This window comes from Notothenia rossii (assembly GCF_949606895.1).
Source record: "Notothenia rossii genome assembly, chromosome: 9".
Lineage (NCBI taxonomy): Eukaryota > Metazoa > Chordata > Actinopteri > Perciformes > Nototheniidae > Notothenia > Notothenia rossii.
The window spans coordinates 61825504-61969682 of NC_136907.1; the positions used below are offsets into that span (position 1 = coordinate 61825504).

Consider the following 144179-nt stretch of genomic DNA (forward strand, 5'->3'; position numbering starts at 1 on the left):
TCATTCGGCGGTTGGCCGTAAAATAAAGTGAAGTGCGTAATTATTTCTTTTTGCAGATGGAGCTGGGTGGATGACATTTTGAGAGAAATGGCTGTTTTATTGAGAATTAAAATGGATATTTCTTAAACTTTCAGGATTTGGAAATGTCAGCTTTCTACACCTATTTACGGACAAATTCACATTTAAGTTTTTTCGGTTGAAAACACAAGCTAAAATGATAGAAGTCATTTTCTTTAAGGTTAGGATATATTTCATTTCATAATTTAAAGAAGCAAAACAAAAGGCTAAAAACACAACCATCCAAATTATATAATAATAATTGATAGGCTGTATGATATTGTAAACAATCAGCTCTAAGAGAGAACAGACATTTGCTGATGTGATTGAATGCATTTGGAAACATCAGCAAAATAAGCCTATTGCTTGATACTCTTTCATACAACCTGATTTTGGCTGCATTCTAGCTAATTATTAGAACACAATGACTTACAATAGCCATGTTTAGTTAAAACAAATGTTGCTGTGTTTTATTTTAATTTTTATATAAACTAACATAAAAAGCTCTTGAGGCTTGCATGCCTCATGCACTGCAGAGGAATATGTGCAGAAAAGGCCCACGCCTATATGGCTAAACCCCTGATAGCATATTCAGGCAATGTACAGCCTTATCCATTGTGATAATATAATATGATTGATATCTGGGCTGAGAAGATGAGATAATACATGAGATAACAATCACACACTACGATAAAAGTAGCCATGTAACAGAGACAAGACCAGAATAGCAACTTCCAATATCTATTAAAGTTTGAAAAGGATATTTAAAAAGGTGCTGTGTGTGTGTGTGTGTGTGTGCGTGCGTGCGTGCGTGCGTGTGTGTGTGTGTGTGTGTGTGTGTGTGTGTGTGTGTGTGTGTGTGTGTGTGTGTGTGTGTGTGTGTGTGTGTGTGTGTGTGTGTGTGTGTGTGTCTGCAGGTAAACCAATAAGAGAGCAGCAGCAAGCTGCAGTCTGGGTTTCCAAACGAAGCTTGCATCAGATAGCAGGTACATATCTGATTATTGCGCATGGGGAATCTGTTAGTATGGAGGTGCTCTGCTGTCAGGCTGCTGCAGGTCCAGCTCTATACTGTATGAATCCTCTGCTACTCTGCATCATTTATAAGAAGATGCAATCAGCTGTGGCCTCTGCTGCTGACTGTCTTGATGTAATTGAACTTACATCAGTGTGCGGTCACTGCGGTTAAGAAGAGCAGTAAGGCGCATACAATTATTTAAGAAACAAAATATAATCCTTCTTCTACATTGGCATGAGAGCAGTGTTCGTTTTGATTAGATGCACAACCCTCAATGCTCCTGAGCATGCGCGACCAGGGCGTTGGGTACACGTGCATCTCTTTCTTGTAGCTTGCAAAGTATCATGCCAAGCCACTGTTCACTGTAATGAATAATAAAGGGAAACAGTACCCGTGTACAAACCCACCATCACTATTGTTTCAATTCTAAATTGTATTCAAAACTCTCAAATCTTAATATCGCCCACATTTTGTCCCCAACATTTGTTGCCTTAATTGTTTTACCTATTAAATCAAATCTAACCACTCCAGAGCAGCCCTGTATTCAAATGCATTATAACGTTTAGTTGCAAATCAAATTATTGCAGAAATACATTTTGGACCTACAATTAATTCACGGAGATAAAGTGCATTCAGTCAACTGTGATAATTACTTGCAAATTACAAGGTGTCCGTGTGTGTGCGCGTGTGTGTGTCCTCAGATGGATTTTCCCACAAACAAGTGACAGGGAAAATTTAACTCCCCCCTTTCTCACCCTCCAAAAAAAGAAAGAAGTCAACATCAAGTTCAACAACGTGCCGGGGAGAAATTAACATGACAATCAGGTCTGGGATCCTCGGGGTGCCCCCCCCCCACCCCACCCCCACCCACCTCACAACAGAGTCTGGCGTCAGCCCCGCTACACTTTCCCAGGCTCACAACAATATCTCCCTGCTGAACTCTGCACTGCAGCCCGGGGCCTCCCCCTCCTCCTCCTCCACCTCCTCCCCCTCCTCTACCACTATGAATACTTCTCACATGAGCACATGGCAGCGAAGAGCCTCATTAAATATTCTGCAGTTTGCATAAACTTTAATGCGGGCTAATTGGCATGCATGATGAGAAAAAACCTGTAGGATTTTTCCCATGGATTGAGCGCTGTTCACGAGGCCTATATGGCACATTTGAGATGCTTTAATGTTGTTGTAATATTGCATTCAAAATGTGTTGTCATTATATTAGCATCAATGTATCAGTTACATAAATTACTACAAGAATAAACATATTTTAGAAGTATTTTCAGGCTTTGGTCTTCAGGCTAAATATTGTATTCTCTTATTTCTCTGCTTGCCTAATGCACAAGCAAGAACCGAAATAAGCTTTTCTCCGATTGAAGAATATTCTTTACGCTATCCAATTTGTAAAATCAAAAGGATATTTTAAAAACATGTGGCACCTACGTGGCAAATATACTCACAATTTACTTGAGTTTCTTCCAAAAATACGTCCACATTCTCTGGATTTTGTAAGTCTATAATTAATTGAATTGTCATTTGTCCCAAAATACGTCCTTTCTGCACTCCATCCATAAACTGGGCTTGATATTAAGAGAGAGAGAGAGAGAGAGAGAGAGAGAGAGAGAGAGAGAGAGAGATAGAGAGAGACAGAGAGAGAGAGAGAGAGAGAGGATGCCTACATGCATGGCAAAAGTGCATCACAACGCCTGTTAGAAGCGATTTTCCTTTTAATTTTATATCACATTTAACCCGCTGCATTAAGGAAGAGCTCCCAACAATATTATGTAGAAAATCCTCTCTTACCGGATAAAGCAGATCATACAGGAGTGTGAGAGCAGCGTTTGCAGCAGCGAGAGAGGCGAGGGGATGGAGGATGATGATGATGATGATGATGATGATGAGGAGGAGGAGGAGGTGGAGGAGGAGGAGGGAATACATACCCAGGGCCTATCAAATGTGTCAAACAGGCCCTATGATATTTAGGGCAAATAAACGGGAATATAAAACAGCAGGTTGTAGGTTCCTGCTGTTTTTTGTTTTGAAATAGAAATAAGAATCGCATCGAAAAAATCCGCTTGTTAGCCATAGATGCACCACCATGTTAATGCAGTGGTTAATAATAATGCAGCCTATAACATAAATGTCATAATTATAATTCTTTAAAAAATCCTCAGGTTTTTATCGTTTTTCTTTGGAAAAACGAATTTGTGTTATTTTCCTCAAAATAAGTATTTTTGTTAACTCAGAAGTTTGAGTGTTGTTGTTTTACAGAAACTAAACATGGATGGGATTGTGTTGTTATTAATTTACTGTGGAGTAGGATTTATAGATTTACAGCATAGTATTTTTCACGTCAGGAGAAGCCTGTAATATTCTCTATTATCCAGGATCAAATGTTCTCGAATCGATACGAAGGTAAGAAAAGTCTGGGCTTGTTGCTGCTGGCTTGTTCTCTCTTGTGGTATATGGGATAAAGATGCTAACCTTTGAATAAAGAAGGAAATAATCCAAGAAGGCACTTTATGATGTAGCCATTTACAGTAGGTCTAATGCATGCTGCATGCAGGTGTTTACAGCCTGTTTATGATCGACCTGTGACATTGGAATGATAAATTCAGTCGGTTATATTGTCTCCATGTCTCTCCTACACACCAACATAATGTGTGTTTCAGGAGCAGGGGAAATGAATGTTAACGGGTTAGAACTTAAACACAGAAAGGCGTAAAGAGATGCAGTGTACAGTAACATGCATCTGCAGGAGGAAACAGCGACACACTTTGGTGAGAAGGAACATGACTGTTTACAGTGACAATGTAACCTTGTTTTATAAGGAAATGTATTAATTAATTAATTAATTACACACATTGTATGCGTTTGCAAAGAGACGAAAACAAATAAAAAAGAGGAAAATAAAAAAGTACACCTATATATACAACCTATTCTGCTGCAAACAAAGTTTATGAATGTAAATGAATACACTTTACATCTGTAATGTAAAAGCCAATCATCTTATTCATGCAACACAAATATTCGTACTTACATAATAAAATGATACCCATTGAAAAGTTTTAGGACTATACAAACAATACACTGCTGTTTAAAAATGAAAACAGCTTTACTGTTTTAATACAATAAATCATTATGGGCTTCAACGTGTGGTACTAGTTGTAGATAAGTTAAAATGTTAAACTACTGTATTTTGTAAATACTAAAATAGTAAATGTGTTAATATTATGTATATGATTAATATTATTATTATTATTGAAAATGAACATTAAAAACGGGATACAGACGGAGGAAAACTTAAACGAAAAGTGTGTTGATGTTTATTTCACACTGCTACAAAATGATAAAGTTATATTATGTCTTGACATCCTAAGACAGTAACACCATGCTCTTGATAATAAACTATTAGTATTCTTTATATGTGATTTTGAAAAGTGACATTTCTTATTATTACAACATGTTGGTCTACATCCTACCTTATATGAAATGTTAACACATTTGATATGTTCTGAATAAAAGGCACTCTTATCAACTCAACACTATATAACATGTATTGAAAAGCCAAAAGAGTCGTTTAACACTGTAGTTGTTGAGCTGTAAAAAAAACCTAATGTATGTTTGAATGATTATTTTACAGGTATTAAACTTATTTTGATGTCTCCTGTCTACCTATTTTCACACTAATTCATAACATTTTGTTTATAGCAGCATCTCTTTAAACTGCATGTTCTGATTTTATTAGCTTTTAGATCTTATTTAGTCTTCATCCTTAAATTAGGACCAGATAAGCTCTTCTCACTGCAACAGTGAGCAGAAGAAAAATAATTAAATGTTTTTGACGGTTTGTTGTTGCATTTGTTGTTCAGTGAGTTATATCAGAATATAAATGTGACTCGCTGTGCTCATTTAACGTTTCTAAATATGTTTGAAGTTGAAGGATTGTGCAGAGCTGACCTTTGAAGAGAACATTATCTTTTATCTGAGTTTTTTCTTAATTTTTGTTAGTCATTGTTAAAGAATCATAGAAGAAATTAAGTGTATATATAATTGTATATACTTTTAAAATATGTGAAATGAATGGGATGGTTTATTTTAAACAATACTGTCATCACTGTGATCTTAAATAAGAAGATATTGATGGCCATTTATCTTTATATTGTTTTTTTCAGTTTGTCTGCTGTTTGTAAATAATGCAATTAAAAATATAACTGAGAATGATTTGTAACTGAGATATATAGATATTGTACCTCTTTATGTTCTCTTTTTTGTCTCTTTTATGAACACTGGTGTTAATGTCTCATTTTACAGTTTCAAGGCCTAATGTTAGATTGAAAAGATGTAACTGAAGACAGCATCAGGCTCAAGTCTGGCCTGTGTGACTGAGTCATCCAAAAATTACAAATGTGTAATTTAAAAATAATTACAACCATTGTTCTGCTCTGATATTAGGCTATTAGAATGTTCCAATTAAAAAGGTATATATATCAAAGACTAGTAATATAAGTAAAACAAGTTTAAAATGTTATTTAAAAATCAATACAGTCTGATTTTTAAAAGAAAGAGACTTTGTAAATACAACATTAAGAATAGAATAATAATATATTTCAGAATATGGCACATGCTGTTCTAATTTACAATAATAAAAAACATTTTCCAAAGGAGATTCGTTTTTAGAATATACACTTTCTCAATTTTGCGTGCAATGGCAGCACTGAGAAATAAAATAAAAGTTATGGCCTGTGATTTTCGGATAAATATTGTTACACATTTACACTGGAAATGCAACCTTTCAACCAAGTGACATTAAACAAAAATACACGCTGTGTGCAATCATACAAAAGTTATCTTCATTAAATGGTTAATAAAAACGAAATTAGAGATGGTCATGAAAAAATAAATCGTATAAAGAAATTAGTCATTTTTTACTCATCACTAAATGTAGCATTTTTAAAGCACATTAAAAAAATAGCCTATTCTGCATTTGAAAAGAATACATTTCGTTTATAAAACGATGCAAACAAGTTATAATCGTGAAATTGCAACTAGTCCCAAAAAGTCAAAATTGTACAGAAATGTCACAATTAACAAAATCACTCATGACTTTAAGATGCCGACACATGTCAGACATTTTGTATAAACATTAAAGTAGCCCGAGAGAGGACAGACATTGCATGGTAAACAGTTATCTAAACTTTATGTATAAATTCAGTAAAGTTCTTACCACAGCAGGCTCGTGCAGGGACCTGTTAGTTCCTCCTCGGGCTCATGCGAAAGAGAGAGAGCGAGCCTGAGCCCTCGTGCCTTAATATGAAGCAGGCTGGGTTTTATGCTAATTTGAGCTGACACCGACCTGTGTGCCATGAATAGAGGAGGGCACCCTCAGCCTGCTTTCCCACGAGCCGCATTCCTACGGTCAAGTTCAAGCTCAATGCGCGAGCCACCATTACTATGCGAGGCGTGCCGCGTGGCTAATTCCAAAAAGGCGCGCACTCCCAGTGGGAGAGTTCTCTAACATGTATGTTAAGTGGTCTTACTTTTACAATTCATTTATTTGGTTTTTGTTGTTGCACCTTGTACAACACGCTTTGGCAATACTGTGTTTTTCTGAAATGGTCAATAAAGCTCCTTTGAATTTGAATTTGAGTTCTTCACCTTGTATTCAAATGCAGTAGCAGCAGATAGATATAGATAGATATATAGATATAAATATATAGATAAATATCTATAGATAGATAGATAGATAGATAGATAGATAGATAGATAGATAGATAGATAGATAGATAGATAGATAGATAGATAGATAGATAGATAGATACTAGATAGATATTTGTTCAACATATATTACATTTTATCACTATTTTCTAACCTTTTTTGGGTGGACTTGGGCAACAGATGATAAAAGGGCCAAATCAAAAAGAGATACATAGCAGCCCTGATATGCTCACATACTGCCTAATAATTGTTTTTGCTCTGTTTTGGTGGTGACTCATTGCAGTCAACCACAATGAGCTCGTTAATTATTTATAGCAATAACATTCACCTGAACTTTCTTCACATCATAATATTTATAATCAAACGTTTTAAGTATTCTTTTCAATTTTGAAAATAAACACACTATTTATTAGCAACACTTTTGTTTTGTTTGAAACTAATTATTCTTAGGGACTGGAAGAGAAGGGTGAGCTCTTAGCTAATAACTGCAGTAATGCATAAGAACAGATAATGATATCTTTCTAAAAAATACTTCATGCATTGCAATGTGTTTGTTATAAGTTATGGGTGTTCACCCTCAATCAAAGAAATTCAAAATGATCATAAAAACAAAACCACAGAACTAGTCACAGAACTTGGATATTTCAAATGAGCTTATTTGACAGGTTTATATTCTGTTTACATGTTTTATTGGATTTCTACATCTCATTTAAGTGTATCTCTTTTAGTTTCATGGATGATTTTCAATTTGAAAACAGTGAAGTTCAAAACTTTTTGTAAACGACTGTATCGACACCCGATCAATTGTAAAGATTGACATTTGTAAAAGTAGGACAGCATATCAGTAACTAGACAGTCAAGGGTAATTGAAAACTTATCTTGAACTCGTTTGGTTCTAAAACCACTTATTTCTGATAGTTTCTAATTCATGTGATATATAAAAACTATATTTTGCCTATATCAGATAAGATTTGACACATAAATATTCTTTGAACATTTTAAGGCTCACACAATTAAGTAAAAAAAAAAACTTGTATCCATAGTGGCCCATGCTTTCAAAATCCAAAGACAGCCCTACAGGTCAGTGATGGTATACTTGACAGTCAAGCTTATAAAACACAGAAATACAGATCATAGCTTACACACATTTCCGAAGTTACCACAAATTAATTGCACATTACATCAATAAATATATGTTTTATAATGACTTCAAATAAAATCAAACACACACGTTATAAGAATTAAAAACAACTTAATATATTTCCAGAAAGACTTGACTTGTCCCTTTAAAAACCATAAAAAAGTCAATCCTATTCCAGTGCAGGACGTTTGAATGCCTTATTGTTCTGCATTCACAAAACACTATTTTATTTTAGCTTGGTCTGCTTGCCAAGATGTGTATTTCTGTCAATTTTCACATTTGTTATTTAGTCATATTTTGCACCGTAATATGCAAATTATGTGATGAGTTTAAAAAAAAAAAAAGGTGTTACCACAGAGCCAGGAGTCTGTATAAGCTCTGTGTGATATTCATGTGAGAGGCAGAAGATTCCCACATGTATGACATGTTAAAGTGCGATCTGTCTAGCCAGAGTATAATTGGCCGGCTCAGTCCCAGACAGCCCTGTCCCACCTCCCCATGTTCCTGCATTTGAGGTCCCATAAAACGGTGTCTGGCTCGCTGATCCCACGACCCCTGAGGGAATAAACCCCTCACTCAATATTAGGACGTTTCAGTTCTATCTGTGATCATGAAGTGAAGAGTTTCACATATCAGGAAGTCACACCACTTTTAACCTAAGCTCTCATAATTACATTTTAATTATAGTACTTTAAAATGTACCATACTTTGTGATGCATAAGTTGTAATCTTCCTTCATAACAATACTGTTTTTATCATTCACATCTGCAATTGGAGCCAGTACAACAGTGGTCATCACAAGCTAATAACAGAAACCATGAAACAAATGACTGAACCTCTAAAGCAGCATGTAGCTTTTATTTTTCTTTGTAACACATTAACAAGCCCATATACCTTTTCACTGCCTCCATTTTTACAGACCTCTTCAGTTGGGCTTTAAAAGCTAAACATCCTCGTAAAGCATTTATTTTACTCAGCGATCCTGTAGAGAGAAGCAGATTGATCAGTGTGGAGGGAAACATCTTATTGTGTAATGACCACAAAGAGGGCTGGCCAGGTCAGAGGTGAGCTGAACCCCTGAACCCCCCCCCCCCCGCGGAGTGTGCCGGTGACCACTGGGCCGATGATGAAGTCCAGGACCTGCGGACAGTGCATTTGGTGACCTTTGGTGACCTTGGGTGTCAGCAAACGGACAGCATACGGATGTGTCTTTAACCCGATCAGCTCTGATCAGTTGACCTGTCGAGGCACGATGATGTCTCATTGGATCATTGAATCTGATCAAAGCTCATACGGCAGCTATACTCACTTCAAGAACATTTGGTAAGGCTATATTTAACCCCCCTATTTAGCATGTGTAAGCAGTATATGCTAACTTCATAAATAATTTACTACAAATTTAAGTTTATTTTGCCACAATCTTAATATTGTGCAGTGAAATCCAAAGTACAGCACTGTCCTTGATATATGCAATGTATTAGCCAACAAAGAACATAAAAAAAGATAACACATTTTTCTCAATATTATTTAGTAAAGTGCAGATAAAGGGATGCAGGGGAATGGTGAATATAATGCACATTAAAATGAGGACATTTTCAACCTTTAAGTTATGTCTTCGTTAATAACTAGCTGCAATCCAACCAACACATTTCACTGTGTCATACAAAAATGAATGCAGCTGATTTCAGGATTTAAAATGTTTTTCATAAAAGTTGATCAAAATAATCTTGACTCTATGCTCTTTCAGATGTCTTTCAGAGCTTTCTGCACCATCCCAAAATGTGCAGGCAAAAGTATTAAAATACATGACATGAAGATATATTTGACATGATTGTAACCAAGTGATATTGTGAATGACTCATTAATAGTAAATGTACTGCTTTTTAAAAGACCATACTTTTTAGTATGTCTTGTTTTTGGTGCAATATTAAATCTGGACCAATTGCAAGTTTAAAGATTGACGTCCAAATGTTTGATGTGTTATCAAAGGATCTGGCTGTTGCAGTACTTATGGAGATTTCTGATATCATCCCTGCACATCTCGGGGTTAGATGTGTGAGACGGCGGCGACATAATCTCATCCTCAGCCAACCGTGTAACCCAGACACCCGGTCAGTCCGTGTCAGCAGCATGTCGCCAACAACCCTGACTTAAGGCACCAAGCAGACCGGGTGACTGCAAATTATAAAAACATTTATGAATGATTTCGTATGATCTTCATTAATTAAAGTATTTTGTTTTACTTCCAGTTTGACTTTTACATTAATTACACTTTTTTCAGATGGGTCTACCGGAGTATAAAATCCTTTTTTATATGTTACCATTGCATGATTGTCAGTCTTAACCAGGGCTGGGCAGACACTGGTGGGCAGTAATTTTACACCCCCACCCCACACGCACACACACTCAGAGACACACACCGCAGGGCAGTCATTTTTCACCCAGCCCTATGGGCCCCTGACAGGTCTGGGAGAGGGTCTGCCTCCATGTAAGGCAGACTGGCAGGACTGACACCTCCGTATAGTAACGTTAATTATGGGCATCTGCTTGGACGCCACAGTCTGGGGGTCTTCCAGGGTCCTTGGCTGTTGCCATAGGGACAGTGGAGAACCGTTGGTGGTTTGGGGGGCAGACAGAGACCCCGTTATTCTCCTGAGGGGTGGCCAGACATGACCCCCCACGACTCTCCCCTTTTGATTTGGGTGGGAAACAGCGAGCAGGCAGCCAGGAGAGAGACAGATCACTTTAGTTCCATTTTGTGGACTGTGGGTACAAACTCTGTGAGACTGACAAGAGTGGCAGGAGAAAAAACGTTTTTTATTTGGATGCAAAAATACTGAAACAATGAATGTGGGTGGACCCCTGTTTTATGAGTCCTAAATGTATGTATTTTTAAGAAAAAAAAAAGGTTCTGATTTTTAAATTGCAGTTAACTGTGTGAAATGTATTTATAATGATATGTATGATTTAAAATTTGCATTATATTTACACAGAGGCAAATATGCAAGTGAATGATAAATGGTTGCTTAAATAATTTTCTCTCTCACACACACACACACACACACACACACACACACACACACACACACACACACACACACACACACACACACACACACACACACACACACACACACACACACACACACACACACACACACACACACACACACACACACACACACACACACACACACACACACACACACACACACACACACACACACACACACAGAGCGCCTGGACTAGCTTTATTCCCACTTTGCATATATTAGCTAAGTGTCTGTGTTCTGAAATGCATTGTTGTGTTTTCCCACACCTCCTTATTTGATGTCTCTTTTGTCAATGTGAATAAAAGAAGATTGATGAATGGGAGGTGGACTGCAGCTCCATCTGAGGGGGAGAGACCCTCGGGGCAGCCACAGAGGCAGTGGGTGACCCCTGTTGGACGACACAGAAACAGCAGAGAGAACGACTGTTGGCTTTAACTGGAATTCATGACTTTCATGACTTTTGGATATTCTTACTTCAAACTAATGAAATGTAAAGCTATTGTAATATTTGGTTGTGGACTTGTGGTACAAGCAAAATAGCAATTTGATATTAAGCCTATATATTATATTTACTAATTTTACTAATATCTCACATACATCCAACATTTCTAATGCTTTAGCTGGCCAAGAAAGTATTAAATGAAACCACTTTAAATACTTTTTAGTAGTTACTATCTTTACCATTGACCACCAAACAGTGGAGTATGACGTATCAACATGCTCTTAAAGTAAAAGTACTCATAATATAATCAAATGCCCCCTGAGTATAAGATATTATATATTCATGTTGCTTATACATATTATTGTTGTATTGGGGTGAAGACAATGTAGAACTTGTGTTTATTCGTTCAGTTAAATCTATAACAGTTTACACTGCAGGTGTGTGTCACCCTAACTATTAATTTAAGCAGATGAAGAGAAACATAATAATAAATATATAAATATGGTTAAAACATATTGTGATGGTCAAGTCCATATAAGGTTAAACTGTATAAAAGGTTACATGATAAAAATATGAAGTAAATCTTCACAGTTCAAAAAGTCAAAGACTGGAGATCATTGTCAATCTTTGTTTTTTTGTACTCTAATACACAAGTTATTGAGCCGTTTCCGCTCTACATCCTGAACTCCTCCCTTCGATGCAATGCACTTCCGTTTTGGCGGACTGGGTTTGTTTTGCTAGCTAGCTCCGTTGTGCCGACAAAGCACTGATATCGCAGAGACAAAGAGGATATAACAATTACAACATGAAGAAAAGTGGTTCGGGAACTACGTGTGCGGTAGTTGGTTGCAATCACTCGAGAAAGCACCTGAACGAGTGGTTAGATAGAGAGTGCTACGACCACAAACCAGCACCCAGCCATGTTGTTCATTAAATACAGATAAACACAACAAATACTGCATGCATTGTATTTTTTAATATTATATATGAATATTTTCATAGTGATGTAATTGTGTGGGCTGCTTTTATATTTTAATTTGTAATACCTGTTAGGATTAAACATGTGATCTTTCTTGTTGAAGCCATTTCTTTAGTTTCCTCTCAACAATTAATTAATTCAGTGTTATTTATGTACAGTATGAGCTTAATATGAATGATGAACTGTGTTAAAAGAAATTGTAGCACTCTAAGGAACATATGAAATGCAATAATGCAATAACAGTGCAATAATGAAATTAAATTACATCAAACTTTATTTTCACTCAAACAGTACAGGCACATATGATATATTGCACAGCATAAAGAGATCATGTAAATTGTGCATTATGTAAACAACAGACAACTGTTGGCTCCTGTGGGCATGACCTAAATAAGGCAGTTTATTTTGGTTTTATGCTGGGCCACGTCGTCATGTTATCCTCCCAGTTTTGCACTGAATTCGGGTGGGGGAGAGTAACGCCATCTCCAGTCAAAGAAGTAGAATCGTGTTCCCAAGCTAGCATCACTGTTAGCATCGAAATCGCTGTGTTTACACCAGCGCCCGTCTGACTGTTTACATCGGTTTACACCGACAGACGCTGTGCAAAAGACTTCCGGCGGAAATGAAGTGCATTTGTGTAGTGTCATGGCGCTACCCGTGTTTTGGCGCGTAAACTTGTCTATAGGAACATCCTAAAATCAACAGCCAGCCCAATTAAAGGGTCAAGTAAAGAGGCGGGGCTTAGTCACAAGCTGCTGGTGACGCGCTGTGGAGAGAGACGCCGGCTGAACCAGCGACCACCTGAGTAGTAGTAGTACAGCAGCAAACATTTCCACAACTAAGTGATTAACGATTAAATATGTTTAGACCTATACAAAATTGGATGCTTGTGCATTGTGACCAAATGTTTACAGTGTAAAATACATGTTGTGTTGCATTAACCCTTATCCCTTAGCATTAACCGGATGTATGATGTTTCGACCCAAGCTGTTAAAACTTCAAGAGGAAGCATTCACTTTTGCTCGGCCGAATATTCGGATTCAGCAGGATGTGTGCAAGAGGGGAAGATCGGGAAAGCTCTACTGACCACCATGGAGACGAGGGTCCTACTCCTGCCTGCTGTTGCTGCTGTTTTTTCTCAGCTGGATATCCAATGCCCCGCTTCCGCTCTTCTACCCCCCCTGACTACTCCAGGGAGTGGTAAGTACTAATACACTTGCAAGTGCTTTATTTTTCTGCTTCAACAAGTGAAACGGCCTTAAAGTTTTATGCCTGCTGCCAAGCAACACCACAGGCCTGCAACGAGCGTTTTGTTTACATTTTGGTTTTAGTTGCACAACGAGTGTGTTTCTGGGTGTTTGGGCCCCCAGTGTAATGTTGATGTTCACATGTTTAAATGTGTTTTACTTATTGATACTGCATCTTCATTAAAAGTGGCAGATGAAGATTTAAGAGAAACAGCTATTTTTCAGAACAGGTTCTGAATAATAGCTTATAATCATTGTTCTTGTTTTCTGTGTTTTTAATCCTGGAATTATTCTTATTTGCATTAATGTTGTAAGTAACCTGAATGAATATTTATTGTGTCTCACGTCATCACTGGTAATTAAGATTTTATTATAACTGTAAGTAAGATGCAAAATAACACAAACTAAATAAGGTGTATATAACTTCAATACGCATTACTAATCTAGTCGAGGCAAAAGTAGTTATTTAAATAGCAGGAAAGGGCACAGTTATTTAAAAGTACAGGTAGCAGCGTATATGTTTATGATGGACATGAATGTGATCCACTGGCACTCGACCATTCATCTGAAGAGGAAAGGTATTTGTTTTCTGTGAATTTATCCTTTTGATCTTCACTTATATCATCTATTTTTATATATGTTTCCCCCCCAATTCTATTGTTCATGTAAAGCACTATTGTACCATTGTTTTGACAAGTGCATGCATAAAGAAAGGTTTGCTTGGACCATCACTTATCATGTGACACCGCTTTACTCCACTAGATGGCCCTAAAACATCACCATCTGAGCTGCTACAGCAGCATCTGAGTTTTCTCCCCTGTTCTGGTTCCTTTATGAGAAAGATGACATACATTAAAACCCTTCTGCTTTTTGTCAATAGAGGGAAGACCGAAGATATTTTATTTAAAACACAGAGCAACAACAAAGACTTTCAAAAGCTCAACAGCATTTCTCAGTTTAAATTCTCACATTTAGTCTGACAGTTAGGCGTCTTCTGTGTCAGAGGTTTTACAAAAGTTAGGGGAGCGATGTCATCACTTTCTGCCTGCTTGGTCAAACTGACCCTAAAGGTGTAATTTACTGGAGCACCGAGGAGAAGCAGCAGCAATTTCGTGTCCTTCTAGAAAGTTGCTCCTAACATTTATTAGCACAGAAGTGACAGCATAGAGCAAGAAAAGGGAGCTGTGGCTGTGAGAAACAGTGGTTGCATTGCAGTGATGAGACCATTAGCGGCACAGTGCTGCACAGGGAGTAGACAGAGGGCAAAAGAAGGCGACCTAAAATCAGGACTTGGTGAATGTCAAAGTTCAAATCTCCAAAGGCTGCTGAGGTTTCAATTAGACTGACCTTTTATACCCGGTAGGTTAGAGAACAGTGATCAATGGGATTGTGAGGAGGCTGAGCAGGTGTGTGTGGATGTGTGTGCAAAGGTATACAAGCCTTAAACTTACAAAAAAATCAATATAATTCTGGGGAAAACATAAATGTGCCTCTGCTGTTCTTTTGCTTTAAGGTATCTGAGTGTTGTTGAGTCAAGGACGATGTGATGGTGATTTGCAGCAGTGTGGAGCATGAATATTTCTGCTGCTGAACAATTTACTGGCCTTTCTGCGTAATTCTCACTCAACACGTCCCCCTCACCCAGCCAGGCAGACAGCAACAACACAACAGAGACAGAAGAGTAAGATGTTAAGAGTCTAGTGGACAAATGAAGGACGACCAGGTTCCTCCGAATAACAATGAGGCATGAAGGGCAAGTTTGAGAGCTAATGGTGTGTGAGCAGGGCCATCCCTGGCCAACCCTGGCCTGCCCAAGCGACATTGTAAGATGAGCCCCCCCCCCCCCCCCAACCAACAGGAGTGAACCATTTGTTTTGGGAAATAAAGTACTCTGCAAATATAATTCCTGTTTATTATTATTATCAACAAAGTTACTTTTTTATACAGTGAGGTAAATGGTAAACTTCGCCGACATCTCTTTACCTGCACTAGTGGCCGTATCAAAGCCGTGATTGATCAGTTGTCGATTCATTGCAATGGTGTCGGGTTACAGACGTGCTCCCCTTGTCACCTCTCACTCTCGCGTGTCAGCGGGGGGGAACTGCGCTGAGAACTGCACACAAGCCGAGCTCATAAGCCGAGGCCCCCTGCACAATGTGAGGCCCTGTGCAGCCTGCATGATCGGCCTGTAGGGAGGGACGGCCCTGTGTGTGAGTGAGTAAGAGGGAAAGAGGATTTAGGTAACATCATTTATTTTTGTTCTAAATGCTCATCCTCAGCTGTTGACGTTTGTGGGGAATTGTATTGCTCCAAAACTTGTTGCTGTGATGTTACTTGTTCCTTTTCCTAAGCTAGACGGCAGCAGGTTAGCTTAGCGCAACGACTGGAATAAATGGGAAATTGCTAGCGGGTCACTGTCCAAACCAAACCAACCAACCAGCACCTCTGAAGCTCAAACATGATACATAAATCTAGTAAGCAACACTCCATTTAACATGGGGAATTTCCCCTTTACCCTTCTGAAGTATCTACAGATAAACAAATGAGATGGTAATAAGTTAGCTATAGATTGGCTGGTTGGCATATTTCTAAAGACTTTGAACACAGCCAGGCTAGCTGTTTCCACTCTTCGTGCTAAGCTATAGGCTAATTTGATCCCCACAGGAACTTCTGGACAAACATGAAACTGTTATCAGGCTTCTCATTTGACCAACAAGTCCTCCGAATTAAACAACAAAATACATTCTTAGTGAGCCCCTTTTGTTGTATGACATCTTTTGTCTGAGCATTGTCAATCATTATTTATGGAAAGAGACATTGCTGTTCAGTTTTTTTAATATCTTTTTGTTTTGCCTCTTACCTGAAGCTAAGTGCCATATTTTGATCCTTAAAATCGAGAATTTACTTTACGACCCACATCTCTAAAACAAGGTCAGAGTTGTGTATATTGTCTTATTAAGGAGTAAAAATAAAAAAAACAATAACCGGAAACAAACTGTGTATAGTCCCTCATGTTAAAGTACAACGCTTTGTTGACCAATCCACGCTCTATAACACCTAAGTTCCCCCTTTGCCCCCATTATAATTCCTATGAGCACAACCAGATGTTGCCATTCTGCTTGGAAGGACAGTTAGCAAATTAGCGTTACTTCCCAAAATGTTTGACTATTCCTTTCAGGAGACTCCCAGATTTCCTGTTACATCAACCTGACTGCGTAGTTAGAGTCGGCACAGGATCTTATAGCTCTAATTGGCACTTTAGCAGTTGTGCCTTCAAGATGAGAAATATTTCCGGTGGAGTTGCGTGCTTTAAAAAATATGTTGGATTCACGCTGTGTTAATGTTCTGACAAGCCAAATGCGTTGTAATTGGGATAAACAAACAGATGGGGATTTTCATTAGGCGTTAAAGATGGGTGTGTGTGTGAAAGAGAGATAGAACGGGAGAGAGGAAGTTCATTTACGTTTTTCAGACTTAATACGCTTTTGTGAACTCGGAATCACCAGTTTGAAAGATTCTCTGTTTATTGCAAAGCATCTTTATAGAAATTGCAGTGCTACAACTGTGAAAAAGTGCTTTTTGTATCCAATTGATCTCACATTTAATCCCCATGCTGATAGGTCTGCTGGAAGCAATCTGTTTTAGCCTTTATCATTATAATTTGATCTGATTTGCTTTTCACTCCTGGGCTACACTCCTCTTGTATTTGCAGTCATTTTAAATAGCTACGGTCCGTGTTTTCCATTCGAAAAAGGATGCAGAGGAGGAGGCTGATAGCAGACAGGGAAATAGCATAATGGTAGGCTACACGCAAGGTGTTCACTCCATTCATATTGTCTTGAACATCAGCCTGCTGAGACTTCATTTGTCGGCACAGAGAGGAAGTGGAGCATCATGTTTGTAAGCAACTTGTTTTCCAAACAGAGTGAGGCTGGGAAAAAGACCTGGTTGATGAAACGGGGTTAACAAAAGAGTTAAGTAGGTTAAGGAATGAGAGTGCATATCTATGTGATCATTTAGTCAAATTCCCCTAAGTGTCAGAGAGGCAGAGTGAGGCAATACGACTGAAACACAGGCTATCAGGACAACTGGGGCAAGTCTCACCTGCAGCGATGAGGATATAAACAGCTAGATTACTTCTGGAGTTAGGATGAGTCCTAGCTGGGTTGCAGGAGAGAGGCGTGAAGATGAGCAGAATTCATGGCAAATGTTTTAGGTCTAAGTTGAACCAGGAAGTTCTGTAAGCTGTCACGTATGTTTATAAAAGTATGCTCGGTTTGAAAGGTTAATTTAAACCTTTTTTCCCTCCTAGAGTGAGGAGAGAATTTGTACCTATACCATACATTACATATTGGACCTATCTAATGTTGCGGCACGTCTCCTGAAGTTCAAATCCCCCACCCCCCACTCCAGAGATGCTTGATTGGAGTCCTTTGTTTTCTTCAGTAATATAGTGTCATCACTTTGTAACAATTGTGCTTGTATTAGCTAGCACTCTAACACATTGTACATGATTTGCGTAGGGGCAGGACATCTCCAAGCGGTTGACCAATCAGAGCAGACCTTGCTCTTCTTTCAGACAGAGGTTGAAAAGAGGTGTTGCAGCACAGGCAGTATGAGAAAAATATAGCATTTTTTTAACATTAAAACTTGCAAACATGTCACGGTAGAGACACAAACTACAATCATGAACCAGAAAAATTAGCATAATCAAACAAGTTAGTGTGACAAGTGTAGACAATATGTATGGTATGATGTATTGTTGTCATTTATTTAACTGTGGCAATGCTAATTGTGTGTGTGTGTGTGTGTGTGTGTGTGTGTGTGTGTGTGTGTGTGTGTGTGTGTGTGTGTGTGTGTGTGTGTGTGTGTGTGTGTGTGTGTGTGTGTGTGTGTGTGTGTGTGTGTGTGTGTGTGTGTGTGTGTGTGTGTGTGTGTGTGTGTGTGTGTGTGTGTGTGTGTGTGTGTGTGTGTGTGTGTGTGTGTGTGTGTGTGTGTGTGTGTGTGTGTGTGTGTGTGTGTGTGTGTGTGATATTGTAATAGGTGAATGCACTGACAGCAGAGCTTTTTCTTTTTACAACTCTGTGGTTTTTATTTGCTGCTGTGAAGCGAGAGACTGCCGCAGATTCCTGATGAAAGCAGTAGGAGGACGAAGCTGAGTGCCACACAGACCACATATGCTGCACAGGAGAGCTCATTAGACACACACACACACACACACACACACACACACACAGAGACAAACACATCAATTTAGTCATAGCCAGATGCCCAAATTGTCCCTGTGAATGTACACACACACACACACACACACACACACACACACACACACACACACACACACACACACACACACACACACACACACAGCTGCTCCTCCATACATGACCTGAATTTTAAACGCCAAGGTAGATCAGCACCTAATTGAGCATGTAAAGTGTGTGTGTGTGTGTGTGTGTGTGTGTGTGTGTGTGTGTGTGTGTGTGTGTGTGTGTGTGTGTGTGTGTGTGTGTGTGTGTGTGTGTGTGTGTGTGTGTGTGTGTGTGTGTGTGTGTGTGTGTGTGTGTGTGTGTGTGTGTGTGTGTGTGTGTGTGTGTGTGTGTGTGTGTGTGTGTGTGTGTGTGTGTGTGTGTGTGTGTGTGTGTTTAATTAAAAGCTTTGCACATCAGCCAAACTGTAAGACGAGCTCAGATGTAGGCGCAAACAAAACAACTCTGAAACCGAACACAAATCTTCAAAGAAAATAGTAATACAAAAAATAACTTCTCCTAAGAACTAGCCTCATTCTGTCCCAGTAGTGGCTCAAACATTTGTACTATCGTTGTAAAAAGCATTTTATATTTGGGAGCTTCTATCTTCTTCTCTCCTCACCTCCCACACATTCTCTTTTCTCCTGTCTGCTAAAGGTCCCTCCACTCCTATTTATTATCCTTTTTATTCAGTCCACAAAATACAATTATGAATCTGAAAATGAGTATTATATGGCCCCTTTAAGTCATGGTCTTAACAGATAGCATCCGCAAATGTTTTCTCAGTTGTCAAGGAGATGGTGAGCGTAATTAAAAATGTTCTGTCGTTAAACTTAATCTTCTATCTTTGACTAAACACGCCTGTGTGAGGTCAAAGATAGAAGTTATTCTTCTCGAGGTAACTTGAGGTCGGGGAAACAATGTTTAACTATAAAACAGCCAAATGAATTTAATTGACTGTGTGAACACATCGTTTTGAATGACTTAATTTTTAACAGATTTGATCTTGTTTAATGATAGTATCTGGTATAGGGTATATGTAACCCTAATATTAGGTTATTTCATTAGAACTAAATCAAATAACCTAATATTGTAACTTATATCAACACGTTGTTGTGCTTTTCTCTGGCCTCCGTAATGTTTACTCATCTCACCCAGGACCACGGGAGTGAAGATCATGTTGGAGCAAAGGAGACATCTCTGATTAATAAGGCAAGTAGCATTCATCCTCCAGTAACATTAACGTCTGCACAAAATGTTTTGCTAGGCAATGTGGTAGAGGTTATGATATTTCAAAAACATGTAACTGTTCTTTATAGTCATTCCAATTCATCCTCTCTGCAACAAACATTTCTGTACAACATTTGTATCAGAGTCCATCCAATAGTTGAGATATTTACTCTGGATCAAAGTCATATTGTTATTCAGATCCTTAATGCAGTGGTTCTCAAACTTTTTCTGTCAGGCCCCCCCTTTGGAGAAAAAAAAAAGGTGGGACCCCCCAACACAAGTCAGGCTCAGTAGCGGCGCAGGAGATTTATTTTGGGGGTGCTGTGGGGTAGCTTGACGTTTCATAGAGGGTTCTCAAACATTTAGGGTTTCCCATTAATGTACCGGTCGCTACAGTGGAATTTTCTACTGCAACAATCCCCACGCATATACACAATGTACCCGCAACTGTTACAATGAAGGCTCGATAATCAGCTCACGGCATATAGGTGTAAGCAGGGGTAAAGTGCTATTTGTATAGGTGGTGTATGGACCTCACATAGGGGGGTCCGGGGGCAAGCTCCCCCGGGAAGATTTTTGAATATTGAAGTTAAAAGCATCAATCTGGTTCACTTTGAGAGCAAAATGAAGAGATCTATGGATACATCTCTCAACACCCATATGAAACAGAACTGTAAACAGATTTACTTTTTCTTTATGGATATTTTACAAATCACTCCCTTTTAAACTTTATTCTTTTTTTAATGTCATATTATTTCAAAACTGTTTTTAATTTATTCTCTTATTTTTTTTATAATGATCATATAAACGTGTGCCTCGGAAATAATTTACATTACAATACATTAATGGTGACCAAAACGTTTGAGACCCACTGAGATAATACTGAGAGAGCCCTTTAGCTCACTGAGCCTCTCAGTCTGACAGGAGAGGACTCTCCTCCACCTTGTTGTTGAAAAAACTCTTTATATCCGTTAGCGTAGCTCGCTAGCACCAGAAGCTAACAACAACGATCTCCGGTACCGGTGCTCTCTCTCTCTCTCTCTCTCTCGCGCACGCACACAAAATGGCTCGTTCCACACACACACAGAGCCGAGCTTTAATGAAACACAGAGATCCAGACGTAATAGTACTGTACTGCATCATATTATTTTCGAATCAATCATTTTTCAAAATATGATTCTTTTTTTTCTTTTTTTTTAATAACCATTTTTCCTCCTGGTCTCTCGCGCCCCCCCCTGTCATGCCCCTGCGCACCCCCCACTTTGAGAACCACTGCCTTAATGTATGGTTTGGTCATTATACAATATTTCAATTCAAACACAAACAGTATGAGGCACTAAATCAGTGACTTACTGACTGCATTATCAGCACCATGGACAGCACTACACCTTAAACAAGCAAGACGTCTGCCTGCATCTGTGTGGATGTTATTCTACTCTTGCATCTCTATTACTTTCCAGTAACACAGAGTGGGCTTTACACCCTGTAAGTCAACTATTTAGACTTGGCATCCACCACACATGAAGCCTTTAATCATACCTGTAATATAAATCGATGTCACCCCATCGATCTTATAAAATGAGGGCATCAAGTTGGGAAGTAACAGATTATGTAAATTGATTACCAAAATCTGTAATGACTATCCTCCCAGATCAGATAAAAAAAATGGATTAGATTTAATGATGGCATTTTCTTTTTCTTTTTTTTGTATCCTCCATTTGGAGATGGTATTGCCATTTTTTAAAATTACTCCCTGTTTTAGTAACAATGAAGGGCTCCTGAAGTGCTCATTCTAAAACAAAGAAAAGCAACCCTTCTTAGTTTCAGGTGATAACATACTCATGAACTCATTTGCTCTCTACTGCTGTGAGAGTTGCCGAGGAAATGTTGTTGTACTTTGTATAATGACAAATAAAGATATATTCTATATTATATGAAAACTAACAAATAAATATGATATCACATTTCTGCAAGTACATCCCCCTAAATCCTACACACTGCTCCTTTCAAAGTGTTCCTGTGGTAAGGCAGAGTGGAGGTATCCCATGTGGTTATCATCGTCGCCCGCCCCGTCTCCCGGACTTCCTCCATGACTGCTCTGCTGCCGCCCAGATGGGGCCTCTTGGTTCGCAAACACTTAAACGCAGCATGGTGGCTAAACCCAGTCGGAACAACTGCTGAGTTTATAAAATCCAGTTTAAACTTCTCTCTACTGCGAGATATCCTGTTTCCTCTCTTTTTATGTGGCTTGGTTACTGGCCTGTTTGATCTCTTCACATTAACAGCAACCCCATAAAAACCCATGAAGAAGGAGCCTGCCCTGCAAATGATAAACAAACACAGGAACCCAAACACACCACATCTATCAGGGTGAGAAAATCACGACGCTACCGGAAGCCTCATTACGCTCCCTGTTCTCTACAGAGGGCAGCCGGTGTTGCTTGGCTGTCTTATGTAGCTCCCGTTAAGATGCTATAATAGCTTTCCAGAAGTCATTTTTGTGTCACCATCTTCATCCTGCCTCCCTTGTGTATTGTGTGTTCCTCATTGTGTGTGGATGGCTGCTCCCTTGCTGGAGAGTGATTGACATTGTTTGTCTCTTTGGCGAGGCGCCTGGCATTTCTAAAAGTCACAGCTCGCATTAAGCCTGAGCCAAGCCTGCTTGCATGTGAGTGAATGTGTGTTGGTCTGCATAAATTAGTGACTATATGAGCAGTGGATGGGCAATACATGCTGTACAACTGTCATTTGAAGTTTCATCTCATAAATGTTGAACATAAATCCTGGTATAAACTTGCACTTCCTGCTGTGAAATATATTATATTTAGAAGTCAGAATATTTCTGTTTAGCCGTAGCTTTGCATTGTTCTCTCAAATATCGTACAGCTACAAACACACATAAAACAACACGATACACTGCTGTGAAATAAGATCATTGTCTGAGGGCACTATGGGCAACACATCTATAATAACCTTTAAGCATATTGCATTGTAGGCAGGAAACAGTATATAAAGAATGATAGCCTCTTTTATGCAGCTCTTCTGTCTATGTGCTTTGTTCTCGCTCTGAATTGACCCGTGATTGGCCAGATCTCCCATCACAGGGGAGTGTTTCTGAATCTTGAAAGCAGAGCCATGATGAGTACCACTTGAATAACAATATGGTGAGAGGTTATTATGGAGTTTGCCAAAAATATGTTGTCTACCCTCTCTTTAAAGTTGCAGTAATTGTTTTGTCGCTACATGGGAGAAGTGAGAGTCTGTTATCACTGACACCTAATTACATTGCAAAGTAGTAATGTTGATAAAATGATATATATTCCTAAAACTTCCTGAAATGTACACAAAACAATCAGCATACACATATTAAAAATGGTTATGCAGCAGTATTTATAAACTCAGAAAGTGGAGACACACCTGCAAAAATATCAAATTAGACATTTTTCTGGGAACTCTTCTGGGGGAGGGGGGGGGGGGGGTGTAAACAAGGTTGACTGTACAGGGAAAGACTTGTTATAATTCAGCCGGAAATTGATTCCCTGGAATTGTAGCTGAGGGCAGATTGTATTTCCACTGTGGCACTGATCTGTTTCCAGTCCACAGAGGTATGGGAGTTTTCCAATAACAAGTATTGATCCAGTCCATTACTGTTATTGAACAGTGTAGCCTTACAGTTTGTGGTCTTATGACACATATTACTAAGATTGATGGAAGTTGTCTCCTTCTCTGTTCTCGTCGCAGAACTGACAATGAAATACAAATATGAATAAGTGCACCTCTAGTTAACACCAAAGCTTTTCTTTCTGTCAGCACATAAATCTGCAGGATGGATGTGCCGTGCGGAGTGAATACACGAGACACTCTATTTGTGACAACAAAGCAGGAGCCTGCAAAAATATATTCTAGGCAAATGTTTGTTCATTCAACCATCTAAATACATCATCGTAATCTCTCTGTGTTTCATTCTTTTCTTTGTAACACAGAATACATCAAAAGACCTTCCAATAATCTCCTTTTCTGATGCAGAAATTCATATTTAAAAAAGGCTGTTTGATGTCTCAGTGAACATATTTGAGTGATATTTAATCATAGTGTGTTATCAAATTTGAAGTTGGGTTTGCCTAATAACCGTTTGTTCTTGGTTTAGGTTTTTGTTGGCTTTAATAATAATAATAATAATAATAATACATGACACTTATATAGCGCTTTTCTAGGAACTCAAAGACGCTTTAACAGAGAGGGATATAATAAACAATGACGAGTTTTATGAGACAGTTGGACAAAACACTGCATTCACAGGAACTTAGGATCTGAAAGAATAGAAGCTAATAAGCTTTAACACTGATGCTTTGGTATTTGCTTTACAAGAAAACCCATTTACAATAAAAACATTATTTTTTTACAGACATGTTTGTTGACGTGGGCCTTCTTTGGTGCTGTGAAGGACGAACCAGGCAGTGGGGGATTTATCCAACTCTTACTGCGTCTCTGAACAGGAGGAGGGCCAGAACGAGATGAACAAGATCTAAACTGAACGTTTTACTGCAAAGGCCTCAGGAAACTGCTCCAGGGAGCTCTACTGCACAAAACACCCCTGTGTGCACTATCAAATGGAAGTATTCCTTATGTCTTTTCGTATATATATATTTCAAAATTCAGCCTGATAAGTACCTTTGGAAACTGGATACACTACAAATTGAAATAAAGTTGAACAACATTTGGGTTAAAATGGGGTTAAATGAATGTTGCAAGTCAAAACCAAAAGCTTTTTCAGTTGCCTGGCTTTGATTTGTATCATTTAAAGCGTCAACACTGATACATTTACAATTATAAAAATGTTACCTTTATTATTTTAAACCAACTCTTTACAAGGCCTCAAATAAACAGACAAAAGTGCTATTTTCATCAAATATTTCCGTTTTGAATGAATGTGATTACCATGATTAGTGGCTCTACTAGGATTCCAAAAAACAACTCCTGCCTCTATCACAGAAGGGAAAAGATGCATAATTCAAAACCATCTCGAGCGACAGACTGCAGAAGTACAGTTTGATGAGTGTGCTACTCTTCTGCACTCTTTAGTTATCATTGAGAGGAATCGGTGTCTGGACCTGCAGCGAGTCAGACGGCCAGAGCTGCCACCAGCAACAAACAAGCTCTTCTTCATAATGTGCTAATGAAGAAGACTGTTGGGTGTGTATTGACCCGGCTGCAGTGTAGAGATGTTGGCTGTTGCCAGGTTGCGAGCTGCGGCTGAGGCAGCTGTGTTATCACATTGAATCCTGCTCAGCATCAGTCAAAATGTTATTCCTGCACACATTAATTGGGTAGATACAGTATGCTCTTTCTTTCTTTTTATCTCATTAGAGCAGAAGGCCTGAGGGCTATATGTGATTACACAAGTTCAGTTGATTCACAGGAGCAGTGTATAACAGAGGATGTGACATGAGGATATCAGGGGGTTTAGCTGATGGCCAGACTGTCATGGTAAGCTCATGGGTAAATTTGAATTTAATTTACAGGCACGGGATCAACCTTTGAGGTTTATGTAGGAATCGGATTATGGTCATAAAAGTACATCCCCCCCCCCCCCCTCTCTCTTCTATACACCCCCTCCCTCCCTGTGTCTCCCCCTCTTTGAATGGGGGCGCTGGAGCCGTCTGCCTGTCACCGCTTGCCTCTTTGTTCAAACTGATCTTGCTTCTCTCCCTCAGCGTTGATGCTGGCGAGGAGGGGGTCGGAGGCAGCACCTTGCTGTGTGTGTGTATGTGTGTGTGTGCGCATATATTCCGATCTGGCAGATATCGGTGTGTGTGTGTGAGAGGAATGAACGGCGCATAGGCTGCAGCTCAGCGAGGCGAGGATAACGTTGGAGAAGGAGTGAAAAGTCCAAGTCGTGGAGCGCTGGTGCTCACGCTCACCCGGTCTGGTCTGCTCCGCAAAGTGCTGTTTCACCCCTGTTTCTCCGTGTCTGCACCCTGTGGGAGCTTTGGGGAGCACCTGCACTGAGGAGAGCACCTTCCTCAGGATTGCACCATTGGGACGCGTCTCGGTTTATCAGAAAAGGTAAGAATGAAGTGACGGAAATAATTCGCTTCGCATGCGTGGCTGGCTTTATGAAATCAATCATTTGGTCGGTGTGGTATTTCAAGTCACTGGGTGTTAGGAGATAGGATTTTAAGTCCGTTCATTTGTTGGTTGCGATATACTAAAAAATAATAATAATCGGAATTTTCAATTAATGCAAAACGTAGTTTTTTCACATTACCCATCCATCCATATCAAATTCTTTGCATATGTTAGTGGTATTTAGTATTTCCCGAGCACCAATCAACGCATTACCCCTCTCATGATTTGAGACGCACACAAATCGCACCCGTTTGGGATATCTTTAATTATTTACAGCTCATAGCTTTTAATATTGCTCTATATTTACGACCCATGTAGAGGCATGCATTAATCATAAATTCAGCAAGTAACCTTGTTGGTGTGTCCTTTACATGGTTTCCTCTCTGGAGAGCTCTTGTCTTCATAAGAACTTTGCTTTAGATGCGTATACATATTTTTAAATCATCCTGTACAGATGATACAATCAAAAGACAAGGGGGAGGGCGCCTTCTGTTGACTGATGCAATTGTGGAAGCAGATCTGAACACTTGAACAGGTGTTTGTGAAATCTATTATGTAAATCAGAGTAATTTGGTGAACAAACAACATGTGTTGAATAACTGCCAAATTCAGATCTTATGTTGGTCCACCTCCAGAGCTGTCACCTGGGCAGGAGATCAAAGACCCTGTGAGGTATAGAAACTGGATTATCAGTGATCACACAGTATTTTATCCTTACATCAAAGTCTCTGCGCCTTGTAAACTAACTTTGGAAATACTCAAGTATGGTAAAATGAGTGATTGCCATAGGAAAACATATTTGAAATGCTTGTATTAATGACTTTGTGCTCTGTAAACAAACTGTGGCATTCACACATCACAGTGAAGGAGGAGAACAGTTTGGGTCACCTTGACAAATGAGCTGTATTGTGTGAGAATATAAGGGCCCCTGCTGCCTAATAAAGCCTATTCTGTTTAGGTTCAAAAGACTCCAAAGTCTTTTCTTCTTTGACTTGTTAGTGCGGCAACCACCAACTGTGTGTCAGGATGTGGTTAACCAGGCAACGCCACACTTTAAACCTACCCGAGCTGAGGAAATGTAGCCCATGTGTGAGAGATAACAGAGCAGTAGTGCCTGTGGGATGAGCATTAGGAGACTAGTGAGGAATGAGGCTATGAGGCCCAGCTGAAAGTTTACACCATGCATTTTTCATTCTGTCCGGATGTGTGCATGTGTGTCTTTGAAAGTGCATCCATGAGCCCGGCACGCATACAGTACAGTAGAGATGTGTGTGTGACGACATTCACACGAGCCGAGGGATCAGGGAGCGGTGTTGTGGGGAAGGAAAAGGTCCGTTCAGCTTCCTCGCTGTCTGTTGCTGCACACTTTGCACTTAACCAGTCTCAGTGTTGTTTATCATGTCTGACTCTGAGACGGCTGCAATTCCAGGAGTCACTTTGCATCACTAGGAGATGGGAACAGGAAGTAATGTCTGATGCTTTTAGATACAGGAAAGAAGCGGCAGATCGACAGAAAAAGAATGAGGAGGGTTTTAAGTCATTGTTCAAGCAAAGATGTCAAATGTTACCTTGTTTCTCTCGGTAATTGTGAGAGTTTATAGCTTTTCTTTGTCTTTTTTGACAGTAAACTGAATTATTTTGCATTTAACTGGACAAATAGAAAAAAATATATCTCTATCTTCTAGCATTTTATCAACAAAACCAGTTAAATTAGGAGCAACTGTTATGAACACATATCACAAGTTGCTGCTTTTCTATGCATTACATCATTGTAAGCTCAATGCTTTTCTGTTTTGGGTTGTATGTCGAACAAAACAAAATACTTTGAGACGTCACATTGGGCTTTCGAAATTTGTGGCGGGCCTTTTTCACCATTTTATGACATTCTATAGACTGGGACAGAGAAAACAAACTGCTGTTCAATAGATAATTTAAAAAGTTGTTAGTGATAGGGAATAAAAGGAGGAATGCAATAAGTGAGCAGTTTTGTCTCAAGTCTCGCAGATGGTGTATTTTGAAGAGAAACAAGATCATTCTCTGCCAGGGTTTTATATTATTCTCCATGGTATAAAAGTGCCCTATCCAATATGTCACTCAGGTGATTATGGGGTCCATCCCCCTCTAATGCAGCATTAATAGCTAACAAAATAGCGCCATAAAAATGCAAATCAGAACCGGCGCTCGCTTATACTGACGATCAAAATAAGCTTCACCTCTGAGTCAGCCAAAGGCTTGTTGCTTTATGGCTATACTGACCTGAAAATAAGTAGATTTGGTTTGGATCAGATGCTTGTGATGTACAAAGCAGAAAATGCATCATGCTCCTTTGTTCAGTTTTTACAAGTAGTCATTTGTAAACAGCAGATCCAACTGTGAACTAGACTGTGAACTAAAGTGCGGATTTTATGCTGTGTTTGAACTTTGTGGTGCGTTAACAGCCAGAAGTGGAATTGGCTTTAGACTAACAATGACTTCACAGTGACTGGAGCTGAAACTGTTCACGTTTTCAGCACTGGACAGCTCTCAAATCTCAGAGCCCAACGGTCCCTCCTCAAACATTTGTCAAATAGAAAAAGAGCCCTGAATAGATGTGTTTTGAGTGGCTGGATAGAAACGCAATGGCTTCATCTCTCCCTGGAATATTGAAACCCGAGTGAATCCCCAGTCGACCAGACCCAAAAGGGATTGGGCAGAACCATCCATCAATCAACTCCAGTCTGTAGCCTGGGAGGGACTAAAGCAGCCCACCAGGCCAATCATTACAAGAGTAGAGGAGACCACAGCTGAACAGCTCAGCCACACAAAGAGAAGGGTCCCTCTCTTTGTCTTTGGCCAGAGGCTCTCCTCTAAGGCAGTGACTGGTGCAAGACAAATGTTTGGCTTCGCAGTCGGCTAAGAAGAAGCTCTTTGAGGCTGAACCAAAGTTTGTATCCGCCTATGCAACTCAGAGAGGATTAGAATGATTAGTCACTTTCAAAGAGGTAGCTTATAGCGATTGCTGCTGTGTTTTATATGTATTTGTTTCTCAACGTTCCACCGTTTAAAACATGAACACTCTTTCCTTGAATGAGGACATGGTTTCTGCCACTGTGGGCCTCGGTGGTAAACACTTGAAGGACAGAGTGTTTTTTTGTCTTTCTTCACCTTGTTAATATTCCACAGATTCAGCATGGTATAAAAGCCGAGGATGTTTTTGGATGTGGTCCCAGCACGATGCATAACTATGTTTTTGTCTATTATTTCATGTCATTTCACAGCTAAGCTTTTCCCTGACCACCTTTCCCTGTGGAGGAAAATGTGGTTGTGCTGTGGTGGCCTGATCTATCAATCCTGTGTGTGTGTGTGTGTGTGTGTGTGTGTGTGTGTGTGTGTGTGTGTGTGTGTGTGTGTGTGTGTGTGTGTGTGTGTGTGTGTGTGTGTGTGTGTGTGTGTGTGTGTGTGTGTGTGTGTGTGTGTGTGTGTGTGTGTGTGTGTGTGTGTGTGTGTGTGTGTGTGTGTGTGTGTGTGTGTGTGTGTGTGTGTGTGTGTGTGTGTGTGTGTGTGTGTGTGTGTGTGTGTGTGTGTGTGTGTGTGTGTGTGTGTGGAGCCATAGACTAATATAATTAATATGATAGCTGCGTCTCCTGCACCTTTATTGACTTTGTTACCAAGTGCTGACCTCAGGACCTTCACCTTTGACCTCTGGTGCTTTTACAACCCAGCTGGTGAGAGGCTACTTACGTATATAGATTAGACCTCTGGCTGTAAAATCAATATCCTCTTCAATATTGCTATTTACTTCAACAATTTACCTCAAATGTGCATGATCCTCATTGTCTTTAAATCTGCTTGAACAATAACTATGGATTCAGCATTTTTTTTGCACTTTTTGTTGTTTTGTTTTTCTCATCTTGACTGTTTTGGTTCATCAGCCTCCTGGCAGTTAAACAAACATGGCGACCAGCTGGTAAACATACAGTAGAGCAGTGTTAGGCTGCTTAAGAGTCATACGTCCCCCTCGAGTGGGTGGAGACCAAAAACTGAGCAAACAGCACAGTGGATATTTGACTGAAATATATTCTTATGTGTCGGCTGGATTTCCTCATCAACCTCTATTTTCCTCATCAACCTCTGTATGTAAACACATCTGCCTGACTAACGTATGATAGGCTATAACCATAGCCCCAGGAGGCCAAACATTTAATTGGATTTTTGTCAGTATTTAGTAGATTTAAATGTACATTACTATGCAAAGTACTACTCATACATGTTTGATTTGTTTTATTTAAAAAAATCATTATCACATAAAATGTTTAAGTTATATGACAAACAACAACTAAAAATGTTGTATTAAAGTATTTTAATGTTTTAAATAAATTAATATTTGCTTTACATTAGTATTTTTATTTGTCCTAGACAGACCATTCTGAATAAAATCACTCCAAGGCAAATACTTTACAATTCAACATTATTCTTCTACCAGTGAGGAGGTTCATTGTTAACAAATCACTTGATGTCAGTGTGTGTTCAATCCTTTTTGATGCATTACAGAACAAAGCGATGATTGATTCCACCGAGGTCACTTCCTGGCTCTCCCTCGTTTCTATTTCCTCTAAAAGCTGTTACAATACATCTCACATATTTATGTGCACACCATAGACTGTATATATAATGGTGCACACTTGTAAATAGTGCAGCTTGCTCATATGTCAATCTAATGTATTCAAATAGATTGTTTTGTCCGACTCCCAGTTGGCTTACATACATTGTATCTCATGTAGTGAAACCTACTCCTTTTGCACATGCACACCCAACGATAACACGCGCACGATGGTGCCATAAAGTGGCTGAGAATAAAAAGGTGGAGAGAGAAAATTAGCATCATCCGCTGCAGGTCTGCTGAGTGTCGCTCCACAGCAGCCAGACAGGAAGTCAGAACAGGTGGATGTTATAAGAGCTGTCAATCTCTCACAGGTTTCCACTAATTGGTGATACATGCATTAAACATCACATTGGTGTATTTCCTCTTAGGTTACTGTGCACCAATGAATCATTAAAGAAAACAACAGGAACGCTGTAACTACCTACTTACAGGAACTACTTCACTTGTCGGTTGAGGAGCCTTCAGAGTGATGTGAATTGCCTCCTCTCTGGACCCTACTGCACAAACTTAGAGCCAAATCTAAAGTGGGCCTCTCCTTAGCAAGCTGGTTTAAATAACCTCTGTGTCCATGCCCAGTGAGATCAATGGTGTCTGTGTGAGAGGAAGGAGTGTGTAATCTCCAATCGCAGGGACCAGCTTTCCAGAGTCCTCTCTCCATCTGAAGCCAGCAGAGCTGCATGAGTCATTAGTTGCTTTGAGTGTGATTAGTCAACACACACACACACACACACACACACACACACACACACACACACACACACACACACACACACACACACACACACACACACACAGCCTAACATTACTATACATCATAATATATATCAAGATGCAGCAACTCCTGCAAACAGCAAAATGAAGGAGGGTTATGAAGCTTTAGCTGATTCTCTGAAGAGCTTTCATCATAGCAGAGAAGTAATGTCACAACGGGGATAAAATGACCTTCCTTTCATTCCTCTTCCTCTCCCAGCTCACCACTTTGTCTGTCACTCATCCGGAGCTGTTATTCTGCCGCTCTCTGGAGGTAATAGGTTTGAGAGACATGATTAAAGAAAAAGGGAGGTAGAGAAATCACCTTTTCTGTCAGGTCCCAGGAGCGGAACACAAGAGCCACACTTTGACTCCTTATGGCTAAAACTGGCTCCGTTTCCATCCCGAAGTCTAAGAGAACAGATTTATAAAAAGTCCTCAGCCTCTTTTATTTAGCACCTTTTATTTTTAGATATTAATTCAACTGCTTACTCTTTTCATGGTGCCGTCACCCAAAAAAGACGTTGGAACTTCCTGTAAGAATACAAAAGAAAACTTCATTTCCCAAAGGTGCAAAACGAGCTTGAGCTCTTTCTTTATGGTGGAGAACAATTTTATTTCCAATTTAGAGGCAGAAAGAAAAACATTATGGTTTCATTTCTTTTTTTTTATTTGACTCTTTTATTGCTCCTGTAGGCTATATGGTTTGGGAAGACTCCAGCAACATTTCCCAAAAGCCCTGGTATGTCCCGAAGTGAAACATATTGTTTGAAAATACGAAAATGTAAAACCTTTACCCAGGTATGTTTTTCTATCGTAAGCATGAAAGCAGGGTTTTTTTTTTATAACAATTGACATTTGAATTCCAATGATATCTAAAACAGCATACTGTTAGCTTGTTTGGAGTCTCTCTTGTTCTAAAAAGTCAGTTGGAGAACTAAAAACATGGAGTTGGTGTTAATTTGCCAGCCAGCCATAAAGTGAGGCTATAGAATGTGTCAGTAACAGTAGAAAAGTCACCTGTTGAAAGTGAACATCATTTAAATCCACTTCTTTCTGAAGTCCAAGACCCATTGTTAAAGAATACTCTGACTTTTCAGGAAATCTCCCGCTGTTATCTTTTTAAAATGCATTATGGGGGTCAATTCACAAACTGTAATACAGGAAGCTTACTTCCCAGCTGCCAGTTTGTGTGTGTGTTTGTATTGGCATGTGTGTTTTATAATGCATTTAGCCAATGTGTTTGTGCTCATGCTTTGTGAACATGATGCAGAGGGTGAAACTCACTGACCTACCTTGTGCATCGATCGGGTTAGTGCTGGGCTTTATAGGAGCTGCAACATTACAGTGGTGTGTATGTCATGAATCAACATGGGACCCAACTTGGCCTGATTAAGGCCTTTGCAGTCTGTGAAGAAGCACACACACACACACACACGCACGCACGCACGCACACACGCATGCACACACACACACACACACACACACACACACACACGCACACGCACACGCACACACTTACAACCACACACTTACAACCACACACACACACTCACAGACTCACACACTTCAATGTAGCATGATGGAGGCATTGCCAGCATAAAGATGTCGTGCTGTGCTCACAAATGCGATTTACCTCATAGCCTCAACAGCAGCTGACATGAGTTCTTCCACACTCTTCATGTTTTTTCTTCAAGCAATTTTCCCACCAACGGCTGAACCGAAGGAGATTTGGGTCGAGGGGCCCTGTCTCTCCTGCGTTATGATGAACATGAGGCCAGTGGGTCTCCTGCTTCAACAGATTGACAGCTTAGTGCTGAGCCGTGATGTAGGTCTGCCAACCTCGTCTGTTAGCCCTCTTTGGATCTCTGTCACTCCGCTCGTCCGCACTCACAATGAGCTAAGAATGCATCCTATTCAGACAACATCGTGAAAATGTGTCGGACGGACATCCACATTGATGTCCACTGAAGCATTTTAGAGACTTCTGGCTCTTTTCTCCTCAAGACACAGCTGTGCCTGTGAAAGTGAAGAGTGGGGGGCGATTTAGAGGGAGGCGTTCAAGACATCTGATGTCTCGTCCTCAACAAAAGGAGGTGCTGGTTAGTATGCGGCTGGTGTCATTGCATAGCCCATGCACTGTATGTTGTAAATCCCCTCTGGTAGCACTTTGAAAGGCGCTTGTCTATAGAACACACAGCAATGTAGGTTGTAAAGCAGCCATAGAGATGTCCACAGGCTGAACTCTGTATTCTGTTGCTGTGGATAGTGGCTTCTGGGCCCCTGCCAGTCCCAGGTTTTCCAATACAACACTCTCTAATGCTCTCTGCTTACAATGCTGGGCAAACTCCTCGGTGTCATGACCCTCTCCAAGCCTTTAGAAATCTCTTGTCACCCACCCAGCTAGCTCCACCAATGGTCCGGGCCTTCTACATGCAAAGAGTCCAACGGCTCGACCCCAATCTGTCACGGCCCATCACAGGGTCCTGACCCACCTTCAGGATGGGCTGCCTCAAAGTGTGTGGCACAGCAGCGTCTCGCCCACACCAGAAATCCCCCTTTTTCCAATAATCCAGAGTTTGTTGCCAACAATAAAAAATCCTTCAACAAATTGTTGTTAATGGCAGTTTAGTTCGGCAGGTGTCACAGAGTGCTTTACTTATCTGGGAGGAATGTTTCTATTTGTCTCACACACTCCAGTTGTATACGGTCGAAGGTTTTACTGCGCTTTCACATGGTCAGAGAAGAGAGAGACCATTATTCCTGTAATTTATAAAGGGTTGAACTGGTGTTGCATAATCTTCTTTTTCAGCATCAGGCATGCTGAAGGGTTGAGCTGCTGTTACCTTGGTGAATGCTAAAAGGTCTTCTGATTTCCTGGATAAATAATTCACTTAGATCACTGAGATTGAGACAGTCCAAACTCGATGGACACGAAACTCTTCATTTGGTCCATTGCAACTCACTGTTGATTTTGCCAATATAGTCAGGGAAATATAAGGAACCAATCATTTTTAAGTGAATAGTTATTTGGATGCCTATCTCCCCTTAAGATTAGACTTTAAAGTAAAGCTTGTTTACCTTCAGCATACTCTCGTCGTCTTCTTCATTTCATACCAGTGCAGGGCTATAAAACTCTCGGGCGTCTTTCCATTCAGCTGAGAAGCTTCAGGCCCCAAGCCAAATCCTCTGGCAAAGTCAGCAGCTCATTTCTGATGCGGTAGGATTTCCTCAATATGTTGTGCTATAGTATTGTACCAGAAGTGCCTTCTCACTGCAGCGTGCCAAAACTGAATCCAGTCTTTTACTTTTGGAGTGGTTGTCATACAAGTCAATCATGTTTTGTTCTAAGACTCTGTGTGTGGTCTAACATCAAATCAGACTTCACAATGTCTGATGGCCAGTTAATAAGACCGGACCTTGCTGGATGGCAGCTGGAGCTCAAATGGCTGGAAAATGGAAATGGCTTTGTGAACAAAAGCATCTGCTAAATGAAAAGCATTGACTACAAACCACTGCCTCTAAGTGCCCTCACAGATGCAGTATTGTTTAATTCTTATTACATTATAACACTAGTAAATAAAATGGATACAAGACATTATCCGCCCCTTTGTGGATGCTACTAAATCACCTAATTTGCCTGAGATAGAGATCCTGTGATCAAGGCCATTTCCTTGTACTTTATTTTATGAAGATGGCCACAAAGCAGTTACGCACAAAAGGAGATTAATCTAATAAATCATGATTACATTGGTTTATCCAAAAACATTGATTAGGTCAGCAGTTGTTTTTGTGTCGGTAAGATTTCATGCTGCTTTGATACCTGTAGATGACAGCTACTCCTCATCATGTGTTCCTCTAAAAGGGCTGTGTGTGTGTGTGTGTGTGTGTGTGTGTGTGTGTGTGTGTGTGTGTGTGTGTGTGTGTGTGTGTGTGTGTGTGTGTGTGTGTGTGTGTGTGTGTGTGTGTGTGTGTGTGTGTGTGTGTGTGTGTGTGTGTGTGTGTGTGTGTGTGTGTGTGTGTGTGTGTGTGTGTGTGTGTGTGTGTGTGTGTGTGTGTGTGTGTGTGTGTGTGTGTGTGTGTGTGTGTGTGTGTGTGTGTGTGTGTGTGTGTGTGTGGATTTAATTGGTGTAATTAATTTTGAAGAGGTTTTTGTAAACCAAAACAGCTGTGCAAGCTTCTCTTTGTCTGTCACCTGTCATTGAAACATTCTCCATTTATATCGCACTTTTATATTTTGCTTCTCATTTAAGGATTCGCACAAACCCAAATGACAAAACCCAGATACTGGAGCTGACTGTAGGTTTGATGAATTATAGACCAACATATTTAGTTCTTTTTTATTTCATGTTCTTTAGCATGAAATGACAACCTATGCATGTTACAAAGTTCAATTTGTAAAGCAATTCATTTGTACTTCCTGTTTGTATGCAACAAACCTATTTAAGGTTTACCTCAAAGACACAGCATGTAATGATGAGGTTGGCAAGTGGCAACACTGGACACCAATGAATGAACATATGTAGCAATGCTTTATTATGATGACATGCATACATTTTGGAAGATGGAGACAATTTTATCTCAAATATTTTATTTGTGGCTAAACAGAAAGATGAACACCATGAACTTTATTGTTTGAAAGCGTCTTGGAAGTTTTTGTTTTACACTCAGATATCTATATTTCAACCTCTGTTCACTGGCATATCTGTGTTCCTTCATCATCCAGCTTCACTTCTCTCCTCTCCTCTGTCCCTCTGCAGGTCCAGGATGGCTCTGAATCTGTGTGCAGCTGGGCGGCCGCTCCTCTTTGCTCTAATGCTGTCGGTCTTTTTAGGAGAAGGTAAGTTATCTGTCTCCGACCGCCACTCATTGTTTCCATAAACTGCTGCATCTCCAGGAACTGCAGGAAATTAAGGAAAATAGTAACAGGTGATGTCGGCACATAAGTGGCTTTTGTAAAAAAGAGATAGGGAAGAGAAGCAGCTGGAGCAGATTACAGAAAACATCAGCTCCCACATCCCATAGACATGAATACAGAAGACAGGTCTGCACTCATTTGATTGTTGAAAGAGAGAGCAGACATGCTCGGTGGGACTGAACTGGAACAAATCCAAACCAATTTCTGCAAGTTTAGTAGACCATCTGTTCCTTACAACTATGTATAAAATTCACAATTATGGAACAAAAAGATAAAACATCTCAGAGCCGCAAGTCTCTGGTGGGAACTATCGCAGGTTTGAGGTCCCACATGCAGCCTGCTGACTGCCTGTGATAAAGATAAGTTTCTCCTTATTACTTTTCCTGCAATTGTTATGCATGATGGGAGCTGGTCAGCCTGGGTTTTCATTAAGTGGATAAACTGCATACTCATTTCCAAAATTAAAACATTAATTTGCTTGACATTATGTTTTGACAGCGGAAAGTTACTGCTCCACATTCAGTCGTGTGGGTGTTGACTGCGAAACAGTAGACAGCATCATTGTGTTTCATGTTGTTTTAACATGAGTAAAAGTATATATATTATGAATCGTGACCGTTTTGAGTCAGTAATGTTCAAGTTCATCTCAAAGTTGCCCTCAAGCAGTCAATAATGTCCTACGATATACTGAACTAGGACATCTGGATAACATCATTCACTCTAAGAGTTTTACTGATGGACAGCTGGCAAACAGGGTACCAGGTTAATGGTAAATACTGAACATCAATCTCTGCACTGTTCTGTTAATCACAACATGTTCAGCCTGCTAACAAGAACACGTGGAGTTTAAAGCTGTTTGTTCCTGATTCAAATGTGTTTCGACCTTGGCTACCTTAGTTATGAAACAGCTCAGTATAAAGGTGGAAACGTGGAAGGTACTCCTAACGTTAAGGTATGTTTACTAACCTTTTTGTAGAGCTATAAACAGAATTACAGGTGTGTACAACTATTGCACTTAAGAAATACATATTATTTACAACAACAATTTAAACAACTAAGCAAACTGCCATTCAAAATTGTGAGATGCAATTAAAATCTTCCCGAAAAACCAAGTAGTTAAACCTTATTCATCTTATCAATGGTCAATTTCCTCTGTCAAAACCAATCATTCACACTCAGCATTTTAAAAACATCCCACTGTATGATTTGTCGCCTTTATTTCCTTATTATATGTTTTATGCAACATTATCTTTTGGCATTAAAGGATCAAACTCAGCACAGTCCCTTCAGTTTAATAAACATTGATATCGGCCTTGAAAGCCTCCTTGCAGTTTACAGCGTATGGACTCTGAAAGAGGCCTGACAGGAACAAGAGACGGCATCTGTTAATGATAGAGAGTGTCCTTTCATGTCACTAACAGATCTCTCTTTGTCCCATCTGTCACCACCTCCATGCTAAAGGACACACTTGTCATCCAAAGTCTCTCTTTTTCCTCCATCTTCATCTCCGGGTTTCTCTCTCTCCTCTCTCTGTGTTGTTCTGGCTCTCATGCTCGTCCCTGGTATTTGTGATTCTGTGATTACATCTGATTTTGGGGGAAGGCAGCAGAGGTTCAGCACAGCGAGATGCTCTCAGGGGGTTCAGTTTGTGAAAGCCGTCCAATCTAAATGCAGATGGAAATATCTTAAGGGGATTCATTTCCTCCATGTGCAAAGTGCCATACAAGGCTTTGTTTTTTCCTCACTCCTCGTTACGCTCATATTAGTTGCCACACATTAGTGCATTTGGCTAATGGTGACAATTTGAATGAAGAGGACAAGAAAAGAAAAGCCACAATCCTTAAGCAGATGTGCTTTAAGCTCATTAAAGCTTTGTCATTTTGTCATCTGCCTTGTTGTTCCCAGGAGGACTAATGTGCCTCACAGTCCATGTTATTCCTCGGATTTGTTAGCAAAAACGGCTCATTATTATTATTTGTATATAGTCAGATTAATTATATTTAAACCTAAATGAAAAAAAAGAAGAACAATAAACAAATTGAACTCAAAGTCCTCCTAATGTCTTTACAGATTTCATCCACATCTCACAATCTTCATTAGCAAGGAGAGGGCTCAGTTGTCATGGTGATAGCTCAGTCAGCATTATGTCAATGTACAATGAAAAAAGGAAATGAACTTTTATGATCAAAATAAGTATTTACTTTTTATGAAAACACAATTTTATTATGATTATTATTATTGTCATCATCTAGATTGATACAAGCAGTAGATATGAAAGTGAACAAAGCCACAAAGAGGAAGAAATATTTCGGTAGCCGATGATGTCTGTACAGGTGATCATGTTGTCATGGTAACATGGAACCAACATGCCATGGCAACCAGCAGAGAGCAGAGGCCTGCACTACGAAGCCGGTTCAACCTAACCTGGATATGTTTGAGTTACCCGGCTTACCTAATCCAAAACAAACGCGCTCTCGCTAAACTGTCCTACGACGCTGGTTATCAACTCGTTAACTCAAGCCAGCCGTGTTCTATCTAGTTAGGTGCACGTTCACATGAAAGGGGTGGTATCTGGAGCATTCGACCAATCACAAACATGGACAACTATAATTAGACAAATATGAAGACGTTCAACTTTAAACATCCATGACTTAAACACTTTATCCATCCATGACTTAAACACTTTATCCAGGATAAAAGCCACATAGTTGCGGCTGCAAGGTGAATACAGCTGGTAAAAGAAAAAGTGTTTGAATAGAATTGGGAGGGATGAAACCCTCTTTAATGGTCACACATGCAGAGCACACAGCACACACAGTGACATTTGGCCTCTGAATTTAACCCATCCTAGTACCAGGAGTCTACTAGGAGCAGTGGATAGAAGGGGGGTGTCCGGTGCCTTGCTCAAGGGCACCAAGGCAGGGCAGGTGGTGAACTGGGACCTCTCCAAGTAGCAGTCCAAACTCCTTTTTTTTTAGGTCTGGTCGGGGACTTGAACCGGCGACCCTACAGCTCCCAGTCCAAGCCCCTACTGACTGAGCCACTGCCAGTACTGAATGCGTACATTAACAGGTTTATGATATCACTGCCCCGTCTAAGACACGAGTGGATCTGACTTTAATTACATTTAACTCGAGTGTTTCGTCAAATTAATGTGTTGCTTAAAATAATACTTCTGCATACAGTAGTCTATGTGACACTGTGAGTGTTGCACGGCCAGATACGGCTCAGCTGACTCAGATAAGGAAATATATGATACATTATGATGTGATATGATGTGATATGAATGATAATGGGACACATCGACTTCTGCACTCACAGTGCCGCGGCCTGTACGTAATGTTACTTTGATCCGGTTACTTATGTTGTGGCAGATATTTAAGTAAGCTTTCTTAACGCTAATGTTATAATAGTCAGATTGCTCTAAAGATGGGAGGTGATATTCTATTAATTTTCACGTTCACAGTCACAGTTTTGCCGGCCGTCTTTCCTGCAACAGCAGTTTTTCTGTATTTCCTCTATCCTGTAATATGACTTGATCGCTTTAAACTTCGCACACTGAGCTCTGATTGGTCAGCTGGCGGTGCTTTCACTGAGTTGATCTCTTATCCTGGAAACTAACCTGCTCAGGACCAGGCTAGCCGTTCAGCATAAGTTACCATGGAGATCTAGCCCGCTAAGAAGAGAACCAGCGTCGTAGGACCCCCTGAAGTTAGCTTGCTACCTGTATGGCTTCGTCGTACAGGCCTCTGATATCAATCTGCAGACCGGTGAACCTGTCTCTCACAGTGACAGTGGCTCAAGTTAGGCCTATCTTCACATTAAATAAGTGTAAATCAAACTGTTTGACAGACAGTTTGAATCATTTACAGTATGAAAACATAGGTTAGACATACAAATAAATCATTAAAGAGGACGATGTTTTGCTTATTACCAGGTTCATAATTGTATTTAGTGACTCTACTGTGACCTGTTTCCATGCTTTAATGTTCAAAAAGTGCTCTATATTTCTCATACTGCCTGTGCTGCAGCACCTCTTTTTACCCTCTGTCTGAGATCAGAGCCTAGTCTGCTCTGATTGGTTAGCTGGCTGGCTCGGTCGTGATTGGTCAACCCCTTAGAGATGTCCGGCCCCTTAGCCTATACATACATCCAATAGAAGCACGAGTGTCACTATGTTATAGAAGTAAACCAAAGAGTCCAATGGAGGCGTTTCAGGCAGGGGGGCAGAGTGTGTGGGAAACTCCTTCTCGAGGTAACTTTGGGGATTTTAGCCTTTGCAGACCATTTACATATACAATAACCTATATGACACATCAGGGAAGGGGAACCCCAAAAAAGCATAATCAGGCCTCTTTAAGTTGGAGCCGCTGTGATTACTTATGTGTGATTTTTTTTCTACTCTTGTCTGTGTATACATGTATATAATTATGTGTGGGATTCTTATAATGGGTCAGTGTTATGTTTCTTTGCTGGTACAATAGAAGCAGTTCCTCGTGTGGAAACGTGAGTGTGAACTTGCTAATGAATCCCTGAGGTCTTGTTACTGTAGCAGACTTGGAGGTTACAGTACAGCTCATATGCATATACTGTACATCTCCTCCACTGCTGAGTGAAGAATACTGTGAGACAAGCTCTTTAATCAAACACCAGCCTTGTTCATGTCTGTCAGACAGTAGACACATGCAATTAAACGTCCATTATTTTCTTCCCTTGTAAGCAAAGTGACCAACACATTTAATTAGATTCTAATTGTTTCTGGTGTCTTGTTCGTCCTCTAGGTGCAGTCTCTTCCATAGTTAACATGCGTAGGATCACACATCCTACAGTCCAACAAACGCTGGCAGGCAAAGCCGTCCTCCCCTGTGTCTTCACTCTCCAGACCAGCTCCTCCCCCAAGCCCCCCCACGTCCTGTGGACCCGCATCAGAGGACCAGCCGAGGGACAGGGGGCTCCTCATGAGCAGACTGTGCTTTCTGCTAAAGGTAAAAGTAGGACACGATGATCTGGGTCAGCTGTTGATTGAGACCTACATTACTTTACTCAGTCAGATAACATCTCAAGTGCTTAGAGAGTAAACGTGAAAGGTGCGCTAATCAATGTTTTTATATTAAAAGTGGATCAAACTATTTGTGTGTGTTAACACAATCATCCCCGCTGATCTGCAGCTCTCCTCAGCTGGAAGAATGTAATGAATAAATCCAAACCTCATGGGTTAAAGAGCTGCGAATAACAAGCTTAACGTAGCTCCTGGTATTAAAAGGACATAAATCCTAATAGTAACTTTTAAATACTTCAAAAAAAATCTTGAGTGAAATTATTTAAGCAAAGTCAAAGCATGGCACTGATGGAATTTACCCCCCTTTAAAGTGTTGGTGCCTTTTACTAATTTGTTTCAGGTCCTCAAACTATACTGGTTGCCCATTCACCAGGTTTTTAAATGCAGCATGCAGTGAAAATAATCAAAAGTAACAGGTGGACGTAGGAGTTAGGCTGCAGATCATTACTTTTAACTAAACCACTCAAATTAAATAAAAATACTGATTATATTTTAACATCTCTGAAAAGATTACATTTCAATTTCCTTTTCTATTTTTATAATGTTAAATGTAAAAGACCAAATAAGCAACCATTAAATCTAAAGTTAGAAATTAAACCATTATTTAACTCGAGAACATTTGCTTTGTCAGTATTGTGTTGATTTAATTGAATCACATTGAATTAGTAAATGAATCCTGAATGGTCTGAGAGTCACGTTGTAAGCTGATCCCCGTCCACTACCCAGTGGGAAAAGTAAAGACAAAAAACACAAATACAAAAGTATTTCGTGGGAAATAACCTAAACTGTGTTTGGCAGAAAAGTGTGTGTTGACATAGGACCGAGCCATTGAGAAGACATGTTAATATGTATCTTAGACCCTTTATAAGTTTATGTTTTATCTCTAAAAATCTGCAAGATGCCAATGGAGACTCATACTGAAGAACCCTGTCTCTCTGTGCCAAAGGTGATGTAATAAAGGTGAATAAGGCTTTCAGTGGCCGCGTCATGCTGCCAGGATACGCTGCCAATCCTCTGAATGCTACCATGGAGATCTCCAGTGTCCGCACCAACGACTCAGGCACTTACCACTGTCAGGTTGTCATGGGCAACGACTATGAGAGAGACACTGTGCCCCTGGTGGTATCCGGTAAGTGCAGCAACCACTGACGGGACTGTGAGAAAAGTTTAGTGCCTAACGGACATACTGTATTAAAGAATAAAACACTTCTAACGGACCAAGCAGCATCCAAACACAAATACTTTAACATTCTTAATTGATTTTTCTCATTTATTGCAATCCAGGCTTGTTGTGATAGTGTAAAATAGATAATGGCAGCTGGAAAACAAGAGCACTGCCAACACTTTTTAGCGTTTGTATTTAATTAAACATTAATAACATTGATTCACTATATCAGTATCGTAATGACTGACTTCATTAATGCAGCATACTGCTCCGTGTGTTTGTGTTGTTCCTGCTATCTAGTTTTCCACTTGAGCAATTGTGTAATTATTTTAATTAAAGAGTTTGGAGTGAATACCCATGATAATTGTTCGGAGTGCCCATCTGTGAAATTTAAGCTTAAAGTCACCCACTGTTAGATTGATCTGCTTGGGGCCAGAATGACTTGTTTGTTGATTACATCCCAATGATTTAGTCACATTAAACCCGGCTGTATGTCTCAGATAAACACCTCCCCACCTGTCCCTGTGTCTGCTCGTGTAGGCGTGGTGTTTCACTATCAGGCTCCCAGCTCCAGATACGCCCTCTCGTTCACCGATGCCCAGCGGGCCTGCCAGGAGAACTCAGCTCAGATGGCCACACCTGCCCAGCTGTGGGCGGCGTACTATGACGGCTTCGCCAGCTGTTCGGCGGGATGGTTGGATGATCAGACTGTCCGGTGAGGAGGCGTTCAATAACTTCCTGTTGATCCTCACATACTTGGTGTTGCTCACTAGTTGCATTGTGTGAAGCAATTTTATTAATTATTATTATTATTATTATTAAATCTGCAGATCATTTTCTCAATATCTTCATCAGTCCAGGTTTTTTAAATGGATCGTTTTACTTGACCCCCAGTCCTAACCCCAATTATAAAAGATTTGCAGTCATAGAAAAACAAGAAAGCATATTCATATTCACCGTTTTGAAGACTGAAATTGGACTGGATTATTAGGCATTTTTACTTAAAGGAATAATTCAACTTGTGGGGAAATGTATAAAACCATTCGTGTCTGGGACTACATTTAGGCACTAGATCTGATTGGTCAAGTAATACCTTAAGATTGTTTTGTGTACAGTTCGTTTCCACTTGTATCTTACTATCTGCAGTCTTAAGTAGTATTAAGTTTTGTAATTTTATCTGCTTCAGACTCATGTTTTTCCTTTTACCAACATTGTTACGTTGCTGCTAATTATATTTTAATTGATTTCACTCTCTTGCCCTTTAAAAGAGATTGCAAATAAGAATGTTTTTCTAACTGACATTTAGAGTCTTAATGAAGATATACACTTTGATATGTGAGCTTAGACGTTGTTGGTACTATGTCCCCGAGTTAAAAAGACTGTATGCTTAGTAAAAACGAGGTTCATTCACAGTTTTGACTCCCACATGTTCATCTCCACAGCTATTCTGTCGAGCTGCCAGAGCTTGGTTGCTATGGACACAAGGAGTACTCTGCTGGAGTGAGGAATTATGGGAAGAGGGACCCGAAAGAGCTTTTTGATGTTTACTGTTATGCAAAAGAACTGGATGGTACACACACACACACACACACACACACACACACACACACACACACACACACACACACACACACACACACACACACACACACACACACACACACACACACACACACACACACACACACACCTCAACACATGATGAGGAGTAGCTGTCATCTACAGGTATCAAAGCAGCATGAAATCTTACCGACACAAAAACAACTGCTGAGCTACACAATGTTTTTGGATAAACCAATGTAATCATGATTTATTAGATTCATCTCCTTTTGTGAGTAACTGCACTGTGGCCATCTTCATAAAATAAAGTACAAGGAAATGGCCTTGATCATAGGATCTCTATCTCAGGCAAGTTAAGTGATTTAGTAGCATCCACAAAGGGGCGGATAATGTCCTGTATCCATTTTATTTACTAGTGTAATGTAATAAGAAATAAACAATACTGCATCTGTGAGGGCACTTAGAGGCAGTGGTTTGTAGTCAATGCTTTTCATTTAGCAGATGCTTTTGTTCACACAGCCATTTCCATTTTCCAGCCATTTGAGCTCCAGCTGCCATCCAGCAAGGTCCGGTCTTATTAACTGGCTATCAGGGGTTAGTGCAGGGCTTTATAGGAGCGGCAACATTACAGTGGTGTATGTGTGTGTCATGAATCAACATGGGACCCAACTTGGCCTGATTAAGGTCTTTGCAGTCTGTGAACAAGCAAACACACACACACACACACACACACACACACACACACACACACACACACACACACACACACACACACACACACACACACACACACACACACACACACACACACACACACACACACACACACACACACACACACACACACACATAAAAATGGTCATGGTTGCATTTTGCAATATTAAGTTTTGTCTATATATTTTTTAAATAATAATTAAATAAATCTAGTGAAACAACCCAAAAAATAATTATTAAACTTAATAAACATAAATAGGAGCTCCAACAAGCCGTTTAGGAAAGAGAGTGAATACACATACTACACAGAGATGCTGTATGAGAAACCAATGCGATTTTGGAAAATTGCAAAATATAAATCTATTTTAGTAGACCTCAACAATGGAATTATGATCAGTAGAAATGGCCATGACATGGGACCTTTAAATATTTACATCTTCAATAGCAACCAATGGGCTGTGGGACGTGTGCGTCATACAGGCAAGGGAAAAATATTATTGGTTTTGGCCTTTACATGGGATTTGTTGAGAAAAAGTAGAATACAATAGCCTAAGCTTTTAAGTAATTCAGTAGATTTCGAAGCCTGTGCAGAACCCAGGTGTTTCACTGCAAGTTCCCTTGTCTCCGTCCTCCAGGTGAAGTGTTCCACTCCTCGGTCCCAGGCAGGCTGTCCCTGTCCTCCGCCTCAGACCGCTGTGTGTCCCTGGGGGGGCAGCTGGCAACCGTGGGGCAGCTCTATCTGGCGTGGAGGGCCGGCTTGGACAGCTGCGCCCCAGGCTGGCTGTCTGACGGCAGCGTGCGCTACCCTGTGACCTGGCGTCGCCTGGACTGTGGGGGGGGCCAGCTGGGGGTCCGCACCATCACACCCAACAGCACAACTGACAACACCACAGCGCTGTATGATGCTTACTGCTACAGAGGTAATGAATCAGACACTGAATCTGCACCTGCATAATATTCTTAATCATGGAAAAGGAGTGTAATAGATTCGTTACTGATGGATTTGAAAAGTTAGCTACTGGCCAAAAGCAAATCTGTGGAAGAGTGCTGTTAATGTAGCTATTGTTCAATTACAATATATGTCAATGCCACTGGTGTAGCCATGGCAACAATGATTTTGGATCCACATTATCCATCCCACTGTCAAGTCTGTGAAGCTGCTGGATTGACAGCAGCAGTGGGAGAGCGAGAAACAAGAACAGGATGTGTTGAAGTTAAATATTTTCAGATGTGCGGTTTCTGTCTTGACTGCAAAATGAATACACAGCAAAGTTTTGAGACAAGCTGGTTCAAATCCTTCATTGACAGCCATGTGAACAAGAAATCTCTTAAACTTGTTTCCCAGGTAAAATGAAGGATTCGGGCTCCATCTCTCAGATCTACACCTCCCTGTGGAAGCCCTGGAGCTACCTCACAGACTCCAGTGATGCTGGCTCTGCAGGGACCGGCAGCCCGGACGTGACTACACAGCAAACCACCACTGCCAGAGGTTTCACATCTGTCTAAAATATCAGTAGTAGCATAATGAAGCTGATTATTTCCAGGACCAAACGTCAAATCAGTAAACATAAATACAGTAAGATTGATTTTTTTGCAAATGCAACCTTGCTGTGTCCTCAGATGGCAGCAGCGCTTCGCCTTCAAACTGGACGGGATTGGTCGACCTTGAAGACGAGGCCTCGCTTCACAGCACTGATGCCTGTAGGGCTGATTTCTAATTTATTAATTCATTATTTGTATTGATCACTTATACAGTTGGATCTGTTGTAACACCTCTTTCTGTTGTTTCTTCAGCCTCAGACCCCTGGTCTGCAGAGTCTTCAGGGTCCTTTGTAACGCTCCAGCTGATCCCAGGACAGATCCTCTCAGACTGGGGAGAGCCACTGGAGCCCGGACCCGAATCAGACCAGTTCCTCCGACCACCAGTTCACCCTACTGTGGCTGACAAGAAGGTTGGTTTGAGCTAAAGCTGCAATTATTACGATCCATCAATCGACAGGAAAATAATCACTAACTATTTTGATTACTGATTCATCCTTTAAGTACATGACAGAAAAATGCTGTTTTCATGCTCTCAAAGTACGAAGATTACGCTCTTTTCTCAGTTGTATATAATATTTTTCTAAATATATTTGGACAGACAAAGACATTTTAAATCATCACATTGGACTTTAGTATTGTTTCATTTCTATTCCCAATTCATCGATTAGTCTAGAAAATAATCAGCAGATGAAGCGGTGATAAAAGTCATTCTTAGTTTTAGCCCTAGTCAAAGATTTTAACCTCCCCCGGGGGGCGGGGGCTCCCGCAACATCTTGCAAGAAACAGCGTCTGATGGCTTCTTAACATTTCACAAACTATGAATGTGTCATACCCACCTAACGGGAAAAAACTCAGCTACCTGACGATATTAACTATTTTTACCGAAAACAAAACACAAGTCTAACGCAGAGCCTCTGAATAAGCAGTAAGCGAAAGAGTGCTAACGCACTTAGCACATAACTCACGGTAGAAATATTGTATACTTCATCTGATCTGCAAAAACTAGATAGCGTTTGAAAGCTGAGATTCCACAGATTCCAATGGTATAAGTATCATCACACCCAAAACCCGCGGCAGCGAAAGCCAGCAAAGACAACACACAACTTCACTTTACGTAGCCAAAACGACAAATACTTCTTACCTTTGCTGTTTTCTGATCACAAGTTGTGTTCAAGGGCATTACAACGCATATAAACGCTGCTGAAGATTACTCCAATGTGTCTGTGTCACTTTGAAATTATTGCTGATAATCCATCATAACATTTATGTTAATAACCGGAGTTTTCATATAGCTATAGCTGCTATGAGAGCTACAAGAGTGTATGAGCTTCCGGTTTTAAACCTCCAAAAAGGTCAAATTTCACTTGTTTTGCATCAATCTTGATACAGGGTACTTATTATATAGTTTGGATTCCAAAAGCTTTTGGTCTACTATCCCATCATTCAAGGGTGATTTTCACTATAAGTAATGGAGGCTTTTGGACAGAAACTATAATTTACATGTTTTGACTATGTTCAATCTGAATTTACTTTATAAAAATAAAAACATCTATATTGATTCTGACTCTTCTACATCCAACTCACAGGTGTATCATTGCTTTGAGAAAAAAGATTATTAATTTACCCCTTTTAGAAGTGAAGATATAGTCATTTGTTCTGGGCATGTCTTTTTCGAGCCTCAAAACTGAGCCAGCTAAGTTTCTGTGCATCTACGATATTTCAGGTGATCTCAAAGATCGTGAAGTCGATCTGGAAGCCTTGGAACTACCTGGCTGGGAGTGAAGACGAGGAAGGAACCCAAGCACCGAGCAAACAGACAGAGGAAGAGGAGACAGCCCCGAAAAAGAAAAAAGAGGAGTCAAAGCCATCCGTTGAACCATCCAAGCGTGAGTGGATTAAGGCTGATGTGCGATTATGCAGTGCATAATATATTACTTATAATTGTATTTCAATTATTGCATTACAATTACCAGTGAGGATTTTTGGGGTTTAGGATATCTTAATTAGGATATAAGGGATTTTTTACAAGTAGATGCTGTATTTTGTTCTACTTGCAAGTCAGAAGAGAATGTCAGATAAAAAGCTAATAACCAAGGGAGAGCTTCAAAAAAATAGGAAATGTGTACACTTAAGTTATAAACCAGGAAGATTTGAAGTCAGTGAATGTTCATGAGAAGTATTCTGAACATATTGCTGTGGAGGCACTAATTGATTCAGGTCTGTGATGTGAGCAGCTGGGCAACACAATATGATGATAATTAAAGTACAAAGAAGCCTCATGAATGGAGTTAACTATGGAAACAAATAACTCATAAGGGGTAGAGTAGGGGCCTTGTGGCGAGGAGAGCAGAGTTTGAACAGCTTCAACTTCTCCTGAAACGACTTTAAGACTCTCTGCAGCTCAGGATGTGTAGAGCCGCTTACGAGCTGTGATTGACTCCAGGTGTGGTAGCTGACGAGCTCCAGCTGTGGTTTCACTCACAAACATTTTTTTTGACTGTTACTGTGACCTGTATATAAATAATTACTTGACTTAAATTATATAGAGGCTAAAATGAAATTGTGTTTTTATTCTTTATGGCATTATGGAAGAATATGCCAACCTGTATGCCGTCTACTGAACAAACTGAACTGTGACTTTATTTAAATGTATTATGGAAACAGATTTCACATAATTGTATAAGGTTAGTTAAAAGCAATAGTATTACATTTAAATAAAAGATATGAGGTCCAACTTAATATTATTGCTTTCAACTAACCTAATACAGTTTTGTGAGATTTGTTGACATGATACATTTAATTTAAGTCAACGTTTCAGTTTTTCAGTGTACTGAGCAGCAACAAATCTAGCGAACTAGCACACAAAAATGTATTAAATTATATTTGGGTCATAAGTTTTTGTAGCATCATATAAATATGCTGTGTTTAATTTTAAAATGATCACTATTTACCTACATTGGAGTTGCACATGATGAGAACATTTGGATAGGCCAACTAAGTAGATCCTGTGTACATAACATGCTGTGGGCCTATAGCATGTATGTCACTCTCACTAGGCTTGTTTGAGACAAGCGAGACCTGCGCAGTTGCGATCAACGTCTTGCTAGTGCGTTGCATGATGGTAAGTCATTTTGTCCGACTTGCTCTGGAGGCTCGCCTACATGAGGCGTTAAAATCTCGCGTGACAAAGAAGCCCGCAGGCGCGGCGAGGCGGCGCAGTTCCTCTCCACGGGCTGAGGAAGCGAAATGCTTGATGGGAAACGACTCGCTGGTATCTCGAGCTGAGCGCTCATTGGTGGTTTTTACCCTGTGCTGCTGATGAAACTCTCCAATTGGCTCGGCAAAAGTGTGTTGTTGTTTTGTGTCAGTTTTACGTCGCGACTTTCTGGCCGTTTCTCAATCGCGAGGAAACTGGCTTCCAAGCCAATATTTCAAGGATACTACGTCATCGAGTGCCGCCGAAGGACTGTTCCAATCTCCAGCATACTTGGAATTCCACCGAGGCCGTGTCCTTGGTTTGGGGGTAATTTCGAGGATGCACATGGGTAGACTTCACGTCCTTAAAATCCCCACAATGCTTTGCGCACGGACCAATTTCAAAAACCCTTGCGGAGAATGGCTGAACCGACGCAGCACAGCACACATTTAAATGTAAGTATGTAGTGGCGTAGAACCTGTGTTGGTAAATATGTTACTTTGCTGCATGTGTTATCACCAAAAATGTGTTCCGTGAAAGTAAAGCAAGTTCATAATTAGATAGACATCGTGAGGTATTTATTTTCGGTACAGTTTATGTTGAAACCGTTAGAGAGAGGGGCACACTTGTTAGCCTGTTCCATTCTTCTTTGTTTTCCGAAGCCGTGGCTTGGAAATATACTTGCTTCGTTTCTGAAGGAAGTGACTTGGAAGTATGCGACTACCAAGCCAGTATCCTCGCGATTGAGAAACGGCCCCAGTCACATTTTTCATCATTGTTCCACAATGTTTATCATCATGAAATTAATATCTATATATTTTATTCTATACCTTAACTGCTTACTGTTTTCATACTTTATATATCTTAGCATATTCATACACACTGTTAATACTGCTCATACTGCTCACAGGCTGCTGTGTATCTAGTGTATTCATACCCCTCACTGTTTATTCATCATTCAATTAATTCTATATTTTATTCTGTAGACACTTTACTGCTTGTTGCACTCCTGGTTAGAAGCTAAACTGCATTTCGTTGCCTCAGTACCTGTAATGTGTGCAATAACAATAAAGTTGAATCTAATCTTGGGCAGGAACACATTTATTTACTTATTACATATCTGACATTAACGATTAAACACATATGTGCATTCTTTATAAATGCAAACCGAGTCAAGCCGACTCCGGAGGAGGCGGTATGCACCTTAAAGTTGTTTGCAATCCGCCAAAAAACCGAAAGAAGAAGAAGAAGAATCCGAGCTGTCCGACTTCAGGCGAGCTTTTTGAGACCTCCCCCGGCTGCGATCGGCTATTCTCGTCTACTTTCGAGACGAGCCGCAGCTCGTCTCAAACAAGCCTACTGGGTGTTTCTCAATCGCGAGGATGCTGGCTTGGTAGTCGCGTACTTCCAAGTCACTTCTTTCAGAAACGAAGCAAGTATGCTTCCAAGCCACAGCTTCGGAAAACGAAGAAGAATGGAACAGCCTAATAAGTGTGCCACTCTCTCTAACGGTTTCAACATAAACTGTACCGAAAATAAATACCTCACGATGTCTATCTAATTATGAACTTGCTTTACTTTCACAGAACACGTTTTTGGTGATAACAAACAAATGTAACAAAGTAAAATATTTACCAACACATGTTCTACGCCATTACATACTTACATTTAAATGTGTGCTGCGTCGGTTCAGCCATTCTCCGCAAGGGTTTTTGAAATTGGTCCGTGCGCAAAGCATTGTGGGGATTTTAAGGACGTGAAGTCTACCCATGTGCAGCCTCGAAATTACCCCCAAACCAAGGACGCGGCCTCGGTGGAATTCCAAGTATGCTGGAGATTGGAACAGTCCTTCGGCGGCACTCGATGACGTAGTATCCTTGAAATATTGGCTTGGAAGCCAGTTTCCTCGCGATTGAGAAACGGCCACTGTGTTTGTTGTGGAGTAGGCCACAACGTAGAGTGGCGAAGTCACGCCCATTTACTTCCGGCCCATGGGACCTTACTTCGGAAAAATTATGTATTGAAGTCAATGGAGAGAGAAAACGTATCTTTCGATCCCATTTGAATTGTGCCATGAATTACACATATAATGTTTGTCAATCTTAGAAAATCATTTCCATGTCAAAAAAGTCACAGTTTGTCGTAAAAATGTTGAAATATAAGACTATGAAAGCTAGAAAGACTACAAATCCCAAAGTCGCGTAAGTGATGTCATAACTGATGTCACAATTGTTTTCCTCCACTAAATAAGAGATAGCTAAGATAAAATAACTTTAACAAGATGCCTGTGTGCTTTATACCAGGTTGTGGGTCTTGTTCGTTCTTTCGCTTCCCGTCTGATGAAAGGACCTGGAGTGGCTGGATCTAGTTAGCTACCTAGCTATTAGCAAGCACGTTAGTTAGCATTACAGCCTAAGCCTTGTAATTTTTATTAGCCTTCACATGAAGTAACATTAATTAACCCAAAAATGTCAAACAGTAAGAGTAGTAGTCTTTTTTCTATTTCGTTTAGCATCGGCGATCTCTTGTACTTCATGCTATCTGCACAAATGGTTGACATTAAACATTAAAAAGACCAGGCGGTTCAGAGAGAATTAAAGGAAGGCAGGCAGGCAGCTTTGCATGACATTCTTTTGGACGTGTTTCCTTGTGGTGAGAGTGAGGGTAGTCAATCCCTTTTTTGGCAAGACAGTAGTGACGGCCATCTTGGTAACGTGTGTTGTTGTGCGAGACCAAAGATGTAGTTCATTGAGCGTTTCACACAAAACAATGTTACTTCACAGTTTTACGACTTTTTTTTTTTTTACTTGCAAACATCATATGTGTAATTTGTGGCACAATTAAAACGGGATCGAAAGATAATCTTTCTCTCTCTATTGACTTCAATCATAGACTGTAGACTTCAATACATACAGTAATTTCTCCGAAATAAGGTCCCATGAAGGAAGGGGAGGGACTTCACCACTCTATAGCTTTCTTCAGAGGCCTAACGGCCCGTCCACACTACAGCTTCGGCAGCTTCAAAAACGGTTTCCAACGCGTCTGCCCATTCACTTTGAATGGGGTGACGTCACGTTGCCTCGCTTTTCGCCGAACTGAATTGTGGGTAGCAGAACGGAGCTTTCCTGGCGTTTCAGGATGCAAAAGTTGAACAATGTTTAACTTCTGAAGCCGGAGACGCCGGAGTAGCCAGCGTCAGCCAATCAAATCCCGTTTATGCAAATCTGACAGTTCAAGCGCTAGCCAATCAAACCGCGTGCAAGCTGGGAGAGCCAGACCCGCAGTTCTCCTCATATTCCAAACGAGAAATTACGGTAGCAAATCACCCGGTTCTTTACGACCAGAACTATTTACTGGGATACAAGCCGGAGGAACCAGGCATGGAGGGAGGTGGCAGAGACAGTGGGTGAAACTGGTAGGTTTTCGCCTGTTTGGGGAGTTTATATATATATATATTGCTCGCATAAAATCCCCGGGATTTTTTGCTTTGTATGACGGGGGCGGGACATGCATGTGATTGGTTGTTGGTCGCGGTGCTCGAATAAAATCCCCAAGCTTCAGATACGCCCATCTCCAAGCTTTTTTTGAAGCTATAGTGAAACTACAGGCATCAAAAAATGCTTTCAACGCTTCGCCTCGCCCATTCACTTGAATGGGGAGACGTAGAAGATATTCAATCTTTGCCGAACTGCATTGTGGGGAGCATGGCATGGCTTTGCAAGCATCACGAGCATCTATCGGTATCAAAATGTTCAACTTTTGAGGCTCGATGCTTGGCATCAGCCATTCAAATCCCGTTTACGCAATTCCCGCCAGTACAAGCGCTAGCCAATCAAACCGCATGTATGCTGATACCGCAGGTCTTGACTATTTTCCATATGTCATAAAATGGAGGATAAATTAATCATTGCCGTGGCAAGTGTCCCAGTCCTGTATGACTGTACTCTGTTCACCTACCGGGACCTAAACCGGAGGAACCAAGCATGGCGGGAGGTGGCAGAGACAGTTGGTGAAACTGGTAGGTTTTCAACTGTTTGGGGAGTTTATATCCTGTTTACTTCGTTGAAAAAGCGGGCTTTTTTTTGCTTTGTATGCCGGGGGCGGGCGGGAGATTCCTGATTGGTTGTTGGACGCCTTGGGCGCGAGAAATCGCCAAGCCTCAGACACGCCCAGCTTCAAGATTTTTTTATGCCTGTAGTGTAGACGGGCCGTTACGGCTATTCAGTTACAGTACGTGGATTCACACTGTGGTTTATTGTTGTTAGAGCTCAGTTACGATAATGTTTCTTTAGTAAATTGAACTGAAAACCAGGGCATCCATCTCACAACTTCTGTAGCTGAAGAAGATAATCGATTTTATATCTCGTTTCAGTGTAACTGTAACTATAACAGTGAGAAACACAAACTCTGCAGGCATCGACAAACTTTGAGAGTAATGCCTTTATTGGCAGTTTAAAACCTTATTCCCTTCTGATTGTGTGATATATAGTCTTATGTTAGGCCTAAATAGCCAAAGACCTTGTCTTGTTCTGCTTCCCATGAGTTCAGCCTTCAGCTCTTAATTCGAGGCTCACAGAAAGAGACACTTGGATCATAAGGATGTGAATCTACAGACAAAAGTCCTTTAAAGCCCCTTCAACAAATACTCCATAGAACTGCATATGTAGTGGGATACTGTTAAATCCTTGCACCGTGAGTTGAATGATCAAGTTTCCTTCCAACAGGCAGAATTTAAGAAGTGAAATCCATCCCATCAGCCTGTACTCTTTCCTGTGTCTAAGTGGTTCAGCAGCTCTTCAGGTCTTTATAGGCTGGCTGTGGATTAAGCTTGGTGTTTGTTAAAACGTTTTATTCATTAAATTCTGAGGCTGTGGTGGTCTTTAGTTTCTGCTTCAGTGTGTTTTTTAAAGAGTATTTGGTCCTTCATCCATCTCAGTTTTGTCCTAATTATTTACCTGCTGTAGTTAACGGTGGCTGTTTTAAATTAACATTTTCCATATAGCATCAAGTCGAACATATCTGAGGTTTCAGAAATAAATGGTAGTTAATTTGCTGTAATTACAACTTTGATGCTGACATGAACAGCATTCATGAGTCAGAAACAGGTCATTACAGTGGTTCTGATGTGTCATGAAGGCGGCGTGATATTGTTTTGAAAGCTTACTCCTACATTCATAATGGTAGCACCTTCTGCTAATTGGCAAACAATTTAATCCTCACTTATCTTGCTCCCATTTTTTATTCATCCGCAGTGTTCTCTGGTTGCATTTATCCTTGTGATAATAATGTTTAACATACAGTAGTTTCTTCGCAGTGTGCGCAGGTTTGCATGCTGATCATATTGAAGTGTAGACGGCTGCTGGTACACAAACAGCTGACGGGCAGCTCAGACAGCTTAGAAGTGTTTGTTTTGTCTCCCTTGGCAAAGCAGAGGGAATGCAAGATATGCAGGAATACAGGATTGTTGCTTTGTTCATCCCCTCACTTCACTCTGTTTTTTCTTTTTTGTTTGTTCTGTGACCTCAGCAGGTTTGTTTTCTTGGGGAAGTTCATGGTTCAGCGATCCCTCGAGCAAAAACTCTACACCAGCCAGTGAAGAATCGCCCACTCGTCTGGCATCTACTTTGGACGCCTCCAGTAACTCTCAGACTACAGAGAGCGAAAAGAGAGGGGAGACTTCAGAGATGCTCACGTCCACCGCCTCCAGCTCTGCGCCCAGAATCGACTCATCCAGCGGGGAAACCTGGGTCCGCGTTGAATCAGCGACCACAACCCAGCCGGGGGACAAGAGGGAGGAGACGGTGACCTCCAGAGGCAGCGGCAGAGGAGGCAGAGGAAGGGGGAAGAAGAACAGAGGGGAGGACAGGAGCAGAGGAGAGGAGAAGGGGAAAGGAGAAGAAGAAGGGAGTGGAGAGATCAGTGGCGTAGAAGCAAAAGGGGAGATACAAGTTTCACGTCGACCAGCGGATTCAGGCAAACCAAGAGAAAGATCCAGAGAAAGATCTAGAGAGAGGGGCCACAGGAAGGGACAGTCCACTACAACAGCAACTCCCACCACTACTGCTGGTCCTCTGGGGATGACAACAACTGAAACTGTTGATTTATCTACATCTTTATTCCCGTCCACCTCTCCATCAAGCTCAACAGATACAAGTCCATCCCCCTCCCCGTCTCAGTCTGCTACTGCGTCCCCATCTCCATCTCCATCTCCATCTCCATCTCGTTCCCTGTTTGAATCTCAATCACCCTCCTCCTCCCCATCCCCAACTTCCTCACCTCCAGCCAATTCCCAAACCCCATTCCTTTCCACCTCACCTTCATCCCCTCATTCCGATTCCCCGTTTCAAACCGCCGGATCAGGAGACCCCGCTCCATCCACTCACTCAGACAGCCAGGAGAGCTCTACTGACCCCCTGCCCTCGTCTCACTGGGTCCCGGTGGAGAAAGCCGCTGTGAACAGCTCTCTGGATTATCCTACATTACTGTCAGGACCCCAAGACATGGAGGAGCCCGCCTGGTCTCACACTGTGGGGTCAGGGGCCCTGTTACCTGGCAACATGGAGGAGGAAAGTAACAGAGGGGGAGTCAACATCAGCAACATGACCCTCAGCCCCTCAGGTTAGTATTGTCTCTCTGTCCTCAGGTGATTTGGCATCCTATGGTGCGTCCATGAATCTGTATATTCATTGTAAATATTTGAAGCACATTTTTGATTTGATAACTTGACTAACGTCTTATTTTTGTTGTCTTTATATTGAGAATATTAACAATATGTGGACCCCACTGCTTTACTGTTAGGCCTGGAATTGCAGCTAAGCTAGCAGGCTGTTCTTATTCAATGATCATAATTTTACCACTGAAAAGTAATACACTTTTATTTATATAAAACCCATGTAATCAATTGGTATGTAGTCCATGTAATTGTTACCAAGGACGTTGAGAGGTGCCTTTAAGGAATTCAGGTGAAGGAGAATGATAAGCATCGATACCTGCATAGTGAGGAGTGCAAAATGGATCGACTGCTCAAGAAACACAGGAATCTTCCCAAGTGGGACGCTTTTTGTGGCCCAAGTCTAATGTGTACTCATTTGTTGCGTTATGATTCTGCACTCATTTAGATAAAAATGTAGACAGAAAATAAGGTAGTTTTTCGTACCACCAGAAACCTTTGTATAAGGATGCATTGAAGCTAGCTGTTGATGGTAAAAGTAACTCCAAATTAGAGGTTGACTGCTTCTTGAAGGGAACATTTGCCATTTTGGTTTCTTAATAAAATAAGTATAATAAGATCACAGGATGGACCCCTGTCTTGTCTAACCATTAGATTTCAAAGCTAGTGCTAGTAGCTGGTTAGCTTAGCTGAGCACAAAGACTGGAAATAGGGGGACACAGAATTAACTAATTGTATCTCAGAGCTGAGGCTCCCAGAAGTAACCACAGGTACAGTGGTGTAAGAACAACTTCTGCTGTTGAGTAATTCAACAGTCTGGATGTTTGATCGCCTGACTGCTTGTGTTCCTTCCTTGGACTCACTTGGTTGCAGATGAAATACATTGAAATGTACATCGTTATCATAAATGATAGGAATGAAGGCTGATGAAAATAAGACCCAAGTTGTAAATAAATATAAGTATCCTTTAAAATCACATTTCATTTCCTCCCTGGACCTTGCCAATGGCATATTTATTCAAAAAATCTCATTGTGTATTCCCTCGGCTGCACAGCTTTTATTTTCCAACGAAAGCAGAGACCATCTCCCCGCCACCGTTCACAATCTGTTGATTAAGTCTGCAGCTCAGTATATCTGAGTGAAGCTCCTGGCTGGCCACCTGGTTTACTTATTTTTCGCTTGATAATGAGAGCTCATACAGGGAACATCCTATCAGCCAGTGTTTGAAAGCCCTGAAGGCATCATGCTATCGCACATTTCTATGCTGATTTATTTTGCTCCCCCCTTTAAAAGCAGCTCACGTCTGCGGTATGAAAAAACAGCTGTAAACTGTATCGACAAGAAGCCGAGGGTAGCCATCTGCGCTCCTGGGGTACAGTATGAGGGCTGATTGATTGACTGACACCCTGGAGTCATGCAGGCAGAAGGCCACAAACACACAGTTACATCTTTGCTACACAAACACAATAAGTGGATGGATGCGCTGGCAGGAGATTGAACCAGAGTAATGGCTTACATCTCCCTCCCTCTTTTTTTGTACACACTCGGCTTCAGTTCAGTCCCTTGTGGGATTCATGGTTGTTGTCAGTGTTTTCTCTCCTGACTGGATCAGGGAGCATTTCATCAGTCAGTTCAATCAATGCGAGAGGAGTGAAAAAAAAAAGAATGGCCTCAGGTTAGGTTCAAGGACCTTTAATAGCAAAGCAAATTGTTCTCAAACAAACAGATGCAGACACTGCACGAATACACACAATGCTTTCAACTTCTCTTCCCTTGTCAGACCATATAAAAGAGATTTTTATCACTCAATCTTCCTCTAACATTTAAATGGTAGACGGTTTCTTTGTTTCTGACTTCCTTTATGTGATCTCATTCTCTAACAAAAATGCCAACGCCACCTGTGAGGTGAACGCGCTTTTCTGAAAATCATATTTCCAAAGTAAACTACATTTCCACCGTGTTCGTGGCTGTTATTACTCGAAGCAATGTGTGAAGTGTGGATTATTACTTTGAGGTATCTCAGCGTTTCCTCCTATTATCCCCTTCCTGTCCTATTTCTGTAAACGTATTAGTTAGATTTTGCTGTTGCCGGTTTATTGTTGGTGCCGGTGGTGTTGGCTGTGCAGAGCGAGGGACAGTCCACTCCGTCAGCTTCTTCCACGGACTATTGATTTTTCTGCACCACTAGCTTTAATGAACGGCCAATCGTACAAGGTTTATCTATCACAAATACTCAGACACACACACACACACACACACACACACACACACACACACACACACACACACACACACACACACACACACACACACACACACACACACACACACACACACACACACACACACAGTAGTAAATCTGCTTGTCATAACAGTTGGTATTTGTCAAGGCGTGCCATGCCCTTGACTGAAGCAGAGGGTGCGAGTGCATTTCGGCCTGAACTGATGTACATTAAATGAAATGCATGGTTGGCTTTATCACCTGACCTCAGCAAAATTCAAACCACGAGCCGAGGATTAGCTCGCAAAACTCAACATAAATCTTTGGACGCTATTGAGAAATCTTTCTTGTGTGATTGAAAACCCTCAATCCTTTATTTTTCTATTTACATTCATTTCGTGCAACATAGCAGCCGGCATCACGGTGATTCAGGCAGTGTGAGCTTGAAATGTCTGCCTCTGGGTAGCTATTGGACAGGATAAGCCTGCAGGCTAATCAGAGACAGATTCTTGCTCAATGTAGGCCTACCGTGTAAACACAAACCCACACACACACACACACACACACACACACACACACACACACACACACACACACACACACACACACACACACACACACACACACACACACACACACACACACACACACACACACACACACACACACACACACAATGTCAACCCCACACACCACCCCCTCCCAAGCAGTCTTCAGTGACGGAAAAGCCTGACAGAACAAAGACTCCCACAGCCAAGCTTTTTTGCGGCCAGGATGAACGAGTGGTGGTTTTCAAAGACCGTAGGTTGCTATAATGAGCGGCTCAGGGGAGAAACACGTGGTAGTGTGTCAATTGATATGGAAATGTATAATTGTGGAAGGAGACCACACACACGCACACGTTTAGGGGCTGAATAGCAGGGCCGAGGCACTCAGCGGGAGGTCTGTTCGTTTCTGTTGAGGATGGCTAGGGTCTGAAGTTCTCACGCTGCCCACTACGCTCGCTGGAGTGAGCCAAGGCCTCGCTTTCCATATGGTAACCATGACAACTGTGGCTGTGAGTGGATGGTGGGGTTGAGCCTCCTGATCTCTTTTGAAAAGAGACAGAGTGTGAAATGGATATGCGTGTTTTAACTATAGCTGGTGGTGGCTGAGCAGCAATGAAGGAAAATTAGGGTAATTTTCTTTTTTGTGTCATGCCTATTTATCTATGGAGAGGTGAGGGATATTCACCAATAATAAATACAGCTTGGATTCACCTGTTTGTGTTTCCATTTACATAAAGAAAAAACGTTTTTCCTTAACAGGATCACTAATTAGCTCCATTTTTACACCCCCCTACACCCCACATCCTTCTGTCTGTCTGTTGTAGACGAATCGGAGCCCTGCGTGACAAACCCATGTCTGCACGGAGGAAAGTGCCTTCCACAGGGAACGGGCTACAGCTGCTACTGCCCACAGGGATACACTGGGGAGAACTGTGAGATTGGTGAGTGATGCTTACACACACATCCCCCACATAAGCACACATGCATGTATCCACACATTAGCATGATTAAGTCAGCCTTGCTTTTGTACATATTGACGTAAGGCCCTCCAACGGCCTATTGGCAAGTCAGAGGCCAATATACACGTTATATTTAGGAAAGACATTACGTTTTAACACGGGTGACAGGTTCAAATCAAGCCATCAGAGTTGGGTGACGATAATGGTCCCGCAAGGACTAACTCTTAGTAGATCCAAAGGTTTTGTTCTATCAACAAAAATTACTTACTTGCAGTCAATTACATTTTTGAGCTGAATTGATTTCTTGTTTCTGGGAATCCAGTCAAGGCCTCTGTTAGTTTTGTCATTGGCAGAAATAAATATTTAATGGCGGAAATCCCAGATTCGGATCAGCAGCAAGAACAAATCAATTGTTCCTCACAAAAGGGCCTTGATCTCCAAGAAACTTCATGGAAATCTATTAATAGAGTATGATTCGCTGCTGACAGAAGCAGCAACTATCAGCAGAGAAACATAACCTCCTAGTATAAAGATGGCTGAGAGGTGTTGATAGCTGCTATTTGTGATTACAGCTTCAGAGGTTACAGATTATATATATTATACCACAGGATGTCAGGGCCAAAGGGCTGCCATGTTGTACAAAACAGATTGTGACCTGCAGGAACGGCCAGACAAAAAGCGACTGACGGTATCTAGATTCAAAATCTTCTTCACCTACACACAATTTCCTCTCTTTCTCTCTCTGCCGATTCCCCTTTTGTTTCCCCTATTTGTTTGGCTGTAGCGTGGTAAGGTCATGTTTGAATAGACCCTTTTCATTCAAGGGAGAATTTTGACCTACCAAAGTTTTGTTCATGCCGATAAGAAATGGCCTACTCAGACACTTAATGCAATGGAGCCTTTTTAATGTGAATGTATACAACCGTGCTTTCCTGCTTTGATATGCCAACATGCCTGGAAGAGGGTCTATTATGTTCTGCACACAGGTGTAACTCTGTAATGCTGTAGTCGTTTCAAGGAAGCCAGATGTGATGTGTCTTTAAAGAGGATAATAAACATCTGCAGCCAACCAGCTGACACTAGGCTTATTGGATAAACTCCTATACGGCAGATGTAAGCAAAACATAAACAACACATTTTTACCAAGGTGTGTTGTGGATGAAATGGGAAAACTCCACCCATAGGCTGTCACTGTAATATCTTATTTGAATCATTGGACCTGATGGGGCTATACACACCCTCATGTTTTTTGATTTACTTTGTCTCAGGACTGTGCTTGCTTATTTCACAGAAAATATTGTTGAAGTTTTTAGTGCTTTTCCTACCAACACAATTCAAAACCTCTCCTAGGAAAAAGGCCGTATAAAAAGATACTCCTTTTTGCTCCTGCTTGGGTGATACAACTCACAACTTTAACATTTTTACTGGCACATTTACTTTGCTGAAAAATATTACGCAGTTCTGCCCAACTTTACCTTGAGCGGGGGTAGTCAATCAATTAATCAAAATGTATTTATACAGCCAAATATCACAAATGATTCTCTTTACGGGGCTTTACAGTAGCAGCTATAAATGAAAACGTGTTTGCAGGGACTTTAAAGGCCCAGATACACCGGCCAGTCACCTGAGAAGTCGCCGACGCCGACACCGACTGTTGCGTCGCCGGACTCTCCTGCGTATTTGCCGACTTCGCGCACTGGAACACACTGCAAATCCGAGCCGAGCACGTATGAACTGCGCATGCGTGAGTGGCAATAACTCTCCTTGCCAGTAGGCGGCGGTAATGTGTATTCATCATTCAAAAGAGGCAACAACCGGAACAACCGGAAGACAGAGAGGAAGAACAGACTCCGTGATATAAACAAACAACAAATAGTGTTTTTCTTTCCATTTTGACTCTCGTCCATTGAAAACATGAACGAACAGGAGCTCTATAAACCGATGAGGTGAAATAGCCGTCCGTGTGTGTTCCATCTTCCATTTTAAATCATTTGTTTACCTCCCTCACTTCCGTTAACGCTTCTCATGCACTGATTTGCTAGCTGAACAGCCAATCAGTGTTATCCCTTTGTCCGACTTCCGGTGGTATTCCCGACGCCGATTCGGCAAGAAAAGGCGTCAGGTCGGCAGAAAAGACCCGACGGTGCGACGCACACCACTCCGAATAGGGCGTGCCCACGCTCATGTTCGGCCCGACTCCCATTTACTGCCGATTTCGGGCCGGTGTATCTGGGCCTTAAGTCACTGGTCTGGTATACAAATTCTCAGCAAGGTTCACAATTAAGAAATTAGTCATTACAAATTAGTCAATTCAAATGTTTTCACTGTTTATATAAAGAAAGTTACCCTTTTAATAGTTATGGTTGTAGACCATTTCAGGTAGTTGAAATCAAGGAGCAGTCCTGCTTTGAATAATATCATTGTATTGGGGTGAAGTAAAACTTTTTTTCAGGTATTTAAGACATGATGTAGTCAATGATTGTAGATTTAATCCCTCGTGACCTACCTTCAACTTTAAAACCCAACTGTATACCTAATTCAGGGACATTCTAGTTCCCCAAAGCAGGCACCTGCACAGAGGCACACTGATGCTTTGACATGGAGGTTTAAATCTGCCTTAAGGGTCGTAATCTGTCAATAATGTATAATCAGCTTGTTTTAGCAGCCATTCCTCATGGAAGGTATCACTTTATGAATAAGTAAACATCACACAGTCATGTAATCATTCTCATCTGGGTGTGAACACCTTCAAACAAACTGAGAGCCACTGTTCAGTGTCACAGAATGGACGGACAGACATCCAGCTGATGCGTGGGTATGCTAGAGGGCTCTGTTATGGATTTGCAGAATTTGCAGTATTATTTCTCTGAGGAGCAGCTTCCCCGCTGAATAATGGATGAGAGGGACGAGGGGATCAGATGTTTTGTGTTCAACAACAAATAGCTCGTATGATTTTAATAGAAAGAGTTGGTGGTGTGTGTTTACTTATGAACCAACACAGCGAGAGGTCATTCAAGGTCTCAATAAGTCCAGGTGCATTTCATATCAGTGTGACATTTAAAATGATAGGCTAAGTTTTGGTTTTATTTAAAGCATTTAACAAGTGTGAGGCCTGAGAAAAAAAACGTTTAATATAATAAAACTTCTCTTTCAATTTGAGGAAACACTTTATAAAACACACATGTTTTATTTCCTGATTGATTTTCTCTTGACATTTGGAGTTTATTTTACAATTGAAATGAAGGCTGAGTTGCAACCACTAGGTTTCAATTCATCATTATTTAAAACATCCGTTCCTTGACTCAAGTTATCAGAGTTGTTTCATCCGTTTCTTACAGTTTCCCTAAAGATTGATAAATCCAAGATGCATTTTATACTCAGATATGGTTTCACTGTGTCATTCCTCATTATGTAAAACATGTCATCAAATCTACACAGTGTGTCTTTACGTGATATAAACCAAGCTGCGAAGAAGGGTTTCTTCAATAAGAAAAGTGACATTTGAGTTCTTATTCTCTTCAATTTCTATTTTATCTTGCAGACAAACAACATTGTTTAACCGATCGCACAACTTTGAGCCTGTTGGAGTGAAAAAGCATTAGCATAAATCTGTGTTTTCAGTTCCCATATCTGTCCTCTAAAAACAGCCTCAGCTGCCATTTGTATTAACAGATAGACAACCTGTGCTGTCAGATTAAAGTTAGATTAAACCCTAACCATTTTGAAGAAGCAGCAAAACACTTTTGAACATACAGACTCAAGAACACCTTGCAACGTTCTTCATTGATAAACCACAATTTATTTCAGAAAAGACTCCTTGCCATTGCAACCGTCTCTCTCTGAAGGTCTTATTTGAGTTGTACGGTCAGTTTGATCTTTCCGACACAATTAGCTATTTATAGTTACTGCCCTTTTTAGTCTTTTCAGCTTTTATTTAAGATTTGAGGAAATACTTTGAGGTGCTTTTAAACTTATAAGGAGCTTTCTTTTTGCTCTCTACCTGTGAGTTTAATAGATTCAGTCCTGGGTATCCGTCGTACTGGGTTCAAAAAGAACTCACCGTGGTGAAAGGAGATTACATTCCTTCTATTTACAATGATAAAGTGATACTTTACTGATCCCTGTGGAGAAATGTCCCTTTTGCTCGCATTTTATTCCACAGAGAGGTCAGAGAGCACAGTAGCACCGCAGCCCTGGAGCTGGTCTGAAGTCTGTTGGTGCTTAAGGCTTCTCCAGTAGGTGGATGGTGGAAAAGAGGGGGCTTGAACCCAGATACTCTGCTCAGATTCACCCTCTCTGCTGTCCATCCCACCAGAAGTGTGTCTACACTTTAAATGCTTTGAAGAAAAACCATTGCAACGTGTTGTTCTTCCCAAATTCAGCCTTTGTTTAAAACAATTGACAAAAGAAATAAGACATACATCAACCTTACGCTTTGCAAATGCATAAAGGATGTGAGAGGCTTTTAGAGTGACTTTCTCTGTGAGAGAATGAGAGCAAACAAGGAATAAAGCGGTTCTACTGATAAACATGTCTGTATTCTCATCACACATTGTCGGAATTACATTATGATACTGTACTCACCAGCATGAACACATTTCACTGTTCCAACCAGGACTAATTATCCGCTCATCTTGTGTCTGTATGTGAAGCAAACACCCACAGTTCTCTTTCTTTATGAACAACATGTCTCCAGCTGAATACATTCTTTTAATCTGAACTCAAATTAGATTCCGCAACCCGCCCTCTCTTTCTTCTTCTCTCCTCCTCACAGATGTCGATGACTGCCAGTCCGAGCCCTGTGAAAATGGAGGCACTTGCATTGACAAGATTGATTCGTTCCTCTGCCTTTGCCTGCCCAGCTATGGAGGAGACACGTGTGAGAAAGGTGAGAATGAGAACACTGCATCAACACATTCAGTTGTTGTGTGTGAAACTGCAGTGGTGGACTTGATTTTTGTTCAACACTAATTTGATTGATACTATGTGAATTGCACACACAAACATGATCTAGGAATAAAGAAAAAAATACATATTTTCTTACAAATGAACCCTTTGTTCCTTGCCAACTGCTGGTGGAAATATTCTGCTCAGTAGGCAGTGCCTGTTAAAGCTGTATGTCACAACACAATGTCACAAAGATTCATTCCTCAGCTGCTGTCAGACACAGTGTCTCAGTGTGTGTCACGGGGCTGCAGACACTAACTGAGATTTCTGCAGGCAACACAATATACACTCTGGTTTCAGTAAGCATATATGCACATACAGTATATCCTTATACCCATGATAAAAGAAAAACACAGTTCTGATATGTTTGATCAGATAGTAATATTGTTTTGGGGTTAGTAATTCTTATTGTATGTAGTTTAATTAAAGGTGTTTTGCTGGCTTTTAATCTTCTTCCATGCTTTTGATGTGGACAATAACTGCTGATCTGCAGGATCCAGGCTCAAAATCACTATTAGTGGTCCAAACCTGCACAGCCAGGCTAGCTGTAAGCAGATATGATTCAAATCAAGGATGGAAAGCTAGAGAGACAAGCATGCAGGCTTCGTTCCTTAATTTAAAGCATGCAATGAACTTGCTGTGTGCAAAACAAGTCTGATGAATGCAATCTTAAATCAAAGTAGGCAAATCAGGATTAGTGTGGTAATCAAAACAGGGCTGCGGCAGAAATCAGTCAACTAACACGAGCTGGGCAGCCCATAATAAGCAAATAGATGCAATTTAGTCTCAGGTGTGTCCGTGTGCTAGGTGGCACAAACCCACCAACCACACACTCATCCCAACAGTCAGTGATTCATCGCCTCACTGGTTTTTAACCACCTCTAGCCCTATATCTGTGTGTGTGTGTGTGTGTGTGTGTGTGTGTGTGTGTGTGTGTGTGTGTGTGTGTGTGTGTGTGTGTGTGTGTGTGTGTGTGTGTGTGTGTGTGTGTGTGTGTGTGTGTGTGTGTGTGTGTGTGTGTGTGTGTGTGTGTGTGTGTGTGTGTGTGTGTGTGTGTGTGTGTGTGTGTGTGTGGCACTAGTGGTAGTGAGAATGAATGAGTATCTAACCTTTGCAGTTATAAATTAATCCACTGGCTTTGGTGTTATTAATGAATACTAATAGTGCAGAGAGAGGGCCACATGTGCTGTGAATTGGAAACGAGCCTGTGTAATTACAGTTCATGTATTTAGCCCTTCAAGATGCCACAGTCATATATTTTTGTCTTTATTTGCCAAATGGGAGGCAACGTTCTGTAAAAGAAAAATCCTCTCTAAAACCATTTGGTGTTACTTCATTTTCCTGCATTTAACTACTTAAATGCCCTTTTAAGAAATTATTTTAGCTCTCTCACTTCCACTCCTCTTTTCTCTTCATCTTTACAGACGTAGAAGGCTGCGAGCACGGTTGGAGGAAGTTCCACGGCCACTGCTACAGGTAAAGATTGTGAGAAACTGCCAAATATATGAACCTGAACACAGTACTGCCTCATCTGTCTACATTATACCCTGGAGGTATCCCTGATATACTTACCACTGAGCTCTTTGCCATTTAAACTTGTCTTGCGGCGTAATGTATGAAATATGTATTTTCATAACCACTTTCACTACGTTTTCCCAAAGGTACTTCACTCACAGACACACCTGGGAGGATGCAGAGAAAGACTGCAGAGAGCACAGCGCTCACCTCAGCAGCGTCATCTCAGCCACTGAGCAGGAGTTCATCAACGGTTGGTGTTTTTCTGTCATAGACAACCTACACCCTAGTACAAATACTCACAAAACCAAACCCACCAAAAATAAATTAAATTAATGTTTTTGGTTTCAACTAAATGTTTGTATATTCTAGAAGAAAATACACTTAAAATGATATACAATAAGGGTATAGCATAAATATCATTAAGCAAAGACAAATAACGTAACAGGATAAACAATAAAATACTTACCTTTTTTACTGCAAGATGCATTGCGAGTATTAACACGTTAACATTAACAGCCCTGGTTTAAACATATATGAGAACAGTATGTTTCTTAGTTTGTGTGTATATCAACGTTTTTACAATAGTAGTAAAGTTAATTTTTTGGTGTTTTTCACAGGTCTGGGACACGACAACGCCTGGTTCGGTCTGAACGATCGCACAGTGGAGGAAGACTTTCAGTGGACTGACAGCAACGATCTGGTCAGTGATCAGTTCTGAACTGTGCTCTCGTGAACATCTCAAACTCCAGTTTTAAGGGCCACTAATATATGTTGTTGGGAACAACCTCAGTTGTTATTGAATCAAAGTTTAACACCCCTCAGATTTTAATTACAGAATCTTTCAAACATCAGCAGACAGACTTAGGATTCCAATGGTGCTAAATGCTAAGCTAGGCAGACGTTATGCAAGTGAGAAGAGCACAGGGAGAGACACAAATAAGGAAATCCCTTAATAAATTGCCCAACTTTATTAAGAGTCCCGCATCACCTACAAACTCCTCCTGCTCACATACAAGTCGCTCCATGCCCTCTCCCCTCAGTACCTCACAGATCTCCTCCACCCATACATCCCGTCCCGCACCCTTCGATCCTCAGACTCTGGCCTGCTCTCCATTCCCCATTCACGCCTCCGCACCTTCGGGGATCGTGCCTTCAGTGTCGCTGCCCCCAACCTCTGGAACTCCCTCCCTGCTGAAATCCGCAACGCCCCTTCTCTCAACATCTTCACGTCAGCCCTTAAAACTCATCTGTTCAACATCGCCTTCCAACAATAACTCACTCTCCCCCCCACTTACACTTCCATTTCAGCCCCCTGTTTTATGTTTTATGTCTTGTCCTTGTATGTTTCTTTGTAAAACGACCTTGAGGTTATGAAGGGCGCTATATAAATTCAAGTTATTATTATTATTATTATTAAGAGAAAAAAAAAAAAAATGCCTGAACTTTCATAAAGTGCACTGCTCACATAGCAAATTCTGCTGAATCCTGTTGTTTTTCAGGTATATGAGAACTGGAGGGAGGGCCAGCCAGATAACTTCTTCGCAGGTGGGGAGGATTGCGTGGTGACCATTGCCCACGAGGACGGCAAGTGGAACGATGTGCCCTGCAACTACAACCTGCCCTACATCTGCAAGAAAGGCACAGGTACTGTTATGCTGCTGGACTCAGTGTAGCAGGACCCAAACGGTCTAGTGTGACTTTCCCAGCAAATCAAAGCTAAATCAATTCATTTGGAGGGATTTTGTTGCCGTCTAATAGAATGTGGTTGCTTATATATTATGTTATCACTGACCAGATGGCGGCTGTTGTTCATCACTGCTCATGCTCATCATCATTTATTGTGCTCTCTATATACAGAAACCATTCAGCTGTTGGTCAGACTTCAGTAGCCGTTTCGCATCACTTCCACTTTTTCTCCATTAAAGGTCACAGCGGCAGATGCTCGATTTAAAAACAAATCTAAACACAAACTTAAGTGAAGATTGTGAATCAGCGTCCAACCTGTATTGATTTTCGAGAGCAATATCAATCTCAATCTTCCTCTTATTGCCGTTCGTCCTCAGGGCTCACTTACAGTTGTCCAGACAGCAGAACCGTTAGTTGCAGTTATTGCCAATTACTCTCTTGTTCATAAATATGATCGGAAATTCCTCTGAGCCAGCTTTGCCAGGTTTTCCTAATACTCTCCCACAACTTCCCTCTGTGGACAGACTGGGAGCCGACCTGAATGTGAATGCAGCGGAACTTGTAGGATGCAAAGAAAGCTTTAGACTGGGACATAATGGAGAAACGGAGGATGCTCAAGAGGAGTTAGAAAAGGTTGGATAAAGATGGAGTAGGACGTTGAGAAAAGGATTAAGTAGTTTAGGAGTGTTTGTTTGTCTGGCTGCGGTCTCATGGCTCTGTGGTTTGGCTGCACTCCCTCTCTGCTGCAAAGACCCAAAACCTCCTTCTGGCATCAACAGGGCTCAGATACAGCAACAAGCTGCCACCTAGAGGCAATACACACCCGCAGGCAATACACACCCGCAATACTGAATATGGTACAAAGTACAGTTGTATTTCTATGGTCTGAGCACCATGAGATTGGAAGGACCCTATTCAAACTGTAAGAGTTGTTTATTTCATTTTTCTCTCAAATGAATCGCAACATTTCTAAAGTTGCTTCCAAACAGAATTCGACTTTGCAGAAAAAGAAAAAAAAAGTACACATGGTCGAAATGCATATGAAATGTGGATGTTGCGCATAGCCCCTGCTGTATGTACTCTCTACATGTATGAAATGTATAACACATTGAAACATACAAAAAGTCCATTGGAGGTATACTCTAAACCCAAGAGGAAGCTGGCGCCCCAGTTGTAGCTTTAATTTGAGGTGGGATTTGTACCTAATGCAGAAAAAGTGGAGTAAATTAACACTATTATATACATATGTAGACTTCTGCCACCACCACAGTATATGTGTCAGTATACTGTACCAGTATATTGTTATGGATATATGCCAACCTTCATCTTGATGATTTATATGGTTTGATTTAATTATTTTTGGCAGTGTTGTGTGGAACCCCGCCCGCAGTGGAGAACGCCCATTTGATTGGTCGCAGGAGGTCACACTACGACATCCATGCAGTGGTTCGCTACCAGTGCTCCGAGGGCTTCTTCCAGCGTCACATCCCCACCGCCCGCTGCCGGGCTGACGGGAGCTGGGAGAGACCCAGGATCATCTGCACAAAGTGTGAGTGTCTGTTTAAACCTTTATCATTTGAGCAAAGGTGTGTAAAGGCTTTTTTACTAACTGATAAGAGTTTATAGATTATCAGTATCCATTTTTTCTGTATCAGTTATTATCAAATTCTGACTCTTATGATAGCCTTTTACTGTCTTGTGGTGGTATGACACTCCATCAAATAGTTTTGTGTTGATATTCAGTCCCTGTTTCGTGTTGGATTTCCATGGTTTAATTTAGACCTGCATTTTTTATGCTCACATTCAGAACAACTTACAATACAGGTAGTGCAGCAGATAAATACGATAAATGTAATCACAAAAAACACATACAGTATAATGCATCCTTATCAAAAATATTTTTGTTGTGTATCTATGTAAAATAAACTGCTATTTTCCAATTCAATTTTATTGGATTTTTGTACTCGAGTTCCATATCAGCTCAAGTCTCAAGTCCTGTATTAGTCAAGCTTTGGTACAAACTATTGGTTACTTCAAATATTTCTTAAATTAACAGGATGAATGTGTTAAGGAGAGGTAAAAAGAAAGAAAGAATACAATTACAGTTGTGTATCTACCACAATAAACTTTAAAGCCTTTTTGCTCCCTCTTTCAGCCCGGCGGTCACACCGGTACAGACGCCACCATCACAGTCAACATAACGAGCGCCGCGGCCACAGAAGACACGGAGGAGATGGACACAAGGCCAGAGAGGACGCACACAGCTACTACTGAACCAAATAATACAGCGTCTGCAAAGCCCATGTGCTAACCACGGCCCATAAAGAAAGACAGTAGCTCACCCCCATTTCCTTTCCTGCTTCTAACCATGCTCCGTTTGGCTTTATTCCTCCTTAACAATTAGGTTTTCTTACTCTGACATACTGTACAGTTTATCTCCATAACCACTCTCCCGGTGCTTTGATGCTTCTTTATGTTTTCACCCTGCTTCCTTTAACCGAGGTCCATGCGAACACTAGCTATGACACTAACTCCCTCCCTAACATCTGAGTAATGTTAATCCTCTTCCTGTCTACGAACTAAACCCCGCTCAGTCTGTCTGACTGACAGCAGTGTGTGACGTATGCATGTGAGAAACTTAGAAAAGTGCTGAGTCACTTTTTGCAAAGGTTTGCTTGTTCAACATGAAAACGATTCTCATACTAGTATTCTGTTTACAAAGCACAGATGTAATTGATGCATTTAGTCCATGGAGACCCTGAGCTTTTTGTATGTGTACTGTAGCTGTTACTTTTTCCATAGAGCAACTGAGAGCTGACCTGTTTTTATTCTACTGACATGCTTTTTCTAATCTTTGCTATGTTTTTGTGTTATGTTACTATTTATTATAAATCGTTTGCTAGTGAGTATGCTTTCATTGTTTACTTATACTTCAAAGAGCCGACTTAACATCATTTTCTATACCAGTATATAAGTCCAACAGTCAACAATAAACTAAATTAATCATTTGATAAGCTAATCTCTGTATTGTAAATATTGTGGTGTTTGTTTTTGGCTGATCCCTGATCAATAGTTGGACCTTGTCTAATGAAATAGATCCCCCCATCCCTATAAGCACTCTCAACTAATGAAAATGTCCCGATGACATAGATAGTGTTGATGGGGTTATACTTTAGGAGATAACCACTTGATTGTATCTGAATTGCTAAATACTTTAAATCTTTGCACGGCTATTTTTACTTTGATGAGTAGAATGTCACAATTTTTTGTCTTTGATATTTGATCGGTCATTCACTTTTTTGGTGTTCTTGTGACTTTTTGTCCTGCTGTTGTATTCCATTCTTAATAAAGTAAAGAAAATGAACAATAGCATTTCTGCGTTTTTTTATTCAAGCTCACAAACCAACATCTGGTTCTCAGCTTCTTCTTCATGCATATTTTAATAGGCCATGATAGCGCTACAACACTTATGTTACAAATATCTTAACAATGCACCACTGGATGGATAACATTTTGTAAACAGTCATGGTCCCCAGGGGATCAATCCAATTTATTTATTTATTGATAATTTTTGTCTTGAATGATCAAATACATTTTAGCACACACCACAAGGACACCTATCAGATCAAAAACTTTAATTTGTCTAACGCATTGGTTTTATATACTTTCAAAACTGACAACATTCCCATGGGCCTCATCTAGCTTACGTTTAGTAAGTAAATGTTGGCAACCTTACAAACTGAACTAATACACTTACATGGTAAACATAAACACCAGCATGTTAGCATCCTAACCACAGACTATAACAGTATAAGAAGTCGACACATTTACTATAACGTCACTCGTGGTTTGTGGACTATGATTTTAAAGCCTTGAGTTTGGCATCCTGGCAGTAGCCATTTAGTTTTTTGGACTGAATGCTGAAATTTTGAGGCAACCAATACTTTGAAATTAACTCTCATGAACATGAACAACAGAGTGGTAGAGACAAGTCAATCAAAACGATGGTATGCCCTAAAACATACCCTGATTTGTCACCATTTTTTCTCCAATTGGGATAACATTTACAAAATGAACATTATACTATTGAGAAGGATTTCATACTAGTGATTACAACAAAAAGCTTATCAAGAAAATATTTACTAAGGCAATAAATCCAACTAGAAGTTTATTTTGTAATGTTCTTATAGACTTCTATGCTGCCTGCTAGATGTTTGATAGCCCTTCTGCATTGGCTTCATGTTTCAGACCCAAAGGCTTAATTTAGATGCTGACATCATCATTTAGCTCAACGCACCACTGTAACTAAGAATCCTCACACAGAGCCGTAGACTCGGGTTTGTTTTACTGGAGAGTGATCCTATAATCCATTACTTGTAGACAGGAAAGGGCTGTTATCCCTAGATTGTTTCTTTCGTGTCACCTTGCTACCCCAATAGAGGAAACTTTATCAAATCCCTTTATTTTGGGCTTTATCTTTCTGAGCTTTGCTGCACACTTCATATTGCACTCTGCACAGCGAGCAATAGTTGTATCCTGTTTGGTTCAAAGGCAATTTTCTCATCTCTGTTGTGTGTATGTGAGCAGCATATTTAAAGAGAGCAAGACGGCCCACCAGGTGAGTGGCCCATAAAAATCAAAAAGCTAGAATGGAGCAACAGAAACCTTGCTGTCAAATTATCCATTACGTTTTATTTTGGTGAATTTGATTTTAATATGATATACAAATTAAAACAGAAATATATTTATGGTTCCTCTCTCTTTATGGTTGTTTACTTCTGTCTAAAATTATTGATCCATTTAACAGCCATGGATAGCCAGGATTTTATTAATGATACATCTTTTATGTAAATCCTAACTTTGTAATTGGCCTAAATGTCAAATTCCGCAACCAAAAACATCTGTATCCTCCTTCAAAATAAAAAAGGACAAGATTTGGATCCACCATGTGAAAATGTCACTTTGGCACCCAAAACAACAAACGTTTGGGCCACTAACAGCAGACCTCAGTGCCATGTGACAATTTGTACTGTCATGTTGTCGCTCAGCCAAACTCAGGGTTCATCTCTAATCAGTTTCACAGCAAAGTTAACTGGGCCAGCGGTTCACTGCACTTTGGGCACAATGACAGCACCGACCGGAGGCAATATTGACAGCTAAAGAGATAACCTATCAAACTGCCTGGGTGCTGAATAAAGGCAGAACCTTAGATATACGATCTTCTAGATTATATGTATATTCTTTTCAAAGGTAGACAAACGAGACATCAGGTAAAACACACATATAATGTAAATCCCTGGTGCAAATAACTTGTATCCGAGTTTCATCTATTTGTTTTTATTGAAAATAAAGTTAAACATAAAACATGAAAAAACACTGAGATGCAACTGGAGATGAAATTGCTTAATCAAATTAGTACAGCACTATTTTGGTAATCATTTAAAAGCTGTTGGGATGAAAAAACAAAACAATGTAAAAGATGTCACCTTGTACTGTTTTTAATTGTGATAGACATGTTTCATTATTTTCCAGACTAAATAATTTAACATTTCATTACAAAGTTATGCTAGTTGCCTCCCATGTGACATCATGTGTGGATCGAATATTTTGACACTATATAAAGTCTTTATATAAAAGGAGTTTTTCCTTTATGAAATTCTCCACTTGAATACCTCTTTCAACCCACCTCAGCAACTCTTAAGTTATTGAGCCTTTTAGGAATTCAGTGAATCTTCCTCTCATATTCACAGTTTTTAAACACAGAAATCTGTGATAGTCTTCCCTGACTGAATATTGGATCAGTAGAAAACAAAAGATTCAAGCTGTGGAGTTGTAGTGTGGTTATCTTCATAAAAGGATGCACCATGGTGACGGCTGCTCTCCAGTAATGCGTTGCCAACTGTCTGATCCAGGCTAATAGTCTCAGTTTGGGGAGATACCAACTGGGTGTCTGCATGAGTCACCTGAAAGCTGACCTCATCAGCAGCCTTCTTATCAGGGTCCAATAGTCCGTGAGGGGAGTGCTGCTGGTGCCGCTGTGCTAGGTATTTGAACGGTTGACTCAGAGAGTAACGTTTTTAGATCTCCTCTGGGTTTCAGGTTGAAAAATGGTGTGTTTAAAGCAGTTTGCGTGCCAAAGAGAGTCCCCTGAAAACATTAGCCTTGTCACAGCGTGAAGTATTTCTCGACAGTCTGTGGCTGGTGTGTGGTCTAGTTTTTCTTCTTCTCCTTGTTGGTCTGTCCCTCAGGAACAGGTTTCATGAAATAAACGGGGTTGGTGTGGCAGCGCAGGGCCAGCAGAGCCGGCAAAGCAGCCAGCAGCACATTGAGGGTGATAACAGGCCACCATTTGTCTGCTGGGACTCGGTACGTGTAGGGAGTGCGGGAGTGCTGAGATGCTCCGATATGGCACCACTGGCTCTGGGGGTACAGCAGGGGGGAGTCAGCATTTATGCTGTATTTGCATGGAATATTAATAGCAACAAAAAACATAACTGCAATTACCTGAGCCATGGCCCCAGCAAAGAAGATCGTCCAGTCCAACATCCAGCTGCATCCAGGTGTTCTCAGACCATAGGTGAAGAAAGCCATCAGGGGCATCGCATAGAACAAATACACCAACATCTGCACAACAAGACGAATCAAACAATCAAAATCAATCAAACAAGAAGATACAGTGTATTAAGATTCTGATATCATTTTCTCCACACTCACCATAACCCTGGGGAAGACCACTGGGTCTTTGAGGTAGGGCTCGTACTGGTAGATGTAGGTGAAACAGGTGTCGAGAGGACAGTCCAGCACCACCTGCAGCAGAGCAGGAGGAGCGGGTTATAGCATCCATACTGCACCATCATCACTCAGTGAGTTCATTCAGAAGCAGTAATGCAGGACAGATAGAAAAGCCCACATGTAGTTTTACTCACAAAGCCTCTGAAAACAGAGAAGGCCATCGCTCCGAGCAACATAAGAGACAGAAGCAGGTCAATGGGCCGAAAGATCAAACCTTTCTTCTGCTCTGCTGAAATCTAGTCAACACAGGGAAATAGGTAACAGTACTGTCCATCCACATACTTAAATTACTACATAACAGTCATTATAAAGCAAGATTATTATATGCAGATTTGCATACAGTAGGCTGCATTTTTTTCTTTTCTGTGATTATTGATGATTATTCAATAAACAGTTAGGTTTACAAGTGAATGAATAAGTTGCATTTACAAAACAAAAACAGCATTAGTTAAGTTAGTTGATCCTCTGTGCCATAGGTTTCAGACAATCGCATTTGTCAGGGTGATGAAATAATAAACCAACTGTTATTGAAATTACAAACTGTTCTTTAATCTTGCTTTTTTCTTACTGTAAATATGAATTTTGTACATTTTCATATCTTCTGTACACTGACAGAAGCTCAAATGAAACAAACAATTGTTGGACACCACTACTCTACAGATACAAAGATTGTTGTAAATCTGCTGGGACTTACCTTGTCTGCAGTGACGACTGGCATCTCTCTGGGTCTGCTAAAGAGAACAGAGGCCGCCCAGAAAGGGGCCAAAAAGAAGGGGACATTCCTCCAAAAACCTGGTCGAATGTTAGTCCCGTATTTACCTGCATAAATAGGAACATCACTTGTAGTAAACAAACACAAACAAGACAGAGGATGTGCTAAATCAAATGTGGCATATCTCACCAATCACCACTCCTGGGATGTGAACAATTTGATTGGCGATTGAGGAGCCTGCCCACAGCAGCCCCAGGCTACGATAGGACTTCCTGCATGAACAAATAAACAACAGTTGTTCTTAGAGGACTCACTGAACACAGAGCAGACCGTTTTTTATCTGCTGACAGCTTACCCTCTGAACATGCGGTGGATGATGGTGAGGAAGAGGATAAAGTGTACGATGCCGTCCCAGTATGACATCATCACAGCATAGGCGGTGCTTAGATGGGGCTCACCCTAAAGAGACAGATCACATAAGGAATTTCAGCTTTTGTTTTGACATGTAAAGAAAATACAAAGCATTATAAAGAAGTAGAGAAAGGAAGGGAAATGTTTAGCTCTCACCTTCTTTAGGTAGAAGCCCATGAAGCCAGAGATTAAGCCATCCTGCTCTAAAGCATTAGTTAGACCCACCATGCAGGTGAAGGAAAACTCTGCAAATACTGAACACAAAGAGCCACAATGAACAAAACGACCCCTTCATTTTACTAATATGTTGAAGTTTTTGTGGGTGTATGTCTGGTTCTAGGCTTACCATAGAACAAGGGGTCTACTTTCGTCTGGTTTGACACAGTGAGGCGGAGGAGAAGGAGTACAAATCCCAGGATGGACATTCCCAATCCCAGGATCGGAAGAGGCCTGAGGAATAATGAGAGATTATAAATCAATTTGCCAATTGTGTTTAAGGAAATGATCTTACTACGTTTCTTCAACTGGCATTTTGTTAATCAAGTAAGAACTCAAAAATCTAGAAAATAATTAGTAGATTAGTCCAAACGAAAATAAACTTTAGCTGCAGCCCTGATTATAAATGATGTTCATCACATTTATACTTTCATCAGAAACAAAGAGGTTAGAGTGAATGTGAATAGACAAACCAAGAAACATTTGTATTAACCTGTTATTCCCTTTGTTTCCTTTCTAGAACAATATGAAATGGGACTGAACTCTCATAATCCTCATTTTCAAGGCTCCCCTCCTGCTCTCATTCAGACATCTGATTCGAAGATGTTTTATTAAATTCAAGGTTTTCTTTGGTGATATTCTTAGTTTGGTCTAGAAATAACACTGGTCAAGTTTTGTACACCATTCAATATGTGGTCATTAGGCTACTTTTAAAGGTTGCTGCTCTACACTATGTGTCACTGGTCTTGGAACAAGCTACCTTGATGAAAGTGTGTGTGATTCAGTTCTAAAGCCTTGAAACAATGTAGGCAATGTATCTACATTGACTTTAAGAAGTGTACAAATATTTTCTTCAAAATGTAATACATTTAATCCTGAAGGCTTAAGTGAATATTGTTTTCTGTGGGCTTTACGAACCTGCACAGTGACTTTAAACAAGGTTACCTCAGGATAAACACGCCCTCACTAAAACCTCCTTTTCCCTCAGGCTTGGACCTGTTCATTACATTACATTGCATTTAGCTGACGCTTTTATCCAAAGCGACTTACAATAAGTCCATTCGACCAGGAAGATACAAACTTGAAGAAAACGGAATCATATAAGTACATCAGGTTTCATAGAGCCAACACATTTCAAGTGTTACTTAACGAGCTTTAGATAAGCCAGTGCCTTGTTAGTAATTGTATTGCTCGAAGTAGAGTCGAAAGAGACGAGTTTTTAAGTCTGCGCCGGAAGATCTTCATAAGCCTATTAACATCAGCAGCTCCTTTTACTGTGCACTGCCTCCATACATCAGGCCCTTACGATAGTGGAAATATCAAAGAGAGTTTGTTCACTTACTCCTGAAGCGCTGGGATGTTGTTAATAGTGTACAAAACTCCAGGAGCCAAGAGAGAGACGATCAACACGCTGACTTCCACCGGCGGCCTCATTGTTGAAATCCTATGGTTTGACCTCTTTTTGAAAGAAATATCCACCCAGAAGTATTTTTCTTCTAAACACAATGAGCTGTGAAGCTTGGCATGTTAGAATAATGTGTCCTCTCCACTGACACCGAGGGAGTTTGAGATAATTAAAAGGAGTGTCAGCCCGTTGCCTTTTGATCTGTTGTGAAACTGCTGCTCCAACTTACTATCTAGCTAGTCTCAAAGTTCAGACCAGGTGTCATGTCTGCTGGGGGAAACTGTAAAGGGAGAACGGTCCAAAGAGCAGATTATGGACTTCTGGGTTGTGTGTAATGTGCCAAATACACTTTTGTCTTTGTGGAAACAAGCACTTTCGAAATTCTGCCACTGAATAGGCTACAGTGAATTCTATGCTAATGCCACACACTTGCTACTAGCATACTACAACTAGTTATTTTTACTCGGCGTGTCTTTGCACAGACTGCCACCTGGTGGACACACTTATCTCGACTTTATCTCCTTAGTGACTTTTTCAAAACACTGAATTTCACCTTTGTGCCTATTCCTTTCTAATGTCACCCATGAAATCGTGCTACAGGGGATTACTTTGAAAATAAAACTGGGTTAATGCTGGAAATCTTGACGTGTTGTCTGGGCTCCTGTGGCCCCTGGGGTTTGATTAAGGCCATCTGTCCTGTTTGGTGTAAGATTAAGAACTCCTCCATGTGATGTCTACAGTCTTGATTAGTTTCTGGATTATATCTGAGAGAGGACATAAAGTTCAGAACAAAGATTATGTTTTTTCTCAGTCACTGGGCAGTTTCTAAAAACACTGTCACTTACCACTCTACTTTTCTTCAAATTGCGTGAATTAGGCCTCAACATCTCAGGGATAAACATTTGTAAACCTAAATCTGATGCAGGTATCTTCTGTATCAAAGCAGCTGAAGAGGATTAAGTTGCTGCTGCCACATAGTGACCAGTGGGAAGCGAGAGTGGAGAGGGGTGGAGAGTGCAGCCTTAGAGCGGGCATGAGATGCGATTAAATCAGACAAACCTTCGCATGCACAGCAGACACACAGTTAGTTTGAGGTGACAGATTCTTTTAGAGTCCACCCAGTTTGCTGCTATGATGCATCCTCTAATCTTAGGTATTATAGTCGTGAACACTTCTCTAACTGTCGTCTTCTGGGTCTTGATCCTGGGCGACTACTACATGAAGTGGCAGACGGATCAAGAAGACAAACCCAAGAAGATCGTCACCCCGGCCTGAGGGTTGAAATGGACTGACTGAAACTGTTTTGTTTTTTGTTTTAGGACTAGTGAGTAAGGGCAGCTAGTAGTGCTTTCTGTCGAGTCTGCTTATGATCTTTCTGTTTCACCTACTTGCAAACTAACTAAACTGAAGGGATCCTGCAACCAATCGAGAAAGGAGTCCTTCTTACAGGTAATGCCTGGATTTATTGAATAACTTAGCACAGGTAAATGCATTGAATTGCACCTTTTTATTGTCTTTGAGTTGTCCTTAAGTCGTATTTGTGGTTTACAGTGTGAATAATCTGTTGAAACTGCACCACACAGTTTCAACAGGCTTTGCAAGTGATGCTTAATGACCTACGTCTTTTGTTTTGCTGTCTGCTGACTCAGATAATAGTGTGGCTTGCATCCAGCAAATCCTGTCATGGATTACGAAAGAACATCTTAATACTGATAGACAGCCTGACTTTCCAGAGATCCTCATCCTGAGGAACATGCAGAGACCTCACATTGCTTTTTCACTATACCAATCCTTCTGTTTTGTCTCTTTGTCACCTGGTTCCTCCTCTCCTGGAAACTGGATTTTCGTTCAAGTTGAACCTTCTTTTAAATCTTGCTTTTATATCTTCTGCACAACATGACAGACAACTTCTACTTTGGTCTGCACCCAGTCTCTTGGTTCACCCTATTGGTGAATATTGCCATCACCATAATAGAATGGAAATTTCTCATGTCCAGGTTTTGTAGCATTCCCGAGCCACCAAAAGAATAAATCTACGAAGCAATCTACATCCTGATGCTCGATCGAGAACAACTGAAACGAGAAAATTAATATTTTTAAATCAATTACCTGCCCACTTTATCCTTGACGGTGGGTTCTGCTGTGCTATGACAGAAGCTTTGTTTGGCCTGTTTCTCTGTGTGACATACATTTCTGACATGTGTTTTGTGGTTATTTCCAGAGACGCCTGTGTACACTCACCAATCCAGAAATCCTTTCATTTGCAAGTCAAAGAAAAATAACTGAGGAGCTTTTTCAACTCTTTATCCCAAGGTAAGGAGTCATAAAACTTCCCCATTTCATCAACAATTGCTCCTTGTCTTCTCTTATAGCTTCTCATAATTTAAACGAGACAGGGAGATATGTTCTTTCCTTAGCATATTTTCTTATGAGTCTTTCATAAGTTGCATTTGATGATGTAGTTTTACTACCCGTGGGGATATTTATTGGACGCACTTTGAAATATCACCATCTGCTGTTTTATCAAGCAAGAAATGAGCCATGAAAATATATCAGTCAATTATGTGAAAGGACATTTATAGAATATAAGAAGTGGATGGGTGGATTGAAAGCTCAGGATATCCATAAAGTGATGTAAGTTAAAAGCCCAGAGAAAGATTGTTTACTCTAATATAGAATATGTATATAAATATATATATGCAGCATGTTCATGGAGGACCATAAGCCTCTTTGTCGTATTACTGTCGACCTCTCCTCACTCATATCTCTAATCCCTACAGATGGAAAGCTGATATTGCTCTGTGACAGATTCAATCCTATTAGCTCTGTCTGTCCTATATTTACCTCTCTTCCGTCTCACACTCCTTGCTCCCCACCGATGGTGTGACCGAGGGCCCCTCAAAATACTACAAGGAGGGATTCTGAGATTTAGGTCTAGACGAAAGATTAGCACTGTAGGCGTACTTTTGTATCACTCACATAAGAGACCATCTTCTCTTTTTTGGACCATATCGACATTTCCATCCCTCCTCCATCAGGCCATACTTACCAACTTCAGAAAATAAAATGTTAAAATCTTCTTCTCACTTTCCTTCCTCGTCCCCGATGCACCTTTATCCCCCTTAAGCTTTCAGAGTGCCGTGAAGAAGAAAGGCAATACCTCCCCCAAAGAAACATCCAAAAAGCTTCACCACGTTGCTTGAACAGGCTATCTTTTGAAAGACAGTATCCACTTTTAAACTCTACCACAGCAACCTAAACCATGAACCAACAACCAGTTGTGTCCCTGAACGCCACAGGAGGAGCCCTGCTCCTGAACCTCTCACAGTGGGTGTTTGAGCACCGGAAGATCCTGCAGGTGACCAGCAGGAAAGAGGAGGAGGCCTATTTCTTGGACTACATACCGCCGGCGAGAGATGCTATAACTCTGCAGCGCAATGTAGTCTATATCGTAGCTGCGGTGGTGTTGGTCATAGTGGCCACTTACGCCATAGTAGGACATCTCATTAATGACCTGATGCATGACCTTGCAGGTAACAGCCTGGCTGGTGTCGTCCTCTTCCTTTCAAATCACTCTTTTCACCCTGGTGTCACTTTTTCCCCCCCGAGATGTTGGGCCATGACTACATCAGTGTGTTATCTTTCCCTGACAATGTGAAAAAATGACTTTCCGTAACATTTACCCTGATATTTTGTGTTCTGAAATCCACCTTCCCAGCTGTTTCCATGTTATACCATTAATGTGATAGACTTAAGTGAATAACTGCTCCTAAAATAATAACTTTAAGTGGTACTTTGCAGTAAGTGGAGAGGGTCAAAAGCGTCTTTTAATTGACTGCCTCTGCCTGATAAATGCCTACTTCTTTAAAAAAATGTGTAGTCTTTTTTTACTTGAGAGAGCTCCCATTAGAAGAAAATCTCTATTTTCTTCTTAAGGATCACTGATAAGTAAAACCGCACTTTATATGTCAAATTGGTGCAGTGCCCCTTTGAAAGTTACACTAGGAGTCAAAGACAAATCCTCTTGTTTTACTCTCTAATTTCTTCTCTGTTTTTCTACAGACTGGTTCCTTGGTCCCAAAATAGTGGAGGATAATTCAGAGGAAGGGAGAGCGGAAACAGCAGAAGAGCACCGACTGAGCGCTTGCAGTAAGCTGATGGGGAAAGACAGGATGGAGATGGAAAAAGAGGGCCTTCTGCCAGGTTTCTATCCGGAAGATGTGGACTACCACCGTCCATCTGTCCAGCCTCCATACCCCGGAGAAAAAAGAATATCTGCTCAGAGTGTGACCTTCACCTGCCCCATGACCTCCTATGCCACCTCCCTCTGAGTTCAGATGACTTTTTTTGTTTTAGCATATTGATCTGATTTCAATGCATTGATCAGAGTTGTCTCTTGCTGTAGTGATGCTTAATGCTAAGGTAATTTAGTTTTATAAAAAACACATGTGGCTTAATAGAACGTAAAGTTTGTACTTATCTTAATACGAAACAAATGCTTACTTTGATAACTTACATGTTCCATAATGTCTCATACATTTTCTACAAACTTTAAATATGTTTATGTGAGCTAAACAAATACACTATATTTCATTAACTAAAGCGTAAATCCAAAGACTATATATTTAAATAGTATTTATACAGTATATATGAAAAGCTGAATGAAAATATAAAGAAAGTTTTATAAAATTGTATGAGAATTACAATCTGTTTATTTCCTCACCGTGACTGGTCAAAGTCATAACCTGAATTTTTCCATAACGTCAGACATGTTGCTGTAATGTGTCGCGGAAGAAAAAAGTGTATCAGTTTTGTCTGTTTTGGTGTTGGACTAAGCTTCTCTTTAGTAAACAGCTGAATCATACGAGAGAGTCTTGTCTGTGTCCTTTAATCCATCTTACCTTCCTGTAATACCTGGGTACGTCAGGGGCAGTGACCTTATCCATAATGACAAGGGTCACTGTACATTAGTTATATTAAATACTGTCAGATAAAGCTGTAAGAGGAAGAAAATAGAAAGGTACGTACATAGATACATAGATACTGTACATAGATAGATAGATAGATAGATAGAGAGATACATAAATGAATACATACATACATACAAAAATGCGTACATACATAGATGCTGTTCTATTCATCAGGTAAATATCCCTCACCTCATTAACAGACTGTGCTGGTGGAGGCGTTCCTCTGACCTTCACTGCCTCAAGCTGCTGCAGCTAATCTATTCCCATCTGCGTATCTCCACAGGCAGACAGAACATTTGCACAGGGAAACAAAATTAAAAACTTGTCAGGATGAGAGATGTAGTGGTACTTTTTATGATTTTAAATCCGCTTGGTGTTCACAAGAATGTAAAGACACCCGGTGTTTTGGAAGGTCGTTGCCTGCTGCTTCCTTGCTGTAAGTGGAAGTTAATCTGAAAGCTACACGTTTGAAAGGGTTAATGCATTTTCATTGTGTTAAATATTGTGGAGCAATGAGGTACTTCCTCCTGATCACTTTGTGAGTTGAAAAGATGTGTCGGCTCCTTTCCTTACAGTAATGACTCTGAGACATTAAGAGGATTCCCAGGCTGACTTTGAAGACTCTCAGCGATGGAGTGGACGGAGGACAGCTCAAACTTTCCTCACAGAGAAGACGATGGGACGGTGTTGTTTGAGAGCTACATTCCCCCCTCTCGGGACGCTGTCAACCTGCCTCCATATGTCCTCTACCTGATCATGGCCGTCTTCGTGGTGCTGGGTGTTCTTTATGCCATCATCGGCCACCTCATCATAGACCTCATCCATGACTTTGCAGGTTTGTTTCTGTGCTGTAGGTCCTTTTTAAGTAAGAGGTAAGGGGATGGGGTTACAGTAGTGGCACAGTTTTCACCCTCAGCCTAATTTCTCTATCATAATTTCTGTTAAATATTTCACGAGCAGCAAATGAACAGTTAAACTAACAGCTATAGATTTGTTTGAATGTATACAAATGTTTTCTATAATTAGGTGATACATGATATATAGTCATTATACATGTGTGCAAAACATACTATGGTCCCATCACAGGGTTGGGTAGCCAATTTAAAATGCTATAGTTTGCGGTGGTGGCGAAGTCGATAGGGAGTTGGCTTGGCAACTGGAAGGTCACCAGTTCAAGTCCGGGCAAGACCAAGTGCTACCGAGGTGTCCCTGAGCAAGGCACCGTTCCCTACACTGCTCCCCGGGCGCTGTTCAAAATGGCAGCAAACTGCTCCTAAGACTATGATGGGTCTAATGCAGAGAAACAATTTCCCCATGAGGGATTAATAAAAGTTCATCTTATCTTAAAGTAAGAATATAAAGAATTTGAGCATTTAATTCAGGTTTTGAAAAAACAATAACTTTTAATAGAACATGTGTTAATCCTAACAGATGTGTTGTATGTTTAGTCCAAAGACTAGTATGTTGCATTTGATGAGCTACTATAAAACTGAAATGTTTGCCTGACGAAACATGTTTGTGACTTTCAAATGTTTTATTATTAGCAGATGAGTGCAGGTCCTGAACGCAAAAATGTTGAGGCCCATTCTTCAGATTATCCACCCATGTCTCCCCTACTATGTGGATATCATCACTAACAGCATTTCTCTTTCATCCACTCTCTTTCCTCCCTCCTGTTCTGCAGACTGTGTGTTTGGGGAGCAGCCTGAGGAAGTGGTGGTGAACTATTGTGAGGCCAAGGATAAATTCATTGTAGACTGGTACCCAGAAACCTGCCCCGAGCTGGAGGCGATGGCCCAGGCTGAGGAGATGATGATGGACAAAGACCACACAATAGCCCCCGTCCCCTGGTTAATCTCAGAACCTCTGGGGGTCAAGTCGTTACCCCGGGTATTCTTTGAGAGAAGGTGTTAAAGGTCACCTATTATGCAAAATCCACTTTTTCATGTCTTTTCTACATAAACATGTATCCCCTCTGTGTAAAGAGAGTGGGGAGTGGCTCCTTATTTTCATCTAAAGTAACAGACAGAGAATCAGCTCTTTTGAAACAGGGCTTATGGGATGCTACAATGCATGATCTGTTTGGTATTTGGAGCCAAACACTTCAGAGACATGTTTTGTATACATCTGAGACCTATAATATATTGATGAAAAACAGTATAAATAGGGGACCTTTAAGAAACACAAGATCCTTCTGTATCTGGAGTGATTATTTTAAGAGGACTGATGTGTTGTTGAATTGAAGTATTACTGTGTATAGTTGGAGATGTTGAGTGCTAAATGCGTGAGTTCAAAGCAGGTTTATGAGGACATCTAGTGTTTGATGAAGTCATTGCAGCTAATTTGGCTGACTACAAGATAATTGTAACTTGCTGGCTTAAAAATAAACGAATAAAGCTAATTAATACCTTAGTCATCTCTGGAAATCTCAACACGCTGTTACTTATTCTGTAAATGACAATCTGTGATCTGTAAATAATGAGCAAGAAATGTTTGTCTCCCCTGTAGTGCATTGATATTAATCCAACAGGAAATGTATCAAGAGTAGATGTTAAATACAATAGCACAGTAGCCTTATTTTAATAAAAACAGGTGGAAAACATTTTTAAATGTATCATTCATATGAATATTAATTCAAGCTCTATGCACAGATCCAAGGACTGGATTCACAACTTAAAGACAGCAATTTGAACCAAAGATTCTACGCTGATCTTAACCAATTGTTAAACCCTAACTTTAAGGAGTACCTTTGCCCAAATAAAAACACATATTCCCTCACTCACTCACACATTTATTACACATATCTTAATGTACCTACAAATATCTGATGATCATGCAGCAGCCTTCAGCAGTGGTTTGCGCTTACAGAGGCTTTGGTTTGTTTGACCTTTGAAGCACTAAAACACATGTGGTTGAATTTAACACCCCCACTCCAGAAGAGGGCGCCATAGTTAACAAAAACAAGTCACAATAAGCTCCACGTCACCACACATGATAGTATCAAGGAGCTGAGAAGCCTTTTAGGACTGATGTGAGTGTATGTTGTTAGAAATAAGAATGCACAAGGCTTCTCGTAAAGAAGTACTTGAACTAAACTCAGCCTGATATATTTGGTCCTTTACTAGCTTGAAGTTATAATTCTTCATCCTTCAGGCTCATGGTGCCACAGGCTCAGATAAGAACTCACTCTAATCATTCAAATCTGTTTCATTTTGAGAAGAAACTACACACAGGCTTTGTTTCCTCTAACAAGATTAACAAAGCTCTTCCCCTCTACACACCCTTTTACTACTGACTGCTAAACCAAACAACGATATAATCTTATTAACTTTGTCCCCCTTAATCCCCTTCTCTTTCAAAACAGGACCCTCGAGTCAATGTTTCAATCAAAAGCCTCTACAACTTCATATAAATAACCGTTGAGTCGGACTCCTAAAACTCAACTCTGTCTAAATCAGTGTAGAATAATGAAATAAAATGCTAATAATCAAGCAAAATCTGAACAATGTGTGCTGTAAAGCCTTTATTACTCTCTGCCCTGAATACCACATTGTTTCAACTAATTGTTGCCAAGTATGCATAAAGCAAAAGTTAGTGCAGAAACCATTTTCCAAGTATTTCGCAATAATTCAGTTAAAATTAGAAAACTAGAGGAGAGATCATGTCATGGGATTAAAACAGACTGCAACCTTACATGGCTTTTCTGTTAGCATCTTAAAAATATATATATTTCTCCGATTCAGAATTGTGCAGTTTATTTGTACTTTAAACATGCATAACTAATAATTGAGTGTCCTATAGTGTGATATAACTATTCATCAAAAGTCAAAATCAAAAAATCAAAATCAAAAATCAAAAGTCAATTGAAATATGTATTGCATCACCCCTGCAAGCACAAGTCATTTGCTTGATAATGAATTGATGCATTGTAGCAATAATTGTAGTCAATATCAAAGAGAGATGTAATTTCGATATTTTAGTCCGAGCTTGATTGGTCCAGCTACCTCAGTATATGTGATTTATAAATAAAAAGATTACAGGAAAACGGTTTGATCTTCTGTCTCAGAGTAAACTGGAGTATTAATCAACATTTTGCCTATATGGTAATGGTAACATTATTCTTGGAAAATCAACCATTTTCAATCAAATCAGGAAATTAATGAACATTATTTTTACTCAGAATGCCGTTTTACTATAAGCAGCTCATTGTTCCCCTCAGCTCGTGCTGGTGTTCAGGTTGAACAGCAGGGGCTCTGCTCTGTGGGACGGGGCTCTGTGACATCCAGCATTTATTCTCAGGGCGCGCATCCGCACACACCCCCTCCTAACCTGAGCGCGGTGCTTCGAGCGCGTACACTATGATATGTTCCTGACTGTGTGGTTGTATTTTCTGTCAAAATGAACAATGGACTGGTGATTTAAAGCAGCGGTTTACCGGCATGAATGCCCGTTGACTGAAGGAAACAGCCTATATGGATTGGATCTCATCGCCACCGGAGCAAATCTGGGGAGAGTCTGAGAGGTGAGGCGCTGTTAGGATGCTTGTGTGCGGGGGAACACCGCAGAGGAACACTATAGCCCTCACTGGGTATCTTTAAAAAAACGGGCTTATAAACTGTTGTTGGGTGAATTAAAAACGTAATATCGGTTTCTATGTGCTTATTTTCTATATGTGGTTTTCAGCGTTCTGTCGTGCATCCTCCGGTGTGATAAGGGCCGTGTCTGTATCACATACAGTAGCATCCTCTATGGGTCGGTTGTTAAAGGTATTGAAGCTACTGGCAAAAAGATTGCTGACGTTCATTTGCTATATTGCACCGGATGTCTCTATTGTCAGCCCAATGCATTCATAATATATTTTCTGATTACATATATAGGGTAGATGACATGATTCAGGAGGCTAATTTTGGCCTACTTTGCACAAATGAACTTACATTGCAATAAAGTAGCAAACATTTAAAGGGCCCAACACTGCATTTGGGATACATGGCCAGGGAGACACTCAATGAAGCAAGCCAAGAAGTAAAAACTAAGATTAAATTCCTTCAAATACTCGAGAGAGCACGACTGAATAAGGACTGACTGCATGACTTTCAATAATAAAAATCGTTTTGACTCATCACAACCCACGTTAAGCATCAATATGGAGTATAAGAGTACTTATCATTAATTCAGAGTTATTGCAGTTCAAATTCTCCATGCAGTGTGTGGTATTGTATGTAGGTTACTGCATCACCAAATCCCTCCCACACAGAGGGGCTCTCACTGTTACTAAAAATGGACATTGATATTTGCACAACAGTAGTGAACACGTAGTGATATTGATACCCTGCCCACCACAATGATGCAGCATGTATAGACTATTCATCCACCTGGCAAAGGTTTAATCCTCTGGCATGCAGCAACTGTCTTTACATTTTCTGATGGAGCAGCTGTCGGAGGAATGTACACACAGAGATTGGAAAGGGGACAGCTAATGAACAGAATGCAGCCCTGTATGAGGGGTAATGGTTGGCAAAAATAGTGGGCTTATGCTGCTACTGTTGTGCTGTGGTCAGTGCACACAGATTATGAGACAAACGACACCTGGGCAAAGACATGCAAGAGCCCCCACAACCTCTAAGAGCAATACAGATTTTATAGCTGTTTAGCCTTTTCTGTGTGTATCTTTTTAGTAATGTCATGTTTATTGTAGTCATTTTGTGCCTATCTGTCATTGTTTTGTGTTTACTTATTTATTTCCTTCATTTCCAGTCTCTTCCTGGTTGGCATGTCTCTTTGTAGAACATTTTGTAGATGTACGCCCGTTCATTAATCTTGTTTTATTTAATTGGAAATCACTCTGTTAAAACCAGATTAAGAGAACACTGAATGCACTGATTGCATCTGTCATGTGCACATCTAGGTTTGAGTTTTGGTTGGTAGATAGCAGGTAGGTACGTCTACTAAAGCTCTGAGTGGCTTGGTTCAACTTTGAGCCCCAGTTGCTCCCCTTGCTGGGACTCCCTGATGACCCCCAATTCCCCAAAGACATGTAAATAAGATTATGCTGTTAGAGAAAAGATTTGAGCGGCTTTTTCAATTTCCAGAAGAGCTCTTTCTCTCAGAATTACAAAGCTTATTTTGTAAGATATTCACACGTCTATAAATGTTGTGGTGGATATGCGGATATGGGTTTCTGATTTCATAGGTATTTTCTTCTCTCTCTCTTATGTATTATGTAAGTGTTGACAATATGTTTTTGTTTCTCTCGACAGTGCTGTGGAAGAGCAGACTTCATCCAAAAACCCAGGTCGCATGACAGGTACACAGCGGTCAAGGATCATGTTAAATTATATTTGCTAATATGGTTTGCTAATTCACAGATATTTGGTGATTTAAAAACATGTTTTTCCTCTGCTTAGATTTGTGTCGTAATGAAACAGACAACTCTCCTCCTCTTCAGCTTCACACGCTCAGGGAGTTTGAACAGGTGAGACCTTTTATTTTAAATTGTCAATGAGCTTAATAAAAGTGACACTTCTTTGTCCTCCGCCATAATGAACACTATTCTCGTCAGTAATAACATACAGTGCCATCTAGTGGCTTCACATCTTCCTGCAAGAAGTAATGAGGTGATTGTGGTCTGCTGTTATGCAATAATCCTGCTATGGAAGAAGATTACTGAATATTGAAGAAATCTAATACGTATATCCTTACTCATAACCATACTCTCTCGGGAACATATTTTATTAAATGACTATACAGAAAGGGAGAACTCCTGCAGCTGATAGTATCAGATGGAAAACACCCTGATCCCTCCTGGTTGTGAAAGAGTGCCTCTGGCTACATGGCCTACTTTAGGATTTCTCCTCAGACTCAGCCGCACTATTTTTGGGAATTGTACCAGTCGCATTGTTCAAAAAGACTACATTCAACATCCCTCTTGATGTTTGGCAGCAGGGTGTTGGAATGAGTTTGGAGAACAGTCCAGATCACAATTTAAACCTAAATATGACAATCATAATTTATGCTGATAAAGTGTACTTCAACAAGGCAAAAGTTGGATGTTTTGGTCTGATGCGGCACAACAATGTAAATGTCTTTAAATAATCATGACTATGAATACAAAGAAAAAGACTGACTGATTGGTAAACCAAAGCCTCATAAAGGTAGGATGTAAATTCAAACACACACTTTTTGCTTGTCTTGAGACAAAAGAGATCAGGGTTACAGTTTATGTAGCTGTTATGTGTTTGAATGAAAATATATTTTTCTCTGGCTCATCTTTCTTTTAAAAACATGTGCACATGAAAAAAATAACATAATTTAAGCTTTGCATAAAGACTTGGATTCCTGCTTCGCTAAGCTTATTGCCATCAGGATCTAGCTTTACGTTAAGTCCAAAACATCTTGTATCAAAGTACCAACACCGATTTATACCTCCATCCTTTTACCTGTTCTCGCCTTAAATGTACAACAGAGATAATTGTCTAGGAACTAAAGTACTTTAATTCATATTGCCTTGTGTTGAGAACAGCTAGTAACCCACTTCGTATGAGTTTACACTGTCTATTTGTAATATTGTGTATTGTAACCAATACTACGTTATCTTATCCTCTGAAATACCCCGACTGTGTTAAATCAATTCCAAGTCCAACACGCTTTTTCTTAAATACACACCCCCAATCTGTCAATGTTCAGACGCATACCAGATCAGAATATAACGCTTAACAAGCACTATAATAGTCCCTTAAAACTCACCACCAGTGTTCATCCTTTAATGTTATTCTGGAGGTGCCTGAGCTCTGTTAAAACAGGAGGTGTCACCAACTAGTCACGAGAGGACTCAAAGTCAGTTGCATGGCTGCCAATTCATAAATGTGTCACTGAAATAAACACATACTAACCGCACATATTTACACACATTCACTCCTATGTATTTGTCTTTGATGGAGCGATGTAAAGTGAGTGTGTGTGAGTTGTGTCATGTGTGGAGTTTAAAAACACACACTATGTACATGATGTCATCCCTAATGTTGTGAGGAGACTTCGCTGGCGCCTGACCTATCTTTGCCCAGAATTATTTAGCAACAGCACGTAATGTGACACTTTAATAGACACACTCACTAAATGCAACAAGCAACAACAGTGACATAACTGCACGCAACAGTGGACAGTAACTGAGTAGGCTAACTCTACTCAAGTACCGTCCTTAAAATCAAAACAAAACAATTTGGAGGTAATTAAACTCCGCTGGATTATTTCCATTTTATGCTACTTTATACTTTAATCCAATTACACTTCAGAAGTAATACAGATAGTGTACTTATTTTTGTATCAAACTACGTAGCTAGATTAGGTTGTTTAGATGATTAAGATAAATGACACATAATTGTATCAAACATTTTAATACTTGTATTAAACCTTCAGTGTAAAATGTATGAAAAGCCACCCCATAGTATGGGTCTTTTATACTAGCAGCTGCAACATAACAAATATTATATCAAATATTATAATTCAATACAGTAATGTTCTAAAATGAGCCATTGTTCAAAAATATAACGTTGTACACCTTCTACTTTAAGTAGAAGCAGTTTAATGGTAATACTTTTGAGTTGTAAACAATATTTAGTATGCAGGGTATTTCCTTGTAACAGTGTATTTGGTCACTGTGGTAGTACTTTAACCAGGTAAAGAACCTGAATACTTTGTCCACCACTAAATGCATGTGTTAGTAACATGTGTCAGTGTTATTTTATTAAGGATGCTCTTTGCATTGTTTCTGTTGTCACTTTTATATAGGATAAACCAGACTCAGTGGAGTGTGTCTTCCTTTTTGATAACTCATCTCTCTGTGGGACGTCAGTCGGGGATTCACCACTCAGTGAGATTCAGGACACCTCCCTATTAATAGCCCTGTGGCTCCCAGCTCCCAGGTCTCCTATTTCATCCAACTTCTCTCCACTCACCTGTCTGTCGTGCTCCCATTACCTTACCATGCTGCTAACCTTTGTCAGGGGAGTTTCTGAATGAATAGAAGGAAAACAAAATTACTTTAAATATTTTCACATAGATTTCAGATGACACATCCCCTTCAATAATATTCACCCTAAGAGAGTCTAAAGGATTTATTCATTTAGTGCATTATTTAGGTATTGGCCAGTAAGTGTAGGCTACAGGCTGTCAGTTCTGTGATGAGGCTGCCTGTCACTCATTCAATTGTTATTATAGCTAACATGTTAGCAAACAGCTAGTGTCACATCCAGCAGGCACAACATTAGCACTCATTTTGACTCGTGTTTCGTGCCACCAAACGACTGTAAGTCAGACATTAACTCTGCTTTTAGCTCTGTTTTGGTCTCCTGCAACGTCTGAACAATATATCTGGACATTGCATTTATCTAACAATATTTTACTTTCTTAAGAGGCTAGCTTTAGCGAGTGGCTAATTGTACCTGTGTTTATTTTGTTGCTGGGCTGGTAGCGCGGTTACTCTTATCCACTTATGTTGTTGTTTCTTGTTTTTGCTTTATGCTTCCTCAGAAATGATACCCGCTACAGCTTAAAAACTAAAACCTCTGAGACGAGTGAGACACAACCATGCAATTAATGTCCTCACCTTACTTCCAAAACAATTAGCTACAATTAGCTAGCTACAGTAAAAGAGACAAACGTAGAGCTGCTTAGTCGGCTGATAAGTATGTGTATGTTTATTGACCCCCTTTTACATTAGTGTTAACCAGTGGTATAATATGAGAAAGTACATTTATTCAAGGACTCTTCTTAAGTAAAATAATTGAAATACGTGTACTTAACTTTACTCGAGTATTTTTACATTATGCTACTTTTTACTTCACTACATTTTTTAGGCAAATGTGGTACTTTATACTCCATTACATTTATTTGACATATTTAGTTACTAGCTACTTTGCACATTTAGATTATAAATGCACCATTTTAATCAGCTAATACATTATTATATATTATCATAGGTTAAGCTGCCCAGTAGTTTAGATTAATTCAATACACCCCACTTTACCAAGTGCAACATTGAAGTGATGCACACATTAATGCAACAATAATTTAAATACAATCTTTGAAATAATTAAACAAATATCTGGTGCTTTAAATGGCCATTTTGCATAGCACATGCTTTTAAATTAAAGTTGAATCCACATCAAACGAGTTAGACAAAATACTAAAGACAGAAGAGGACCCACATCCAGCCCCCGCCTTTCTCATCATGTGCCTGTTTGTTCCTTCTGGTGCTCCTGTTTTGCAGAGGCATGAGATTTCTCTTCATATCACAAGTGCCTGTGATCCCCCCTGCCTTTTACCTCACCCCTACACCCTCCCTCGGCCTCCCCTCTCCCCTTCCACCCTCTCCCCTGGCAGTCTGGGATTCCAGGGATGTCTCCTCCTGTAAAATAAGCCCCAGCACGTCCCCAGTAGATCAGAGCCCAGCATGGAGCTGTCATGGCTGCATCTCTGACTACCGGCTGCAGAGCCGTCCTCTGCACTGCAAACACCCCTTTAGACTCTAGTGAATGTGTTAGTTTTAGTGTGTGTTTGTAGAGGGTATCCCAATGGCCTGTTAGAGGCTAGGATGCCATTTTGTAAATAATTTGTTTATTTTTGACATTATGCTCTTTTGGAGAAGGAGGTAACATGTCTAACGGTTACCGGACTCTAACACATGGACATGGCTTGACAGTCAATGTCCTTTAATATGGACTTCGTGTTCCCCCGTGATACGGAGAGGTCGAAGACGACGTTCATTTTTTACCTATAACAGACATGTCACACCTTATCGGTGCTCTGTGACGTCATGTCTAACGGTTACCGTACTTTGTCACAGCACCTGAATGACTTGAAGAAGGAGAACTTCAGCCTCAAGCTCCGAATCTACTTCCTGGAGGAGAGGATTCAGCAGAAGTACGAGGAGAGCAGTGAGGATGTCTATCGTACGGTGAGTAGGGCACCTCTCAGAGAATTTGTGTGGAAACTAGTGGAAACCTGTTTGACTGATGATGAATGAGTCTATGAATATGTGTTAGGTATTAGTGTTCAGGGGCGGAGGGTTGATCAAAAAGATGGATTTTGCCCTGTAGAGAGATTTGACAGTGAGTAGCTAATCAAGAGAGATAATTGCTGTCTTTGTGTCATGGTTTGTCTTTCATCATGGCATTATAGAGGTATGTTATCCTGAAAGGTTGCTTTACCGAGCCACTTCCAGTGTTTGTTGACCCAGCTGTCGCACTGATGTGGTTCAAGTGATGTGAACGGCCATCTGTTTGTTTTACCAGGTGGCTGTTTTTAGATATGGCTTCCCTTTGAAAGACTACAGATAAGCTAGCTCTTTGCTCAGTAATAATTGATGAAGTTTGTGCCAAATCTTTTTCCAGAAGGACCTTTATTTTGCTCTCCATGATTGTCTTTTACTGGGAGTTGTGATCATTATTATGTTATTCTTATATCCTTAGTAAGACGGTGTACATTTAGTTTTGCCCGTCCTGCAACCCTCAATAAATAAAAGACCCAGTGGCGTACGTGGTGACCTTAATAGCCTTGACGATTAGTTGTTTGACACAAAAATAATTAAAAAAAGAAAAATACTTTATTGATAATGAATTAGTCCTTAAATCAATTTCTTATGCAACCTTTGTGAAAAGTTAAGTTTTAAGCCCTTCAAATATGCAGATTCCCTACTTCCTTTTGACTGAAATCTGAATTAAATGTGTCAGTAACTCCAAGTATAACAATGTGAAGGTATTCAAAGTTGACATCCCTGTTCAGAATGCTTTTCATGTTCAATATTGCTTTCATCTACTGATGTATCAAGCTGATACACTGGCTCAATACTGCTGCTGATACTGAACGTATTATGTATGTTGGGTATCAGCCATCATTGGGAGAAGATCTTCCTTGTGTTTATCAATTACTTCCTGATTTAAATAGTTAAATATCAATTTGGAATGTTATTTAATCTAGGATAAGTTAGGTGCCTCTTGATAAGTGCCGACTTACTTTGAGAAAGTTGTCTTTCTCAAAGTAAGCTATAGGCCAAGAGGTGACCTCAGCTCTTAGTTTGTCAGCCCGAAATTCAGTCAAGGTTTGGGGGACAATTAAAACTTTATTATTTTTCTGTTTTGAGTAGGGTGTAAACACGTTGCCGATTTAAATGTATTTTTCTTATCCCACATGTTTCCCTGATTAATACAATTGATTTACTGACAATCTCTATTCATTGCTGCAATAGCTACTGTAACAGATACACTTTTTGAAATTGTTGGATATAAATCTTGGCAAAAATATGGTTTTATCATTTCAGGAAGAGAGTTGATATCAATGAGACCAAATAAATAACTTTAAAGTTTTTAATATTTCCCTCGAGGCTTGCTAAGTGAACATTGTTTGACTTAATCGTTAGTGCTAAGGTCACACATGTGAATAGGTATTGAAAAAACTCACTTTAACTATGCTCTGTACTCTACTCTGTTGCTGCTGTGCTGCCTGGCTTTATTGCAGAATAGGCCGATTGATAGATCAATCTATTGACTGAACACTTTAAGTCCAGTATCTTGTTTCAAATGTGGGGAGTTTTTACTTTGTTCTGCTTTAAAAAAAATCTTATTCAGCACATATTTGGGTTTTGGACTTTCCAGACAAAACAGAAAATATGATGCTGTTTGTGTAAATGTGTTGCAAGCATTTTTCACAATGTTCTAAACAATTGACCAAAAAACTAACAATGCAAAAGAAAAAGTGTTAACAAATTAGATATATCTTGTAATCCTAAAATGGCCTCATTTTTCATTGTACGTGTCATGCATGTGTGTGTTATTTCTAACTGTGTCTGTGTCTCTCTGTGTGCGTGTAAACTTTGCACCGACAATAAGGTGACCCAGTTCAGCTGTCGTCTGTTTACAGGAGGCAGCCAACATTTAAAACTCCCCTCTTTCTCTCTGCCTTCATTTCAAATCCCTGCTGATCATCAACATCTCTTTGATCCTGCCGAACAAGACCTGAGAGTCCAGTAACTTATCCTCAAAATGACTGCATACCAGCAGTGATTGGCTAAACTGATCCCACGTCATCAGAATGGATTTTAATCCCGGAGCCTCAATCTCTCTCTCTGTGTGGCTGAAGGTCAATCGGTCTAATCACAGTTTTATTGGGGACTACATCTTTGTTCCGTAGTTGCTATCTGACCTGAGCTGTTAGTCGGGTGTCAGTGTTCCCGTCCTCCCTCCAAAGTATTCAGTGTAATACAGTACACTAGGTGTGTTGGTCCTGGGCACATAGTGATCTCGCTCTGAGCTGCAGAGACTCTATTTATAGAGCAGGCCTCAGTGCACTGACTTATTTATCACATGCATTCGTTCATACGCATGTCCATATGGGACAAATGACATGATTCAAGTCAAGCATCATAATGCATACGTGTGTTTTTACATTTCTCCTTACCATATAGTTTGTTAGAGTAAAAGCATTTCATTTCAGTCACTTCAGCTCTTTAATACACTTTAAAATTATAAGCAACTTACAGCCCAACAACAATATTTTAATTCACAATAAAAACACATATTTTTGAATATGTTTAATGCTATTAATGTGGCAGATTGTATACTGAAGCATCAAAATAGAATAAATACTTACATTTAGTTTCAAAGTATAGTCAGTAAAAGAAAAAATGTGAAAGTAAAGTAAGAAAGATGAGTAGTGGGCCTTTAAATTTAAATTAATTATATCTAAAAATAAATAATTATATTTAATTATTAACTGGCACATATTTATTAAGTGGCACTTAACTGGTCTTTAATTTTTCAGTATTTTATCAAATGTTTGTAGACCAAACTAATAATTGATTCATAAACAAATAAACAGCAGATTAATCAAAGTTTGAAAATAGTATCAGATGTAGAATATTGTACTGAACATTTTGTATTTCACAGTAATGTTAACAAAACAATTCAACGAGAGCATTTTCAAGGTTTCCTATTGAAAAATGTGCAGCATCATTAACATGTCAATTCAAATAAGTTATAATATCTGTCCGTAGTAGGTCATTCACAGAGTTGCAGGTGTGTTAGTTTTGTTCATGTCAGTGCAGCCTTCTCCTGCACAGCTTGGTTATTAGGGGGGCTGTTGCTGAGGCCGGAGGGTAGCAGAACAGCAGGTGCTCGGTGATGGGCGTCTATATATAGCGCTGTTTTCAAGATGGGACGATGTCTCTCTTACCGTAAGCCAAGTTGTTGATACACACACAGGAATACAAGTTCCTCCTACTTGCGTGTTACATGATTTATTATTAGAGCATTTGAGTGATCATTTACCATCATTAGCTTTGAAGAATACTTGTGTTGCATAAGTTCCAGTTGCTGTTGGCTTACTTTACTCAGTTTGGTACAGTTGAATGCATTAGAGATTTGGTCTGAAGCTTTACGCTTTGTGTCTATGTACTTAAAGACACTTAAAACTAAATATGAATTCAAGAATGATATTAAACATATTTAACACTGAATACAATTATTAGATATATTAGTGTCATTACCATGCACTGCACAGCCAACCTCAGAGGAATACAGATGGGTATTTTTAACCTTAATGTCTGTTATTCATTCATTTCTGCCAACCTTTTTCAACTTTGATAATACTACCATCTTAGGAAATAAGATATTGTTGTTCTTTCTTCAATACAAAGTAACTTAATAGCCTAGAATTCATTCTACAAGGAGGGAAAATGTGTAAATGTGTAATCTCAGACTTGTTGTGACCAGTTTATGTGCAAGTGTTATGTTCTTTGGTCACACGAGCAGAATGGATGTGTGTGTGGGTAGTGAGCAGCAGTGTGTTGGTGTTGAGTACTCAGTGTGCCTCTCGGGAACATGTTTATGAGCACCGCAGGCTTCAGGCTGCGTGCGATGGAGCATGTGTAGCCCAGAACTGTGTGAGTGATGGGAACACAAAGCTCTCTGGCAGGGACTTTGTAAGGTCAACATACTTGTACATGCTTAAAGACATAATACAACTTTTCAAGAAGAGACAGACGAAAACAGGAAGACATAGAGAAACACATGGACAGAGAAGCAGCTACATAAATATCAAGGGATAGAGAAAGTGAACAATCTGATCCGTGTCAAGTTAAAAACCAGCTATGTGATGAGTCACTATGAAATAAATGATACTCCTGATGTACACGATCAAAATGGAAAGATTGAGCGTCACCAATCCTGCTTTCCAAATCCTCTGTCCACCCAGCCTAGTGTTAGAGCCCTGATTGGCCGAGAAATCCCCCCTGTGGGCCCAGCAGGTAAACAAACTGTGGAGTTTAGCCTTTGGCCCCTGGGTTGAATATCTGAGGTGCACTGGATTCTGCAGCTCTAAAAATACACCGGCATTGACAGCACGGTCAGATGTTCAGTGCTGATGATACACAGCTCTCGCCCTGATCACTCTGCTGAGAGAGAAGACTGTCATGAAGAGATGTAAGAAACAAGGAAAAAACAGGGCCCAAGATGTGAGGGTGACAAGAATACTTAAGAACCAGATTAATACTGTGTTTTTTTATATAGTATCTGTATTAGCCTCAGGTATACAGAACAGACATACAGACACAATTTACACAAGAGATGAGATATATTTATTACCCCGATGTACATGAATGCATGAATCTAACATGGCTTCAAAGTCCTTAGTCACTGCAATACATGACAAGCTTTGTCTTAAAAAAATGTTTTATTAAGGTGTTCTTATACCATATATGCACAAAACCAGTTCTGTTTTTTCATTTGTATCAATCAGCACCATGTCCTGACAAGTCAACAATTATACAGTGAAAATGGTATAGTGTTAAATGTTATTTTTAATAGGCCTACACAGGTGTTTCCAGTTCTGGCTGATTACAACCCACATAGTCTTGAGAAGAGGTCTAATCAGCCAATACAGTGAAAACACCTGGTGGTGTGTGAACTATTGGTGTTAAACTTTAGTATTCACAATGTAAATAGTTATTCAAATGACCATTTATCAAGATTGTATGCTGAAAGGAGATGATGTGTGTTGATGATGAGTAATAGTGACTAATAACTGCTGACTGACCTCCATTCTCCTCTGCTGCAGAACATCGAGCTGAAGGTGGAAGTAGAGAGCTTGAAGCAGGAGCTCCAGGAGAAACAGCAGCATCTGGACAAGGCACTGTAAGTACACAAATATTTATCATATTTATTTATTAATTTGCAACCCTTCATTTATTTCAACATTGAAGTGTGAATTTTGGTGTCAAAATGTTTTAATTTATAGATATTTTAAAACAAAGAGAATGTTTAACTTAACTGTAAAACACTGTAAAAGGACCTTTCTGCACTTTAATGTCTGTAATTAATGGCAGACTAGACAGGCAGATATCTTCTGTCCTTGTAGTGATACTAACCACCACACAATATCATATTACTATGTTGTTTTAATTTTTCATGAACTCCTTTTGGATCAGTTTATTTAAATATGTTATTTGATCAAATATTCTTTAATAAAAACTTCTATGTTGGCGGACAAAAAAGTTGCTTTAATGGCCTGTTTGAATTTTAGGCTTTGATAACAAAAAGGATATAGTCTATTTTTATCCGTGGGCCCATTTGACTCCTGAAAGTTGTATGTGTCTTACGTGCATGTCCACCTCCATTCAGGCTCCACGTCCCTGTCTTTACTGTGGCAGCACCTCATGTCTCTAACAGCTCATATGTCACGCAGCAGCTGATACGGATGACACATACACAGGCATTAGGGACAAACAAAACTTTACGGATATTCAAATCAAACTCACAACTTGAACCCCGGAGATGTTCCGAAAGTATTGTTTAGAATTATTTTTCGACCGGCTATAACACCTGCTGTTGTGGTAAATGTCACATGATGATGAAACAGACTGGGGTATTGATGCTTGAAGAGTTTGTAATTTAATAATGGTTAGGTTTACCTGAAGTTTAAAAACAAGGAAAACCAGTTTATGCTATCATGCCATAAATATATTTACGTTTAAAACAGATGTTGCTCCGTAGAGAACTTGAACCTGCTGCATAGTTTGGTAGATTGATGGGCAGTGAAGTCGAGAGTGGAGGTCTCCTGGGTTGTAAGGATAGTGGCATTTCAGTTCCCACGCTGTATGGGTTACACTTCATAATACCCGGCATTGCGTTACTGCTGAAATCGACAGAGATGCTGCTTAAAGGTCAGGGTTGTTGACCTTTTAAATCAGTGTAATTCATAATTGGCTTACAGTTGGTGCTCCTGGAAAGGATAGATGGTCTCTTATTACTGCTTTCTATTTTGGTTGCCATTGTCACTCCCTCTCTTTACATTGTGTTGTATTGTTACAGTCTGTCCGACACTTGTTCTTGCCTGCTCTTTTCACATTGTATGCATATAATAATTACACATCTGACAGTGTCTTGAATCTAGATTTGTTAGCCTTGCAGCATTTCTCTGTAGTTTGAATTATTTGCATTGTTGACCAAAGTTACTTATGCTGCTCAGATATGCTGGCTGTTGTCCACTACACATAAAGAACATTTGTCCATGAGACAGACATTTGCTTTATTCAGACTGGTTCAAAATATCCCAGTTATTTGAGCTGTAGCATGCGGTGGACGGAGTTAAAAACGTACATAGACAGGGCCCAGGACAGGACTCATGGCGACAGAGCGGCGTGAGCCATTCTGGGAGCAGAAATGTTGGAAGAACGTCGTTGACTAAGTAATAAAGACAGATGCTCACACAGTTGGGGTTCTGAAGGAGTGAGGGGAACACATATATCATGAAACAAGAATGCAAAGAAACAATTGCATCCACTGCTGCTTCTTGAGGATACTTTCCTATCAGTCTTGGATTATCTTGACATTATATATATGCTTGCTTCAGCTGTGACCTTGGTCAGAGTTTGACCGTCTCTCTCTGTAAGGCATGATACTTTTAAAGTTGTATCAGGCCCTCTATTTTTTATATTGTATTGCATAAGATGTTGTTGTCTTTCAGTGTGTGCTCTTATGTAACACGCTCACAAGATTTCTTTGTAATTGTAATGTTGCATACACCAGCCGCTTTTTATTGAGCTTGGAAAGCCCAGTTTCTCGCATTGTGCACCTGCAACATCGGACAACCTGCACAACAATCCAATGCTTATGTCACTTTTATTCTAAGGGATATTAAAGATAATAATATCATCCTATTTCCTGCTTTAGTTATGAATTAGTCTTTCATTGTTTTGATTATGTTTCTCAGGCCAAATGTTTTTTTTCTTGTTGTTTTTGTTTGTTTGGCTATATTATAAATGCGGTCTCTGTCTTAATATATTCCCGGGTCAAAATAAAGGATGAATTAATTAATCAATGATGAGCCTTTCACCACTATCAGACTTTGTGAATAATACTAACCTCAATAATAAAAGCCTACTGCATGGATGAGGCAACTTACTACTATATCATCTCTGCTATAAGTGGAAGGGGGTTGGGTATCCCATGAGCGCTGTAGCAGACAGGAAAGTGAAGACATCATTGTTTCTCCACTCTCTGTCATGTTGCAATGCTACTGAGTTGTTCTTGGCTGTATTTAGTGCAATACCCTCTGATCAAATCACTTTCCCCTGTTAAACAGCACAACAGCAGAGAGCTTGACCAATCACAATGAGGCAGAGCTGCAGAGACGCTGTCGGGAGAGACAGCAAGAAATTGACCACATGGAGCAAGTGCTTGAGACCAAGATCCAGCTCCTGCAGGAGGTTTGTCCCCTCTCCCCTACAGTGAGAACTGACACACAGTCAGGTGCCTCAGATTTACAAACCATAATGGTTTTTGTATGTACTTTTCCAGGAAGCCCAGCTAGCACACAGCGAGGCTGAGAGGATGGCCTCGCTGGCTGGATCGCACTCCCACAACTCCCTCCGCTCCCTTGACACACCCATGGAGGACATCCCAGAGGACGAAAGGCCTCCGAGCCTGCTGTCCCCATTCAACACCAACAAAGACAGGTGCAAAACACTTTCTCAGCCTCCACCACCAACATTATCGAACAGTCCAAATCCACCTCCCTGCCTCACTGTTTCTATTTGTGTGTGATCAGGTTGATAGAGGAGCTGACTAAAGAGCTTTGCTCCAAGGAGGTGCTCATCACCGAGCTGAGCGGGGAGAAGACGACTCTCACCTTCAGGGTGGACGAGCTGGAGGGACAAGTTCAGGAGCTGTCCTCCTCTCTGCTGCAGAAGGACAAGGATGTAGATGTATGTTTACTTTTTAGTTCTAACACAAAACATCCAGTCAATTTCCAACTCAATTGAATTCAATAGGCTTTAATGGCATGCTTAAGCACAATAACGATTATTATGAAAGACAATCATTAAAATAAGCAAAAACAAAGTGAATAACAATATGAGTTAATAGAAAACAATTGATAAAAAGTACGTAATATTAAAGCATTCAACTTAGTATTGGCACAATTTCAATGTGATTTAACTTTAACCTTCTAAAAAACTAAAAATGCTAATGTTAATACATTTACACATACTATTGACAATACATTAAAGGCATGTAAGTGGGGATAACCATCCAGGCAAACGCTGCACACTTTCTAATAATACTGCATTCCTCTGGGCCACCATGTCTCCTCTAGTCAGACTTGTATTCTAAAAAGAGTCCTGAAGCAACATATGTGACATTCCTCAACCTTATCTTAACAGCTATCTTTGTAGGTCACAAGAGTATGAAGTCATCAAGGATTTCATATTTCTGTGAAGGATTATTTTTTTCACTTAACTTTTTCTGTCTGTAATCCTAATAATGTATCTATACATAATGTGTATTTTTTAAATGTGAATATGAGTACAGTAGATTTATTTTCTGTATCCTCTGTTACAGTTTTATCAGGAGGAACTCGGTCAAGAGAGGCTGCGCATCGAACAGGAGATGCAGGTATGTGTGCAGCTCTTTGTTTGTTTATGCAACTTCACATGTTATTATAGAGTTCTCCACTAAGTGTCCGAACAGCATCACAGATCTCCTTGTTTTATATCAGACCCACTCTGCCTCCTTATGGACAAGTGACGCATAGCATTTTCACACAGAAGCTGACGTCTGTAGATGCAACATGACACATGTATGAATAATTTGTAAATGTCCTAATGAAGAAAACGAGGGAAATCCGAAAAAGTAGAATATGACCAATCCATAAAAGGATGTGGAACAAAAGGAGCAAAATCTGGTAACATTTGTTCAGTGTTTTTTATTCTCATTTTTAAAAAAGTGCAGTATTCAAAATGTTATCGACATACAGTCTCTGAAAAATGTTCAATGCACAAATCAAAAGGTTAAAAATCAATAGTGCTACTCTCTGTATCAGAAGTGATGGGTAAAAGTAAGTTAAAAAGATCCTGTGGTGTGATGTCAAAAACACAGAAATGTGTTAATAAATGTTCCTAGAAAGTGAACAAACTGAGGCAAAGACATAACTGTAATACCCATCAGAGACTGCACTGACCTCACCACCTTCAAAGAACGTACAAAAACTCACCTCTTCTATCCTATGGGTAAAAGTAAGTTAAAAAGATCCTGTGGTGTGATGTCAAAAACACAGAAATGTGTTAATAAATGTTCCTAGAAAGTGAACAAACTGAGGCAAAGACATAACTGTAATACCCATCAGAGACTGCACTGACCTCACCACCTTCAAAGAACGTACAAAAACTTACCTCTTCTATCCGTCTCTTAATGTGTGATTATTGTTGTATTGCTTGATTATAATTTGACTAATAACTATATGTATGTGTTGTTCTTTTCTTTTCACTATCTCTGTAAAGCGACTTTGAGCACCTGTAAAAGCGCTTAGAAAATAAATATATTATTATTATTATACTGCGATGGATGGAGCACCATGTGATGCTCTCAGTGAAGTATCTTGCAGATGGATTATCTCATCATTTAAAGTGCCAGAACCTCATTACATTTACAGGCTTTAGCTGCACCGACACCCCTAAGGACACATGTCTGTCCTGATGTCTAATGAAACAATAATGGAGGGGGACCATTTCCTTCAAGTCAGCCCACCTTCTTTACTATCAATTTGCAGTTCTATAAATTAAGGATTATAACCTTAGTTGGCTTGATTATTAATTTTTCTGGTGCTTTGTAACGTTGCTTAATGTTTTTTGACAATACCGTGAATGGATCGTAACATTTGTTGTTGCTATGAAAGAAGTTTTAACTTGATGCAAATGATCCCTGCCAGGCAGGCTGCTCAGATTTCACACTGGATGCATGTATGAGTGTGTGGCTCGTACACTGTGGTCACACTGTGGGATAGTTGCTTTCTAAAAACTAGTCATTTGCATATTATGTGCAGTATTTTGTGTCTATATAGATAAGAAAAGACACAGCCTTGAAATAACAACAAAAAGGAGGGGATGTTTTGGGAGGGTTTGATTTAAAGTAAAATTATTTTTGAATGCAAGTTTATGAAGCAATGCACAGAGCACTTGCAAAGGGAGGGGACAGTTGTGTGTGTGTGTGTGTGTGTGTGTGTGTGTGTGTGTGTGTGTGTGTGTGTGTGTGTGTGTGTGTGTGTGTGTGTGTGTGTGTGTGTGTGTGTGTGTGTGTGTGTGTGTGTGTGTGTGTGTGTGTGTGTGTGTGTGTGTGTGTGTGTGTGTGTGTGTGTGTGTGTGTGTGTGTGTGTGTGTGTGTGTGTGTGTGTGTGTGTGTATGCGTGTGTGTGTGTGTGTGCGCCCATGAGGTGCCGTCTTTCATATGTGCGTGTTTGAGGCAGGCATCTCGCTGGTTAGCAGTTTAGCGGCTCTGGTTTCAGCCTGGTTGTCGATATGTCAGGTTGACCTTTGAGTGCTCATCGACCCCACCACTTATATCAAGTTGTGTTGGTTCAGATAGAAACTCACAACAAGAGCTCTTAATTAGTTCCCCAGACACCACAGCCGTTAAGATCAAATCTGTCTGGAAAAGGGAAAGGAAGAGGCAGGAAATAAAAGTAATCTGGAACCTCTTAAGACAATTATTTCCAGGATCTTTCAATTTCACTAAACAGAGAAGACAATTTATTGAAAATAACTGAAGCTTGAGTTTAATTTGAAAGAATCAGCTATCATGATCTTGATGCAGACACAAGGGTCTACTCTGACCTTCACACTAACAAGAGGGCACAGGATCTGAACTCTGTCCTGAAGCAATAGAACTACTTTGAAGATGAAAATATATCTACAGTCAACGGCAGAGTTTGCACTGCATATCTGCAGGGAAGTTGCAGCATGACAGCAAGACCATTTGTTTTGTGCACCCTCGGAAAAAACAAAAATTGTGGTCACTGCAGAGATACTGCAGAGATGCACAGTCAAATCCATGAGAAAGGGTCGGTTGTTTGACTATCACAGTCAAATCATTGTTTGATATCTGCACCACAGCAACAAGAAATACAAGTTATAAATATCTTGAGCCAGTAGCATGTTTTGACTTTGACACAAGTTACACTGGTCTGATGAGGAAGCTATTCAAGAACAAAACCCCAGTATTATTTTACTTTTAAAATAGCATTTAGTAAGCTCAGTAAGTTTGCGTTCAACTAAGTGAGCTTTACAATGGATCTAAGGATGTTCTTTTTTTTTATTATGCAATAATACTTTGTCATGCCATTTAAAATAATGAATGTACAAATAAATAAAAAAAGTAATGTCTTAACAATGCCTACAGTAATTCCACTACCATCTACTACTTAATAGAAGACAGGCAGTAGTTGTAATAGAGGATATGCAGCTAAAAAAACATGTATACAAATATACAAATATAACAGAGAATAAAAGTGATTTAATTTAATAGTTTTTTGTAGTTTAAAGCCATTTATAGGTGTATTATAGTTGTATAACATTCATAGTGTAATAAAAAATGTAAAAAAATTATTTCAGAATACATTTTTTATTATATTTTGAGTTTGTTTACAAAGACTTACATTGTAAACGGGGTTCAACATTATGGCAAAACTATACGGTCATACCCATAAAACTTGAATAAGATAAAAATAGACTAGAATAGAGTCTACTCTTTAATTTTACAGAGCGTCACTAATGTTACCATGCTACCGAGCATTTCACCTGTTCAGTCAGGCGAACAGAGCTTAGTAAACTGGGCAGGAGGAAGTAAAAGACTCCCAGGGGATAATCACTCTATCTCTTTACCAAAAGCCCCTTAAAAAAAGTTAATGATTAGTGTTTCCATATAATTTTGTGTTTCAAAATAATTATTCTTGTTTGGAATTTTCATCATAGTGGATAATAAACCGTGAGCATCTCTGTATGGCTGCATCATGTTTCTCCACCCCCTGTATTCTTTGGATGGTTTGCTCCACCGCTGCAGGTCTGATTCAGGCAGCCACATCGTTATCAGCCCGGAGGATCTCCGACCGTACGCGGCACCGAGCCCGCAGTGCGCGTGTTTGCCTCTCGTGCTGTCAGAAAAGGCTCTGTTATGAATGAAAGACTCCTTTCTGTGGACAAAGATACCAGGGAGAGACTCTTAAGACTGTACCGGCGCGACTGATACTGCTCTCCGTCCGTTTCCGGATTATTACCGTTCCCCGAGTCATTATTAACCTGACTGTGCGCGGTGCGGCTCGTGTGTCCCGACCTATGGTCCCCGACTGATGGTGCAGAAGAGCGTGAGGGTCTGTTGGACAATGAGAAAGAAGGATTGTGTGACAGCGGGAGGACGATACCAAGACAGATACTACTGCATCTGATTGACGAGACATTCACATGACTTCGCTACGGGGGGGTGCGACATATTCCCGACGCACCTGCAGCACCTTCAGCAAATTAATGGTTATCCTGGGTTGATGGATATTTTTTTAATGACAGAGACAGTATTTATTGATCCTGCCAAGGATTTCAAGTGAAACCCTTTTCTACAAGCATATATTGTCTACCTCATTTCATAAGCCATTGAATTTAATGCCATTGCAAGGACTAATTTCATCAGCAGCTTTACATTATTTCAGATGAAAACAGCTTTTATTATGCATTAAAGGTCCAGTCTAATGCAGCTTGAAGCACTGCTCTTTTGTCTATGGGATCAAATTCATCCTAAGGACTCAGGTGTCCTTGTGTCAGAGTAAATAAGGATAATTATAAACCTGTGGAATGCTTGATCTCAAGATGAAGGAAGCGTGTCGCATCTGTGGACGGGAGCTCTGCGGTAACCAGCGACGATGGATCTTCCATCCTACCCCCAAGCTCAACCTGCAAGTGCTGCTGTCTCACGCTCTGGGGCAAGAGCTGACTCGGGATGGCAGAGGGGAGTTTGCCTGCTCCAAGTGCACCTTCATGCTGGACCGCATGTACCGCTTCGACACCGTGATCGCCCGCGTGGAAGCCCTGTCCATTGAGAGGCTGCAGCGGCTCCTGCAGGAGAAACACCGGCTCAGGCAGTGCATCGGCGGGCTCTACCGGAAAACAAACTCAGAAGAAGGTGCTGTAACATCTGGAGACAATGAGGAACTTGGAGATGGAATGGTGGACATTTCAGGCCTCACTCATGCAAAGTACTGCTCCCTGCTCCAGGACGATCTGGTCTACTCTTTGTATGAGTCCTGGGCTGACGACGGCATAGACTGTCAGCACCACCAGCACCCTCCTGCTGGTCCAGGGTCAGAGGTCACAGTCGCAGGCTCACAGCGCTGTGTTCCCAGCACTCCCAGGAAGTGTCGCGGATGTTCCTACTGGCGAGTGGCCGACTCTGACTATGAAGCTGTTTGTAAGGTGCCCAGGAAGCTGGCACGGAGTATTTCCTGCGGCCCATCATCTGGATACTCAGCCAGTGTTATTGGAGGGAGTGTGACCGTAGGAGGTGGGGGAGAGCGAGAACGAAATAATGTGGAGGATTCAGAAGAACCCCCCTCCTCTTTAACACTGGTTCCTGGTTCTCAGGAACCCTCGAGGACATCAGACAGTGAACGCACCCTGGCTGGAAGAGCCAGCTCCAGCCCCTCTGTAGCATCCTTAGAGCTGACTGAGGAATATATTCAGTCTGGAGCCATAACAGATGGGCGGCTGAGCTCCCCTAGGGAACTTATAGATGACCGGATATCTGACTCCCTCTCTGAGGAGCACATGGGAGCCCCAGCTGGCCCGGCCTCACCCGGCCCCAGCCTCTCTCTGGCTCTCTGTCTGCTGCAGAGCTATGCTGCCTACCGGCCAGTCCTGAGCTCTAAGGGGAGCAAGCTGCCAGTGCTCCAACGCAGCTCCAGTAATGGAGGTCATAGACTCTGCTTCCCTGATCCAGTTCTGGGAATGTCATATGGGAATCCAGAGGGAGAAAGAGATGACCACACGCCAACTCCTGAGCTGGAGACCCCTGTGATCAGGCTGGTTGATCAGGATCTGAACCTGACTGACATGCAAGAGTTGTTGGAAGATTTGTACAAAGAATATCCTTCCCCACGTCCTCACCAGGTATAAAACCTTGACAGTGATGGTGATTAATACAGGGATTTCACTATTGCTGGATGATGAATCATCATTTCGCCCATGCACTGCAAATTTGCAGAATTTGCAGCAATATGAGTGAACCAACCCAACACGCTTTGATGTTTGACAGACAATCCCCACAAAACGGGTGCACTTAATTGGCTATATGTGGGAAAACATTACATGAGCTGTCAGGTGAGGGTAAGCTGTGACACAACACATGGCCTAGTTTCTGTGTGTATGGGAGTGCAGTGTTTCCCATAGGTTTACAGCTTTGGGGGGGTGCTGCCTGAGCGGGGGGGTATATATATTTTTGAATCCTCTGGAGCAGAGAGAGGAGCTGTGGATTATTGTTATTGATTAATGCATCAGTGTTTTTTAGGTTCAAAAACACTATACTCACAACTTAAAATGAAAGCGTTTAGTTTATTTAATAAAAGAGCACATGTTCAATGTGAAAACGGACCGTAGATAGATTACTTCAGTTACAATGTGGTGCTATATATATATATAAAAAATAATTTAAAAAATAATAATAATTTTTTTTAAAACACGCGGGGCTCTGTTGGCAGGGCGCAGCGCCCCACCAAGACAATGGTAGGGGAAACACTGTGTACAAGCACAAGGAGGTCATTGGTCATGTCAATAAAGTAGAAAGCACAGTCATGTTTGACCCTTTTAGCAAGTGTAAATATCTATCATTTTAATGTGAAGCTTATATATTTAAGTGGTTCTAAATTAAGATGCTGAGGATGTGCAGTGTCTTCCATCACAACTGCCAAATACACCAAAGCATGAACACAGCCTGCAAACAAATAACAGCGTGCTGGTTTTTCCTGTTGAAAACGAGTAAGTTGTAGAACAGGATTTATCTGTGTGATTTAATTATGTGAGGACAACATTTGTGCAATACTAAAATATTCAAGCCAATAATCCTCAACAATAGTTTTTGGATTGGATAGAGTGTGCATTTGTCTCTGCGTGATCTCTGCCAGGGCTGCACCCGAAGTAGGTTAGATGTGGGGAGACATTAAGACAAAGTGACTCCACTACTGGCCTATTTTCACTCTGAGCCCTTGAGGCTAAATGATCCACACATTGTCAGACCATTCTTCCATCTCAACTGTGGTTGGCTAGTGCAATAACCTTATTTAAAAATGTCAACATAATCATTTGAGGTTCTAAAAAATGCATTAAACAACTAAAGGATCTTGTGTAATCAAGCATAGGTCAGTGTGTCTTATTGATAACCTTCCTCTAGTAAGTGAACATTGGAAACAAGGTTATGTAAAGATAATAGTGGCACAGAGCACTTTGATCATGCTCCCTTGTGCTAACTCATGCATGCAAACTGCCACACACCACTTTAGAAGCTCTCTCCCCGACATGGCTTTTTACAAAGTACACACATGAATGATCAGAGTTTGTAAATGTTGTACACATGGTACACAATCCCTCTGTTTTTCTCACGACAAACAAATAATCTTGCACACAAATAATTCAGCTGCTGGATTTATTGAGAAGACTAACGAGCAAGTCGAAACACTCGCGTCCCTTCCTGTTCATTACAGAGCCTCGTGGAGGAGCAGCAGAGTCAACTGAACCAGTATGAGTGTGCGGCCGGGCAGTGTGTCAGAGAGCTGCAGAAGGCCCAGCTCCAGGTCCAATCCCTGCAGGCCAAGATCCATGAGAGCGAGGCCAACAACATGGTATGTCTCATTACAAATATGCCTCATTATAATGGAATAGGCTTGATGAATCCACATAATGTAACAGTGACCTTTCTCTGTCTGTAGAAGCTGCAGGAGAAGCTGCAGGAGATGGAGTGTGAGCTGCGTTCAATCCGCCAGGCTGCTCAGAGTCAGGAGAGAACCATTCAGGGTCTCTCAGAGTCCATCAGCACCAAGGACAGTGAGGTTAGTGTTTGTATATGTTGTCAGCCTGTGTGAGATGATACCTGAGTTTGAAAAGGTTCTCATACCCCTGATTTATTCTGCGTTAAGGCCCAAGAGCTATACCAGCTGATGGAGGGGCAGAACTCGACTCTGTGTAAGCTGAGAGATATGATCCATCGCAACCAGCTTACTCAATGCAAGGTGAGCCGTGGCACAAACCCTGATCCAGGATCATTCCTTATCAATAGTGAGAAATCTTGTCTCCAGCCTCATGACGTACTGAACGGGTTCTGTGTCCTCATTCTTTAGACTCCAGAGGGGGTCAGTGAGTCCGTAAAGCTCGCCCAGCTGCAGGGCGAGCTGCTGGCAGTGCAAAGCTCCTTGTTCTCCCTCGGGCTGGAGCTGGAGGCCAGCCAGAGGAGTGTGAGACAGAACCAGAGACAAGGAGAAGATATGTCCAGGTCTAAGGACAGACTCAACTCTGACCTACAGGAGGCGCAGCAGCACAGGGAGGTCACAGAAAAGCACAACCAGGTAAGAGTTGTCAATGTGTGAGAGTGAGAGAAGTCTTGGCAGTATGAAGGATGCAGCATGTGTGACCTCTCCTCTTTGTTCTGCAGGATCTGCGATGCGCCCTTCAGAAAACTCGCTCTGAGCTTCAGGCTAAAGAAGCAGCTCTGAAGGAGGCCGAGGAAGAGAGACACACTGGGCTGCAGGAGAAGGAGAGGAGCATCGCACAGCTCAAACACACTCTGCAGGACAAGGAGCAACAGCTACAGGTAATGTACACAATCCCAATCAATCGTTTCATTCTCTATGTAGTTTCACATTTCTGATCCTGTCTAAAAATCTTTGTATCTGTAGGAGTACTCCGAGATGATGGAGTCCACAGGAAGCTCCAAACCTAGAGATGCCCTGCTGGAGAATCTACGGGAGCGTATTAAAGATAGAGACAGAGCCCTGGAGGTAAACACCCACACATGCACATTTATATACACAGCAGGGACATGAATGAATGTCAGCTCGGTATAAATAGCGAGATGACCCCAAACTACGGCTCCATGTAGACTTTGTTATCAACACGACAGTCATCCCTGTATACTACGGAGAGAAAAGACATAAGTATGCATCTTGCAACAGTCGAAAGTGCCATAGATAAGTCATTATTACATTTCACAACCAACCAACATGAACTGTTCTGTTGCATCCCTACGGCAGTGTGAAAGAAGGAGCAGGAGTTTCAAATATTGCACACCTGCTCCTGAATATCACAGTACAGGGTGCCCAGAATAGCATCAGTATGATTACAAAATATATTTCCTGCTCCGCCATCTGCAGCGCTCCATCGATGACAAGTTCCGCTGCGTGGAGGAGCGCGAGGGCCAGGTGAGGAGGCTGCAGCTCGCCCTCAGGGAGAAGGAGCGAGACCTGGAGAGACTGCGCTGCATCCTGTCCAACAACGAGGAGACCATCACGGTACGCTTGACTTTGGTCATAAAGCTCCTGGCTGAGCAGGAAGAGGAATTGTGGATTCTGTTTTTATTTTAGACAAATGTGAGGAATAATATGTGTTGGTGTGTTTCCACCTGTGACTGAACTTCAGAGTCTGGACGCCCTGGTGCGCGGCAAAGATCTGGAGCTGGAGCAGGCGGCCGAGGCCTACAGGAACCTCCAGTGGCTGAAGCAGCAGAGCGAGGAGAAGGAGAGGAACACCCTGAGAGAGAAGGACTCCATCATCAGCCAGCTACAGGAGGCTCTGCAGACACACAGCCAGGAGGCACAGGTAACACACACACACACACACACACACACACACACACACACACACACACACACACACACACACACACACACACACACACACACACACACACACACACACACACACACACACACACACACACACACACACTCTCTCATGTATTGCCCTTATTGTGATGGCAATGCCTGCAGCTTTAAAAAACCAGAACATGTAGACAGACCTGTGCTGCTTGTTTTGACTTTCTCAAACACAACAGGTGTGCTGACGAGGCTTGTTGTGTGTGTGTGTGTGTGTGTGTGTGTGTGTGTGTGTGTGTGTGTGTGTGTGTGTGTGTGTGTGTGTGTGTGTGTGTGTGTGTGTGTGTGTGTGTGTGTGTGTGTGTGTGTGTGTGTGTGTGTGTGTGTGTGTGTGTGTGTGTGTGTGTGTGTGTGTGTGTGTGTGTGTGTGTGTGTGTGTGTGTGTGTGTGTGTGTGTGTGTGTGTGTGTGTAGGATCTGACAGCCACCCTTGTTGCCAGAGTTCAGGCCGGTCCAACTGAGGTTGTAGAGGAGTTGAAGGCGCGGCTGGCGCTGAGAGAAAAGCTCTTCCAGGAACTGCTGTCAGACCGCAGTCGCCAGTCCAGTGAACACCGAGCACAGGTCCAGGACATGCTGAACACTCTCAGCTCCAAAGACCAGTATCTGCAGGTATATAAATCACTACCGAGCAAACTGCAGATTGAAAGTTTAAAAATAACCTGAGACTAACCTGATATCTCCCTCTCTCTTTAGGACTCCTCCTACAGGCTCTCCCTTGTGATCAGTGAGCGGAGCGGCCAGCTGCAGGAGCTTCGCCGACACCTGTCCTCCAGAGAGCAAGAGCTGTGCAAGCTGAACCAGGAAAAGGAGAGGGAAACTGAAGGAGACACGGAGAATCTGCGGAGTCTCCTCAAAGAGAAAGAAGCCTTCATCAAGGTACATGTTTGTTTGTTTCCCTTGGCTTTCTCCCTTTCTCTCCTGTTCATTTGATCTGAACAGTATGCTTTATTCCTCAGGAGCTGATGGAGCCAGGAGGAGTCCATGCAGCCATCTTTCACAGACAGGGAGGACGAGGTGACGGCTCTACAGGAGGAGTTGCAGCTGGTAGTCAAGAAGGAGAAGGAGGCTCAGGTATATACAGTATGTGGAACCTGTGGTGATGCATACAAACGATATGTTCCCCCTCTTTTTTAACTCACTTGTGCCCTCTCCCTGCAGGAGGAGCTCTCTGCTCTGCGTTCATGTTTGGCTCACCAGGACATCACTGATCACCAAGTAGGAATTGGCCTTATCCTCTACAGATTAAACAGTGTGTGAAGATGCGGCTTAATAATGTGTTTTCATTATGTGTCTGCTTCCTTCTCCGCCCTGCCTGCCGTTCTGATGTAGTGTGTGCTGGAGCAGCTTGTGTCAGAGTACAACAAGCTGAATGATGCCTTGAGGGCGGAGAAGAGAGTGTACCAAAATCTCAAGAACATTCACACCAGGAGTGACAGGTACAGACGCTGCACCCAGTGTTCCTGTGAAAACAGTAAGTCGCTGTTTTTATTTTTTTTTAAAGCAAGTCTTCTTCTCTCCTCAGCTCTGAGAAGATCCAGGCCCTCCACACTGAGCTCGACTCGGTGCAGGCGCTCCGCAGACAGCTGGAGGAGGTCCTGGCCAAGACCCGTAACATGGCCGTGGTGCTGGAGCGGGATGCTAACAGGCAGCCTGACTTTGGAGGTGGGCAGGGTCCAGAGGGCACTGTCACTAACGCTCTGTGATGTCTGAACACAGCACTGCTGAGTGACTTGGAGCTGCCTGGAGATGCTGAAAGTCAGATTTATAAAGAAAAGTGAATAGGATCAGGAAATTCTGCTCCAAGTGAGAATAAGAATCATATCTGACTTTCAGTCTTCAGGCAGCTTTATCCACATAGCACATGCACTACTGAAGTAGCAGAAGCCTGTTCAGATTAACCTCATTGATGTGAAGTGGCAACGTGCAACCCAGAGTTTTTTTATTAATATATTTTGTGTGGTGTGAATATATTTTTTTATTGTTTCTAAAAACAGCCTGCATATTGCTTTGCAGTGCGATTGTTCTGTATTGCCATTTCTGTGTGCTGTCTCTCACCGGTGTCACTCTTCCAGCCTTACCGTCACAGTGAAGTTACGTCTTGTGGAGAAACTCAAGCTTGTGCGTTACAGTGAAACGTCTCACCATCTATCATTTGTTTTTATATCATCTGTTTGTGGACAGGATGTGCATACTCAACAAGGCCCAAAATGAAATAGTAATCCCAAAAGATTTCTCTCATATAGTTGACCGGCTCTTTACATTTGAATCTGCTAATTACGCATGAAACATACGGTCAGCTACGGTAAAAATGCTGATGAATTTAAATTATGCTAGTTTAGTTTGTGTTGTTTTGATATGCTTGTTGAACTTATGTCAGCCATAAAGCAAGATAATATATTATCAAGTCATTTTACTGTCTGGACTGTGCCCTCTATTCATCGCGAGATGTCAACGCCAGAAATAATACTTACCCATTCAATATTTACATTTGGTAGAGTTCATTTTCTGGGATTTGTGCCCTGATCTCTCATCTAGCCTCAGATATGGAATCCTTGTCAAAACTTTTTGTATTTTTAATTTAACAGAAATAAAAAAAATGGGCTGGCTTTTTGTCAAAAGCACTTCTGTTTGTTGTGTTTAATTGGGAATTTGTGTTTATAATATCCCAACTCTGAATTCCCCTATTTGGTCCCTTATAGACCTTCCTTCCTTCCCCAAAGATCAACCCACAGTTTATCTATCCGAACCAATTCTATGCAACCCAGCCCCCGAGTTTGTCCTGTATTTAGTTTACTTATATAATAAAACACATGTTATAAATGTGTTGAAATATTATCCAAAATATCTGAATTTGTCAACAGATTCAGTATGAACATGAAACTATAATGTAAATCAGCAGAAATCTCTAATCCAATTGAGTGTTTCTCCCTCATGTCCGTCCTCATGCATGATGTGGCTTGGTTTTCATGTGTGCATGGCTGTCCTGCTGAAATGCACAATTGGATATTCACAACACTAAAATGCCCAATACACTAAATAAGGGAAACTCATGTGAGCCCTTCTACTGACATTCTGAAAAAAAAGCATGAAATCCACATTTGTTGAAATGACAAAGAAACACAGTGTGTCCTTTTCTATATGTTTGTAGTATGAGAGTGGTGACAATATGTAGAGCCACAGTGTGCAAACAGAGCCCCACATTCAGTCACTTAAGCTTACAGAGCACATTCTTATTGTTGTACAATATATAATAACCCAGCAGGTAGCTCCATGAACCTTTTGCCATCTCAAAAAGATATTTCATAAATGTGATTTTAATACATATGTTGTATTAGTTTAATATTATGAAGTAATCCAATAAGCCCCCAAAAATGCACCAAGCAACTTAACTTACACACCCATACACAAAGTGTGTGTGTGTGTGTGTGTGTGTGTGTGTGTGTGTGTGTGTGTGTGTGTGTGTGTGTGTGTGTGTGTGTGTGTGTGTGTGTGTGTGTGTGTGTGTGTGTGTGTGTGTGTGTGTGTGTGTGTGTGTGTGTGTGTGTGTGTGTGTGTGTGTGTGTGTGTGTGTGTGATTAGTGCCTATTATGTTATACAATATTCCTTTAAAGCCCCTGTCAGTCACTATCCACTGATACCTCCTGTTCATGTATACTTACTTTAACACACAACAGTAAACAATCATCATACATACTCAGTATTAAGCCCAAAATCACCACAAAACTTGTGTGAATGTATAATATTATATAGTATATATATATATATATATATATCCATTTACGGGTTGCTCTGCCTCCAGTGTGTTTTTGGGTGGCAGGCAACATATGACAAAACATTTCCCTTTAGTCCCATGATTTCCATACAAAGAATTCAGCGTACAAAGAGAAATAATGGGGTAGACGGTGGATGCAGGAGAGGGAGGAACATAAAAATAGTAAGAATAATAAGTGGAACAGAGGATTAAGCGATAAACAAAGGGGGTAATAAAGGTGGATTTTGTGCTTATATGGTTGTTGTGTTTCCCAGAGCTCAGCACAGAAGAGGAGGAGGGAGATGATGAAGAAGGCAGCAGTGACGAGTTCACTGACAGCATAGAGGATGATGAAAAAGTGACAGCCAGAAGTTTGGCCTCCATTCAGGTAAGATACTTTTATGAACATTTGAATATGAAATCCCTTTAGATCGATGTTTGTAACCCGATATTTATGGATCTCTTACTTATTTAAGCCTTGGAGAAAGCCGTTGATTATTTAACCAGATGCACATAAATAATTGAATATATTTCTTTTGACGTGTGTTAAGGTTTGTGGAGCTGAGGGTGTGACAAGCGTGCTGGTGTCTGATGTGAAGCAGCTTGAGGAAGCAAAGAACACACTTGAAGTCCAGCTTAAAGAAATACAGTCACAACTGGAGAGGGATGGATACAACTCCGTGGCTCAGATGAGGTGCGTATTTGTTTGCTGATGACTTGAAACTCGACATTATTGCATGTATGGAGCAAGAAATGTGATAGTGATCTTGATTTCAACTTTGGTCTTTCTTCCCGTCATCTGCCAGGAGTGCACTGCAGGGTCTACAGCAAGAGAAGCAAGCTCTGAAAGACAGTCGAGGACTGAACCAGGAAGAGGAGGACGAGGACGAGGAGGAAGAAGAAGAAGAGGATTGGGATATCGAGGAAGAAGATGAAGAGGAGGAAACATCTCCGGTGCCGGCAGGGAAGCGTGGTCATCTGTGTGTCAGTCTGAGTGACGACCATGGAAAGAGGGACTGCAAGAGGCCGCGCTGTCTGACCACCCCTCATCACACACACCAGCCTGAGACGGTAAGAACAGAATCACACTTTTAGTGATTTACTGCAGCAGCTTGTAACTATCTATCTAGCAAAGTTTAGTCAGATTATTTGAACTCTGAGGCGTTAAAGATTTTCAGGGTTTTCCAATAAAGGTAGAAAGCACAAGTCTGTAGAAAGGGAATATGATAGGCATGAAATATGCTTTTTATTGAGGTATTTACATTGTAACAAAAATGTATGTAAAAAAAATAAATAGTTTTTTTTATCTCTCCTTCAACAAATCTGAAAATGATTTTACTATTAAGAGAGAAACATGTCAAACAATATTATACTTGGTAATGGAAAAGGGGCTCATTTTTATAAGAAGAAAATATCGTAAAACAACGAAGGCTTGAAAAAGCTGTATGAAAGAGTATAACATCGTCAATAATCCAGGTTGAAACTTCTATTTTAAGTTATTTAAAATTAATCTGGTTTTAAAGCTCATAATATATTTTGCATGTAAAACGATACTTTGGTAAAAAACATCAGACACCAGATGGATTTAACACAAGTTATGCCCCACCTCTGTAACTAAAGCAATCTCATTGCTGGTTTCAAGAAGTATTTCAGTAAACTGTGTTGGAGCAGCGTTGCCTCCAGGCCCTGCCCTCCTGCTCTCATCACCAGGTCTCCATTCACAGGCTCTGTGTGCGGGTGTTTTGTTCTTTTAGTCTCATGATTGTTTATATAAGTGAGATCAGTGTTCCTTCAGTAAATTCTGCTATTTGTATAATAAGAATGTCAAATAAAACGTATGTTCTCATGTTAAAACGACGTACCTGTGATATCCTTTTTGTGTATTACAAATCAGAGTTGCTTAAACCCTTTGCTGTTGCAGGAAGTGGAGCCTCCTGGTGACAGCAGTGAAGTGGGAGTGCTCTGGCAGGATATAGATGAGGGTCTTCGTGAACAAGCGTCCCGCCTGAGCTCCAATCTGGCTGTGAGCCACCAGGAAAACAGAGAGTTGCAGGAGAGGCTGATGGTGTCCGAGGCAACGGTGCACGCTCAGGCCGAACAACTGAAGGACTACAGAGATCTGCTCAGTGAGTCACTCTCAGGAACACTCATGAAGAAGTGTTATTAGACACATGGAAGAACAGACAAATGCTCAAAACCTTAATCAAACTCTGAGAGTGAAGTTATTTCTTTCCCTTGTCTCTGCAGCCGAGACATCCGTCCAGCAGGCCAATAAGCAGGTCCAAGTGGACCTCCAGGATCTGGGGTACGAGACTTGTGGTCGTAGTGAGAACGAAGCAGAGAGAGAAGACGCCAGCAGCCCAGGTGACAAACACATTCCCCTCCATCATAAACACCCCATGTTCTCTCCTGCAAATACACTCAATAATCCTACATCTCTCTCTCCCTCCTTCAGAGTTTGATGACCTGGAGATGTGCACATCACTGTCCAATCAGCAGGACTACGAGGTTGGGGGCGGCAGCTGGTACGCTGGCAGCAGTAACACAGATGGTTATGAAATGGGCGATGAGTCCGCCTCTCTGCAGCATCTCGTCCAGGATCTCCGCTCTCAGCTGAGCCGCTGCCACAAGGTGATCCGGGGGCTGCAGCTGCGAGTCCGCTCCCTGTCCACCACCAGCGACTACGCCTCCAGCCTGGAGAGAACCCCCCGCAAGGTACTGGAACAATAACAAGCTACTGTAACATTAACAAGCTACTCTACATGGTCTTTCAGGTGTATTTAAAGGTCTCCTATCATGCAAAATGCACTTTTATACATAAATATTTGTCAGGAAACTCACAAAGTGTTAGAAAACAAAACCCTCTCTCTTTCCCCTCCGTGCCCAAATCTAAAAAATCGGGGGTCAACGGAGCTGATCCAGATTTGCTGCCGATATGACGTAATATCGGAAAAGTGGGCTGGCTTTACACCAACGGCCCTATCAGAAACGTTGCTATCGGAAACAATGCGTGACGTGTTTTGGAAGTAATATGGTCTGTGTTTACATTAGCAAGCATCGCTAACACTCAGAGCTAACCTGCACTGGAGAGAGCATGTGTAAAAAAGCAGAACTAAAAAAAGGAACTCACCTTGTGGTAAACCCGCAAGAGAAAAAGCATTTGAGATCCATACTGTTTCAGAAATAATCCTTGATGTGGTTTAGAACATGATGGCGTTTAATCACGGCAGCTTTTAGCTTTATCTGAGCAGTGAGCTAATAGGTGAGCTTTAAGTCTAACAAAGATGCACATTTGATCCTCACCTTCTAGGTAAACTGGGCCTTTGAGACGTCGCCGGCCCCCAGCGGTGCTGAAGAGGATGAAGGCTGGATGTCAGACACCCAAGGGGTCCGCTCGGGATCCAAGCCCAGCAGGGAGCTGCAGGAACTGATGGCACGAGTTGCTTCACTGGAGTCGCAGCTTAAAAGCTCCAGACTGGAGGGCAAAGGCCAAGCAGAGGAGGGGAAATGTGCCACCTGGCCTGGGTGAGGGGACAGAGATAGAGAGGCCATGATCAAATATATAAGTAGCTGTTAGACCCTGTGTACCGTAGAGGCCTTTTTATTTGATCTAAAATCATTTAATAGCTGCACATAAGTATAACAAGTCATCCTACCTACAGCCCTCTATTAATGCTGTGGTTATTATGCTCCCTTTCCAGGAAGTACAACACTCTGATCCAGGCACAAGCTCGGGAGCTGTCTCATCTGAGGCAGAGGATGAGAGAGGGGCAAGGAGTCTGCCATATCCTCACCCAACACCTGGGTGACACCACCAAGGTGCTGAAAACTCTTCTGCATTAACTCAATCAATCATTAAACTACATTCAACTGCATATTACCAAAATGCGGAATTAATATAAGTGTTACATTTTTGGCTTTATCCTTAAACTTGCTCAAATTCTCAACATCGCACAGGCCTTCGAGGAGCTGCTGCGGGCGAATGATATAGATTACTACATGGGTCAGAGCTTCAGGGAGCAGCTGGCACAAAACTCTGCCCTGGCACAAAGAGTGGTCGCCAAGATCATTGGACGTAAGAAAAATCTTTCCAAATCAGAATAGAAATGTTTTATAATTTCTCATTCTTGTGCACAAATTGTAAATGTCTAACAGTTCCTCTCACCATTTCCTCTCTCCTGTTGTATTTCCATAGGTGAACGTGCAGAGAGCCATGATGACAAGGCAGGCCATGAGTTGCTTGCACTACGGTGAGTCAGCATTCAGAACAGACACATTTTAATCACTAAACCTAGCTAAATAATGGCCTACAGAAGCGCCTGCGGTGTTGTGATCTGTGGACCTCCCGTGAAGTTATTAGCCTTCTTTGTGGAGCACTTACTCTGTCCTAGTGATTAGTTTACCTTGTCATGTGACACGCTGCGGCACACCACATGGCTCCTTATGGTGGAGAGGAGACAGAAGGGTGCTGTTAATCCACATACAGGCCACAGCATGGAGCCTTCACCCTTAAGTTGTTTTAGTTGAATGGACTTACAGTACAGGTGTCCCAGCAGCAGCTTAAGAGGCTCAGGAGGGCTGTGTGGCTATGTGTCCCTTTTCTTCATTCAGTCCTAGTACTTGTGAAAGATGGTTTCCGTTGGAGTCTCTTATAAATGGATTGATGTTATTTTGACTTCATTATAACTACATTCTTTGGAGTTTTGGTTAAAAAAAAACCTTTCGGATACAGATATTCTTACTCAAATCAGAAGACGAAGAGTCTGTAGTGCATCAAGAACTTTCTTTCTGGACTGGACTGATGGTGTGATGGCTCCACTCTGGAAATCTATGATTGCTAAGAACAGCTCCATATACAGGGACTCTTTGTGGTCTTTTTCTAACGCTCGAAGCCAAGCAAGAGAGACGGCTTGTGTTAGGATGGTGTTGGAGAGAAACAGGGAGCTCTTGCTTCGGCAACTCAAACAGTAAGGGAAATGACTTCACATAGGTGCACTCACTTTAGGAAGATCTGTCTACATAGGCAACAGCAGATGGTTGACTTGAAATCATCAAAAAGATTCATGAAATAAAAAGGGCAAATATATTAAAAAGACTTGGATTCATTCGTTGCAGCAAAAAATGTATACTATTGGTTTCACCAAAAGAAATGGAAGCCAGTTTTCCTTTCCTCCCTCTTTGTTAACAACTACTGAGTATTCCATTAATAAATGGTTGATTCTCTTGTGTGCATGTGCAGGCTGAGTAAAGAGCTTCAGCAGAAAGATAAAATCATCGAGTCCCTCCACACCAAGCTGCAGCAGCGTCCAGAGACCCCGTCCAGCTGCCACGCCCTCTCTGAGACCACCGACCAATCAGACAGGACGTCCTTGGTGTCCGATGAGTACAGAACCAACGAAGACCTGGAGATGTGCTCCGATTTAGAATACCAGGAGGGGCTGCCGGGACACGGATCAGAACGAGACGGTAAAGTTCATTCCCCTGTTCCTCCTCTCCATGTTTGAGAAATACCTCTTCTATCCACTTTCACTCCCTCTTTCCATTCCCCTCCTTTAGTCCTTCCATCCTCCATTCCTCCTCATGGCTTCCTCAAGACCTCCAGCAGCTGTCCCAACATGCTTTGCTCCGCCCCTGTGGGTTTCACCAGTCACTCCTCCAGAGGTACAAGAGTTACAGATGGCTATGAAAAGCAAAGTTCCCCAACATTTTTCCTTTTTCCTCATCCTTCATGTTCTGTTTGTGTCACTTCCTGTCATCCTCCTCCAGCCCTTTTTAGTGATCCCGTCTCCTTCTCCTTGTCTGGCCCCTGTGGCCCTGACGCCTGGGGCAGAGAGGTTTATTCTGCCCCTCGGCCCAGGGCCCTGTCTGTGCTCGCTGTCCGCCCAGAGCTGGACACGCTGTACAGACAGATGATGGAGAGGAACAGGGGTGAGGGCCTGGAGTGGTGTGCCATGTGTAGAAAGCTTCAATTAAGATCATAATATCTACGATCATTTCCCTTTCCTTCTTATATCATGTGTCACATACTTTCCCTTCTGTGTGGGTGTTTCCAGGCTTTGCAGTCCCCCATGACAAGCCTCTGTTCAGCCTCTCACCTGGTGGCCACAACCAGCACGACCTCTCCAGCTACAGCCAGCTCTCCCAGCATGCCTTTCAACAGTATCCACTGGGTGGCATTCCCGAAAGCCACTCGCTGAAGTCGGACTCAGGTCTTTTGACAGGAGGGACTCTGTGGGACATGGACAACAGGGGTCAGCAGGGCGGAGGGTACTCTGGATCGGGACACCTCCAGGGAGGCAGCCATACAGGTGAGACTCCATACTGTTGTCTTATTATGAAAGTACATTCAAACAAGCAGTCACACAATAATAAAATGTATTCATAAGGCAGCTTTCATAACACAAAATGCATGTAAAAGGGCTTTACAAGATAATACAATTAACAAAATAGGTCATGAGAACAACACTGTTATAACAAAGTCAGACATTATTGTAATATGTAATTAATTCAAAGCAAGATTAAAAAAGAAAAGTGTTGTGCAATTTCTGAAAAAATATTACAATATTACTCTTATGCTGTTTCTATCTAGGGGTACATTTGATGGAGGAGCACCTGCGGGAGGTGCGGTGTCTCCGTCAGCGTCTGGAGGAGTCCATCAGGACCAATGAGAGGCTCCGACTGCAGCTGGAAGAGAGACTGGCCTCGACTGGGCGTGACGGAGGTATTGTAGCCCTCATTACAACACTCTTCATGTTCTTCGTGCAATAAATTGCATAAAATAAGCCCTGTTTATTTCTCCAGGGGCACCTACAAACATCTACATCCAGGGACTGGACACAGTCACTCAGCTGTCCAATGAGATCCGAGTCCTGAAGGAAGAAAATGTGGGCCTACAGTCACGCCTGCAGGCCAGCACAGGTAGCATCTGAAAGCCAGCTAAATAATTCATTATGATCTTTAAGAATCCACCATAACCCATACTCTCCTCTCACAGACACATGTGAGGAGGTGGTGCAGCTGCGGGAGGCGGTATTTACAGCTCGCGCTCGCCTGAAACAAGCAGAGCTGGAGGCGGAGCAGTGGAAAGAGGAGCTGAGACGACTGCAGGCTCACAGCCAGGAACAGGGCCAGCAGATTCACATCCTGAGGCAGGAGCGGCTGGCCAGCCAGGAGAAAACCAACAGGTTGGTGCTGAATCAAACAGTGACTGATTAGTAGAGAAAACTGCGTATGTATGTTGGTATAAATATCTACTCTTTGACTGAAATGCGCTGTGATGTTTCCTCAGGCTCCAGCATGAGGTGTCTCTCCTGCAGCAGCAGCTCTGTGAGAGCAGAGAGCTCATACACTCCCTGCAGAACGAACTACAAGTGTACGATCAAGTGTGTTCCAGCACAAAAGCCAAGAAAGGTCAGTCTGCTCTTTTTACACTAGCTATGCTTAATACACACTCATTTTTAAATGTAACACTTTGGCTCCATCTGGTGATTGTATTAAGAATGGCATTATGGGACACTGGTATGAGTTGGCAAACAATAAACCTAAGTTGCTTAAATTCTTCCTATGATTGAACCTTTTAAACATGTTAAAATCCAAAGTAATGCCGACATTTTGCTTTGCTACATCTACCCAATATTACTGTAATATTGTGCTAGAATAAAACCCTTGAATTCTGCACTGTAGTAGAATTATTCCCACTCTCCGCTCAGTGACGGTGTGTTTCGTCTCCAGGCTTCCTGTGTGAGCTGCCAGGTCTGCCGGTGGAGCTGGGCGAGCTGCTGGGGGAGGTGAGGAGTCTGAGAGCTCAGCTGCAGAACAGCGTCCAGGAGAACAGTGCCCTCAAACAGCTGGAGCTCCACAAGCAGCTGGAGCAGAAGCTGGGTATGGGCTCCCCTCGGACCCCCTCCCTCTCCGCCCTCACTGCCAGCCCGCAGAGAGATAACTTCTACAGGCGACAGCTACTGCACGGTGAGACATTCTTCTTTCTATAACACTTAATAACAACATAATGTTTGTACGGCTCATCGAGGTGTGGTTTGCTGTGTGTCCAAGCCTGGTGTGTGTTTCTGTGATCTCCACAGACCCTGCTCCTTCTCCTCCAGTCAGGGACATTGGTCTGTTTAACTGCGGGTCCCCCGGTCCCCCCTACTCAGACCTGGATGACAGCCACAGCACCGCCAATGGTGTGACTTTAACCGCACTGCATGTCTGTGACTCTAAATGACTGTGAAGATACTGTGTTGCTCTGTAACAGTTATCACCCCTTGTTTTTCAGTAGTTTGCCTAACAGAATATGTTTGAGTCACTCTCTTCTGCAATACAAGAAATACAATCATCATTCAGAGTTATTTCCCCATGTACATTCATGCTCTTTTTGCCTCCAGCAGAACCTCTCGACCCTCACTCTGAGCTGGAGGGCGACGCCCCTGATGGATCGTTTGCAAACCGCAATGGGCGCCACGCCATCGGCCACGTGGATGACTTCGGCGCTCTGCAGCAGCAAGTGCTAGAGGGCCGGAGCCTCGTCCAGCGCATGGAGACCGCCCTGCAGGCCTGCCTCGGCCCCCCGCTGCTGGAGGGCGACCGGAAACAGAGCAGTGAGCTGGTGAGAGCCATGTATTTATTATTTATTATATTACAAAAATGATGACACGTTTAAAGTAAATATCTAACTGAGCTCTGTATGCAGGGACTGGACTATGGATGTGTGAAGAGTCTGCTGTCCAACACCAAGACTCTGAGGCAGATCCTGGAGGAGGCCATGTCTCTGCTGAAGATGTTCTGGAGAGCAGCGCTGCCGAGCTCTGACCCCTCCATGCAGAACCTCAAGAAGGTTATTATGATATTTTATTATAACCTAGCATGTTTCCCTAGCATGTCTGTGGCACTCAGCCTTACGCCTATTTGTTCCCACTAAAGAACTTAATCACTTTAAATGTTTCAAAAATATAACCAGATTTTCAAACAAGGTTAAATCTGTCCTAAAACAGCAGAACATTTTCTTTCCAAAAGATACTCTCAGGCGTAGAATGTGGTTATGTATTTGTTATGGTAAACATGATACTTGGAGCACCTCTGTGGCTCAAGATGTGTCTATTGTTTTTCAGTGGAGGCAATACTATGTGGCGCTAATGATCAATGAATTGTTGAGAAAAATCAACACCTCTATCCTAGTGAAACCCAAACATGTTTCAAAAGAAAGCAGACCTTCTAACCAAATGTCACTTTGAATGTGTGTGTGTGTGTGTGTGTGTGTGTGTGTGTGTGTGTGTGTGTGTGTGTGTGTGTGTGTGTGTGTGTGTGTGTGTGTGTGTGTGTGTGTGTGTGTGTGTGTGTGTGTGTGTGTGTGTGTGTGTGTGTGTGTGTGTGTGTGTGTGTGTGTGTGTGTGTGTGTGTGTGTGTGATGTTGCGTAGGAGCAGTGTATGCAGGAGGAGATCTTGTCCCTGAAGCTGCGTGTGTCGGAGCAGGAAGAGGTTCTTAAGGGGACAATTCAAAGACTGAGGAACACCAGCCGCACCAAGGAGAACATGGAGCACTTCATAGTCAACCAGTGTAAGTGTTTTTGTGTGTGTGTGTGTGTGTGTGTGTGTGTGTGTGTGTGTGTGTGTGTGTGTGTGTGTGTGTGTGTGTGTGTGTGTGTGTGTGTGTGTGTGTGTGTGTGTGTGTGTGTGTGTGTGTGTGTGTGTGTGTGTGTGTGTGTGTGTGTGTGTGTGTGTGTGTGTGTGTGTGTGTGTGTGAGATCAGGGGAGATTAAGAGAGACACAAAGCCGTGGGTATTGGTCGCACCGACGGACAAGGATTATTTCAAGTGCCGTTTGGTGCACGGCCCTGTAATTGGACCCAGGCTGAGAGGGGAAAGAATTGTAGGAAGGGCGAGTGCTAAACAAAACCAAATAAGGTTTGAGTAAAGGAAGTGAGACAACACTGATTGTCCTTTCTAGTGAGGAGAAATCCCTGGCTGGGGATTGGATAGAAACAATAAACAATCATTCACAGATCTGCAATGCACACTATTAGAGATTACATTTAAAAAGACAAGTTTTGTATTTATAACCCAGGTCCAAATGCTCAAAGACCTAAAAGGAGTTATCTTAACACATGCAGAACATACAGTGTTTATGTTGAGGTATCATCTGTCTGCCTGTAATTTTTATAAATACAATATATAAAAACCTATTTTCCTTGTTTTTTTTGCAGTGTCAAGGACTCGTGATGTGCTGAAGAAAGCCAGAACAAATTTAGAAGTAAGCAAAATCACCTTCATATCCAGTACATCATCATTCTGTTGGTTATATGTGTGCATTCTCCACAGTATTATTATGTGTATAAGTACTTTGTGATGTCCCTGGTGTCTTTTTGATGTGAATTCATCACTTTCGGCTTTCTGCCTCACTTGTTCCTTCGTCCTGCATTTGTCTCTCCTCTTTGAAACCCCCCAGAAGAATGAGCTGAGACTTTCCTCTCTAAGCTCCTCCTCTTCCTCTCCTTACGCTGGTAAATGTTTGACATCTTGTGATCTTGCAAACAGGTACATGTTGTCCCAGATGCAATATGACTTTAGTAGTTTGAGGCCTATTGTTTAAACTGTAGGTCTTAAGGTCTGTGGTCTGGGGCAGCTTTTACCTCCGTGTGGTTTTGCTTTCTCTCACCATGCTGAAATCACTGCCTTGCCATCTCGTCACAGCCCAACTGCATCCTGTAACTCACTGTTTATGACATTTCATGACATGACATTTCAGCTTTAATAATGTTTATTAGGGATGATTAAACATGAGAGGTTATCCTGAGTAAAAAAAACACATGGCTCCACGAAGCGCTTTATTTTACCGCGGTGTTTATTCACCTGATCTTAAAATCCCACCACAACGACTCAGCTGTTGTAATAGCTGTATTTGCATTAAGAGGCCCTGAGTTGTTCCCACAACACTGACACCAAATTGCACACACACCCCTCCACTCAGATAACACTGCACTAAAGTATTGTTTACTTCCACATGCCCCTGTATTAAAGTTGAGTCTATTCATAGCTTCTAACCCTACAGTTATCCCTGGAATAGCTGCACGCTGCATAGTTTCCACCCTGCGTGTGATGTCACAGCCTTGCTATAGGATGAACGCACAACAACATGTATGTGACCGCGCTACCCCTGAATATGATCGGTGTCATGAACACCCAAAAAGCACAGAGCACTGTGTGTGTGTGCGTGCGTGCGTGCGTGTGTGTGTGTGTGATTTATTTTTACGATTAACATTAACATAACAAAAACATTAGCAGTAAACTAGTTCTTGCTGTGATGTTACTTTGATTTAAAAGGAATCATTTAACATATTAATAAATATATGTATTCTCTCTTTTTCATGAGAGGTAGTTGATGACAATTGATTCCACTATCATGTTTTATAGGTAAAACATGAAACTACCGTCAGGACACGATTAGCCTAGCTTAGCATAACGTCTGGAAACAGTTAGCCCACACCGTCCGAAGATACCTGTACCCATAAAGCTTACTAATTAACACTTAATTGCATAGATCAGTGATCAAGGAATTGTCCAGCTAACAAGTGGTCTCCTGGCTCTAGCTTCATATTGGTTTACATTGTGGTATTTTCTGATACAACTCTTGGCAAAATTGGTGTATGAGCTAAACTATTTCTTTAACATTTCACCTCGCACGCAGTTTTTCCTGTAACAGGATTCAGAATGTTGAATAATAACTTGCATCCTGATTTCCCTCTCTCTTTCTGTCCATAAACCCAGATGAGGACCCAGGAGCTTCTGCCAGAGAGCGGCCTGCTCATCGAAGTTTCCTGAAAATCAGCAGTGCTTCCGGAGCTGCAGCCAATCAACGTCCAGCAGCGAGGAAGCGCAGCAGCCAATGCCTGCTTTAGACCTTTAAAGAACCAGCCTCAACGCTACCACCTCTTACCTCTAACCTCTTATAGCCAAGATATAACACCCCCCAGCCTCTTTACAGCCCCCCGACACCAGCCTTTTTGTCCCACCAAGCCTCCGTCCCGCCATGAGAGTGCTTCCTCCCTCCTCCAGGCAATACGTGCGCAGTATAATCTGCACCTTGAGCCTTACCAAACTTCCTAAACCCCTTCTGACACTCTTCCCCTTCCCCCTCCATGTGTTATTGTCTTTGAGTGATACAGTTGGCAGTTTGCCTCGTCGTGTGTGTGACAGAAGAAGGTGTTTGAAATGTGCCTCTGGTGGTTTAGTGACGTGCGTCCAACTGATGGAGCTGGTTGAAGATGCTCCTAGAAACTGATCCCAGAACAGGTGTCTGTTCTTAAACTGATTTTTGGTGTCATGGATTGTATGACAGAAACTTTCAGGATAATTAAACCTGATTTAGGCATTTTAAAATATAACATAACTTGCCAATTAAAACCATGAGTTTCCATAGTACACCCTGAGATCTGTATCTAAGAGCATCCTCTTTTGAGAGCCAGGCAGCCTGTGGACGGAAAAGATGTTCCTGCATGTTAAATCGTGGCTTGAGAAAGGAATTCTATGCACATGTACACACACATTTATGTCTGTATGTGTGATCTAAAACGGCTCACTCAAAGACAACACTTCCTCAACTTCGACTGCCACAGAAATGCAAGTGTACTTCTCGTGGCGCTTTTAAGAACAAGGACTTTTTTTGTTGCAAATGCAATGCAAAGAACAATGACATCCACGATGTGTCACTACACACAGTGGAGGAATGTAGAGGAGGTAGGCGATCGATGCGAAAAAAAAGTTGTGTACTAGCTGTACTGGTATTTGTGGAAGCTTCTGAATGCTGTGTGCCAAGGGTTACGGATAGCAGAACAAAAGCCAGAAAAAGGTTCCATTTGAGTCACAAGCTATTTTAGGGTTCGAATGGTACGTTTTGGCATGTACCTACATTTGAAAAACTGAATACTTCAAAAACATGGGAGTAGATCGATCTGGTTGGTTGTGATTTCCTAAGCAAAACGTAGGATTGAAAACAAATTGAAAACAGAGGTTAAAGTGCTGAAATGGAACCGGGCTAAACACGCGTATTCAAGCTCCTCAGTAGGAGTTCTCATACGAGCATGTGCAATAATGATGTTTCATGAATGATCATGCTGCACCGAGTTATTATTTAATATTTAGCTTGACACTGGATTATTAGTCACACTCTATATAACGTTAGGACACGCTTAGTGTTACGATTGTACTATTTACCAGAGTGTTGATGCATGACAGAGATTGTAAACACCTAAGCTATGGAACAGGGGATTGCCAATACTTGCCAAAGTTTAAACTTCTAACTTACAGTACTTTGACTTGCCTTATCCATGCGAATGACAAACCCAGGTCTGATCAGACCGCAGGGATACCGAGGTGTCTTCTTTTGTGAGAGCCTCCAGAACCACAGAGACGGTAACCGTTAGACAGATTGCTCAGTGTATTTCGAATTGTATGACGGAAATTAGCTCCTTTTTTGGACCAAAACTCAACAGAGTGGATTTTTCCCACGTGGCCATATGCTATTGTCTTTATTTTATTTCTCTTGGTTCAGGCCGTCCCAGCATTCCCATGGCAATGGCAATATAGGTTATCAAGTTCTTATAGATGATGCAAACTTTGGCAGGCTACTGGTAGGACCATTGTTTTTTGATTCACTCACTCATAACAGTTCAAATTAAGTTTGATGTGTTCTTGCTGTACATTTGCCATTTTATGCTGTATATTACCTGCTGGTTCTGTTTAAACTTATGTGTGTGTGTTTGTGTTTGTGTGTGTGTGTGTGTGTGTGTGTGCGCGCATGTGGGTTCCTATGTGTGTGCTTGTGTGTGTGTGTTAAAAAACATCCAACATTTGCTTTTTGCAAAGTTGATTTTCTGGGTAGCTGTGCAATAGCTTTATATTATTTTGATGTTAAACATCATGGTATTACGAGTATGTTTGCTGCGATTTATATGCATTGTGTCAATTAGTCACATAGGCTGTGTCTGATACGAAACCACAAACTATGCCTTCATGATATCCAAGTCACTGATCACAATCATCACCTATAACAAAGCTCTGATAATGTTGCTTCGCTTGCCTTTATATTTAGCATGAGAGCTGCAATCTGCTCTCAGCGGTCAAAATGAACTAGTGCTCGTCTACCTGAGATCTGCCAAATTAGGTTTTGTTTGCGCTCGAGTCTTAGGAAAAAGACTGAAGATGCCAAGTATTTTAATAGAGATAACAAGTTTGATATTTCCTTTTTGAAATTTAAAGGGAAAGGTTTTGAAGAATTGTCTACTGTAAAAAGAAAAAGTCAGTGAAAGATTGTGAAATGTTGGATCCACAAAGCACCTTGTTGGAGCGTAAACAAAGCCTTTTTGCTATTTGTTATGAAGAAGGGAATCAAACAGCAGTTTGATGTTTTGTTGGTTCTGCTTTACGTGTGTATATAATGCTATTTGATTGGTGCTGTTTTTATGTGGTTGGAAAGCAGCTTTTTCTGAGTTTGTGCATAAGGAACTAGGATGCCGATACAGGACTCGTATAGATCCTGTCTCTGATGACAGTTAACAGTGTACTGTGTTGGAAAAAGTATTAGCAATGACAGATTTGGGGAAAGAATTAATTAAAAAAACACTTCAAAAAGTTTGTGTGGTTGACTTTTGGTTCTTGTTTTATATTAAAATCCCCTTTAGCTTCTGCCTGGTAAATGTTTGGACCTTTATTCCTTAAAGAGTATCCAAGCAGGAAGACAACAGAATGATACAGAGACCGCAAGCATGTCTTCATTTCAAGGTTATAGTCAATTTGTCATTCTGACTTTTGTAAAAAGAATATCTAAGTGATTTCTCCAGAACCAAAAGCTGACATTTTAAAGTATTGATATGGTACACATAGATAATCTTGTTTCATTAACCCAGAATACAGAATATGGCTTCTTACACTAGAAGAAGAAAATAGTTAACTAGACAGAAACTATAGGACCAGCGTGTCCTTTCTTTATTTGCAAACAAGTAAAACCTTGTACAGTGAATCATCACACTTGTTCTGCAAAGCATTTCAAAACATTCATGAAACGGTTGTAAAATTCAAGTTTTGGATTAAATGCCTCGTCCACACTCCCTTATCGTATCTGTAAGTCTTAAAAACACTTCATGGTTAGGCTGAACATTTGCATAATACTTTTAGAGTGTCTAGTTGAACACCAACAGGATTATGAAAGCCCCTTTTATTAGTCTGTATAGGGTAACAACTGTTGGGATACTGTACTTTAACTGCAGAAAAACAGCATGACTTAACAAAAAACACTCAAAACCACCACAATTCAAAATATCTTAAATGGTTATCCGTTAAATAACAGACAAGCAAACTTTGTACAACTTTAAATGTATAGCAAGTCTCCAACCTCCTAACCCTGTAAATACATCTGAAAGCGCTCAAACTGCTTCTGAATGTGTTGTATCCTCAAAATGTGCAGACATTCGATACATGCAAACCAACAAGTTCAAACAGTTAGGTGTAGACGGCTCTGCGTATGACTACACATGTCACAGACATATCCAATACATTCATAAATGATGAACAGAAGTCAATACAGATGCACACACATATAAAGCACTGTACGTCCATCATGTCTAAAGAAAGAAAAAAGCACATGTTGGGTTGTACAATCCAGAGAAGCTACATTAAAGTAAAGAGTTGTCGTAGTTAAAAGCTTATATCAACACTCCTGCTCACAGGAGGGTAAAGTGCTCGCAACATGTCAAGATAAAGGCAACGGCAGAACATAACCTTTGACCTCCACTCCGCATCAGGACAGTGGGCCATTGAAACTGACAAGTACTCATCTTTAGCGACCGTTACATTGACAAAACTGGTCTTGTTTATAGTTGAATTCACGTTGTAATTGCACTGAATAACGGTGGTTGAATGCTGAGAAAGTCAATATAATGTAGCACATGTAACTATAACTGACACAACAAGATGCTGTTCACTGCTTCCTCCCCATCATGTCAGAGGATACAGCAGCACGTTATTGCACTTTATGTTGAACTAATCTAAAGTCTGCTTTAGCATCTAGACACTGACCTATTCTCTACCGCATGCACCTTTCATAAACGCTGTCAAGTCAGTAGTTCAACACTTGAAATCAGTTCAAGGAGGATATGATCACACAACACTTTGAAATTAAACTGTTACTCCACATCAAATCATTCAAATCACCAGTAAAGAAAGTGATGCTTCACAGATCTCTCTCCTTGTTTAACACGGACATGCATATATTCACAATGTGCAGCAAACACTCCACACACACAGTGATTTAGTCAGTCTCTGATCTGTCTGTAGAGTCGCAGGTAAAAGCCAGTGTATGTTTCCTCCTCTCTCTGAAGCCCCTCACACACACACTAACTGTGTTCAGAGCCCTATGTAGACTGAAGTGCAGCCTTTGTTAAACACCAAGCCCCAGCTGCTGGCCTTCGCTCACCTGTAAACCTGTTTCGGTGCAAGGTTTGGCTAAATGTGATGAAACAGGGAATAAACAGCAGAATACAGACATGCTGCTCTCTAAAAGCACTGTGGAGCAATCAAGTTCAGGTTTAGATAGGCTTGTAGAGCAGAGAGGTGACGTATTTCTTCTTGTATCTGTGAGTAGCACTCAGCACCATTACTCCGTCCTGCAGACAGAAACACAGAAATACCGGTGGTGAAATAAACATCAGATGCTCCAGTTTGTGGAACTGCCAACTGGTCTATTCAGCATTCAAAAATACATACAAAAAGACATGAAATGGTCATGAAAACAAGTATTTATTCAGCACTTAGCATGATTAGCATATTTAATACAACCATTCTGAACACGTGTGGTTGCTTTGGGAGTATAAAACGTTTTCAAGGCTCAAATCCTTGGATTCTTTGTCAAAGAAACACAGTTTGACATGAAGGTTTGTTTCCACATTTGCTGGCTAAATATCTGCTAAAACTAAATAGGTCGAATGTTGGGAAAGTATGAAGGCTTTAATTGATTCATGTTGAAAAAGAAAATCGAAATAAAATGTCATATCGATAGAGGTTTTTTTTAGCCAATCACAACTTGTTAATCCACACTTTTAAAAAAAAATTAGAATCAAAAATGTATATAATTAAGAATCGGACTTGGAAATGGAAAATGCTCTTGGGGAAAATGTGTATTTGATATGGTGCCAGTAACATCTGGACACATATGAGGAGTAGTTAAGCTGTTTGTGGGGAACCCACCTTAATGGAGAGAGCGTAAAGATGGTTGAGCATGACGTGGTTGGGTTCCGGCAGCAGGGCGGGGTCACACTGCAGAGAGAGAGAACATAAGGGTGAGGGTCCGAACAACAATAAGGTCAATCACATCGAGGTGTAAGCAGACTACAGTGGTATAGAAAGATAGGGCACTGACCGATATATTGGTGTCCTTGTTGAGTATGACTTGGAGGAGGTGGGGGGGGAGAATAGGGGGTGCTTTGAAGTGCTCCTCCGGTCTGAAGACGTACTGCTCCTGGCCGTAAGGACCTGGAGGGGAGCTGGACAGATCTGAAAACAAACACAGTTATTATAACTATAAATAGCTCGGTTAAACGGTCCATAGTTCATTTTGAACCAGATTTAAGTGTAGTGCGAGTACATCGAGGACATGAGCAGACCTGAGTCGGAGCTATCCAGAGAGTCGACATGCAGCGCGTCAAACACCTCAAAGTCAGACTTCTTCACCTGGATCAGGTTGTTGATGGTGCCCAGCTGACTGGTTACAACCGTCTGTGAAAGAGAAATGTTTCAAGAAGGTAATGATTGAAAATTTTTGTAATTATTATTATTTTACACTTAAACAACTTTAAAGAGCTTTAAGCGATGGCTGTATGGTTGTTCTCAGAAAAAAACAGTCTAACGTTGCCATTTCGTAATAAATGATCTAACAGTACTAATTCCAAAAACAGCTAAATTTAGTGAGAAATACGCCAGGTTGGGGCTCAAAGCTTGACCTTCAGGCCTCCTTCCAAAGCCGCTCCCCAAAATCACTTCTCAAAATGATCAATATGAACGCAAACCACAAACATTGCTATTGTTAGATGATATAGCATAGGGTAAGGACAATGCACTATGCATGCGACCCCCTACCACAGATACCAGGTTGATTTCTGGACTTTTGTCAGAGCATTCGATTTATTGGTTTCCATTGTTATATAAAGATTATTTAAATCAAAACGTTTTCGAAAATACATGATCTAACGTAACTTTAAGGGACCAACTTTTAATGACATGACAATAAAATAAAAATGACACTGATGTACCTCTGAGGGATCATGAACCCACTGTCCATCTACAAAGAACTTGTACTGGTGCTCTCCTTCAGGCAGGTCCAGGATGGCTACGAAGTCATTATGGCTTTGGAGAAAAGAAAAAAAGAAAATGCTTTATTGCAGATGTGGTCGTTCCTCTGACCTAAGAATGCACTCAAATTTAAAGCAAGCTACAGGCCACAAGAAAAATATGTTTACCTTTTATTGAGCGGTATCTTTGTGCCCCAGTTATTAAAGGAACCGGCTATGTAGACCTCCTTTCCCCCCCCAGCCCAGCGGATGACTGTGGGTCGAGCCTGAGGACCCGTTTTCACCTGGTCAGTGGGATCGGCTTCTTTCTCTCCTAACGGCTAAAAAACATAGATTGATGTGTCAACTTTAATATATAAAGATGGCACAGAAATCTGAAAGGTATTCCTCGAGAGAAATGTTTCTATATTATCTGTTTTGTACAGCAGTACCTTGGTCTCTGGCCCGTGGGTGTTGAAGATGTTGGGGTCGTCGGTGCTGTCCACCATCTTGCCGCTGTGCTCTTGGTCTTTGGGGCTGCCGCTGCTGTCGGAGCGTTGGGCCTTGGCTCCATGGCGATCTCCAGTCACCCGGTCACTAGTGTTTCCCATGATAACTCTATTTATGGTGTTCCTTGAAAGAAAACAGAGACTATTATTTTTTGGGGTACATACCTTCTTTATTGTTATGTAGCCATTCAGAAGCTACATGAATCAGTAATGCACATACTGTATAAAAGCTGCTATTGATGTCCTGTTCCTTTATAAGCTCTGTAAATGCAATAGGGAGCAACCACAATGTGAACTGGTTATTAGTAAATATTAATAATTCATAAGGCTGAAGAACCATTATATATTTTGTTATGCACTTACTTGCTTAAAGGGCCCATCTCATGCTTTTCTGGTTATTACCCGTCCCCTTGTGTGTTATGAAGGTTTTTATGCATGTAAACGGTCTGCAGAGTCAAAAACCCTCAAAGTACACCCTGTAGCGAGTAAAACTCTAACACAGAAAAAACCTGTCTAGGAGCTCCAACAAGCCGTTTAGGAGAGAGAGTGAATACACATACTATACAGAGATGCTGTATGAGAAACCAATGTAAGTTTGGAAAATTGCACAATTTAAATCTATTCTAGTAGACCTCAACAATGGAAATATGATTAGTATAAATGGCCATGACATGGGACCTTTAATGTTAGACCAAAGCCATCACTGAAATGTGCTTCACCTTTAGCAGCTTTCATATTAAAATAATGCTAATGTGTTAAAGTATCAGCTATTGGTCTTTCTGAAAGGGATTCTGTCGAACAAGTACCTTTCATTTACTTTAAATTATGACGCTAATACAGGGGTGTCCAAACTACAGCCTGGCTGCCGACTGTAGCCCTTGGTCCATTTTCAATTGGCCCTCGTCCATTTTTAACTGGCCCTCGGTTTATTCTAAAAGTATAATGGAATAAGGCCCACACCTGTAACTTGCGCTTGACTTATAATGTTGTTCTTAAATATATGTACAAATATATGACACAATATTCATGTGTTAGAAAGCCCAATTTCATTTTTTTATTTAGTCAATTCAAGTTGATAACATTATCTAACAAATGTCTAAGTACATTTGTACTTTTACAAAGGAAATATTTTTGAATGCATGAATTGTAACATAGTACTTGTACACCGTGGTATGCTTTTCAAGTACTTCTCACATGATGCTAAAGGGCTTTCCAGAAAGGCTAAAAGGCTTATTGAAAAGTTGGACAGCTTGATACATAAGCGTGTGACTGGCACTGTCAGTGAACCTAAACCTGCCACAACACATCAGACTGCATCCAGTCAGATATAACAGCACCGCCCACTAGCTACTTAGCAAGCAACAAGTTATAACTTCCTAAATGTTAATATACGAGTTGGCCATGAATCAGAGCAGTAAGCCCCCATATCATGCTAGCAGTAACCTAGCAGCGTGTCCCCTCAGCTGGTTCAGCTGTGCCCACCTCTGGTCACTTCGGCAGGAGAATATTTTTAGCTTACAGTTAGCTAGCGGCTGGCTGTCACTTTATAACAATTAGCTTACATCGCCGTATGTATTACTTACAACGTCAGTGTCGATTATGACAAGGCGACGAAAACTTTACCATGTTGTTACGATTGAGCGAATAAACTTACCAGTACCAGCTGATTTTTATTTTTAGTCTGTTTCCAGCGTAGGGGCAACCTCTTTACAACGACTGCAGCTCGGTGGAGCACCAACTACAGTGTGCGGCAAGGGACAAATGCATGCTGCGTTCATGTAGATAAGAATACTCGAAAAAGTGAGTTCCCCACTAGCAACATAGTAATTAGTGTATACACTAATATTGATCGATAGACTGCTCCTATTAGTGATGGTGAGATGAAGCCTCATGAAGCTTTCCAGCCAATTGGTTCGCAAAAGGGTTCATCTCATGAGGCTTCATCATGGGCTTCATTTGAAAACAAACCCCCCTGTTGGTCAAAGTGTGTAAAACAGGCAGATTTCACATCTTAACAGTGTGCTCTATCTCTAGTCCAGCAAGTCCTCAAAAAAGGCTTTAGTTTTCGAGATACCCCTACCCGAGGTAGAACAAATGACAACAATGATTTTTCTTATCTTTAGGGTCTCCCATTAATGAAATTGATTGTTCTCAAATTTTATTTTGGGGGAAAAAATGTTTTTTGGGTTGTTCTTTAGAACTAAACTTAGCTTTAGTTTAGATGGAAATTGTACTTTTTGGTGATAGGAACATAGGACTCAATCACTTTTCTCTCATTTATCAGAAAAACAGAAATCCCTAAAAAATATACCATTACTGAATTGTCTCTAGGGTGCTATTGAACACTAACCAGTAGTTGTATGGAAATATCTGGTACAGTTCTATTGCAAATGAGATTTATTTAGACATAGGCCTACCTCTTCTCTGATACAGTCAAATTCCGAATGGGGGATAAGTGGCATAATAGCCTATAAGTTAAGAAAGCTTACTCTGATGGTCATTATATTTGGAGAGGGAAATACCAGGTGGCTGAACTAAATCACCAAATAGTCAGAATAAGAGTAACCCAATACAATCAAGTGTATTAGTTCTAAATGGCAAGCCTCTAAAACATAGGTGTAAATAGTACAGGTTTTATTGAAACTGGAACCTTAATTCAAAGTACAGTTTACAATTCATCAAATAATTCTGTGAGAGGTCAAGTACATAGATACTAGAATATAATGTTAAATGTCAGGTTCCTCAGAAACGTTAGGGGACACATTTTGACATTCTGTACAGCAGGTGCAGAACTCCGTACAGGGAAGGCCAACAGAGAGGCACTGGCACTTTCCAGTCTCTCCACACTTTGCATCTTTGCAATACAAGTGAGTAATGTCTCTCACTTCTGTAGGTGCTGGGGTTTTTGTAAGTAGCACTGGTTGAATGGCCCCATCTCTGACAATCCACCCCTTGCCAACAGGACTCCATAACAAGGGTTTGGGTTTGGGCTGTGACACCATATCGCTGTCTGAAACATTGCTCTTTGTACATGTTGTTGAAATGCATCCTCTGTTGGCGGCAGATTTTCCGAGGCTGCATCTGTTGTTGATGCAACTATGAACCTCAGTTCATCCAAGTTAGTGCACATCAGTCCAATTTCCTTTTTCTTTTTTCCATGTAGCAGAAGCGCAAATTCTCTTGCAACTGGCAAAGACTCTTCCAAGCTGGCAGAGTCCAAAATGGGCCAGATCTTTGAGCTCGCTGAGATGGGTCTTGAGTTTGGTGAATGCTGTTGTCTTTCCTATTCTGTACAAACTAATTGTTGTGCCACAGCCAGTGAGTGCATGACATGCTGGTAGACAGTTAGACATGTAATTGTCGCCCAGCATCAGGACCATCTTCAACTAAACGGCCTCTTTGAGAAATTCCAGTCTGGTTTCCGTTCCGCCCACCGCACTGAAACAGCTATCTACAGAGTTCCCAATGAGTAAAGCCATAGAATAACTCTAAACAACCAACATAAAATCATATTTTCATGTTAACAATATTGTATTTATTCCAGTTTAATGATTGTGATTGAAAAGCCAAAGGAGGCTGGTAAACATTGCAAAGAGGGATTTGTATTCATTAATAATATTCGTAAACTTAACCATGTTGTAGCCTGAGAAAGGCTAAACCATATCAAAGAATACATTTATTAACTACATTATCTCATTTAGCTGTAGCTTTTATAAACAAACTAAAATACTTATTGACCAGTCGTTGAACCAGGGACCTTGCGGTTGTAAGTCAACAGCTTTCCAGCTGAGTGAACTGTCACCGGAGCCTCGACGCTGCGGGGAAACGGTATCCCGAACGTCCCGATGGCCAGTCCGCCCCTGCATCCATGGGTAATATGAGCGTTGTGGTTCAACCATGGATGTAAAATAAGAAGTTCAACCGATCTAAAGCACTTTCTGAAGCATTCTCGTGAGGGGCAGCGAGGCTTCGTTTGTCATCGGTGACGTCACTGGCCCAAAACGATCCTCTCAGTCTGACAGGAGAGGACTCTCCTCCACCTTGTTGTAGAAACAACTCCTTATGTACGTTAGCATAGCTAGCTAACCAGATGCTAACAACCTGAGCGACTCTCCTTGGTTCTAAGGGACATGTTGATGTTGTGATGGGTTGACAGCATGTCGAGGATAACAAAGTATGTATATCCTTCGCTAGAATATTCCCTTAAGATTTCCATCTCTTCTTCCATTCTTTCCAACTCAGTTTAAAATTTGTGAAGAAACAGCTGAACAGTACCAAACAGGAAATACTGGTGCTGTCGGCTCTGTCCAGTCACAAACAATAAGTGTTCTCCCTTAAAACCTGTTAAGCCCCAAAGACCCCTTTGGCGGATCTTTTTTTTTTTTCACGACACTGTGTCTTAGGGCATCTTAATATTTAAGAACCTATTAATGTGTTATACCAGATTAACGGGAAGAATCGCAGCTAACTGACGGTACAAACCATTTTTACCAAAACAAAACACAAGTCTCATAAGAAGCATCTAAATGATCCCTGAGCGAAAAATGCTAACGCACTTTGGCACAGAACTCAAGACAAAGATACCCTTATTACTTATCGTAACTGCACATACAAGATATCAGATTAAAGCTGAGGTTCCACAGATTATATAGGTATAGTATCATCACTGAGCGATCCGAAACTCGCGACAGGGGAAGCAAACACAGACATCGCAACACGTACCTTTACGGAGCTTTTACGGGAGATCGTCTCACCGTAGCTGTCAATCTGATCAAAAGAAGTGTTCAATGGCATTAAAACGAGAAAAATTGTGGCTGAATCGGTTCATCCATAGGTGTCGGAGGGTAAAAGTTAGCTGCTAATGGTAGCCACCAGAGTTATCGCAGCTTCCGGTTTTGGCTATGCGTCACTCTCACTCCTTATTTGGTAATGTTTGTGTGTATGTGGGAGTTCCCCTCGATTCCATTGGCTCTGACGGTTAGAAAAATATGTCAATCATCAAAATCGACCAAGGGGGGCCACAGATATGGAAAATCCACCCAAATGACCCCAGAAGTGGGTTTTATTTGCTAAATCTCTCTAAAAAGGTCAAATTTCACTTGTTTTGCATCAATCTTGATACAGGGTACTTATATGTTATAGTTTGGATTCCTAAAGCTTTTAGTCTACCATCCCATCATTCAAGGGGTGTTTTCACTATAAGTAATTTTTTGTTTTTGGACGGACACAATAATTTACATTTTTTTTACTGTGTTCAATCTGAATTTATTTTAAAATAAAAACATCTATATTGATTCTGACACTTCTTCATCCAACTCACAGATGTAACCTTGCTTTGAGAAAAAAGATTATTAATTTAACCCTTTTAGAAGTGAAGATATGGTCATTTGTTCTGGGAATGCCATTTTCGAGCCTGAGACCTGAAAAACAGGCTTGGGGCTTAACAGGTTCCATTTCCGTAAAATGTGAAATGCTGTGGCGTTTTCTGAAATGCTGTAGTGTTTTTTGAAATGTCGTTGTGTTTTATGACATTTTGAAGTCTTTTGTGATATGTTGTAGTGTTTTGTGAAATGTTGTTTTGACTTGCACTTCAGGCCCACTGTAGAAAAGTGACACAGGACAAAACATACTCCTAGCAAGTGTTTCAATCACAACGTCCAGTTATTACTATTTTAAATTGTTACCATGCACCGTTGTAGTACCCATCATAACAGTTCATAAATGCATTGTGTATAAGTATATAGTAAATTCATATATATTAATGCCAGAAAGTTCACATTGTGTGGCTGTAAGGCACATTTAAACTATCTCTCAAATCCAACACAGATTTAGTTATTTTCACAAGATGCATTGTCTTCATGCTCACAGTGTTCCAGTGTTAACAGGTTATTTATTTTTCAGCTGACTGGAGGCACTCTATAGGCAGGTGTTTACAACTTATAGAAGTTTTAAATGACCCCTGAAGGCTGTGGACTTAAACATTTAAAGTGGCGTAGTGTCATTTTACCATTATTAAACACAATTATGACTGCTGTTAAGCCTCATTGATTAAGCTCCAGCTTCTCTGAAGAAAATATTTATTTTGTTATCAAAAAGCACCACATTGTGTCCCATTGACATTCCATTTTCATCAGGCATTCCATTTTATGAGTACAATGAAATTGCTAACTGAAGATGCGTTGTTTTTGTTTGCATTGATGCTAATGTTATGTATGTATCAATTACGTTTTTTATGTGTGAAATATTCTTTTGGACAGTGTACATACTTAGGGAGTGCATTATGTATAACATTTGAATTATAATTAAAGCATGCTCAGCACATACGATACAGGCTTTAGCTAATGATAGACCACCATTAGGATACATACAGTTTTCCATCTGCTGAACTCCTATTCCAGCTCGCGGAAGTCATGCTCTGTATGTCTGTCTGTATTTCAAGTCCAATAATTAAGTTAATGTTCTTTTTTCATTGGCTTCCAGGGTCATTTGGAAATTCCTAAGCCAGTCTTCATGTACTCGTAAACAACATAGCTGATGCTGACAGCAGGAATTACTTTCATGAAGTTTGGCAGGATGCCTCGGTAGAGTCCAAAAAAGCCGTCTTTGGCTACGATCTTCTTCATCAGATTGCTCATGGAGGGCTGGTCTGTTGTATCCAGAGACGCTGCAGAGAAAAGGGTAAGTGAGGGAGGCGGTGCTGCATCTGAAAGATTTTTACTCTGGTGCTGTATGCTAAAAGGCAGCCTATTTATTATGTGACTTATAACTCAAGTGTATGTGACCAGAATATATTGGGTGCCTTCACAGAGTTTGGTCAGCACATTAACGCAATAATTATGAAAAATATAATGCACTGTGTAATTACGTAAGGCTGAAAAGATTAATGGAAATATATTGCATTTGCAATATGGACACATTTTAATCCGAGGATGCGCAATATTATTATTTATCATAAGACAAAATATGAGTGAAAATAAATTAAGTATTGTGGTGCTGCAGAGATGTTCCACCTTAACAAAATGATTATTCTACATACTTATACAAAACCATATGTTTGATACAGATCCTTGCAGAAAATCTCACCAACAAATACTTTATTTTTCAATGAAAATAAGAAAATGTATGCAAAAATGAGCATTCCTTCCAATACCGTGGACCATATCGCAATTGCAAGATCAGTCAAAAATCACAATTATATATTATTCCAAATTGTAGTGACCTAAATGATGTGCTATATACAGGACTGTCTCAGAAAATTAGAATATTGTGATAAAGTTCTTTATTTTCTGTAATGCAATTAAAAAAACAAAAATGTCATACATTCTGGATTCATTACAAATCAACTGAAATATTGCAAGCCTTTTATTATTTTAATATTGCTGATTATGGCATACAGCTTAAGAAAACTCAAAAATCCTATCTCAAAAAATTAGAATAGTTCCTCAGACCAAGTAAAAAAAAAAGATTTATAACAGCAAAATACAATCAAACATTTGAAAATGTCCATTAATGCACTCAGTACTTGGTTGGGAATCCTTTTGCACGGATTACTGCATCAATGCGGCGTGGCATGGAGGCAATCAGCCTGTGGCATTGCTGAGGTGTTATGGATGCCCAGGATGCTTCAATAGCGGCCTTTAGCTCATTAGCATTGTTGGGTCTGGTGTCTTTCAGCTTCTTCTTCACAATACCCCACATATTCTCTATGGGGTTCAGGTCAGGGGAATTTGCAGGCCAATCGAGGACAGTAATGCCATGGTCAGTACACCAGTTACTGGTGGTTTTGGCACTGTGGGCAGGTGCCAGATCATGCTGGAAAATGAATTCCTCATCTCCATAGAGCTTTTCAGCAGACGGAAGCATGTAGTGCTCTAAAATCTCTTGGTACACAGCTGCATTTACTCTGGGCTTGATGAAACACAGTGGACCAACACCAGCAGCTGACATGGCTCCCCAAACCATCGCTGACTGTGGGAACTTCACACTGGATTTCAAGCAACTTGGATTTTGCTCCTCTCCAGCCTTTCTCCAGACTCTGGCGCCTTGACTTCCAAATGAAATACAAAACTTGCTTTCGTCTGAAAAGAGGACTTTGGACCACTGTGCAACTGTCCAGTGCTTCTTTTCCTTAGCCCAAGTCAGACGCCTCTTCCGTTGTCTTGAGTTCAGAAGTGGCTTGACCATGGGAATACGGCTATTGTAGCCCATTTCCCGGACACGTCTGTGAACAGTGACTTTTGATACCTGGACTCCAGCTTCAGTCCACTGTCTTTGAAGCTCCCCCAAATTCTGGAAGCGACTCTTCTTCACAATGCTGTTAAGGCTGCGTTCATGTCTCTTGGTTGTGCAGCGTTTCCTGCCACATTTCCCCCTTCCAACAGACTTTTTGTGGATGTGCTTTGAAACTGCACTCTGTGAACAGCTTGCTCTTTGAGAAATTTCTTTTTGTGTCTTACCCTCCTGATGGAGGGTGTCAATGACGGTCCTCTGGACAGCAGTCAGATCAGCAGTCTTCCCCATACTTGTGATTTAGTTTACTGAACCAAGCTGAGTGTTTTTCAAGGCTCAGGAAACCCTTGCAGGTGTTTCGAGTTAATTAGACGATTCAAGTGATTCGTTGAACACCCTACTAGTATACTTTTTCATGATATTCTAATATTTAGAGATAGGATATTTGAGTTTTCTTAAGCTGTATGCCATAATCAGCAATATTAAAATAATAAAAGGCTTGCAATATTTCAGTTGATTTGTAATGAATCCAGAATGTATGACATTTTTGTTTTTTTAATTGCATTACAGAAAATAAAGAACTTTATCACAATATTCTAATTTTCTGAGACAGTCCTGTAGGTGTTGTCGTCACGGTCATAAAATGCAGATGAGTTTACCTTGTGCCTGCATCCGTGTGCGCACCAGTGCGAGGGGATAGCTGGCCAGCATTCCGCAGGTGCTGGAGATGGTGCCGCAGGCCACCAGCACCAGAACTCCAGGGTTAGCTGAGTCTTTGGTGTGATGCGTCAACCACGTGTTCTTTAGAGTCTGAAACACAGTAAAGACAATAATTGAAAACCATCAGCATAGAACTCCACCATTACTTTATAATATAAGATGAACTGGTGCATATAATTAAATTAATTAAACAAAGTGCCCCCACTAACACACTGTTTTGAAATATCACAAAGGAGAAAAATAAAATCACAAATCCTGCATACCTCATAAACAGCAAGGTCTATCCCAGCGTAGGGGATTATGCCCACTAAGTTTGGGACGTAGCCCTTGTAGAAAGCCAAGATTCCCTCCTTCCTCAGGATCTTCTTGGCACAATCAAACATTCCTGTATATTGGCCAGTTTTCCCAAGGGTCAGTCTAGTTTTCAATACCTTAGACAGAGAAATCACGAAAGGATAAAAACGTTGGAATATTTCTTTTTTTTTTCTGTGGTATTTTCAAGTTTTGGTGAAAAGCTGTCTCACCTCCATGGGGTAGATGGATGTCTGTGCAGTGGCTCCGGCCAGAGAGCCGGCTACAAACC

General features: G+C 41.0%; 7 protein-coding genes and 2 long non-coding RNA genes across 13 annotated transcripts in view; 5 read left to right on the forward strand and 4 right to left on the reverse strand.

Annotated features, from left to right (window-relative positions):
• The window catches only part of LOC307018181, a 27768-nt gene extending 21343 nt beyond the window's left edge, over positions 1-6425 (reverse strand). The window contains exon 1 of one of the 3 annotated variants that reach the window (XR_013802353.1): positions 6297-6425. This is a non-coding gene — a long non-coding RNA (uncharacterized lncRNA). Of the gene's footprint in view, positions 1-2529; positions 2654-2872; positions 2957-6296 lie in introns of those variants that run through there. The other 2 variants (XR_013802354.1, XR_013802355.1) reach the window with 2 other exon arrangements.
• Positions 6426-12551: 6126 nt separating this feature from the next.
• On the forward strand, positions 12552-23380 carry LOC307018183. The gene is made up of 4 exons (XR_013802360.1): positions 12552-13244; positions 13358-13602; positions 20057-20110; positions 22141-23380. It is a non-coding gene; the product is annotated as an uncharacterized lncRNA (long non-coding RNA).
• A 2447-nt stretch (positions 23381-25827) lies between these two features.
• Positions 25828-71721, forward strand: LOC307018167 (neurocan core protein-like). 2 transcript variants are annotated; one of them, XM_079648290.1, is made up of 20 exons: positions 25828-26194; positions 36410-36489; positions 41349-41552; positions 42573-42755; positions 43332-43506; positions 44234-44361; positions 45701-45985; positions 46411-46554; positions 46686-46766; positions 46860-47017; positions 48331-48493; positions 55330-56421; positions 60067-60183; positions 64976-65089; positions 66573-66624; positions 66810-66916; positions 67284-67366; positions 68166-68310; positions 69719-69901; positions 70508-71721. In XM_079648290.1, the coding sequence occupies exons 2-20, from the start codon at positions 36417-36419 to the stop codon at positions 70624-70626; spliced, it is 3606 nt and encodes a 1201-aa protein (XP_079504416.1). In that variant the 5' UTR covers positions 25828-26194; positions 36410-36416; the 3' UTR covers positions 70627-71721. The 2 variants fall into 2 exon arrangements, with proteins under 2 accessions (XP_079504416.1, XP_079504417.1); XM_079648291.1 differs by having other exon boundaries at positions 25830-26194; positions 55333-56421.
• Positions 71722-73673: 1952 nt separating this feature from the next.
• Positions 73674-78338, reverse strand: LOC307018174 (transmembrane 6 superfamily member 2-like). Its single transcript, XM_079648303.1, has 10 exons — positions 77826-78338; positions 76614-76717; positions 76424-76521; positions 76212-76315; positions 76046-76128; positions 75839-75963; positions 75279-75380; positions 75067-75159; positions 74857-74976; positions 73674-74772 (listed from the first exon to the last, which is right to left on the reverse strand). The coding sequence occupies exons 1-10, from the start codon at positions 77915-77917 to the stop codon at positions 74563-74565; spliced, it is 1131 nt and encodes a 376-aa protein (XP_079504429.1). The 5' UTR covers positions 77918-78338; the 3' UTR covers positions 73674-74562.
• Positions 78339-81150: 2812 nt separating this feature from the next.
• LOC307019926 (uncharacterized protein) lies at positions 81151-82631 on the forward strand (the record flags this gene model as incomplete). Its single annotated transcript, XM_079651025.1, has 2 exons — positions 81151-81421; positions 81951-82631. 2 exons carry the CDS (start codon positions 81151-81153, stop codon positions 82217-82219), a joined length of 540 nt encoding a protein of 179 aa, XP_079507151.1. The 3' UTR covers positions 82220-82631.
• A 519-nt stretch (positions 82632-83150) lies between these two features.
• LOC307018178 (uncharacterized protein) lies at positions 83151-85422 on the forward strand. Of its 2 annotated transcripts, XM_079648309.1 has the most exons (3): positions 83151-83294; positions 83434-83693; positions 84543-85422. In XM_079648309.1, the coding sequence occupies exons 2-3, from the start codon at positions 83489-83491 to the stop codon at positions 84770-84772; spliced, it is 435 nt and encodes a 144-aa protein (XP_079504435.1). In that variant the 5' UTR covers positions 83151-83294; positions 83434-83488; the 3' UTR covers positions 84773-85422. The 2 variants fall into 2 exon arrangements, with proteins under 2 accessions (XP_079504435.1, XP_079504436.1); XM_079648310.1 differs by having other exon boundaries at positions 83151-83693.
• A 21596-nt stretch (positions 85423-107018) lies between these two features.
• On the forward strand, positions 107019-130449 carry LOC307018180 (myomegalin-like; the record flags this gene model as incomplete). Its single annotated transcript, XM_079648312.1, is given in 42 exon segments — positions 107019-108329; positions 109916-110053; positions 110141-110260; positions 110348-110440; positions 110549-110773; positions 110860-111018; positions 111104-111205; positions 111578-111715; positions 111843-112022; positions 112492-112686; positions 112771-112953; positions 113034-113044; positions 113046-113148; positions 113236-113292; positions 113407-113513; positions 113600-113739; positions 116104-116216; positions 116380-116522; positions 116635-116899; positions 117750-117954; positions 118076-118192; positions 118284-118543; positions 119139-119353; positions 119530-119647; positions 119786-119903; positions 120024-120078; positions 121068-121294; positions 121385-121489; positions 121595-121756; positions 121882-122136; positions 122418-122549; positions 122630-122746; positions 122823-123012; positions 123117-123238; positions 123560-123796; positions 123910-124011; positions 124213-124433; positions 124518-124661; positions 125243-125381; positions 126027-126073; positions 126269-126323; positions 127588-130449. Coding segments are annotated over 42 exon segments (7257 nt in total). The 3' UTR covers positions 127719-130449.
• On the reverse strand, positions 127837-136524 carry prkab2 (protein kinase, AMP-activated, beta 2 non-catalytic subunit). Its single transcript, XM_079648305.1, has 8 exons — positions 136302-136524; positions 134591-134771; positions 134328-134479; positions 134121-134214; positions 133476-133587; positions 133232-133365; positions 133060-133128; positions 127837-132479 (listed from the first exon to the last, which is right to left on the reverse strand). Exons 2-8 carry the CDS (start codon positions 134747-134749, stop codon positions 132402-132404), a joined length of 798 nt encoding a protein of 265 aa, XP_079504431.1. The 5' UTR covers positions 134750-134771; positions 136302-136524; the 3' UTR covers positions 127837-132401.
• Positions 136525-140695: 4171 nt separating this feature from the next.
• Positions 140696-144179, reverse strand: part of LOC307018595 (mitochondrial adenyl nucleotide antiporter SLC25A24-like) — a 7186-nt gene continuing 3702 nt past the window's right edge. Inside the window, exons 7-10 of the mRNA XM_079648907.1 lie at positions 144121-144179; positions 143860-144027; positions 143536-143686; positions 140696-141311 (exon numbers count right to left, since the gene is read on the reverse strand). The exon at positions 144121-144179 is cut by the window's right edge and continues 49 nt beyond it. Of these exons, the coding sequence (XP_079505033.1) occupies positions 141130-141311; positions 143536-143686; positions 143860-144027; positions 144121-144179 (560 nt within the window). The 3' untranslated portion in view covers positions 140696-141129. The remainder of the gene's footprint in view (positions 141312-143535; positions 143687-143859; positions 144028-144120) is intronic.

Excerpts from the sequence above, each read along its gene's own strand:
- LOC307018167 (XM_079648290.1), top strand. The coding sequence starts at position 36,417 with ATGGCTCTGAATCTGTGTGCAGCTGGGCGGCCGCTCCTCTTTGCTCTA. Across the intron at positions 46,767-46,859 it reads GCTTCACAGCACTGATGCCT|CCTCAGACCCCTGGTCTGCA; the intron begins GTAGGGCTGATT and ends TTGTTTCTTCAG. Across the intron at positions 67,367-68,165 it reads GGACTGACAGCAACGATCTG|GTATATGAGAACTGGAGGGA; the intron begins GTCAGTGATCAG and ends GTTGTTTTTCAG.
- LOC307018174 (XM_079648303.1), bottom strand. The coding sequence starts at position 77,917 with ATGAGGCCGCCGGTGGAAGTCAGCGTGTTGATCGTCTCTCTCTTGGCT. Across the intron at positions 75,964-76,045 it reads CATCCCAGGAGTGGTGATTG|GTAAATACGGGACTAACATT; the intron begins GTGAGATATGCC and ends CTATTTATGCAG. Across the intron at positions 75,160-75,278 it reads TCTCTGTTTTCAGAGGCTTT|GTGGTGCTGGACTGTCCTCT; the intron begins GTGAGTAAAACT and ends GCTCTGCTGCAG.
- LOC307018178 (XM_079648310.1), top strand. The coding sequence starts at position 83,489 with ATGGAGTGGACGGAGGACAGCTCAAACTTTCCTCACAGAGAAGACGAT. Across the intron at positions 83,694-84,542 it reads CCTCATCCATGACTTTGCAG|ACTGTGTGTTTGGGGAGCAG; the intron begins GTTTGTTTCTGT and ends CCTGTTCTGCAG.
- prkab2 (XM_079648305.1), bottom strand. The coding sequence starts at position 134,749 with ATGGGAAACACTAGTGACCGGGTGACTGGAGATCGCCATGGAGCCAAG. Across the intron at positions 134,480-134,590 it reads CCCACGGGCCAGAGACCAAG|CCGTTAGGAGAGAAAGAAGC; the intron begins GTACTGCTGTAC and ends TATGTTTTTTAG. Across the intron at positions 133,588-134,120 it reads GGGTTCATGATCCCTCAGAG|ACGGTTGTAACCAGTCAGCT; the intron begins GTACATCAGTGT and ends TCTCTTTCACAG.